Genomic DNA, 142,350 nt, shown 5'->3' with positions numbered 1-142,350 from the left:
CCATTTAATCAATTATTTATATTCAAGTGTTAAAAGTAGTGTACGAAAGATTCAACATGGAAAGAAAAAATATTTGAAAAGCATGTAAACTCTCTCAAATATCATAGAAAAATTCGGACAAGCAATTACTTGTTTATATATAAAGTAAGAGTAGGCTATACAAAATTTCATTCGGTTATCTTAATTGATTTTTGTAAAAATGATGCATGAGCAATATAAAATTATTAAGGAGAGTTTGTACTTCCATTACTTACAATGTTAAATTCCTCAATTTTGTGTACACTTTTCTCGGAAGTTATAAAAGATACAAATGTAGAAAAAAAATAGGGCCGTCGTTGTTCCTGCAATAACTCCTGTGTGACATATTTATCGATTTTCAAAACAGTTTTTATTTTACTGTTTCTTCATATATTAGCTCATGCGATAAGTATAACATTGTAAACTAATTTCATAATAATGGTCCATGGGCGTGAATTTGAACTGCCACTGGGGGAGACCCTGGTGTACCAGCATCATGCGGAAGTACTGCGTGAAGTCTGCAGCCAGGTAGTGCTACTCGAAACTTCTTCCAGCAGCCAGATCTTGGGGTCCTCTCGTTTTAGATCGGATTCGCACTCGCTCTTGTGAAGGTACACCAGACACACCTTTCCGATGCCTTGGCAAGCGTCCAGTTCGAAGATCTTACACTTGACGCCGAAGTTGGGGCGCTGCCTGGGGTCGTCCTGCTCGCTGCAGATCTCGATGTCCAGCAGCGTGGGGCATTCCGCATCGCCCATGCTCTTGACGCCGGCCAGCCGTCGTAACTCAGACATAGAGTTGATCTTCATGTTGCCGATGGGGAGCACCTCGCCTTGTGGATATTCTCGACCATGGCTTCATTAAAGATCGGACATCCTCAGATTTTCAGATTTTTGTTCTATTAAATAACTTAAGTAGGTAGTGATACAGCAAATAATAAAGTCTCCTATATGTAATTATATTTCTTTGTTTCGAAAATGTAAGAATTCACAATCTCGTATGTACCACTGCCATAGAATGAATAAATGTGTTTTTTCTTCCTACTGAAAAATTTTATATTTTGCACATAGGAGTTATTGTGGGAACAACGACGATATGTTACATACCTTTATGTACACAATCGGCTAAAAAAATTTAAAATTCCACTGAGCGGTTGGCAGAGAAAATCATCGATGACATTTTTTTTTTGCGTTAAGAATTAGTACAAATTATTGTTTATTTATTTTTTTTTGCTAAAGATAGAAATAATCTTAATTTTTTTAACCTACTGTGTAAAATGCCATCACATTGATATTGTATATTAATTTCAGCCTTCTGATTATAATACTTTCTTAGAAAAGTGCACCAATGTCACAAAAATAAGAAAGTGCAGAAAAATTGTGTCAAAGATTCCATATAATGCAATGTTAAATTCCTCAATTTTGGGTGTACTTTTCTCAGAAGTGATAAAAGATACAAATGTAGAAAAAAGGGCTTATAAGTATAACATACTTTTATGCATAGAATCGGCTAAATAAGTTTAAAATTCAACTGAGCGGTTGACAAAAAAAAAATCATTGATAACATTTTTTTATGTAAGAATTACTACAATATTTTTTGCTGAAGATAGGGCTAAAAGCTGACAATTGGAACAAATAAAATCACATTATCATTTTACACATATTAAACTACCGAAAAACGATAAAAAAAGCAAAATTTTATTTTTTGTAAAAATTCTGTGTACAGTACAAACTCCACTTAAGCCACTCTTGCCCAAAATACTCATTAAATTCATAAAAAAAAAATTGTGGATTTTACATGCATCATATCTAAGAGATACTATTGTTTTAAAATTAAAAATAATTAGTAAAATCCGTTCATAAATGATAAAAACCCTCTGAATATTGCTTGCATTGCACCAGATAATTATATTAATATCTATGCTAGGGATTCGGCTTACATGCCTTAACCTCATGGGGAATAGAGAATACGTAAAAAAGGTTGGATTGTTCCCCTTCAAGGTGAGACAGTTAGAAAAGGGGAAGGAAACTCATATTGTAAACAGAGCAATTAGCATGAGTATCTACATATAACAGCAACTGTAGCGGGAGAAGCCCTCCGATTGTGTCTGTTTCCCTCCCTGACTTAGAACATCAGCTGTTGCAGTTTATGATACGAACTGACGAAGTGATAATGCTAACTACAGAATTATACACTTTTATGTCTGTTAATAAGTTAGTTTAAGGTATATGATATATAATGTATTTTGTATGAGCTACTTGCATATCAATCTGCGTTTTTACTGGAGAGTGAATGGATTTTAATCATAGGTGAGGGGATGCAACCTACAAAGTAGATTTTTTTTTTGCAAAGTACGTACGGTTAAAAGACCTGTGCAATGGTTTTAAGGGAAAATTCTGTTAGTGTAATGCATTTGCACGTATAGACCTAACTGCTGAATAAATCTACATCTATCTATTATATTATAAGTACTGTTGTGGCATTTAATCGATTAATCTGATCGATTAGTCGATCAATTTCTATTGTAACATTAATCGATCAGAAATATTTAATCGAATAATAGAGTCGATTAAAATTAATCGGTTGTACTTGATATTAATTATTATTTTGTTAATGCATACTCAGAGTAAAAATTCCGACAATATTCGTCTCTCAGAAATTGCTTACTTCAAACACTACAATATCACTATTTTATAACTGCAAAGCAGATAGCAGGTGGCATCGGGCAAATCTTTGCACAAACACTTCAGAAAGAGGACAGTGACCTGGTCTTCCCCTATTGAAAGTTGAAACACAATGCGAAACCCTTATGAAGTTTGTCAGCTCGTCTTCCTAGCATTATGAAATACATAATTTTCTGAAATTCGCCCCCCTCATCCCCTAGGCATGGCTATACTGTGTCCAAGTTTGAGAGTAACCGTCTTCTTCTCTTTCTAAAATTTTGTAACCCGATTACAATAGGGGCCAGTCTGTTGTTCTGTTGCAGTTTCTTTGTTGAGTTTCTAAATAAAGCTTGTGTGTTTAGTTTGCTAAAGAAAAAAAAATCAGATTTCTGTGATCTGTGAAAAAAGTGAAAACTCCATTATATCACAGGCCTATGAGAATTTGAGAAGTAAAATCGGTGAAACGTTTGAATTTAAATTGAACGATCGTGGAGAAGTGCTTGACAGAAAAAAAAATCGTGTTTAGTGATACAGGAAACATTGTTACTAAACATAGAGCAGCACTTAATTCGGAGTATGTGAATCCACTACATGCTTAAATTCATGGATGAAGCAGTATTAACTAGGAGAGTCTTCATACTTTTTTAAATTTGTGATTGTCTCAAAAATCCTCGGAGAATTGACATAATAAATTATAAGCCTACATAATAAATATGTTAGTGAAGAACTAAAATAGTATTGTTTGTAATATAACGATACAGTATACATATATACTACATTTTATACTTATATTTATCACCAAACAGGAATTAAATTTAACAATAACTTTGTATTACAGTATATTAAAACTTTTTTGAAATCGAATAAAGCTCGATTAATCTATTAATCAATTAAATTCAAATCGTTAATTAATTAAATATTTTAATCAATCGACAGTGCTAATTATAAAATAAGACAGACTGAGCATATGCAAAATACATATTTAACAAGGTTATACGATCGAGAGTTTGTTTGAAACATCTAATAGCGTAACACATTTTTATACTGTAATTTGTTAGAGACATAGTCAATGTTGCAGCCGGCCATGAAAGTACGTCTGATGCGTGTGTTCCCTGACGCGAGCAGAGTTAAACGCTCTATAGAAACACATATTTAGTTTATATTCGTAAACATGTAGCTACGTAACTGAGCTTCTGAAAGCATAAACCGTTTAATCTTCTATGTAATAGAGAGATGTAAAGTCACGCAGTACTAAACATACATATTTAACCGACATGCCTTCCATTACAGATTGTAGGAGCAGGCACTGCAGATAAACAATGGTATTTGTAAGGATAAACAAACTAGGCTCACTTTCAGAACAACCAGTCCGTGAGATCTCCAAGCTGGCTTGTATAAACAGGGGCGGACTCATTACGATCAGTCAGAGGGTGGGAGGGGAGGAATGTGACCGTATAGCAAGTACAGACTTTCCCTTTCTCCCGCTCTGTAGCGTAGAGACACATACAACTGCTCCGATCCGAGCAGATAGAGCAGATGTGATCCACTAACCTCCTTCCTATGCGATCGTGCTATCACGTGGGACTTTCAAGCTTCGTTTTTCTAACCGATTGTCCTTAATTTCTGTTTTCTCATTATAAAAGACGACTTGATTATGATGATGAGATGCTGATGATGATGGTGATCGAAATATTTTAATTCTGGCGCCAGAAGATTAAAAGTAACTGGAACATACACAGTATCAGACAAACAACATACTAAAATAAAATTAATCGCCAATGTATTTGTGAAGAAAAAAAAAAGATCTCGATAAACGTTTTTACTTGCACAAATAGAAGTATCAATGGGCAAGATAAAATTTTCTATCGCTAGTCTATATAAGCCTGAGGCTTATTGTGCTTACCATTCCTATTCTGTGTATGACTGGGTAGCCGAACAGTCTCGCTCTTGTACAAGTACAGTACGCCGCACCGTGAACTTAACCCGGGCTATGGTACAGATGATAATAATATGTGAATTAATGATGGAGAAATGAGTCCGAGGTCCAACACCGAAAATTACCCAGCAATTCTGCTTGAATTTGTTAAGGGAAAACCCCGGTAAAAACCCCAACCAGGATTTGAACCCGGGCCCGCTCGTTCCACGGTCAGATGTGCTAACCGTTACTCCACAGCGGTGGACTAAACTTCAGTTTACTTACAATTATTTATTTACGTATTTATTTATTTATTTATTTATTTATTTATTTATTTATTTATTTATTTATTTGTAACATAAAATCTAAACTAAGAATAATAATGTAGCCGAAATTTTCTGGTAATTTTCGATTTTCCAAAAATAATTGGTCCTAACATATATAATTAACCACCCTGAAACCGAAAATCGCTTTTTTGAATTTTTTTTGTATGTATGCCTGTCTGTCTGTCTGTCTGTCTGTCTGGATGTTTGTTACCTTTTCACGCGATAATGGCTGAACCGATTTATATGAAAATTGGAATATAAATTAAGTTCATTGTAACTTAGAATTTAGGCTATATGGCATTCAAAATACATTATTTAAAAGGGGGGGTTAAAAGGGGGCTTGAATTAAATAAATCGAAATATCTCCCTTGTTATTAATTATCATGAAAAATATTACATAACAAAAGTTTCTTTAAAAATAATTTCCGATAAGTTGTATTCCATGCAAAATTTTGATAGGACTGATATTTAATGAGATAAATGAGTTTCAAAATTACAATAACAACGCCATCTAAGGTGGTGTAATGAAATAAGAAACAAATGACTTCGTCTATAAGGAGTCTTGGACAACGACAATCGAAAGCTATGAAACATAGCCTACAGAAAATGTTTCTGTGTTTGTATGAAGTAATATCGGAAGCTAAATTAACCGATTTGTATAATTAATTATTAATTCACCATTGGAAAGTGTAGTTTCTCTAGATGGACATAATGCTATAATATTATTACAGTAACTTCTGAGTGAATCGAGGACAGGTAAGATTAAAATAGCTTCTTTGCACAGAAAACTTGATAGGCATTCGTTTCCTGTATTTTCTAAAATAATTTTTATGACCAAATGAGTGGTCTCTGGATCAAAATGATAGCACTTTATTTTTTTTTAAATACAATTTAAATTAAGTGACATAATAAACGATTTATCCTTGTATCAAACACGAATGTTCCCTGGATCAAAGTCCTATTTTAATTATGTAATTACTTTATATTTATTTCTAACTTGTGCAGCGGAGCGCACGGGTGCGGCTAGTATAATATAAACAGAAAAAACAAACTTTAGCTCACCCTTGAAAGAGTGGAACTCGTGATCAGGGGCGGATTTCTGAATTGAAATTAAGAAGTAATAAATTTGTCTTATGTCTACTACGCAATAAGAATACATAAATTTAAATTTATAATTCTTCATTGTTTATAAAATTCATACATAACGTTTTAAATTTAATACTAGAACTATTAGAATTATCAAGATTAGGATATTTAAATATAAATTTGTTATATATTCTTGGGCCTAAATTACTACTATGATCGGTCAGAGCGTCTGGCCGCGAAACCAGGTGCCCCTGGTTCGATTCCCGGTCGGGGCAAGTTACTTGGTTGAGGTTTTTCCGGGGTTTTCCCTCAACCCAATACGAGTAAATGCTGGGTAACTTTCGGTGCTGGACCCCGGACTCATATCACAGGCATTATCACCTTCATTTCATTCAGACGCTAAATAACCTAGTTGTTGATACAGCGTCGTAAAATAACCCAATAAAAAACTACTATGATTAAATACTGTAGTAGTGTTGCATTTTGGTTCAAACAATCTCAAAGAATTCATACCTTTTATTTCATAACTATGAGAATACATTTACAAATTATTTCGATTTTTATGTATGAATTTGATTAATACAATATAATAAATTGAAAATAAAATAAAGATTGAAAGCATATTTTCGATAACGTAAATAAAATACGTGCATTGGAAATTATTGCTATAAATTATCGACAATGAAATTTCATTATTTAATTTTAATAAATATTAATTAATTTTAATTTAATTATTTCCGCATGTCCCATTTGTGTAGTTACATCTGCTTTCATCTATAACTGCTTATGGCTCATTATCTAATTCCTTCACCAGCATTACCTTGTTCAAGGCGATGGTATAAATTTTAGGGATGTCCATACATTGCTTTGACGACATGAGACAGAAAGATTTCACTTAGGAATCCTAAAGTACTGACTTACGGTTTAAATAAGTGGCCAGTGGAATTTCCGGTATTTCCCCAACCTGTGATTATGAACACGATTATGGAGAAATTTGGAAAGAAGAGGTATCCGCCTAAAACTTTTTAACATATGCGTAGGAACTCTCTCTACGTGTGTGACAATCGATAATCGATTCTTTAACGTTCTACCATAACTGGGAAAATCCTTCGCACACGTTGAGCAATTTCTTCTTCAGACTATCCGAGTTAGACCGTAGTTGTCTGTTGGCGATTTTGACTGGTCCATCTATCTTCTGAGTTGCCTTCTCTTGACTCTTCTGTCTCCTCTTCGCTTATACGCTATTGCTATTTTTGTAAATAGAACATTTTTCATCCTTTTTAGGTGCATACGATTTTCATTTTTGACTGTAATCTTATATTTCTGGAACTGTATCTTTAAATTTTAATTTTGAACTTTAAGTTCATTTCTTTGACAATCTAATTTCTTCAATTCTAAAAATGGTCCCAAAAATGTCATTTAGACTGCCTCTAGTCCTCTTTTTTTTTTTTTTTGTTTAACGTTCATACTTCGCTCCCAAAATGTAAAATTAGTTTTGCTCTTATACATCATGTTCAAAGTGACCGTGAGACATTACAAACGGGTATATTTTTTCAGCGAGACATATACTGTACGTTCGCTTGAATGCTTACAAAATGAAATACGCACTCTTTCTTTTTATTATTTACTAGAGCTTCCTCAAATTAGAGGCTGCCATTAGACAAAGCATACAAAACAATACAAGAACAAATAGATGATGAAAGATAACAGAGTAAGAAAAAAAGTAAACAAGTACACAAACAAACAAACAATGGAATTATACAGAATTAAAAAAAAAAAGTTACAAGTAAAGAAGCGATGAAAGCTAATAAGAGAAAGAAAAAAGATAATGTTGCACTAGTTTTTTCAGTACACTGAATTAGAGTCCATATAGATGGTTCCGTAAAAGTTTGACTGACTCTCTAATTATGAGGAGGGCCAGTTCATTCAGAAACGATTTGTGCAGTCCTAGCTAATTTCTAAGAGAACAGTCAATAAAATAGAACCAGACATGGCGTACATTAATGCATAATTCAATAAGCACTAACAATGACTTTGCTCTTCATATATATATATATATATATATATATATATATATATATACATGAAACTTTTCATTGCGTATTTCGGAAAAGCTATTGAATGAACTTCCGATATGCTCAGTCAGTTTAAAATAGATGATTGAAATTGTATTAGTTTTGTCACTTAAATGTGCAGAAATTTGATCTGAACAATTAATGTAACTATTCATTCTGCATAGAAATTTTAAAACATAATGCTCTCTTAACAACGCTGTAAAGAGAGGTAGATATAGGCTAGTATGTAGACTAATTGTTAGGTACCCTTAACAGCTCGCGTATGCGAGGGATTAGTGTGACAACGACGAAAAATATAAGCATAACACACAATATTGCTTTTAGAGACGGTTCGAAAAATTAAATCTTGTCCTCGAATGTCCGATGCAGTATGCTACAGCCTCATAACAATGCGTGTAATCACGGGCATCGAACGGTCAAAGACAAAACCGTCCTGTCCGAGATAGAATATACGATGCAGTATGCTGTCGGCATTATTTACTTACTTACAAATGGCTTTTAAGGAATCCGCAGGTTCATTGCCTTCCTCATATAAGCCCGCCATCGGTCCCTATCCTGTGCATGTTTAATCCAGTCTCTATCATCATATTCCACCTCCATCAAATCCATTTTAATATTATCCTCCCATCTACGTCTCGGCCTCCTAACTAACACCCTATATCCATTTCTGGATTCGCCCATACGTGCTACATGCCCTGCCCATCTCAAACGTCTGGATTTAATGTTCCTAATTATGTCACGTGAGGAATGCAATGTGTGCAATTCTGCGTTGTGTAACTTTCTCCACTCTCCTGTAACTTCATCCCTCTTAGCCACAAATATTTTCTTAAGAACCTAATTCTTAAACACCCTTAATCTCTGTTTCTGTCTCAAAGTAAGAGTCCAAGTTTCACAACCATACAGAACAACCGGTAATATAACTGTTTTATAAATTCGAGCTTTCAGATATTTGACAGCACACTAGATGACAAAAGCTTCTCAGCCGAATAATAACAGGCATTTCCCATATTTATTCTGCGTTTAATTTACTCGGGGTCTCATTTATATTTGTTACTGCTGCTCCAAGACATTTGAATTTTTCCACCTCTTCGAAGGATAAATTCTCCAATTTTTATGTTCCCATTTCGGTACAATATTCTGGTCACGAGACATAATCATATAATTTCTCTTTTCAAGGTTAACTTCCAAATCTACCGCTTTACTTGCTTCAAGTAAAATTCCCGTGTTTTCCCTAACCGTTTGTGGATTTTCTCCTAACATATTCACGTCATCCGCATAGACAAGCAGCTGATGTAACCCGTTCAATTCCAAACCCTCTCAGTTATCCTGAACTTTCCTAATGGCATATTCTAGAAGTCGGTAATAATAATGGTTTCACTGGAAGCAAATGTATCAGAGTAGACATTTCACTAGAGAGTTTATCAAATCAAAGTTTCATCTTGAAAACTTACAAATAAACTTTTATCTCTAACAAGAAGCAGCGAACCAAGAGCCATTCTCTCTTTCACTACTACGCCAATTATAAAAAAAAAACGTAAATGAGAAGAAAAAACGCGGAAACGAGGGGGATTCCTTCAGACTCCTAAAGCACTAATTTGTTTAGCTCTGCACGATGGGCGGGCGGCCACTTCTAAGCGAACAATATGTGACCGAGTGAAAGAGGTGTGACCATAAAGTGTAACAGCAACTCTGTTATGTAACATTGACCCACTTCTCAGAGGAGGAGGAGGTGATGAATGATGATTCTACCTCTCACCATTCACTGCCGATCGAGATCGTCTTACGGGAAGTCAGCAGAGCGTCACGAGGTGGGGTCCGACAATCCATCTCCTCAACAAGCTGCATGTCATTAATGTCGTACTAATACTGCTGTATAGCAACCACGTAATACTAACACGCCTTACAACTTTACGAGCGTGTGTATTTTGGCGTAGCTAAGTAGTTTACAGACTTCCAGCCCACGCTCTGAACTCCATCAAATCTATTAATTTGCCTCCAAGAACTTGGCATCTGAAGCCTACAGATGCCTATTCTACCATTTAGCCTTTCTTTTAGTAACGGATGTGACAAATTCATAGTTTTATGCCCAATTGTATAAAACTCCCTGACTAAAGATCAACTTTGATCTAAGATGTGAAAGTGAACCGAGTTCAGACAGTTCTTCTATTGTATAAAACTTTTCTGCGATCAAATTACCTTGGTTCAAATGCAATCTAAGTTCACGTGAAAAGGATTTGGCAACATCGCATAAACAGGTGAAGTATGTGATGCGCGGACAATGTTGTACAGGTTTGTTTAGTGTTGCCAATGTAGCGACTTTAACTCTTTTTCAACGACAATTTCTTTTAACTTTTACATTGCTTAAATAGGGATTTAGCGACTTTTTAGGACCCCCATAGTGACAAAATTTAATCTTTCTTCGTTGATAATGAGAAATCTAGCGACTTTCCAACTACTTTTTGGCGTATTTCCGTACACTCTATTGGAGATACTGATTTGTTTTGTGCATTGTAAATAATGGCGGAGAATAAGAAGAAGGTTGACCGTTCTCCAAATTGTTATCATGTTATGGTGTTTGATACTGCTGAACATAAAGTTTTATAAAACGACAATTTTCGTTTAGTAATTCAGTTAACTGAAAATTTATGAATGTACTTTATCATATCCATTAATAATTAATGGTTGTTATAAACATAATATAATCATAGGTTATGTTATTTGATATTGCTGAACACGATAAAGCCTTATAAAATATAAGAATGTTTGTGTATTAAGGCAAGAAATTGAATATATATATATATATATATATATATATATATATATATATATATACCTAACATATCTATTAATATTAATAATAATGGTTATTCTTTTTGCACAATCTGTCACTCGTATATTTCAAACAGAAAAGAAATAACTGAATTTGGATCATCTAACTTAATCGGAGAAATTTCTTCAGTCAAAGTTGACTTTAGTTTAAGACAAATTAATCTCAGATTAGACTTTATACAACACAAAATTCCAAATTCACCTAGAACGAGGATCAATTTCACCTCTGATATAAGATTAAATGGTTTATACAATCGGCCCTTAGAAGTCAATTTTTTAAAATGAAAATATATTTTTTGGATGTTTCATTTTCACCTTGTCACCTTGAGGTCTTTTTAGACTCATGTGAATTTTCATCCTTAATGCTTTGAAGATTTTCATTTATCGTCATTTTTTGCTCTGTAACAAATGTGACAAAAATGATAGCCACCTTAACCCTCCTGCTATCAAGCCGGGTAATAGGATTACCCCACTGATGATTTTTGACTATTATTTTCATTTTTCTCCATATTAATTTTTTAAATGTCATGTGTTTGTCCGTTATATATCTACTATCTCTTTCCAGCTAAAGATTGAAGTAAATGTAAATAAATGCACGTGGCTTAATGATTCCTGATTGGCTATTGAAGGCACAACGCATTCAAGCTCGTGCTTGTCATCTTCTTCCTCATATTATAATAGTTCCTTCTAAAATAATAAAATGTATAATATACATGGAATATGGGTAAATTAAACATGCTTATAAGAACACTTTCTTACGATTTAAACAATATGTTTATATTAGTAGCTTCAGATATTGCATGATAAATCATTGTAACGTATATTGTGGCAACGCGCATGCGTAATAGGCATTCAGTTCCTTCCAAGGTGACTTGCAGCTTCACAGAGCACAACAGCACAGCCACTGCCATCGTGATCTAATACAGGCCGTAAGGCAGACCACGTGACTCGCTTAACAGCTGATCGCGAAAGGCGGTCTTTCAACCATATGAATTAGTTGCAGTGCATGAAGAATAACATATATTTCTCTGAAATGCAGTGTAATTGCGTCAGTAAAATTTTAAACAGTGATTGTGAGACGCTTGAGACACAATTTACTTGCAATTTAAGGTATAATATTATTTTTGGTGTGAAAATTACGTTGTTGCAGGCAAAGTTCGTATGTGTAATACCTGCCTTTATTTCGATTAAATATTGCGCCCTTATGTGGTTAAGTGAAATTTTGGTCTTATAAACAGTAGGCTAAATATGTGTAATAATATATACGTGAAAGTGAAACAATGACTGGCATGTAAAGTAAGTTGTGATTAGGCCTATGTGCAGCGTTACCAATGTTACTCTTGTCTAATCCATTATTGTTAGTTTACCGCATTTGTCTTATTAAATTTAAATTATTGCTCCCTTTTTATTTGTGAATAACCTACATTATACGAGTAAATAATACGACGTTTGATAATATACACAATTTGAACTAAAAACGAGATACATATAGTATATTACAAAAAATTATACCCTATAGTTTCCATTACTGTTACAGTATCTAGAATTGTAATTAGTTGAAATAAAGCACTCATGCTTCATTACGAAATTCTTGCACATTCATTTATGCACGTTTCAACAATTTTCAGTTGCATCGCACGCATATTTTAATGTGTTGAAGTTACAGGTTATGTTTATTCTATCAGTACTTGCCTTATTTCCATATTCGCAATTATGCATTATAATTAAGCATAACGCTACGTATAACTCATAAATGAAATTTGTCTACACTTCAATTGTATTTATTCGTTTCAGACGGTACTCCAGTCTGAAGTCTGATTAGTTTAATATGTTACTAGGGCTAAACTAGCGCTGAGGTAGTTCCCTTCGTATTCATACATCTTGCACATACAAATTAGTTCGGTTCGTTCAGGATTTTAATATGCCTTGCTTATAGGATCAAATGCATCTCCACAAAAAATAAATTCAACTGTTTTCAGTTCAGAAATTACCGGAACTATACCTCAGCGCTACTAAGTAATATAACGTATGTACATTTCATAGGAGGGACTGTGGTGAATTTTCTGCCTATAAGTAAGGACGGTAACCGTGTTCTGAAGTTTATCCTAAAAAATATATTCTTCTTTGTTAAATCTCAAAACCGTTTTCGTTCTCAACTTAAGCCTAAAATGTTGACGCAAATAGGTTATGTTAACATGGTAAATTCTCTTCACATAAAAATAACACAGTTTTATTTATTATTCCTACCACATTATGCAACACATAAATGGAACTTATGCACATATTACATTAAATAAAAATTTAATTGTATTATTTATTTGTTCCCTACTATACTGGGTTGTAATGAATTGTATTTATCTAACCTACCAGATTAACACACTACTGTACATACACTAATTTCATAGGAGGGACTGTGGTAAATTTTGTACCTACAAGTAAGGAAGGTAGATGTGCTAAATTAAAATCACAATAAAAATAATTCTTCTTTATTAAATCTCAAAATAGCTTCCATTCCAAACTTAAAATGTTGATGCAACCAGGTTATGTTACCATGTAAAACTCCGTTCATATTAAAATAACACAGTTTTGTAATTATTTCTGCAACATATTATGCGATAAGAACTGTGAAGGGGTCTTATACACACATTACACTAAATAAAATTGAGCGCCGACACGCTATAAAGTAATATATTTCACTCAGCTCCGTATACTCAAATAGAAAAGCCCGACTCATCGAGTGACGTCACACAACCTGCATTACGGCCTGGTCTAGATCACGATGGCAGTGGCACAGCCGATAGCACAGTGCGAGATTCAGTGTTGCCAACCTAAAAGAAATGTCTATAGAATTAAAGACTTTTCCGCTCTTCAAAAATAACATTTAATCACGAATCTACAGAAAAAGAAAATCCACTATTCCCAATAGAGAAATAATGAACTCTTCTACATCAATGCGCATATACCTAACTAATGAAAATTCTTCGATATCCCTGTGTTATTGAATCACCGTGTCTGTCACCACAAAATTCGTCTCCTCCCTGCCTCTAGCGCGTGTGCGTTCCGAGAACGATCACATGAGAGATGCATGCCTTGATCACGTGAAAGATGCCTTTGTGAATCCCCAACTTCGTCTTTCTCGCACCATCTGAGGTCGAGGTCAATGTCTCAGTCGCAACAGTTTGTTCGTGGTAGACGACAGTGATTTTTTTATTATATTGTAGTAGCCTATTGTTAATGAGAGCTCTATAGTGTTCTTTTGACTCTGTTGACCCTCTGCGGGGCTTTAACTTAATTTGTATTATTTTCATCAGTGTTTGTATTTCTTTTTTGTATTTATATGTGCTATCTGGTAGGATGGAAAAGAAGGCATTATGGCCTTAATCCTGTCAGATTAAATAAATAAATTATTATTACACGAAGCGTGTGTTATAGTGTTGTGGTTGTGTCGGATATGGAGGGGATAGAGCCGCTATCAAGAAACGATTAATGGTATAAGAGTTCACACACTGACGTAAGTAGAATCTAATTGTTATATTAATAACATTTTAACTTTTTTAAAATCATAGTCTTGTTATTAACCTTCTGTGTGCATTTTACGGGTTTGTTTAATGAATGTGTTGAAATGTTGTCCGCAATTTATCAGATGATGGCTGCCCTGCGTGCTCACTTGCTGAAAATAATGCGCCCTGGTGGCTGCTTTGGTAAGTAGCTTGCGATTGCGGAGTAATACATTTCGGTTTTGTTTACGTCTACTTCAGTCTTTAGTTGGAAATAGTATAGCAACATTTTAAATAAGAATATGAATGAATGAATGAAATAGCCTTTGGATTTCCCGTGAAGGGCTATGGCCTCCTAAAAAGGGGAGCTCTTTAGAGATCATGCGGTGAGCTGATCCGCATGACGGTAGATTCTGTTCTATATAAGTTTTGTTCGTCGTTTGTGTGTGTACACTTGCACTCTCACTCGATACTGGCAAACTGTAGCGATCTCCATTCTTCTCGGTTCTTGGCTGTTCTGGACCACAGGGGTCCAGCTAGGCTCTTGAAGAAGTCCGCCCATCTGGTCCCAGGTCTTCCTCGGTTTCGCCTCCCGATGCGTGGGTCCCACGTGGTGGAAATATGCGCCCATCTGCAGCCTTGGAGTCTCGACACGTGGCCTCCCCATTTCCATTTCAGGCGCTCCCCTTGGTGTGCCATGTCTCTGGTGTTTGTCATCTGCTTGAGTCTGGTGTTGGAAATCTTGTCTCTGAGGGAGAGTCCTAGGATTTTCCTCTCCATTTTGCGTTGGCAGACCTGAATCTGTGTCTTCTGGTTCACGGTCAGTTTCCAGGTCTGACAGCCGTAAAGTAAGGTTGGGAAGATACAGGATTGCAGCACCTCCAGCTTTAGTTTGCGGTTCAGTTTCTTGTCAAGGAGTATGAATTGCAGTGACCAGAAAGCTCTCTATGCTGATGCAATTCTTCTTTTTAGTTCTCTCGTCATGCAGCTTTTGAATCCGACCAATTGGCCCAGATAGATGTATTCCTCCACGTACTGTAATCTGGTTGCGTTGACTTGGATTGGTTGTGGTTGGCTGTTCGTCATGACTTGGGTTTTTTCCATGTTCATGCTTAGGCCTGCGTGTGCGCTGCAATCGCTTAGTTCCTGTATCATCTCTTGTAGGTCGGTGGCGTTTTTAGTGAAAAGTACGATGTCATCCGCGAATCTTAGGTTCGTGAGCCGATATCCGTTTATATTGATTCCATGTCTTTTCTTCCACTTTAGCTTACGGAATATGTCTTCCAGGAGGCTAGTAAATAGCTTTGGTGAGATCGGATCCCCTTGTCGGACTCCTCTTCCTATTATGAATATTTGTCCTTCTCGTTCTGTCATCACGATGGCGTGCGAGTCTCCGTAGAGCTTAGTTATGATGTTGATATATTTGTGCTCGACTCCCTGGTTGCTCAGCGCCTGTAATACACAGGAGTGTTCTACCGAGTCAAATGCTTTCTTGAAATCTATAAATGCGAGATAGAGGGGAATATTGAATTCGTCCGTTTTTTCTATGACCTGGTTGATTGTCTGTAGATGATCCACCGTGCTGTAACCTGAGCGAAATCCTGCCTGGTCTGGAGCTTGGTTGTCATCCAGTACTTTCGTGAGTCTCCTTGTGATTATCTTAGAGAACAGCTTGTAGACATTTGACATCAGGCTGATTGGACGGTAGTTGTTCAGGTCGTCCTTGGCACCTTTTTTGTGGAGTAGAATAATTTTGCTTGTCTTCCATTGGTGGGGTACTGTCTCCGATTTGAGTATTTCGTTGAAGACTGCGGTGAGCGGTGTTAGCAAGGAGTCTTGACCGAGTTTCAGGTGTTCGTTGTGGATGTTGTCTTCTCCGGGCGCTTTTCCGGATTTGAGTTCCCCTATCGCTGTCCTGACCTCGCTTTGAAGTATTGGTGGGACCTCGATGTCGTCTACGTTGTTCATCTGAATACTGTCGCTTGGATTCGCTTCCTGTTTGGAGCTGGTGTATAGTGATCTGTAGTAGTTTGTGGCTGCCGTCACAATGTCTTCTCTTTCTGTTAGACGGTTGCCTCTGGGTCCCCGTGCTCCCAAGAGCCATTGCTTCCCACTTCCTCTCTGTTTTCTTGCTTGTCTTGTTGATTTGGATGATTCCAGTATTGTTCTTACTGCCTCTGTGTTGTGTTCACGTACGTCCCTTCTGATCGCCCTTTTTGTTTGCTTATCAATCTCTGCGTACTGGTTTTTATTGTCCTCGTTTTCATCCCTGCTTGGATATAATCTCTTCCTTTGTTCAATTAATGCAATTGTTAACGGGCTGAGCTTGGAACTGTTTTCTCTAGTTCCATTTGTTCTCCTGGCTGTGATAGATGCTTGGGTAAGGCCTCTTCGATGGAGTTGTATAGATCCTGTGGGTCGCGCTGGGAGGATAGGTCCATTTCTTGTAGTCGTTCCTGTAGTGCAAGGCCGAAAGTGTGCTTATCTAAGCTGTCAATTGTGCTCGCTATTGTATTCCCAAAATGTCTTCTGTTTCTCTTTATATTCACTGTGGCACGTACCATTCTGTGACCCGTCGAGAATTTCAGGTTTGGTACGACTTGTATGTCCCTCGCACCTGCTAGGCTGTCGGTTAGTATGTAGTCCAGTTCGTTTTTTGTCGTGCCGTTGGGGTGTCTCCAGGTCCATCTTGCTTCGCTACGCTTTCTGAAGAACGTGTTTAGTATCACCATTCTCTGTTCTGTGGCGAATTGTACCAGTCGTTCTCCTCTTGCGTTCCTTGTCCCGTAGCCGTACGGCCCAACTGGGTCCTCTTGTGCGTGGAGTTTGTTCCCTACTTTGCTGTTGAAGTCGCCTAATATAAAGTTCCTGTGTGATCTGTGTCTCTCAATTGTGTCTTCTAGCAGTCTGTAGAAGTCTTCGCTGTCTTCGTCACTATGGTTCTCTGTGGGTGCATATATTTGTATCATAGTTACTTCGCATGTCGCTGTCTTTATCTTTAGAACTATTATTCTCTCTGAAACCCCTATGATTTCCTTCACCATGGGTTTGATGTGTTTCTTAATCAGGAATCCCACTCCTTCCTGTCCTTTGGTCTGCCCGATGTAGCAGAAGAGGTCGCCGTTATTCTTTTCGATTATAGTTTCCCCCATTCTTCTGATCTCGCAGAGGCCCAGGATATCGCATTTAATGTTTTTTAGAGCATAGTTTAGCTCCTCTTCTCTTTCTTCTGTCCTGAGTGTGTTCACGTTTAGTGTGGCTATTCTGAATTCTTGTCTGGTGGTACGTTGGTGTGGTGTCTGTACTGGTGTGTTGTGAGATTCCGTTGGCGCTCTTGGTGGTTCTAAGTTGTTGTTTGTTGCATAGTGCTTGTTCCTGGGATGCTGATTTGTTGTTGTGGCCGCTGCGCGTTTTTTGGTTGGGGCAGGTTCCGTGGTTGCGGCGGGTTTTTTGCCTGGGGCAGCTCGTTCCAACGTATCCATCTATCATTTATCAGTATTTTCTGATATCCCACCTTGACGTTGTTGCCTTGTTCCTCTCTTCGGTAGCTAGATTACGTAGTTGGGTTTGTATACTCCTTTCCTGGAGTGTCATGTCATCATCGATGAAGCATTCCTCCCCCGCTAATTTGTGTTTGTTCTTCATTATAGTCATTTTGTCTTCCATGCTGGCAAGTTCAACCCTGGCTAGTCCTCTGTCGGAGTAGTCTTTGCAGATGTACATAACTTTGCTGTATGGTTTGTTGAATTCTACTTTTGCCAGTATTTCATTTACTTTATTGGTCATTTCTTCATGGTTGTCTGGTCGTATCTCTTTGTTTTTGATGTTTATGTTTTGTCTTCTTTCTCTTCTCTGCCTCCTCTCTTCCGCTTCCTCTAGTGACCTTAATTTTTTCTCTATATGTGTGGTTCTCTCATCCATGGTGTTATCTAAGTTGCGTACTCTGGTTTCCAGGTTGTTGCACTTTTCTTCTATTCTCTTGTCAAAACCTTTTATTTCCTCTCTCAAGACTGCTATGTCTTTCCTTGTTTCAGCCTAAAAGTCCGTGTTTTGTTTCTTTAGGTCTTTTAGTTCGGCTAGGATGTTACTGAACATGGCTTGTATGGTCTGATTCGTGTCGGTGTCTTCTTCACTGCCGCTGTTCCGTTGGTTCGCCCGTTGTGCAGGTGTATTTCGTGATTTTCTTGCCGCCATTTTGGACGTGCTCCTGGGTTTGTCGCACTTGTGAGGAGGTTCCGCCTAGCGTGTTGTTTAGGATGGTTGGCTGCCCGCTGTCGTGTGGGCGGTTCCCTTTTAGCACTGTTACTGTGTGGACGGGCTGACTTTGGTAGTAATGTCCTCTGTCGCTAGGGCTCGCCCGCTTCGTTATTACTTCTCTTGGTGCTTGTCGCCTTCTGGTGGGGTATCGCTGAAGTCGTTCGGTTATTGAGTTGAACTTCCCCTGCGTCACTTCCGGTGTCAGGAGCGCTTGTGTGACTTCCTTCCCTGTGGAGGCACTCTGCGATCTTTTAACCTCACTTAATGTGGCGTTTGTTTTTTCTCTGTTGTGGCTTTTATCCTGCAAGGATGTTGCTACTAACACTCCCCGGCTGTCTCTGAACTATTACTGACCTTTCTGTGGTATTGTGGTTGGTTTGCCGCCCTTTATCTCGCTATTTTTCGCTTGGATAACGCACCACTATAATTCGACTTCTACTAGTAGTCCGCCATCTTAAAAGTCAAATAAGAATAACATAAATATTAATCTAATTTAATAAGTAATTCGCGTTATTTCAGTGGGATGATCTTGTTACCCTCCTTGGTAGTCTGTGTCATGAAAATTCCAGGATATGAAATTCAATTTGTAGGTTAATTTTCTACATTTTGAGCTTATCTGCTTCCGAATTATTTTATTTTCTGTTATTCATATCATAATTCATAAAAATAAGAATGCAATCACGTATTCAATGAGTTTTTAAAATTCCCTGTCAGTGTTTGTTTATAAGTTGCATTTGGGATTACCACGTTACGGTACATTTCATATGCAAATTGGCAACCCTGCCCTTTTCATTGCCCACATATAGGCCTATTTCAGTGACGAAGTTTATAGTGCGTACGAGAGACAGTAAAACCACAGTGATGTCAAAGCAAGCTCATTTTTCTGACCTTGACGTCGTGCGCGGGCAGCAAGCGCTAAGTATGTAAAGAGGAAGGGTTGTTTATATGAATAAGCAACATGTTGGATTAAGAAAACAGTGGTGCACAAACTTCAAACGGAACGTTAAATTTTATGTCGTTATTTTTATATGGCTTCTTTCTGTTTAATATTATCTATAATGTCTGTAAAATAAAAGTACTAACACTGATTTCTTAATATTGCACTTATGTTTTAAATCTTAATAGCATAATAGAGAGTTAAGAAGGAATATTCATTTATATTCCATAGTAGTATAATATTAAGTGGATGAAACACATCATTCATAAAGAAAGTGATATTCCAAAGAAAGAGATGGAGTATGACATGACAAGTTGGAATATATATTGATGGTATCTTTAGCCTTACAAAAGTAATCAATAAACTAATCAAAACAATATTACAGTACAAAGCAAAGTTACCTAGGTACTGTATCTGTTTTAAGTGTAACTAATATTACATAACAAAACTCTTACCGCATTATGCTTTTAAGGTGACATTTGTGAGCAACTTCCTATCATCAGAATATTAAATTATTTTCTCGAAATCTTCTGAAGCTATAGAGCTGACATTTTTACAAGACATGGGCACATATCTTTTGCTTATGATGTAACAGTGTTGCTTTGTTAATTCATTTCCTTACAAACAATTTCCATGCGAATATTTTCAAAATTTTCAATACACTATCTTCAGTAATACGTATATACAGTATATTAGATTTACAAAAACATTCTGTAAGGCTACTAAATAAATAGGCCTATACCTGAAAATTTCACTTTTCTATACGAAAAGTTCAGAAAATATTTCTTTTGAATAAAAAAATCAAACTTGTGAAAAATGAGCTTTAAAATTAAAACTTACATTCTTATAATGCACTTATACTTCTCAGGCAAATCTAAAAATTAACATGGATACAGTTTTAATAAGTTCTCTTCCCTTTATCTATTGAGTCAATGCTGGCCATCCCTGAATATAGCTCGATCAAGCGGCATATACCACCTCTTTCTTCTGTCTCTTTCCTTTCCGCTGTAAGGCGCTCAGGCTCTCCTGGGCTCTAAAGCGCGCGCTTGCTCCTGTGGGCATCAATTGACATGCCTGATCTAGTATACACACTCACGAAGCTCAATACGTAGGACATATGCATCCATAGATAGTTGCTAACCACTAGGATCGCTACTATCGCTTCATCACAGACAATGCGAAATAGTACCTGAGTGTCTATTGTCCGTAGTACCGTCATCAACTCAAGCTCGTGACTGTATATACTAAACTGTGGTAAAACTTCGAGGATGGCTGGTAGTGATTTTACTGGTGTAGTTTAATTGGCTATTTAATTTTCTGCACTGTAAATACTCAGAATTAAGATATCTTCAAAATAGAACCAATTTATGAAGAAGTACTTAACTGGAAGAGAAGGTACAGTAGCTCGAGTCCTGAAATAGGCACAATAAACATTGAACATCATTCGCATCACAGATTTCCGCCACATTCATAACAGCGTACGAGTAAAATCATTCGGAACAAAGCTCCCTTTCTAACTACGCTTAATCGATCGATAACAGCCAGCCCAAAGGATCGATAAAAACAGAGAACAGATGGCCGTCTGTGCATTTGCTGTATACATCTAAAGGTAAGTCAATAGCGACTTAGTTATACATATTGTAAACTTTAACCCGACTGTTTCTATACAGATAGGGATAGGCATTGGGAATCCTCATGCGTCGTTTATGCTCTAAGAGATTTCAGACAGTTTATAAGCAATGACGTGTTTGTTACAAGGTTCTCTTGCTTAGTGTTGACTGTTGTCGAACTGGGCCGTGTATACAATCGCAGTGAATTCAACTTGCTTCTTCATTAGCATTTTACTAAAGCTTTCGAGGGAGAAAATGTTATTTTAGGATCTCTTTGGAGATACATTTTAATCAGGATAAATGTAAACACATAATCATTATAACAAAAGAGACATTTTCAATAGTTTTACAATAAACATATTTACTTTATGAAAAAACTGGGTGAATATTTTCCGAGTTGTAAATTATTATTTTCATTCACTTCATAATCTGTATTGAACGATTATACGAAATATTTCAGAAATGGAATCACGAAAAAGATAATATTGTATTTGCGAATATTTCAAAGAAATTATCCCCGCAAAGGCCAAAAGTACACTTTGTATACTTCTAAGGCATATCAGTTTTAAGTGACCAACATAAATAGTGTAAGATTTCATATTTCAAACCCAACTACTGCAGTCAATTGCAACCCATGGTAAAGGATGAGATACAGTATGATTCATGTAAAATAATTAATCGATGTATAGCATGCAAGGAAGTTGACGGGGATTCATTTGACTGAAGTATAAGCATTTTGCTCCTTTCTTATGCAAAGTAAAATAATAATAACAATAATAATAATAATAATAATAATAATAATAATAATAATAACAACAACAATAATAACAATAATATACTTTATTTATGTGTGTGAATCGGGTCCCGGCATAGCTCAGTTGGTTAGAGAGCACTCAGCGCGCACAGCTGAGAGGTCCTGGGTTCGATTCCCGGTGCCGGTACGAATTTTTCTCGTACTTAATGGTATAAATACTTTATTTACTTATTATTATTTGAGTAGGTTATTTTACGACGCTTTATCAACATCTTAGGTTATTTAGCGTCTGAATGAGATGAAGGTGATAATACCGTTGAAAATAAGTCCGGGGTCCAGCACCGAAAGTTATCCAGCATTTGCTCATATTGGGTTGAGGGAAAATCCCGGAAAAAACCTCAACCAGGTAACTTGCCCCGACCGGGATTCGAACCCGGACCACCTGGTTTCGCGGCCAGATGTGCCAACCGTTACTGCACAGATGTGGACCAATATACATTAAATTTAAATTAAAAATATATTTTAAACTGTTTTAATGATCTCAATATCAAATAAAATTAAGAATACATTATGCTAATGCATCAAATGAGAGATATGACCATCATACGGAAAAAATAAATAAGAGAAACTGTAGTGTTTCTTTCAGGTAAGACTATGAAGTAGTGAATGATCGAATTGTAGCCTACTCCTCTGTGAATTTTCATTGCTTTATAAAGATGTAATTAAGAAAACCTTAAAGCATACTGTCAAAGAAAATATTTTCTCCTTAGGTGTACGTTTCATTATTCATACAAATTTTGCTTCTGATCATTTCGATATATCGTAAACATTAGTTAATTATCGGATGGGGGGGATCATCGTGCTAACAACATGATACCTCCTTTCTGGTCGGATGATTGTTCAATATGTGGACGTGAGGCCAGCAGCCGGCTGGTCGGTCATGGTCCTTCATGGGCTTTCGTGCCTTGGATTATTATTATTATTATTATTATTATTATTATTATTATTATTATTATTATTATTATTATTATTAGGCAATTATGTAGTAAGTATTGGCCAGGCCGCCATCTTCCCGCAATAGAGATCCAAGGCGCATAGTATCCCGTTAAGAGTGTAAACACGCTGACCATATATCATCTTTTTTTTCTGCTATAGAATGAAGTAAACACAGGCTTTACAGGTTGCTAACTTAAAGACACAATGGAAGTTATGACGTCATTAGTGACAAGTTACTACGCTATAAGATAGCGGTATTGTGATCGATAGATCGATAGGTGAAGTCGTGCAGTACATCGTAGGCCTTTTCACATTTGAACGATTTTTACATTTGAAAGTTCATTGATTCAGACTTGGACATGGCGTGTGATCGACCTATTACATGGTTCACTTTAGCTTATAATGATTTGAGGAATATGAAGAGTATCTTATTTCTCGAAGGCTCTAAAGAATTTATTTATTGCATCGTAATATGTGAAGGCATTTGTAGTTAGTGGAGCGAAGTGTAATGTAAATATTTGTAAAGCGATCTGAGGAATGTAGTTATTCCTACGTGCTTGTGTTGTTTGTGGAAGGGACAGCTACTACGAAAAATACCATGGTTTGGTTGTTGACTACTTTCATATTCAACAGAATATTGCATTGATTAATGCGTAGGTTTATGGTTTGATGTCGCGTATTCTCAAGTTGATATAGGCCTAAATATCAACACAGTTTTATGTTTTTTTTTGTTTACGTTATTTTATGGCGCTTTATCAACATCTTAGGTTATTTAGCGTCTGGATGAGATGAAGATGATAATGCCGGTGGAATGAGTCCGGGGTCCAGCACCGAAAGTTACCCAGCATTTGCTCATATTGGGTTGAGGGAAAACACCGGAAAAAAAACTCAACCAGGTAACTTTTCCCGACCGGAAATCGAACTCGGATCAACTGGTTTCGCGTCCAGACGCGCTAACCGTTACTCCACAGGTGTGGACAGTTTGTGGTTATGTCTCTCATTTTGAATTTTGTTGTGACGGAACATTTTTGTTTTAATTTCTTGTGTACCTTCATAACTTCTATGTTGTGTAAAATGGAAGGTAGTGATTTTAATGTTGACGTCGCGAAAGTTATACGTTTGAGATGGGTAGGGCATGTAGCACGTATGGGCGAATCCAGAAATGCATATAGAGTGTTAGTTGGGAGGCCGGAGGGAATAAGACCTTTGGGGAGGCCGAGACGTAGATGGGAGAATAATATTAAAATGGATTTGAGGGAGGTGGGATATGATGGTAGGGACTAGATTAATCTTGCACAGGATAGGGACCGATGGCGGGCTTATTTGAGGGCGGCAATGAACCTCCGGGTTCCTTAAACGCCATTTGTAAGTAACCAAGTCGCGATAGTATTGTACCCTGTAAGGTAGCCATATTGTATTAACTTGATATGGTCTATTTTCGTAAGAAATTTTATGAACACAACAGAATTTTTTATCATTTGTGTGATATATATTTTTGTATTATGTTGTGATATGTGATGTTAAGAAGTTTTATTGGTGCAATATATGTTTAAGGGTTTAGGGGGTATAGTTCTCTGAAATTTGGTAAATTTGTATATTTCATATCCAGTGGCCTTCATACAATTAATTAAGAAAATGGCGACTGTATTTAATCCAACGTGGCAACTGTTTTGGTTATAAATACGTTCGTGATGTCATTGATGACGTCACAGCCCTTCCATCGTATCTTTAAAATTATCTACAGAGTGTTAAAAAATAACGTTTACAACATTTCAGGGATGATGGAGGTAAAAACAAACATCCTTGTAAGTGACAAAAATTTGGCAGATACGCCGTTTATTGTGTACGTGTTAGTGTAATCCATAAGGAACGAGACCAATTGTTGTTTTAGAGGAGGTGTTCAAACTGCCATCCATTGAAGGCATTGCACAACTGGTACCTTCGTACTATGGAGTGTCTGCAGCACTCAAGAAGGCCAACATTGTCTCGAATAACATGCACAGCTTCAACAACGCGAGCAACTAAGTCTTCTGCCGTATCGATTGGTGTCTCTCATACACAAGACGTGGGTTAGGTTCGGTGATCGAGGTGGCCACACCGATCCACCCCTGCCAATCCAACGATCGGGGAATGTAGCATTTAGGTGCTTCCTAACACGACGATCAAAGCGTGGAGGGGCACCGTCATGCTGAAACCATATTCGTTCTCTGATGTTCAATGGGATATTTTCTAAAAGTTGTGGTAGGACGTCTCGTAGAAAAAACAAAATAATTACAACCACGGAGAGTGTTAGGGACCCTTTTAACTTGTTGCAGGCATAGCAGTACAAACAGAACTAACCAGTGTGTGTTGTGACGGAAGTCAAGCCATCTACTCTTCAGGCCATCTTGCGGCAAAACGGCGCATCTGCTAAAGTTTTGTCACTTAAAAAAAAGTTTGTTTTTACCTCCTCTCTCATTCCTGAAACGTTGTAAACGGTATTTTTTAATACCCTGTATATTTCGTCCGTAAATTCTGTAGCGGAGCGGAGCCTGCCCGTTTCCCCTCCCCAAGCTATCGAGCGAGCGGGCGGGCGACTGTTCACATAGCGTGTTGTGTTCCCGCTTCCATACGACTTTCCTCTCGCGCCCTGGCTATTCATTGGACAAACCAACTATGACGTCAGTTGCGCAGAAGGTTTGTTTTGTGACCGACACTCTACAAATTCCATGGACAGAGTATAGTGGTTCAGTTACGCTGTGACGTCACCTTACTACAACTCTCGTTCTTTGTTTCTCGTAATACCTATAAATTAAACACTCCTTTAACAATCCCAAGGAAATCGATTGAACTTTCGTCTTTACCATTCCCACGGCTCCCAAAACCCATCTCTTTATACAGAATTTTGTATGATACACAAAATAATAATCATTTATATATGTACTTCAATCAGAACAATTCAAACGGAAAAAAATTAAAAGTGTGAAGAGAAAATTTTCAAACATGATGCAAGTTAACTCTGGCTACTTACCGAACTTCATAATCTTTCAGCATAATCCTGCTTTCCTGGTACGTTAGATTCTCGTATCCCAGTGCTGTCTCCTGCAATCCTACATCACGACAATTCTTTTTCCGTGTTATGGAAACTGTTCACGCACTATAATTAATTTGATAAATAGTATTCTCATATATATATATATATATATATATATATATATATATATATATATAATTAATTTAATGAATATTAGATTTCAGCTCTTTGTTACGCGAACTTTTTAAAACCACTCGTCACTTATAAATCACCAAATATAGTATTAAGACGAACAACACATTACACTGAAGTAGCTATTTTTTATCAGTACCTACCTAGTTGTAATTCTAGTTTGTTCATTAAAAATGACCATTATTTCTGTTCACTAAAAAAAATCACTACTTCTAAATACCATCATGTTAGTTGTAATGTTATATTAACGTATTAAACATTGTTTTAAACATAATTCTGTAACACCACAGTGCACAAGTAAAAACAAAAGACTGTAGCCTAGTTCCTAATATCATTATCCAGTTCGACATAACACTACAGTCAACAGTACCACATTTGCACTTCATCTAATGCCTTCAGAAACTTATAATGGATAATGTTACCTGCAACCGATTAACCACATTTTTCATTATTTAGTACAACGAAAGGATATTCGTAAGTTTTGAGTTGTTCTATACAGTACTGCTATTATTACAATTATCGTTTTTCTTGTTATTACTTTTCATGGACCAACTGCAAAAAACTGACCCTACAGCAGCGCCGGCTACGCTGGCTACTGGTCATCGGGCCGTACAGAGCCATGTAAAACAAATGACGATCGAAATGTTGGTAGTAAAATTGACGACTATATTCTTAAATGATTGACTACACTAGTCAATGCAAGGTTTGCGGAGTATAACGATGCTGTTTTGAATGCACTAAAATAATACAGAAATTAAGTAGGATATTATAGCAGGTTATCACAGAAAAGTAAAGGAGAAATATGCTGTGGTTTAGAGAATATCATTTAAATCAACGAAAGAAAATTTCGAAGCAATGTTCGCCAAAGCGTTGAGTACAATTACTCGTAGTATCGAGTTCCAGCTTTATTTTTGGTCAACAGAAAATACCTTGTCTTTTACGAAATGTGTGTATTTCTTCTTTTTTTTTTTTTACCTTTCATTTCTGTCGACTATACTCATGTTTTTATTGAATATCACTGGCTCCTGTCTGTTTGTCACTTTATATTAATTGTGTTTTTTTCTCTCTTTTTCTCTTTCTTAATATTATTATTGTATGCTCTTGTGTGTTATTTATTGGTTTGAATTAAGTTACTTACTGTATTTAGTAAACTGTCCATGTAAATTTTATGTTATATTATTGACTAAGACCACACCGTACACGAGCCTGGCTCTTACGATAGTGGCTAGAAACATTTTTGTTTTATAATTTTAATTTGTACTCACTAGCTATCTGGTTTAAATAAATAAATAAATATATAAAAACATATAAATAGATAAATAAATGTGTAAAATGAGGAAATAAATAAAATAAATAAATAAATAAATAAATAAACCCTCAGCGGCCAAAAAATTATTTATCGCATTGATCATACCGTTTATCATTTTACGAAACAAAACTATCACAAGGGCTATGACCGACTATAAATATCGCTAACGAAGCGATGAACTCTTTCGCCTATGGTGAAACATAAGAAAATGCGAGTGAGGTTTTAGTTCGAGAAAAAAAAAATAAACACTTTGCAAGACACTGTGAAGCATTATCAGAAATCCATCCATCTAGCATCATGTATCCAGTGGGACTAAAGAAAGAAAGAAAGAAAAGAAAAGAAAAACAAGCTGACAAAGCAACCATGCTCCCATAAGATTTAATCTAATGATGTCTGCTGTCTTAAAATTACCGTACAGTCCTCGGTTTCCTGTCACATAGCTAGCCTCCTAAACTAACCCACTCTAACCTTCGCACATTCCTCGGCCTCATGCCACTTATCTATCCCCTCATCTAACCCACTCTAACCTTGCTACACACCTCTGTCTCCTGTCACTTGGTTATCCCTTTAACTAACCCAACCTAACCGTGTCAAATTCCTCTGCCTTCTGTCACTTAGCTATTACATCACCCAACCCACGTAACCTTTAACTCGCAATATTTTTGCAAGTATACGCCGGCGGAGAGTAAAAAATAGTCCAGTGATGTCAAAGCAAGCGCATTTTTCTAGCCTTGACGTCGTGCGTGGGCGTCAAGCGCTAGGAATGGAAGGAGGAAGGATTATGTATGTGAATAAGCAGCCTGTTGGATTAAGAAAACAGTGACGTACAAACTTCACACGGAACGTCAAATTTTATGTCGTTATTTTTATATGGCTTCTTTCTGTTTGATATTATCTATATTATCTGTAAAATAAGTGAATGAAACAATAATTCATCAAGAAAGTGATATCCCAAAGAAAGAGATTGAATATGACATGATAAGTTGGAATTGTTTCCGTCCAGAGCCATTTTAAATACCTAGGTTGCGATATTACTTATGATTATGATAAGGATGTGAATATTAAAACACAACGCTTCCAGGCTATATGTGGCACAATTGCCAAGAATTTAAAGAAGAAAACAAGGAAAGAAACGCAAATAAAATTTTATAAGACAATGGCTATACCAACTCTTTTATATGGATGTGAAGCATGGACCTTGAAGAAAAATGATATTAATAGAATCCAGTCAGCGGAAATGAAATTTCTCAGAGGAGTAAAAGGATGTACAAGATTGGATAGATATAGAAATGATGACATAAGGACTGAACTAAACCTGCTCCCAATTATAGATAAAATAAAGGAATATAGAATTCGTTGGTCGAATCATTTGAGAAGAATGGATAAGGAGCGAATACCGAAACAGGTGTTGGATTATAAACCACAAGGCAGAAGAGATATTGGTCGGCCAAGAACAAGGTGGAAAGTTGAGGACGGAACAGGAGACTCTCCTACTCCATGAAGAGAAGAAGAAGAAGAAGAAGTTGGAATTGATATTGATGATATTTTTAGCCTTATAAAAGTAATCAATAAACTAATCAAAACAATATTGTAGTACAAAGCAAAGTTACCTATGTATATGTTTTAACTTTATCTAATATTACATAACAAAACTCTTATTTCATTATGCTTTTAAGGTTATATGGTGCGCAACTTCCTATCATAAGAATATTAAATTATTTTCTCGAAATCTGCTGAAGCTATAGAGCTGACGTTTTTACAACATATGGGTACATATCTTTTGTTTATGATGTAACAGTAGTTGCTTTGTTAATTCATTTCCTTACAAACATTTTCCATGCAAATATTTTCAAAATCTGACACTATCTTCAATAATACGTATTTACGATATATTAGATTTACGAAAACATTGTTTCAGTACCTGTAAGGCTACTAAATAAACATATCTGAAAACTTCACTTTTCTCTAGAAAGGTTGAGAAAATATTCCTTTCTAATAAAAGAGCAAACTTTGAAAAATGAGCATAAATTAAAACTTACATCTTACAATGCACTTATACTTTTCAGACAAATCTAAAAATTAACATGGATACAGTTTTAGCAAGTTCTCTTCCCTTTATCCGTTGATTCAGTGCTGGCCATCCCTGTATATAGCTCGACCAAGCGGCATATACTACCTCTTTCGTCTGTCTCTTTCCTTTCCGCTATAAAGCGCTCAGGAGAGCCTGAGCTCTAAAGGCGCGCTTGCGCCTATGGGAATCTTTTGACATGACTGACACAGTCGAACACGAGGTTCTTCGTTAATAAGAAAACAACAATATGTAATGATAACGTCAATATACCCTATTTCAAAATATGAATAAAGAGCCACATAATGCTAATGAAAGTATATTTAAAAATATATTAAAATTTGGTCTAATGCGTCTAATTTAGACTAATATATCTGCTCATCAAATCCTACCTAACCTTGTCGCTAATAGTGGCGCTATCTTTCAGTAACGTTGAGAAAGAAGGAACCAGAGAGAGAGAGAGAAACAATTTTCGCAGTAACGACATTATAGGCAAACGTCACGTCCATATCATTATTGACAGAATGCTAACCTGAGAATCCCACGTCGATTCCTTGTGTGAGATTATGTATTTATTAAGATGTTTGAAATGTTTGGTTACAGATAATTTCTTAAAATGCATATTTAACAGTAAGCCTATAATTACTTATGGAATTCATATTTTGGTAAAAAAATTGTAATAGTATTACAAAAATAACCATTATACAGAAGAAAACTATGCATATTTAACTGGTTAGGCAATTGATGCATATTGTAAACCTTTGGGATACTTAGAATTAACAACTTGTAAAGTATAATTTCATTAGTCTGATCAAATTTAAACGTAACAACTACTGTCCGACGGAGTGATTACGTCGTCGAAACGGTGGGAATTACATGACAGTCATTTACTTAAAAGGACCATTTTTTTATTATTTTTCACAGTTGTATAATATTACGTAGACTTCCAATTCCGTACAGAAAATATTTTTAGGATAGAGTCTAATAGCCCAGCCACTAGCCTTCACAGAGGGGCGAGCAGAAACGGGTGAAGGAAACCGGGATGCGACGTAACCATTCCGACGGTCAGTATCATTTGATTTACGCGGCCAATTCTACTTGTGGAGCATGTTGGAAGGTCGATAGGCTTGCATAATATTTCCCGGCTATGTCAGGTGGACCTGGTGACCAAAGGCAGTTGCGGTCCTCGATTCTCATTGGGAAGTTTTGAGGGGTGTTTTGTTTTAACGTCCAAAGAACAGAAGTGGTGCCCGCTTCAAAACTGTGACGGCCCTGATCACAAAATGGCAAAACTTCTCAATGTAAAGACTGTTACAAAGTTATAAATGTTAATGGCAGTACATAAAAAAAATTGTACGCTAGTTCAATTGAGTTTATTTGGTGAGAGGTATACACTCAAGGCCGGCTGAACGGTCAATTGATTTTATAAACGACACATTACTTTACGACTGTATATCGTACATGCTTTAAGATCACGCTCCTGTTTCGTGAAACGTATTTCACAAGCGATAAGACATATAGTCAAAACTTGGAATATCTATTTTTTTCTGTATGTGCTCGGTTTAATTGCTGCCAATAGAGTCCATAATGTCTATTGTCACCGGGCGACTCCACCCTTATTATATAACGAGCCACAGATTCCTTTTATGTGTTACATTACCATTGCCGCTCGCAATGCTCTGGAATGACACTGATACTGCATAATGTGTAGATCGTATGACGATGAAAGTAAACCAGAAGGTCTTGTAGAAAGGAGATAACTGGTAATAATTGTACAATTACCTTCCGAGTGAGCAATAACAATGCTTTAAAACTAAATTGAAAGAGAGGCGTATTAAACGCTAGCAGGGCGACCCATATTTATACCAAACTTTTTATAGCACTGTAGTAGCGTAAACAGCCAGGTTAAGTGACCCATTCCACCGCTAAAATGTACTGTGTTACATATCATTTGAAGCAGAAATTAAGCTTTAATGTTATTTTATTCTCAATTCGGTCCGAAACATATGCATTTAATGAGAAAATTGACAGGAAACAGTGTTGTCAGGTGGAGGAAAATTTCGCGCAAAATTGGAAATGTATATTTCTTAAGGGGAAAGGAAATATTTATTGAAAAACGGGAAAAGCACATATTTTCTACTATTTGAAAAGTTTTAAATATTAATAACAAAGTATCAAAATATTTTTTCTAACTTACTCTTGCCACTTCACTATACTGTTCTGAATGCAATGTATAGGTGGTTATGGAATGTTATTTTTTAGTAGTATATAATTTTTCAATACAAATTATAAATGTTATTAGTAAATTAATTTAATTTATTAGTCTGACCCAATATTTTGGGTTTTCCATGCGACACCGAATAGCTCACAATAAAATTTAAAATGAAAAATTATATAAACAGGTTTCAAACAAAAGAGATAAGACATAAGAAAAAATAGAACCTACTACAATAATTTAAATTGAGACGTAAGTGCAAGTTTGAACCAATAAATTATTGAGATTTGCGATAAAATAATGAGTCTAGGAAATTGTATATTTAGTATGTAGAACTACATTTGTTTATAGATCTTTTGTTATATTATTAAGTTTTGTACTTGTGAACTATATCAATAAATAAATCAATCAATCAATCAATCAATCAATCAATAATTTAAATTGAGTGTACACCATGAAGATGTTGGCGAAATATCGCTACAGAAAATTTTATTATGGTGGTGACGATGGCATCTTGAAGATCTCTCTTCAGTTTGACACACTGACATGCCCAGCAGAATATAACCATATTTTATGTGACTATAATTCAGACGGGGGATAAGCAGAATTTCTATTTTCTACATTTTCAAGCTACGGTCTTGATTCTTTGTACACATAATCACGATGTGATAGATAAAGATGTGGTGAAGTTTCATTTCTGTGAGTCAATTAGTTTTTGAGTTAACAAAAATTTTCTTAAAAATTTGTATATTTCAAAATGAAACGTGTCGCCCAATTTTTGAGTAGTGGGTTTGATTTTTTTTTTTTTGCAAAACCAGTGATATGTTTAGAAAAACATCACGCATCGGTCTCCCTATATCTTTACTACAAAAGAGCAAGAAAATTAAAACCACTATATATATATATATATATATATATATATATATATATATATATTTAATTTTTTATTTTAAAATATATTCATTTAATCATGAAACCCATGCGCTACTTTGTTAACCATAGTGTATAAAACATGCAGTAAAAATTTAATGTTCCTAGCATAAATATTCTAAGAGCTTTCACACTTCGAACCTGACGAATTGTGCTGAGAAAAAGTGTAAGAAAACACCTTATAACAGCTTTTACGCTTTCGAGCGCCACAGAGCATTGAAACTTGCTCAACATATAAATAAAAGTTTGCTGATTCATCCAAGTGCATCTATCGTTAAAAATGTAGTTTAATTATCAATACTGAGATTGTTAATTAATTTATCATATATGAAATCGTAGTAAAACAGATCGATTGGTACACTTTTCTAAAATAAATAAAAAAAATACAAATACGACCCTTAAGTTTTTTTTTTTTCAGTTTTTTTAATGTTATAAATTATTGTTTTAATATTATTTTTAAATGTTTATTTGTGTGTTTCGATCTAATGGATTTTTACAGTATTTTCTTATTTACGCGAATAATCATACAAGGCTTTCGCAACCTCCCATTAAATTCTCCATTCAATATACTATATTCACAAAAAATTAGCCTTCTGTGTTAAATAATATCAAAGAAAAATGTACCTGAAGTTTCAAAATCAGAAGTTATGGCGAAAGAAAAAAAAAAAGACAGAGAGAGACAATGGGTAAAGAAACTAAGGCATCACTTCTGAAACATCATTTTCAAGATTTAAATATCCGAAATCAATGAAAAATAATATCCTATCTTTAAGCTTGGCATCCTGAATTTTTCAAAGAGAAAAATAAAATTTCTATATTTTTGGCTCTAGTCACTTCTCAGCGCCTTTAATATCAATCATCCTTCGTCAGACATACCCAGGAATCTCGGATGTAACGACTATCATGATAACTACAACTATCGGCATAACACAGTCGGCTAAGGGGCTTGCCTGCCGATCTAGAGTTTTGCTGATCCGGAGCTGCGCTCGGGCTTGAGTTGGATCCCCCATTTGGTCTCATTAAAATGGTTTCTTCCGAGGTCTTCTCCAGCCGTGGGACTGAAGCCGGATGGTCTATGGCGAGCCCTCAGCCTCACTTCATTTCACCCTCTGTGGTCTGATTACCTGGTTGGGTTTTTACCGAGGTTTTCCCCAACAATAAGGCAAATGCCGGGTAATCTTTTGGCGAATCCTCGGGCCTCACATCATCTAACTACATCTCGCCAAAATATTGTAAAAAATTGTAGAAAATTGTAGAAAATTACAAAATTGTAAAACTGTAAAAATTGTAAAATATTGTAAAAATTGTAAAAATTTGTAAAAATTGTTATTGTAATATTGTAAAATTTTGACTTTTTCCACATCTTAAAGCTTCAATGCTCATGTAAGATCTATGGAATATAATAAATTAAATTTAAAAGAAATGAAAAGATTCCATTCGCGCTTGACCTGTTTACCCGATTAGGTTTTTTTTCCGAGGTTTTCCTAAACGGAAAGGTGAATGTCAGGTAATCTATGGCGAATCCTCGGCCTCATCTTGCTAAATACCATCTCGCTACCACTAATTTTTTATTGAGTTATTTTACGACGCTGTATCAACATCTAGGTTATTTAGCGTCTGAATGATATGAAGGTGATAATGCCGGTGAAATGAGTCCGGGGTCCAGCACCGAAAGTTACCCAGCATTTGCTAGTATTGGGTTGAGGGAAAACCCCGGAAAAACCTCAACCAAGTAACTTGCCCCGACCGGGATTCGAACCCGGGCCACCTGGTTTCGCAGCCAGACGCGCTGACCGTTACTCCACAGGTGTGGACTCTACCACTAATCCCATGGAAACTAAAATAATCAAGTAGTTGATACAGCACAATGTTGTTAAATAACCAACTAAAAATAATAAATAACCACTACAGCGCTTAAAACTAATAACAAAGTACGGTATAGCGCTTTACATTTTACCTGTAAACTTATGCATTCATTGAATTATTCGCAGATTCAATCAATGGAACTGTGAATTACGTCACAATGTTAAACAAAATGTCTGAAAGCCTGATTAACAAGGCATTGTTAATTGTGCATGGCGCAAGATAACAGCCACCGCATGTGACGGACGTCTGCAGTAGCCTGCCGATACCTTCTCCAGACGTATCTAGAGCACTTAACATTCCATCAAGTGTTACAATTTATCGAAGCTACTCGAATGCAACCCACTTACTGGTCGCTGATTCAGAAACGTAAACTGTGCTGGTACTGGCCGCCTAGACGTAGAAATGACGGCTGACAAACAGTGTTGACTTTCACGTAGAGAAAGATCACGAGGTCAATTAAATTAGATTCTAATCTATATGGTAATATATTTTGTTACAGTTTCATTGCTTTTCCTTGCATTTCTTTGCTATGACTTCATTCGACTCTGCATGTCTTTGCATACTAAAGAAATTATAGTCTGATCTGTTTGGGAAGACATAAAATAAAACTGAAGGGCTCCTTGCATAAAAAGGGTGGCTCCACTTTTTGGTGAAATTAATATTTTGCTTGTTTCACACGTTAAAAACTATGCCCGATCGTTTAGTGTAAGAACGGTGTGACTCCGAGCATTTGGTAGTAAGTTACAATGGAATTGGTGCTGAGCTATCAATGGTTACGTTGCAAAAAGGAGGCATCTCCTGGAGCTATACTCGTATACAGGGTGCACCATAAGTAGTATCTTTAATTTCAGGGAGTTAATCTTTGAGATATTTCAAACAAAAATGTTTAAGGAGTTAGGTACAGCTTACAGCAGTAAACGTTTGGATATATTCAACATTTTTGTCCACACCTGTGGAGTAACGGTCAGCGCGTCTGGCCGCGAAACCAGGTGGCCCAGGTTCGAATCCCGGTCGGGACAAGTTACCTGGTTGATGTTTTTTCCGGGGTTTTCCCTCAACCCAACACGAGAAAATGCTGGGTAACTTTCGGTGCTGGACCCCGGACTCATTTCACCGGCATTATCACCTTCATTTCATTCAGACGCTAAATAACCTAGATGTTGATACAGCGTCGTAAAAAAACCCTATAAAAAAAACTCAACTTTTTTTTCCTCCATTACTGTACCTTGTACAGTAATGAAAATTAGTATGTGTAAAACACTGTCCTTTTGCTATAAGGAAAAAAAAAATATTTACTTTTTTTTTTTTTTAATTCAGTTCACTGTGCAGTGATGAAGCGTTTCCCACATAACTCAAAAACTATCCAACATCCTGTGATGAAATTTTTTGTACGTATTTATGCATGTCATATCTACAAAATGATGCAACATCACTTCTCTACCTGTGCTAGATTGTCTGATAAAAATAAATTAATTTTAAAAAAGATCAAATATGAGTATTTCCTTCTAACACAAAAAAATATTAAGGAATGTAGTTGAAACAGTATGATGTTGTAAACATGAGTTTCAACAATAAAATAAAAAAGAGAGAACATGAAAAAGTTAACAAGTTTATGAGTTATAAGGGAAACCTGTCACACTCGTGGGTCTTAGTTCGAACTTAGGGTTAAGATACAAATTAGATTTACTTTAAATGCTATTTTAAGTGACCATGCTTCATTTAATTTAGGATGCTCCTTGTTATTATTATTATTATTATTATTATTATTATCATCATTATTATTATTATTATTATTATTATTAATTATTGTTTTTTTATTAGTTGCATTTATTATTAATTGTCATTATTGAGTGTAATTAGTTACCACTGCCACCGGGTATATACCAATTTGCAGTGTGAATACATACATACATACATACACACATCATTGCATAGTATACTGCCATCATTTTGAATTTTGAAAAAAGAAATATAAATACTTTTTTAATCGTAAAAATATTTTTTTTTTCTTATAGCAGAAGGACAGTGTTTTATACATACAAATTTTCATTATTGTACAAGATACAGAAATTGAGGGAAAAAGTTGAATATTTCCAAAACTTTAACTGCTGTAAGCTATACCTAACTCCTTAATACAATTTTGTTCGTTTTTGCTTCCTTTCTTTCAGACAAAACTGTTTTATATTAAACACATCATAGAGTATTTTGGGAAAGCCATCGATTTAATTCCCAATATGCTGTCATTTTAAGATAGCATATAATAAATTATTGAAATAATTTTGGTTTTGTCCTTTAAAAATGCAGAAATTTGTTCCGAACAAATGCCACTTTTCTTTCTGGAAAGGAATTTCACAATTTCACATTTGTTCGGCTCAGATTTGTGCACATTTGAAGAACAAAGCTCAAATTCTTTCAATAATTTATTATCACAATTCACTGACCTAGCATGTTGGGGATTAAATCAATGGCTTTCCTAGAAACACGCTATGAAATGTTTCACATAAAACAATTTTTATCTCGAAAAGGAAGCAAAAACGAACAAAATGTATTACTATTAAACGTTTTGTTTGAAATATCTCAAGAAAAACTCCCTGAAATTAATGACATTACTTACGGGTCAACCTGTAAGTATGTAGGTATATGTGTTGTGTTGTAGTTTATGATATTGACATAGTAATTTTATATTCAGTGCAAAACGTGGCTAATTATAACCAATTTTATTGCAGAAAGGGGGTAGCACCATTATTTGTTTATATTCCCTTAATATTATAAATTATTGAGAGATAGAAGAAAACTCCTAGGTACCTAGGACATATTCTGAAAAAGGAAAGAAGCTTAGTGAAAGTTTGAATTCTTTAGAATGTTTTTTGTATTTTTCCACAACTTTGTAAAAGTGGAGCTATCTCATTTTAGTAGGAAGTCATTCAATTGCTCCCTCTCTTTACACACAGATATATATATATATATATATATATATATTAGGAAAAAATTACTAGAAATTTTAGCAAATGAAACTCCAAATCAAATAATAGGCCTCACATATAATTTTCCAATTATACAAATCTTATGTAGACTAATTGCAGTAGAAATTGGAGCGCAATTTTCTGATTAGAAACCAATAAATTGTGGAGTCCGACAGGAATAGCCTTTATCACATCTATTTTTTAACATTTATATTAATGCCATCTTTAGACATTGGAGACTAACAGTTCATGGAAACGATCATTCCGTAACGCGAGTTCTAGGCAAGTTGCATTCTACCACGACGCTATGGCGCGGGCTCTACGTCAATAAATATGCTTTTAAAATCTAGAGTTGTAAATATAACTCTACGAATAATTTCTACAAGTGTAAATTTATAAATATTTGAGGCTAAGAGGGATGAAGTTAGAGGAGAATGGAGCAAGTTACACAACACAGAACTGCACGCATTGTATTTTTCACCTAACATAATTAGGAACATTAAATCCAGACGTTTGAGATGGGCAGGGCTTGTAGCACGTATGCGTGAATCCAGAAATGCATATAGAGTGTTAGTTGGGAGGTCGGAGGGAAAAAGATCTTTGGGGAGGCCGAGACGTAGATGGGAAGATAATATTAAAATGGATTTGAGGGAGGTGGGATATGATGATAGAGACTGGATTAATCTTGCTCAGGATAGGGACCAATGGCGGGCTTATGTGAGGGCGGCAATGAACCTCCGGGTTCCTTAAAAGCCAGTAAGTAAGTAAATTTATAAAGCTATACCTACATTTCTATATCTAAAAGTTTAAAACTAAAAATGAATTGTACAAATTTAAATTAAAAAACCTGTATGTATAAAGAAAGTCTCTTATGTATAATCTGTAAATTCATAGATAAATAAATAATACAAATCCATAAATCTATATCTATTAATGTAGTATATTTGTAGAAATATAGATGAAATGTAACTGCAGGATTAAACTTTCTAAAGATTAGGCGTAACACTGTATCAGTTGTCAGTTTTCTGTATTCTTACGATTGCTTACTCAGTAGACCGTTCGTAATGGATCCCATTAATACGATAGCTGTTATGAGGAAAATAATAAAACCTAGTGGTTTTAGTTCCCACCGTATCGGCGAGAAGGGTCATTTTGAACTACAGAGAAATGGAAAAATAATAGTAATACAAAAGTAACATCCCGAGCAATGCGTCCCAAAACAATACATGTCAACCAGAAATATTATGCTGACTATGGCATTTGAAGCCGGTACTGCAGCATGAAAAGCCAACTATCCAACGTCTGACAGCGGAAGTCCCATTTCGCTTTCAGAAAACAAGACGAAGTCAATAGAGGTGGAAAATTATTATTATATAAGCTGAAGACATGCAGGCAATTAGACAATTCGATGAAAGTTGAAGATTCTGTTAACTGGATGTGTATCCTGGAAACTGAGTAAAGTAGAACACAGGAAAATGTGACTTAGGAGCCTTTTAACCGTATATTTTATCAGTTAAATCTGTGATTTCACACTGACATTCTTCATGGAGTTATTTATTACACTAACAAACTGTTCATAAATGTGTCTAGTTTAGCTTACCTACAGTAGTTCAGATTTCACTGATTGTGTCATTATTTTAGAAACAAAGGAAAAGTGTTGGAAATTTTGTTGTAATCGTGCTGTATTACATTATGAAAGTTTGTTATGTTTCTTATAGCCAGAATTTTAAAATCTGTTTCGTCTTTAATGTAATCGATATTAGGCCTACCTGTTTTATTTTTATTTCTGATGAAGGGAATTAGAGGGAAATGAGTGCTTACTTTTAGTATAAAATTTATGAATATCAGTAACTTTGTTTCAATTTATATAACTATTATCACAAAAAACTGTTCGTGAAAGTTTAAAAGTTTGTGAGCTGTTAAATACGATATTAAAGCAGAGAGAAATTTAGTTTATATAAGGGTGACATGTATTTGTGCAAATCTAAGAGCAATCAGATTTTTAAACCCTTTCGCAAAGGGCTTTTTATGTCGACTAGTAGGCCTAAATAACAGGCAATAAAATTGCTAATAAATTAACAACGTAACATGAACCTTATAAATTCTGGTCCAGCTGATACTGATAAATGCGTAAACATATGTTAAAAATTGAATAATGATAACTTCAGAAGTACTGTATAGTTGAGAGCCCGGATGTTCTTGCACTATTAAATCTTAAAACATGCATGCATTCATGTATTATCATATGACAAAACATGCATAATGAAACGGAAAAAAAAAAAAAAAACATTAAAAATATGCACTATCAAAGCTGAGTTCTACATCATGTTACATTTTATATTTTATTTTGAAACAACGTAGGTTACTGCAATTAATTTCTCAAACGTTTCTTCACTTAAGCCCATGTGTTTAGGTCTATTTGAAGCATGTTCTTAAACACAGATGATGATCTTTCTACGCCACAGGAAGTGATAGGTGCATACTTAAAAAGTGAGGAAATTTGAGAGAATGTGCGGTCGAATTGTAAGTTTTTTTTTTTTTTTTGCATGACAATGACCATCGAGAATCGAACCCGCGACCTTCCGACTTTACAGGGTTACGTCTTAACTGCAACGTTATCGCGCGTCCCAAAATACAGACGTACTTACACTTTCTTGCAACAATCACAATAAACTACATCACCGTCCGTCTATACAAATTCCTTTCCCACAATCCATTTTGATACAAAATCTCTTCTTGCAGTTCTGACAGAAGCTATAGCAACACTTCACAATTCGACACAAAAGTATACAAAATTGCAGTTTGCAATCATGCTACTTCTGCCTTTCAATATTTTGATCCTCGACATGTAGCGAGGAATAGTTGGGGGTTGGAAATTCCAGTGTAACGAAGTGAAGAATTAGTGGAAAGTCCAAAGACTAGTTGTGAGATAGGATGGCACGAAACCATATTACCTGTATCTTTCTTTTATTATTTCCTCGATATAAAAATAACGTGGAAATACCAGATTCTTCGAAGCAAAATTTATAAAAGGCATTATTATGCAAGTTAACATAATAATGCGCTATATCTAGAAAATAGGACATAATTTGCAATTTTGAAGTCTAACTAGGTGCTATTAAATCTAAAATCTTCTAAATAATGCATTAAGCATAAATTTACTCTCAATAAAAGTCAAAACATGCAAACACGAACGGAAAACTACAGTTATTTGGAATCGATAAGTCATAAAACGAATATTTACAAGGTTTGAGGCACAATTTTGTATCTTTGCGTCGAACCTCGAAGCCTTTGATAGAAACTTGTGTAGAAACACGAATTTAACTCTTCTTCCAAGTATTAGAAGAATTCGTCCTAAATTACAGATTTTGAATATTTCGTCTGTAAAGCTTATATAAAACATGCATTTGCATGGAAATCCAAGCTCAAAATAATATCATTTTAGATACTCGTTTTATATACACAGAATGGGAGCTGCTAATGACAGTCCTTCTAAAGGATATGATATGAATCTGGAAGTCCTGTACCATTAATTCTTTTTCTTATACGCATGGATTTCCCAGAAATAATTATTCAAACTGTATATAAAATATAAACTGTATATAAAATACTCATTAATGGTTCGGCTATTATTTCCGAGGCATTACTTCCAATTGGACAAATTTCGAAAGAAGCCCAAGAAGCAAGGTATAAACACCTTAAGCAATTTCATGAACACCATGCCAGAAGGATTTCAAGAGAGGCCACTAATCGGGATGTATTCAATCGACTCCTTGTTACCTCTGATCCTTTTATAATATCCCTCCTCCAACAGTACCGAACAAAAGACAAGAAAAGGATCCTACCCGTGGAAGTCATAAACCTATTGAGCTCTGAAACAAACGATCGCAGCCACAACTTTCGGATAGTTGGACACTACCAATGCTATATAGTGACAGTGTTTGATATTTTACAGAAGGAAAAAAGTGGTCGTAAGGAACAGAAAGACGTAGTATTGCAGTTTCTTATTATAAAAATCGGTATAGAAGACTCCCATGATAAAATTAAATTTGTTAGAAAGACATGTTCTTTACCCTACTAAAGTGTTTCTAAACTGTATTGTGTACGAGCTCACTTACGGTCTTACTAATACAAACTCTTTATACAGACGTTTAACTGTCTTATACTTATACAATGAGTAGCTCGTTTATAAGTCGTGTGTAAATTCCTTACTAATAATCACTACATACGTCGTGTATAACAGTACAACTGTTACACAGCTACGTCATAGTTTCGTCATTACTTCATTACGAAAGGTAATAGAATATCTGAGGTTCTCTATTGCATCCGGTAGAGCGCTTTAGTGTGCCGTGTTAAGTATCTATAGTACAACTGGCTCTGATCGATTACCACACTATATTTTAGTCAAAGAATACAAGCTACAGCAATATAATTCTAATTAGTTTGTGCTCTTTGGTTTGTTCTTCTATGGTTACAAGGCAACCATCATCATAAAATGACAGTCGATACGAACAACTGTTAGAGGGGCGGCCATTTTTCTCTATATACAACGCTTAAACAAGGGGTTTCGTGTATATAACTACTGCGAAGCAATTCCCATTGTATAGTTACATGCTGTTTATACATCCATCGCTTATGCATGGTTTATTAGTAACGTTTTCTGTCTCAAATCTGCATAACCCTCGTATAAAAACTATACACGGTTGATTAGTAAGACCGTTAGATTTTATTATTTATTAAATGTCCCCGTAATAAATATAATAAACAGTGAAGTTACTTTAATGTGTGACAACCATTAAAAAGTTACTATTAAACAGTCATGAACATAATCGTGCAATTTTTGTAATACTTAATGCACAGATTAGCTCAATGAATACTAATAGTATATAAAGTGTTAAATTAAGCGCCTTTATTATGGACGAAGAAAACTGGGTCTACCACTTCACTGTTCAAGTATACCCAGGGAAACGCGAGCCATCTGTTGAGAAACACTATCCTAAGCTAAGCAAGTAGACCTGATATATTGTTTTCATGCCTCTAGGAAACACCTTGCGCCGGAGCAAATTTTTCTCCTCTAATATAATCATTGTCCTTAAGAGTATTTAATTAGTTTATTACAAAAGTTATTAATATTACATTAATATAAAGCAATTCTTTGTACATAATTTAAAATAAACTCATGCGTTTAGTATTACTCCATAGGAATGTTGTAAATACACAAAAAAAATACTTTATTATTAATAAATTACTTTAAGTAGTGTAATAAAGTTTGGCAACGCTGTTACCGACGCTTGCAGCCTATAAAGCATGAGTATCGCGGGGCGTATAGATTTTTAAAAGCGGAGCGTGTAGCAGGCAACACTGTATATCATGGGTGTCCAAACGCCTATAGAACCAGGAGATATTGCACGTCAAGCATGTTCTGCTAAGGTCAATAACTTTCCATATAAAATAGGAAAAACGACCTTAAAGAATATGCGCTGCGGGTTGCTTACGCCAGGGGTTACCTCGTACGAGTTACAATAATTGGACAGCTATGCTGTACATTTTCTCCTTACCGCTGCGGAGAAGGAATGTTCTCATGATACGTAAGTGGTGCTGAATTTACTGCAATGTTAAAGTTATTTCTCGAAAGAATATCGATTTGCTACTAAATAAGAAATAACTCGAAATGGAAAAGGAAAATTCTGTTTATTCTATCTTATGGATTTACTCTCTGACGATATTTTCATTGAACCCCTTTCACCTTAAATATATTATTAAAACAGAGTAAAAATAGGTATCCATTATTACATACTACTCAGAGAAAAGTTAAAACTAAACTTACATTATGTTCACTTTCTCGAATGTAACTATATTAACGGCATGTTGCATTGCTTGGTCATCAATATTCCAGTTTAATTTCCAGATCACTACTTTATGTTTATGTCGTAACAATTCTAACTTTGTATACTGTTTAGCATCAGACATTTAATAATAAATCATGTCTAATCTTATATTCTAATGTCCTTTACACAGTATGGAACACATGATACAAATATAAGAACGAGAGGCACGTTTAGTTCAATTAATAGGTTCAGAGAAATGAGATTTATTGGTTTGCACGAGTAATACTTTTGTAGACTCACACAGTTTGCACGACTTGAGGGCTCACCTGCCAAACCCAACGTGACAAATTGCAGTCGAACTTCTATATTCCAAAATGCTTTTGGAAATTGATAATGCTTCGAATTATCGAAAATTCGATATGCTCTATAGAAATTGTATCAAATTGCAGTCGAACTTCTATATTCCAAAATGCTTTTGGAAATGGATAATGCTTCGAATTATCGAAAATTCGTTATGCTCTATAGAAATTGTATCAAACTGCAGTCGAACTTCTATATTCCAAAATGCTTTTGGAAATGGATAATGCTTCGAATTATCGAAAATTCGATATGCTCTATAGAAATTGTATCAAAAAGTCTCGATTATCATTATGACTCAAATACTGTACTGTAATTAATTTCGTATTACAAACTAATGCTTGTATAAACGCATTCTTCTTGATGAAGGATCGGTGGAGCGGAGAAAAATATCTCCGGCACCGGGATTCGAACCCGGGTTTTCAGCTCTACGTGCTGACGCTCTATCTATTAAGCCACACTGTATTCCAATTCCGAAGCCGGATTGAATCCTCTCAGTTTAAGCTCCACTTCTTAGTTTCCCTTTAATAGCCAACCCTCATGCACTGTGTCACAGATGTTTTACCATGGCACAATGTCCAACATACTGTACTAATGTGCAGAGGTGCTCTCATTATGAGTGACTTAACTGAGAGGATTCAATCCGGCATCGGAATTGTAATCCGGTATGACTTAGTGGATAGAGCGTCAGCACGTAGAGCTGAAAACCAGGGTTCGAATCCCGATGCCGGAGAGAATTTTTCTCCGCTCCACCGATACTTCATCATATGGTAACGCAGAATTCCTGTACGGAAATATCACATGTACTTCGGTACATCACAATAATAACATTCTTCTTTGGTTCACACGTACTGCACTAATATAAAATGTTGTGACTTCCTATTATAGTTAGGATCACGTAAGAGTAGTTCCTAAAATACTAATTTGGCCGTCTCTTCAGTGTTGTCAACTAATACCAGATATCACCAAAGAGGGTAAAATCACAATGCTAAGTACTGAAATAATAATAATAATAATAATAATAATAATAATAATAATAATAATAATAATAATAATAATAATAATAATATACGGTAGTGTTAACAATAACAATGTCTTGCTCATTTACCACATCTCATCTTTATGTTGCGAGGTGTTTCCTAAATGATTGAATAATTTATTTATGAAATAGTATATTTTCCTCCTGGACGTCTCGCATATTATGTTGTTAATTAGGATTAGTATGATCTAATATTACAATTTATTTTGTCACGCAACATGAAATTTGTTGCTTTGACTAAAGAGTTTACGATTCATGAGACCTAACCTAAAAATGTATTTACTTATTTGCATTTTCATCAGTTTGCTTTACTGCAAACCGAAAACATTGCTGCCAAAATAACAGAAAATAACTGTCAGTTATAATATTTGTCAGTAACCCGAAATTTGAAACGAAGTTGGTAAAATAAAATTCAACCTGAGAACTAGAAAATCACTATAATCCACTAGCATATTTACTAGTAGTTCAAAAAATGGTTAGGTTTCACCCTTACGGTATTAAGTAAGCTGATCAGGACTATACCATCCCTACATTACTAGATCCGTTGCATGTATATACTTTAATAGCCAACATTTCATACTTAAGTTTAAAAATTGTGCAGTAAACCCTGTAAGGGTGTGATATTATATTTTTCGAACGTGAACTCCAAAAAATTTCTGTAGACAGCATCTCTGCTTTTAAGGTTGAAAATTTTATCATTTTATCAACATGCAACGAATTTAAAAGTTAATTTTGAATAAATTCCTCTAAATGAATAACGTTGACATCTTAACGTGCTTTTCCCATCCGACTCCAAAGATGTGTCCCACTGACATTGACTACTATTCCAAATCCTTAACAAAGACTGGTACATGATTTTGATGGGGGTAATTGTATTATCCCCCTTGGTATTAGTAAGTTATAATAAACCTTGGTAGCAGGAGGGTTAAAGCATTTTTCCTGAAGTAAAATTGAAAGGTTCGTAACAATAGTGGGCCAAGTGCCATTTACTAAAACCGTAGAAAACAAGGATTAAAATGAAGTTATTACTATAATTCAATGGAAAATATAGCAAGTAATATAAAGTATACATATTAAAACTAAATGATACGTCAATCTTCATTAAACTATGGTATTCACTTAACTTTAATCCTTGCTTTCTCAGTTTTTAATAAATGGCGCCTGGCCCACTATGGCTCTGAACCCTTCAATTGTTATGTGAGCGATATTAAAACCAGGTAATTTGTTAATTATTTCATTTTAGCCTACGTCCTTTGCAGTCTGCGTCAGTAGCGTGCTGAAATTATTTAAAGTCAATAACCGAAGTGTTGGCCAGCTTGTGTTACTGCCTGAAACACAATACTAACATGCCGTTATCATTTTCGGTTCGCTTGAATAGTCACATGTTATGAGTCGTGTGGGGAAACAACGAGATCTATGGAAATAAAAGTTACGGCAGGTGACGAAGGCGTGGCCGCCTCTTACCGCGGAGCTTCAGTCAGTATAAAAGGCCTCGGGACCGCCGTCCTGGCATCACAAACCGATATCGTCCTTGCAGACACACACAGCTAGCACCATGGCTTTCACAAAGGTAAACAAGCGCAGCTCTGGACTCATAGCCTGGTTCACCAATTACATTAATTTATTAATAGCTTCTGTTTATAGTTACTGAGTCAGAGGCCCCAAGTTCAAATCCCGGGAAAGGAATAAAAATTTACTTTTTTGTCTGATTATAACTGGAAGTCTTGTTTTGTGTTATTCTGTATTATCTCAAGTGTATCACCTTAAGCCATACTGACCACATGAGCAGGGAGTTTCTGTTTAGATAATATACTGTACACATTTAAAAATTACAGTTTTAAGGGACACTTGAAATGAGTTTGAAACTTCTAAAGTTCTTCAACAATTGCTTTCAAATTCTGTGGGTTTGTTATGTCTGCTTATTTAAATAATAGTACCAAATTTCACCCAGTTTCATACATTAGTTCCTTAGATATTAATTTTCACTTATTTCAATAATGTTAAATAATACGTAAATTCAAAATATCCCTGGTTGGCTTCAGAATTGTTATTATGTTTTAGAATTTTCTGTGAAGGACTTACATCAGCTCATAATTAAGAAAACAGCGCATTGATTTTAAAATATGAGTATTAGTTAATGTTAAAAATGTTCATAAAAACCATAATTTTTACTTTAAAATTTTCTTATTTTTTAAGTTAAGAATTCATATCATAAAATATTTTCTATGAATAATTAATTCCAGGCACAACTTCCTGTATTGTAGTATGCTGAGCAAAATTGCAAAGTTTCATGTAAATTGGGGCAAATGGAAGGGGCTAGAACCTTTTATTTTGAGAAAACGAAATTTTTAGTGGATGGGGTATACTTAAAAGAGGTGTCGGTAGTATTTTAAAATGACCGCTAGATCTTCAAAAATGTCGGGCGAGGGTTAAATATAGCACAGAATATTGAACTAACATACAGTATAAGGTAACTATCTGTGTAAAAAAACGTAAAACTATATATTTTTGCTTTTTGGTTAAAAACTGAGTGCCACTGCTTCTTATATTCAATTATAATAACACATCTGTAGGCCTAATACAATGTTATTCAAAAGTCAGGAAAGATTTGAAAGTCATCTAACTTCGTCAAGAAGCATGTTTATAGAAAAATTATGGTAAAGATTTTTTTAAATAAAAGAATTCGATTTATGCAGGTATAATGTCCGGTTTTTGGTACACCTCAGTTAACTCTCAGTTACTTAACTGTTCTTATAAATTTAACTGCACTGATAACTTTCATGAGTTTCCGGAAAGTTGAATGTAGATTTATCAGCGCTTGTAACTAACAGCTGAGGTAACTTCAAGTTCAGTATCTATTATCGTTCATAGACGTCTCCAATAGTATTTTGTTATTGATTTTTTAGTTATTTATATTTACTTTCGTTTGCAGAAGTTTTCAGCAGTAATATGGCTGATAGGTAGGCCTACACAGTGATCTCTGTACAAGTAGGTGCAAGGATTTTTAATTAAAGAACCATGTTATAAACGGTAGTGTACTTGTACACTTCCATCTCAATCAAAATATGATTAAAAAGAAAGCAATAATTGTTGGTATTTGGCGTGATCATCGAGTTAAATAATACTAGTGAAGAGAGGGCTAGATGTAACTTCCGCTTAAAAACTGCAACCATATTCAGCTGTAGTGGCTATGTCAACCATACTGATAAACATGTCACAATATTTTACATTCGTCCATATGAATGCTTTCATGCATTCAAATGGACTTTTCAGAGTCCGAAATACCATTGGCATTGGTAGAACATCCAAGAATAAAATATTCCCCGACTGACGGCATAGAATCTTTAGTTGATGACGAAAATTAAACTTGAGACGTTCAAAATTGTGTTTACAAGCGCACATTATTATCCTAATATGTTATGGAAAGTAAAACATTTACCGTAAGTTACGTAAATACAACGCCAAATTTTTAAAACTATATAGACAATATAATAAATCAATTTATTGGGATCTTTATTGTTATTTAATATCGGTTATTATAGTTTACAAAACAGTAATGCAGTAGCGTCGCATGTCGGTATTTGTTCGAATCAGAACTAACAGCCAGGTAACTACAGGCTGAGGCACAGTTACCAGTTGAAGCACAGATAAGTGTAAAGATGACGATAACTGTTGTTTCGGAAACTCATTTTAAACATATAAACACGTTAAATTATGGATAACTCTGAATGTACAGTTAACTGTCTTTTCAGAAACTGGGCATAAGCCAATTTTAAAACAGAACCATCGCAGACCAAAGTCTCATTTCTATTAGCCCGCGAGTTGAAAGTATTGAACAAGCGTAGTAGGAAGCTCTTATCTTATGGGATTTAATTACTGTTCTTGTTATGTCTTATCCCCCATAACGACATTCACTGTCGGAACCCTACACTATGCTGAGAATCGCAGCAATTATGCAGGACACTGGCAACTTTATGATCGAAGAGTCACTTGCAAATGCATATCAAATACATCAGGCAAAAATCTTGCATCCACCCTTATTGTTATTGGATCTTGATTTTTGCCCTGGAGGCGTGCTCAAGGTCAAGCTTCGTGAAACATTCATTACATTATAGCATACAAGGGATTTTACTTTCAATTGGAGTAAGTACAACACAATATTACCCGAACAAAAAATAACACTTTTCATCCATATCCATATGTTTCAAGACCTCGTCTCCTATGTTACCTACACCTCTATGTATAAACTGATACATGCATGTTGTTCCAGGTTGTAGTCCTCGCTATACTTATAGCAGCTGCCTGCGCATATCCCGGATACGACAGCCATTACGCTCCTGTGGCAACGATAGCTCACGCCCCAACCGTGAGCTACTCTCATGCACCACTGGCTGTCGCGCATGCGCCCGTTGAGGTGGAACATCACGTGAGTTCGGTTAAGATAGAGTTAATACTACTGGAACTTCATAATAATTTTGTTCTGAAAAGTAATGCAAATATCTGGAAGTGAAAATACTGTAGGAATCAAAGTCAGGATAGGAGAAGAAATGTCAGAGGGAAGTGGAATATGAAGAGGAGTGCTACTAAGATGCTCTTTTTATTACCTACCTTCTTCAACACTTACTTGGAGTAATTATTGAAGAACTGTTTTTAGAACATAGGTGGAGTGATAGTGGGAGGAAGAAAAATAAAGTAGCCTTATATGATTTGCTGATGATATGGCGTTGTTAGCAGAAGAGGAAATGAAACCAAAGGATATGCAACTGGAGCTAAATGATAGCTGTGAGCAGTGTGGGATGAAGATAAATGCAAATAAGACGAAGAGCATGGTCATAAGAAGAAAAATACAGAAGATAAACTTGCGAATTCTAAATAAGGCATTAGAGCAAGTGGACAGCTTCAAATACTTGGGGTATACTATAAGCAGTAACATGAGTTGCTGCGAGGAAGTCAAAAGGAGGATAGCAATGGCAAAAGAAGCTTTTAATACAAAAAAGAACATTTTATGCGGACCTCTGGAAAAAGAACTAAGGAAGAGACTAGTGAAATGATTTGTATGGAGTGTGGCATTGTATAGGGCAGAAACATGAATATTACGACGAAGTGAAGAGAAGCGAATAGAAGCATTTGAAATGTGAATATGGAGAAGAATGGAGCGTGTGAAGTGCACAGACAAAAATGTGTTGGAAAGAATGGGTGAAGAAAGAATGATGCTGAAACTGATCAGGAAGAGGAAAAGGAATTGGTTAGGTCACTGACTGAGAAGAAACTGCCTACTGAAGGATGCACTGGAAGGAATGGTGAACGGGAGAAGAGTTTGGGGTAAAGATCATAGACGACACTAAGATATATGGATCATATGAGGAAACGAAAAGGAAAGCAGAAAATAGGAGAGACTGGAGAATTCTGGGTGTGAAGTGAAAGACCTGCCTTTGGCAGAACACTAAATAAAATGAAGTATCTACAGTATTCAGACACTTCTAAAATAGAACAGCAGGCCTCCATAAGACGTAAAAAGAAGTAAATACTTGCAAATATTTTAATTTCTGAAAAGAGTTGCTATTACGAGAATAAAACTAGGAAAGAAAAGATTAATCTCATTTACGCTGTGTTGCAAGAACATAATGGTTTGTTCTTTAACTCTTAACTTACCTATGGATACTAATGTGGTGTTGTAAGAATTTCCACTAACATTGTGATTCACTAAAGAATCCTTTAACTTACAAAAATATTATTTTTCTCTTTAAGACGTTCAGTCTTCGTTAGTAAGTTCCAAATAACCTACCGCATTAAAAAAATTGAGATTCATCGTATTTCAAATCTGGCTAGAAAATAAAGCATAGGTTGTAAAACGATCTACAGTACATCGTCATACATGAATACGGAAATAGTTTTCTTGCGAAAATATGTTAGGTTATATACTGTATTATATTTTATATACAAGGTCACCTACGAACAGACATTTAGTAGCTAAATTGACAATTACATGCTCCACTATAGGTAGTTGGACATTTTGCAAAACAATAAGCAGGAACATTAACATTTAGCCAGCAGAAACGTACGACAATATCGGTTAGGTTATCAAGGGTTTGATTTATGTGATGTACTTAAATTAAAACAAAGTTAGATCTACAAAACATTATTCTTTTACTTCAACAACACAAATATTTCAACTAGATATGGAATTTAATCGATTAATCGATCAAATTTTGTTGTAAGATTAATCGGTCAAAAATATTTAATCGAATAATCGGGTCGATTAAAATTAATCGGTTGTAGTTGATATTAATTATTATTTTGTTAATACAAACTCATACTAAAAATTACGACAATATTTCTCTCTCAGAAATTGCTTACTTAAAAGCACAATAGTACTGTTATTTTCTAACTGTAAACCAGGTAGTGTAGGGAAAATCTTTGCACAAACACTTCATAAATAGATGGAGATATGAGGACAGTGACCTAGTCTACCTCTATTGAAAGTTGAAACACAATGCGAAACCCTTATTAATTTACTGGTTTTCCAAGAAAACTTCAACCTTGTTGTCAGCTCATCTTCCTAGCATATGAAATACATACTTTTGTGGTATTCGTTCCCCTCATCCCTTATAAAATAGCCATGTCTGCACTGTGTGTAAGTGAGAGCGTAACTATCTTCTTCTTTTTCTAAAATCTGGTTATTCGTATTACAATAGGGGCCAGTCTTTTGTTTTGACCGCTGTACTTTTGCAAGTGCTTGCAGTTTCTGTATTGAGTTTATATATGACGATTGTGTGTTTAGTTTGATAAAGAAAAAAAAATAAATTTTCTGTGGTCTGTGAAAAATGTAAACTTGATTATGTCATATGAGAATTTGAGAAGTAAACTCGGTGAAACGTTTGGATTTAACTTGAACGATCGTGGAGAAGTGCTTGACAGAAAAAAACATTTTTTCGTGTTTAGTGATGCAGGAAACATTGTTACTAAACGTAGAGCGACACTTAATTCGGAGCATGTGAATGCACTCACATGTTTAAAATCATGGATGAAGCAGTATTAACTAGGCGAGTCTTCACACTTTTTGTTATTTATGTTTGTCTCAAAAATTCCAGGAGAAATTGACGCAATAAATTATAAGCCTCATAATAAATATGTTAGTAAGTAATTAAAATAGTTATTTTGTAATATAACGATACAACATATACAGATATACAACATTTAATACTTATGCTTATCATCGAACACAAGTTAAATTTAACAATAATTTTGTATTACAGTATATTAAAACATTTTTCAACTCGATCAAAACTCGATTAATCTATTAAATTCAAATAGATAATCGATTAAATAATTTTATCTATCGACAGCACTAATTTCAACTATAGTTCTTCTGGAGCAGCCCTGGACATAAAGGAGAAGGAAAAAGGAAAAAAGATACCTCCGCTTATGTTCTTTCCATTTCACCGCTTTAGAAACACACAGTAAAGCACTGTACATCAGTGGTGAATTTCAGTCATCAGCGAGTGCCGAAAACTATAATGCATGCTTGATACAATCCGTCACTTAGTAACGATTACCTTCAAGCCTACTCGTATCCGTCCGATACAATATACATAACTTCTCTGCCGGGGAATGTGAAGTGGGGAGTTAAGGGGAAGTCTGTAGTGCCTCAATTGAGCTAGCGCTTATTGAGAATCCGTGACTTCACTGAGTTATATTTTGGCTTCATCGTCTAAACTGAGTTTATGATACTACAAGTTAAGGGCACTGACTGCTCCTGATTGATTAATAATTCATATTTTATAATATCTTTAAACGGCATTAATTCCAGGCTCCAGCCAACTACGAGTTCAAGTATGGAGTGAATGATGGCCACACCCACGACATCAAGGAACAGGCAGAGAAACGCGTTGGAGACAAGGTGGAGGGTTACTACAGCCTGGTTGAACCCGACGGCACCACCCGCACCGTCCACTACACCGCTGATCACCACAACGGATTCAACGCTGTGGTCTCCAAATCAGGACACGCCTCTCATCCTGCCACTCCTGTCAAAGTTGCAGTGCCAGTCCACAGCGTGGCTCCCGCTCACAGCATCTCCTACGCTCCCACATACTCCCACGCAGCTCCCCTCGTCTCATATGCTGCTCCCAGCTACTCACACGCTGCACCTGCCCTCAGCTACAGCAGCACAATTGGTCATGGTTACAGCGCAGGAGGCCTTGGTCATGGTTACGCCAGTCTTGGCCATGGTTACGCTAGTCTTGGCCATGGTTACGCCAGTCTTGGCCAAGGACTTAGTCTAGGACATGGATATGGAGGCTATCACTAATCAAAATCTTGGCCAGTTGTCAGTAAACCATTTCAGTAGCATCAAATACAATCATATGTCAACCCATCTCGCATCTTCACGCTATGTCAAACACTTTCTCCATATCTACGAAGACATTAAAAATCATATATCTTGTTACATGTTTTGCAGCCAATGTATGGTGAACGCTTTACTTTTATAATCTGCATTGTTTTTCTTTCTTTCGTTATTTCCACATGCATTTCTACATTATACTATTCATATCTCTCCGAATGCATCCTTCATTCACATTTTGGCCAAATATTACTTTCTCATTATTATGTTTATTATAGTGCAATATTTCTATGTTGGAAGATTCTTTTCTCTTGTTACTTGTACTGCTGTTGTGTTGATGGTGTTGTAATAAACAATATTATCAAAAAACACGAAACTCTGTAATTTTTTGTCTTATATCTTGGACACTAAAATCCTATCCTCTGCATCAAGCTAAAGTAAAATAGTATTGCTATCAAATTATACGATAGGTAATACGTAAATTTCTGTGATACCTCCTGAGCATTATCCAACTAATCCCATTCTCTTTTTCAAACTGTGTCGAAAATCTAAGAATTTGCATATCAGTACATCAAATTGACACATAAAATCTGAAAAATAACATGCTTTTGACAAGCAACATTTCTTCAATGAAATTGTGTTGCACCTAGCCTTCATCTAAGAAATGTTACTATATATATTGCTTACAATAATAATTAACAGATGTCTCGATTAGATATTGATGTCTTCGTGGAATTTAAACATAAACCTGCAAATTAAATTTTTATTTGAATTGCAACGCCATTGTCATATGCCAAGCCATGAGTAATTTTGAACTTATCTGTAAGTCCGCGACTGACTTTAATTACAAGAAGATTTATCTAAAGAAGTTCAAAATTATGAGTTGTAATTGTTAACACTATTTCATGATTAAAATGAACTAATACAGCTAATGAAATCCATAAAATAAGATATTTGAAATACAAGAAATGACATTTTACTCGAACATTGGTCACTCCAGCTATGATCTCATGGCTGTCAACTTACAAAATATAAACACAATTCTGTAAACGACGTTTTAAAAAGGTTTTTCGTGTTATTGCTACGGAATTATGTTGCTATGTTATCGTGTGAATAAACTTGTTGATGTTTGCGGTTTTCCAACAATTTACACAAATTGATAAGTAAATTAGTAGGAGTGGGGCTGCCGGAAAGCAGTGCGTCTTCTGTGTGGATGACATACAGTTGAAATCACTAAATAAAATTACATTGTTCAGAATCTTTCAACTAGAAAATAAGAACGAACAAGAATATGTATGAAAGAAAATGTGCAAATGAGCCGCCGGAAATTTAGCTGAAAATAAAAAACAGTAGACTGAAACGAGTGTGAGAGTAAAGGGTAAGGAAAAAGGTATACTCAAACTCTCTTCTGCAGTTCAGTTACAAAGTGTCAACGATTTAACGAATGTTCTTACACCGCCAACAATAAACAAGTGCAATGCCTGATCCAACAGGTATCAGTGATTTAGAATTAAACCAGTTCAACATAAAAAAGCAGTGGTCGCCGTTTTATGTCTTAGACAATTCTACAGTAACCGCAGCAAACCTACCTAGCTCATTCACTTTGTTTGATATAATGAGGGACAATGCTGAAGTTACATTTCAGTACCTAATGATATAGTGAGTTCACTATAGACGTCAAAATTCTCTTCCGGTGGAGGTGAACTGGAGTGGGAGGTTAAGAAGTCCCGTTCTACAAGTACGAAATGTACTACATTTGGCGACCGTTCATACAAAGACTTTAAATCGAATAAAAGTGTTCATCAAATACTTAAAAAGCAATTTATATAAATAAATTTGATTTTGTGTGCTCCACTTTCATTTAACTATCATAAAGAAAGTGTTATATGTTTTTAATTCTGAAGACTACTGAATGTAAAAGTGATACATTTAACTCTGATTTATCGTCTCTCATTGCATTAATAAGTTTACTTCATATTTTACAGCTAAAGAAGTTTCACTTCTGTCGCTTGTAGAGTACTCATTTTTTACGCGGGATGGGCCCGAAGGCTAGCACGTATCACGAATCTTATTGTGTCTTGCTACTCCTTAGCTTAGCAATGTGGTGCCATCTGATTCAACTATATAGGCTCAAGGATCCAAGTCCTGTTACAGCGCTCTTTCATCCCCATAAATGAGTATTCCGCCTACTCAGATTGATCTCATCAGTAATTAAGTCATAATACGCGTAATATTACGTCACACCGTACTGTATTGGGTATTTTGTTATTGAAATTATGATGATGAGTGTTGAAGAAGAGTGGTGCAGTGAAATGATGCGGGAAACGAAGAAAAAACTCGAGAGAAAACCTGAGAAAGTCGGCTTTGGAACATTTTGTGAACTCTCGCGAAAATTGGGAATAATATGAATTAGGGGGTCGTGTCAGAACCAAAGCATTACTGAACGCGTTTCATCCGCTATACAAAGAGGAAATTAGTGCAATATTATGATCTCTTTGGCAACTATTATTTGTTATTGAAAATGAAACGCGGAAATGATGGTGTGAAAAGAAATAAAGGATCTAATTTCACTAATATATAAAAGTCTATGTTAGTGGAATTGGTAACCAAAAATAAAGATAGTTTGGAATTCAAGAAAACAAATGGTATGAAAATCAAAGCCAAGGAAAACGCGTGGGTGGGAATTACCACTGAATTCAATTACCAAGGTGAGCTTACCGCAAGAACTTCCAAGTAACGTAACATTTTGCGACAATTCTTCAATTGTTGGAACCATTACACATCTTAATCTCATTCTCGCTATAGACATAGAAATTTTTCGATAGTTATACTTATGGTTGCTTCACATATGCCAACACTCACTACTCGTAAAAGGATATTTTACGAGTAGTGAGTGAAAAGAACCACTGACGTAATTTTTTTGTGGAATTAATAACTGTAGCATGGGAAAGAGATTTATATTTTCGTTGTGTTTTCTAACTTCTACATCTACTATCTTCCTGACAACTGTCTTCGAGAGTATCTACCTGAGTAAAATTAGTCCTGAGATACGAGTATATTTTACAAATAATTAATCCTTTCTCTTCTCTCCCAATGAAATATTACATTTAAAAGATCTAAATACAGCAATTCTAGATCTACAGTGTAATTCACAATCCCTATAGTTCTCTTTTTAATAGTTTTGTTAAGGTTGTAAGAACACACCAATTCCGACAAATAGATCAAATAAATAGTTAAAATTAAGAACTATTCATGAAATAGTTTCCATGTTACATTCATTGTTAAATCAGTATAACAATATAAATTTTGATATGTGTTATTGAAACCGGGTTCATACCTTCTAAACATTTTTGATGGTAGGCTCCTCTTTTCCTTACATTACTTTAGAGCTGCCCCTGGTTTAAGATGTAGAGTAGTACATAAAATATAGTAAAATGAAATTCGGTAACTTATCAATTTGAAAAGAAAACTCATTATTTCTTAATGCGAAATAATCGTATGTTTAAATTTTCATAGAATAACTTTAAATTATTATTATTAACATTATTATTATTATTATTATTATTATTATTATTAATTATTTACTGGCTTTTAAGTAATCCGGAGGTTCATTGCCGCCCTCACATACGCCCGCCATTGGTCCCTATCTTGAGCAAGATTAATCCAGTCTCTACCATCATATCCCACCTCCCTTAAATCCATTTTAATATCTTCCCATCTACGTCTCGGCCTCCCCAAAGGTTTTTTTCCCACCGGCCTCCCAACTAACACTCTATATGTATTTCTGGATTCACCCATACGTGCTACATACCCTGCCCATCTCAAACGTCTGGATTTAATGTTCCTAATTATATCAGGTGAAGACTACAATGCGTGCAGTTCTGTGTTGTGTAAATTTCTCCATTCTCCTGTAACTTCATCCCTCTTAGCCCCAAATATTTTCCTAAGCGCCTTATTCTCAAACACCCTTAACCTGTGTTCCTCTCTCAAAGTGAGAGTCCAAGTTTCACAACCATGCAGAACAACCGGTAATATAACTGTTTTATAAATTCTAACTTTCAGATTTTTTGACAGCAGACTGGATGATAAAAGCTTCTCAACCGAATAATAACTGGCATTTTCCATATTTATTCTGTGTTTAATTTCCTCCCGAGTATCATTTATATTTGTTACTGTTGCTCCAAAATATTTGAACTTCTCCACCTCTTCAAAAGATAAATTTCCAATTTCTATATTTTCATTTCGTACAATATTCTGGTCACGAGACATAATCATATACTTTGTTTTTTCGAGATTTACTTCCAAACCTATCTCTTTACTTGTTTCCAGTAAAATTCCCGTGTTTCCCCTAATCGTTTGTGGATTTTCTCCTAACATATTCATGTCATCCGCATAGACAAGCAGCTGATGTAACCCGTTCAATTCCAAACCGTCTCTGTTATCCTGGACTTTCCTAATGGCATACTCTAGAGCAAAGTTAAAAAGTAAAGGTGATAGTGCATCTCCTTGCTTTAGCCCACAGTGAATTGGAAACGCATCTGACAGAAACTGACCTATACGAACTCTGCTGTCCGTTTCACTGAGACACATTTTAATTAATCGAACTAGTTTCTTGGGAATACCAAATTCAAGAAGAATATCATATAAAACTTCTCTCTTAACCGAGTCAAAGGCCTTTTTTAAATCTATGAATAACTGATGCACTGTACCCTTATACTCCCATTTTTCTCCATTATCTATCTAATAAAAATATCTGATCAATAGTTGATCTATTACGCCTAAAACCACATTGATGATCCCTAATAATTTCATCTACATATGGAGTTAATCTTCTCAAAAGAATATTGGACAAAATTTTGTACTAGTCAACAAAAATTATATTCCTCGAAAGTTACTACAGTTAGTCTTGTCCCTCTTCTTAAAGATAGGTACGATTATGGACTCCTTCCATTGTTCAGGTGCAATTTCCTTTTCCCGAATAGCAAGTACAAGTTTATAAATTTCGTTAGATAATGCGCTTCCACCCTCTTGTATTAATTCAGGTGGAATTTGATCGATACATGGAAACTTATAATTTTTCAGATTTTCTATCGCAATTTCGACTTCTGAAAGTGTGGTATAAATGGCGCAGCACTTTGTATTTCAAATTCGTCCCGATTATTTCTATTTAGCCAATGTATATTTAGTAGTTGCTCAAAATAGTTTTTCCATCTGTTCAAGATTGAATGAGAGTCAGCAAGCAAGTCACCATTCTCATCCTTGATCACGTTTACCCTTGCCTGATATCCATTCTTAAATTCCTTTATGCCCTTATATAAATCTCTAATGCTTTTACTTTTACTATTTGTTTCTACCTCATTCAGTTTTTACTTCTATTATTATTATTATTATTATTATTATTATTATTATTATTATATTATTATTATTATTATTATTATTATTATTATCATCATCATTATTATTATTATGTTCGCGGCACCCATTCACTTCTCTTTGGACGCACAGGGGACCGGGATCCTCCTATTTAAAATCATTGCTGCAAATTATAACTGAACAAACAAACCACTATCAAGAGCGTCATTTGTAAAATTGTAAATAACTGCGGTCTTACAAAATGTATTAGACATACGTTTAGGTCTAATGAGGAAGTATGTTTCAGTTCCATGGCACGTGATAAGAATTTTGATCATCAATGTAATATGCCATAGGAGCGTGTTAATAAATAAACCCTAACGCCCATCTGAACTAACGGCGGAATCGTGTCTTGTGAAAGTCCCATTCAGGAACTGACTCAGCATTGGCCCATGCACTCGAAGACTGTCGTCCACTCAAGTACTACCAGCGCAGCTAATGGAGTTTCCACGGATCTACTCTACATAGACACGTTTAATTATATCGCATGTATTGGACGCAGGCCACGAAATACCCGAGTATCAGAAGCTCATTACATACAATCCATGTCGTAACACACCCAATAACGTCACACTTGTTAACCGTAACATGATAATGCAATTTGATAGTTGTCAAAATACGCGGAATGCTTTCCTTTGGAATTTAGAGAAATAGGAAATGGCGCAGTTTGCTTCACGCTCCGTGATGATGAAATTATCCACAATGCTTGATGTTGACTAGCTTATTCATTTTCTGACATTTCGTAATAAGGAAATTGAGACACAAATACAGAAGCTTTCACGACATGACTTACTTCATATATCTACATTTTTGTTACTTTTTACCATCATTATCATCATCACCATCATGACCCTTTAAGGCCCAATTGTATAAAACTCCCTGACTAAAGATCAACTTTGATCGAAGATCGAAAAGTGAACCGAGTTCAGACACTTCTTCTATTGTATAAAACTTTTCTGCGATCAAATTACCTTGTTTCAAATGCAATCTAAGTTCACGTGAAAAGGATTTGGCAACATCGCATAAACAGGTGAAATACGTGATGCGCGGACCATGTTATACAGGTTTGTTCAGTGTTGCCAATCTAGCGACTTTAACTCTTTTTCAACAACAATTTCTTTTAACTTTTATATTGCTTAAATAGGGATTTAGTGATCTTTTTAGCACCCCATAGTGACAAAATGTAAGCTTTCTTTGTTGATAATGAGAAATCTAGCGACTTTACAACTACTTTTTGGCGACTTTCCATACACTCTGTTGCAGACACTGTTTTTTTTTTGTGCAATGTAAATAATGGCGGACAATAAGAAGAAAGCTGACTGTTCTCCAAATTGTTATCATGTTATGGTGTTTGATACTGCTAAACATAATAAAGCTTTATAAAACGACAATTTTCGTTTAGTAATACAGTTAATTGAACATTTATGAATGTACCTATCATATCCATTAATAATTAATGGTTGTTATAAACATAATCAGGGAAAGGATTTATATGTAAATACATATTTACTTATAAAGCTAATATAATTTATATTTTGCATTATCTTTATGTTTCACAATGTGTAGGGTTGAAAAATCCTACTTTTATTTTCCATATTTTTCCATATTTTAGAGTTTAGTACATATTTTCGTTAATTTCCATATATTTTCCATATTTCATATAAAACAGTCCATATTATATTAGGTTTAACAATAAAACAAAACAAAATTCCATTAACTTTTAAAAATACATTTCAACAATAGAGATTTAAACACATGTTCAGTAATCCCTTTAACATCAGAGTTATTTGAAAATTAGCAGTCCTATCAACAATGGGAAAGTAAGTTACAAAACTGTATTAATTTAATTTAAAATTTTTAACAGACTTCAGTTGTGCAGCTCAACAGTTAAATGCCAGTCAGAGTACACATAGGTTCAGTTTTGTAAATCATACTATAAAGACGGTAAATATGCCAAAAGTACGTCATTCAGTCAATTTAAAATCAAAACTAACAAGTTACATTTCAGAATTTAAAGAAGATGGTTTATCAACTGACAATAAAATATTATTTTGTAATTTGTGTCAGTGTGCAGTATCATCTACACAAAAGTTCCTGGTGCAACAACACATTACAACTAGTAAACATCAGGCCAACAAACAACTAAATTCCAAGCAGAGACAATTGTTTTTAACACAACCAACAACATCGAATGTAAGATCTGAGTTTAACATCGACCTGTGCCGTTCTCTCATCTCTGCTGATATTCCTCTCTACAAACTAAAGAATAAGGTCTTCAGGGAATTCCTTGAAAAATATACTCAACATACAATCCCGGATGAGTCAACACTTAGGAAGACGTATGCTCCATCCATCTACGATGAGACAATACAGAAGATAAGAGATGAAATTAAAGATAGTTCAATTTGGGTTTCCATTGATGAGACTCCCGACAAAGAAGGTAGACTTGTTGGTAATGTAGTTATCGGTTTGTTAAGTGAACAATATTCTGAACGAATTCTTTTACATTGTGATGTTCTAGAAAAGTGCAATAACAAAACTATAGTTAAACTGTTCAACGAAGCTATGGGTAGCCTGTGGCCAAAGGGTATTATGTACGATAATGTGTTATTCTTTATTAGCGATGCTGCCCCTTATATGGTCAAAGCTGGACAAGCATTATCTGTTGTATATCCTATATTGACTCATTTTACTTGTGTGGCGCATGCATTTCATCGTGTGGCAGAAGTGGTCAGAGACAATTTCCCTAAAGTAGATTTGTTGATTTCATCAGTGAAAAAAGTATTTCTCAAAGCTCCCAGTAGAGTTAACGTGTTGAAAGAAATGTACCCTGAAATTCCATTGCCACCAAAGCCAATTTTAACTAGATGGGGTACATGGCTAGAAGCAGTTGAATATTATGCCGAACATATAGACTCTATTAACAATGTTCTCCTTGCATTGGACTCTGAAGATGCAGTCTCAATTGATACTGCGAAAACAGTTACCTGTGACATAAGTGTGAAGAATGACTTAGCTCACATTCAGCATACATTTTCATGCATCATAAAAACGCTCAAAAGTCTCCAAAATAGGCACCTTTCACTATCTGAAAGTTTTGAAATTATAAATAGTACTGTGGAACAACTGAATCGTGGTAGAGGTAAAGTTGCAGATGCAGTAAGAGCTAAGGTGGACACTGTACTTTCAAAAAACCCTGGATATGAAGAACTACAAAAGGTTGTTGCTGTGATGAGTGGTGAATCAACAGTGAAGATTAACTTGGACTTATCCCCAGCAGACATTGTGAAATTGAATTATGTACCAGTTACTTCTTGTGACGTCGAACGCTCTTTTAGTCAGTATAAATCTATCCTCAGAGACAATAGAAGAAGATTCACTTTTCAGCACTTGAAAGAAATGTTTGTAACCTATTGTTATGGTAACAGACAATAAAAATTGTGTTTTGTTGAAACTACATTGGAAGATAAGGTACGTCCATTATATTTTTTGTTTAGTTTGATTAAAATGTACCAATATTTAACGTACATAGTCATTTTTTTATAATTTTAAGTCCATATTTAATTCCATATTTTGGTAAAAATCCATATTTAATTCCATATTTTGGTAAAAATAACTACATATATATTTACATATTTCATATATTTTTAGTCCATATAAATCCGTTCCCTGAACATAATATAATTATAGGTCATGTTATTTGATACTGCTGAACACGATAGAGCCTTATAAAATATAAGAATGTTTGTGTATTAAGGCAAGAAATTGAAAGAAATATATATAAATGTACCTAACATATCTATTAATATTAATAATAATGGGTATTTTATTTGCACAATCTGTCACTCGTATATTTCAAACAGAAAAGAAATAACTGAACTTGGATCATCTAACTTAATCGGAGAAATTTCTTCAGTCAAAGTTGACTTTAGTTTGAGGCAAATTAATCTCAGATTAGACTTTATACAACACAAAATTCCAAGTTCAGCTGAAACAAGGATCAATTTAACCTCTGATCTAAGATTAAATGGTTTATACAATCGGGCCTAATTCTTGTATTACACCATCCAGGACTTTTCGTCTCCAAGTTTTCATATAGACTACTACTCGTTCATAACAAGGGCATCATGCCTCAAGGGCGTATCATATATAATTTATTTCCTGAGTTGCCAAAAACACAGAATATTAGACATAAAAGAATAACAACTGATTACAGTAAATGAATGAGTCAAATTAAATGTGAACTTACAGTTTGAATTTTTTAAATAATATAAATTATACCGGGACATCATTTTAATTTTACTAACATTTTTTAATATTAACCTGGCTATACCTTTGGATTAACGGTTGAGAACCGGAAACAGCGTTCGCTATCCCCTTCCAAGACTGGAGTTCGATGATACTAGGTACAGGAGGGAAAAAAATAGTTCATCCATTTACGTAAACTGGGAAATATCACGATTTTGAGTTTGATCATTTTCATCAGGTTTTTGTTTAATCAAAATACAGTACTGTATTAACAATAAGTGTATTTACTCACGAACTGAGCTCTCCATTCGGAAGTATTCATTATGCAATTTGTAGTATACTGTCTACAGCACGTTAGCATACAATATGGAGCGTACATTAGCACTATAGACTATTGCACGTAATTCCAATTCAATTATCAATTTCGTCCTTCGTACTTACCAACTCATATTGAAATAATTCTGTACTTACTCTATAAAAGAGTAGGCCTACTTTACGTACTGTCCTGCCCGATCCGAAAAAATGAAATTACTCAGACATGCTATTTACTATCCGTCCAAGTGGTTATGTCGCAGGGTCGTAAAAAGTGGGAAAATCACGTGACAGTTAATTACTTAACGAGGCCCTTTTATTTAAGTTATTTTGAACAGTTGCATAATATTACGTAGGCGTCCAATCCCTAACAGAAATTAATGTTTTCAGAAAAGAGCTAAGAGAGCCCAGCCATTAGCCTTTATAGAGGGGCGAGCAGAAGTGGGTGGGGGAAACCGGGATACGACGTAGGCAAACCTGTGCGAAAATATGATTCAATATTGAAAGCTCTTTCTTCACTGGAAAACGCGAACATATTTCTGGAATGTACTATGCTCAACAACTCAATACTGTTTAGTATGATCGTAAGGTGACTTTGACTGCATACGCGGCCTTGGTTCTGTGTGGAGGACGGTTGCAAGTTTGCTACTAAAGGGGGTGGGAGTGTAGTATATTCAAGCTCAGGCACAATAAAATTGAAGTAAAAATAAAATGATGTCCCTGTACATACAGTATATTTATAAAATATCACACACTAACTAATAGAAAAGGGGGGAATTATGATATTCCGTGTAAATGATTTTTCAGAATTGCCACAGCCCCTTTAATGCTTGAAGTGATTATTTTAGGAATGATATAATGGATTCCAAATGTTTTGATACTGTTTACAGTTTATTGTGGGATGGTGCCCCTCGTTCCGATCATTAAACCATGCACTTCTCAGGTGCCTTCCATTTGGTACTTTTGTCGAAAATATGGAATAGTAGGCTCATAAATTTGTTGTTCTTCTTTGTTGACCTCAGATGGTTGGGTCTGACATCTCAAATCTAACAGTTGTATCCAGTGCCTTTACTATTAGTCTGTCCAGAGCCACGATGTCCGCTCTTCTAATTCCGCTGCCTTCAGACATAACGCAGTGGACCTCTTCATGAACCTCGAACAATCTTTTTCTAAGGGCCTGAACTATTAGTTTTCGAATGTTATGATGGCGTGAATTTCTCAGGAGTTCTCCATGCTGACAGGATCCTAGGACGTGTGCTAAGGTTTCAATCTCGTTGCAGTATCTGCAACGGAAACCGTCCAAGGATCTCCCATGAAGACTTCTCACTGGTGCTACGTTAGCATTCATCTTAACTGTGTCTCGCTATTCAGAGGAAGACAGACCCTCCTTAGAAAAAATTAATTTATTTCCGGGAGTATATTCTTGAAATAAAATAACACCTCTTCCTTTATGTGGAAGCGCATACAATTTGTACTCTTGTTTCCTTAGATTTTGTCGTTGTTCAAGGATATTGATGTTACTTATATCCAGATCTTCAGGTGGAATTTTTAACTTCCTTGAACAGACTTTTTTTCTGCTGTAATGTTCCTTGTAGAAACGTCAAGAGGATTCGAGGTTCTCAATAATGTGTTGTAAGTTTACATAAGAGCCATTTAAATAAAGTCTAATTTTTCCTATCCTTGTCAAATGAACAGGTTACTTTCTTTGATTCTATCTCGTACTCTTCATAAATCTCAAACGATTGTTTTCAAATACAAATCGATTCCATTAAAATATTTCTATAACGCTGCATTTGTTGATACGCCCTTCCGGAATGATGCCCTCGATATTCTTTCAAAAGTTTTGTTAGCCGACACAAATTCCTATACTAAAGGTCACAATACAGCAAGTAAAAATATGAAGACATTCGTGTCAGAATATAAAAAAAGAGAATGTCAAATATGAAAAATATGAATTGTTTTCGTGAACTTAAATATTGATACTCGGAAGGTAAATAATGGACATTCAAACAAGTCATCTGCGAAAATATAATAAGACTTCTGATTTTTCAGTTGATATTTTCAAATTGTAAGAAGTTATTATTTTATTAATCTGATATCAGCGAATTAAAATCTATCAATCTATACATACTTATGATTCACGCTGTATATCATATACATGCTGTACTTTGATAGTCGTTTTCTCCATTTTCCAATTTTCAACATTTTGTAACAGTTTTGTTGCAGTTTTTCTCCAATCTCAGTGGAATTTTGCACAGAAGTCTACAAAAGCATGTGAGTAAATTGACTCATGTGTTCTCTTCTGCTACTGAAGGTATTCAAATCATCATGTGTAAAGGATGTGATAAGTTTTAAAAAATTTAAAAATTAACAACTAAAAGGATAAATATTTTTTTCTCAGAAAGTAATTAGAAAAATATGAAAAGCATGTATCTTATTTTAAATAAATCTATCAGGAATAAATTAAATATACATTTAAATAAAAATTATGTACATTTTGAAAATTGGGACAATTACAAATCAGTACTAAAAACAACAATAATTAATTATAAGTAAACTACTTGGAATATTAAAATGAAAAATTGTGTATTGCAAGCCCACATTGTAAGAAATATATGTTGAACGTTTCAGATTAAGTGGTGTACAAATGTAGAAGTTAGCAATTTCACATATCCATAGCCTTAAGGGTTGTGGTCCAATAGAACATTGTAAGCCCTTATTCAATGAATTTGTATTTCTAACTCTCTCTTCATTGTATGTTTTTGATAATATGTTCACATATATACATTTACATGAATATGATTCACAGTGAGACTAGAAATAACCATAACTTAACTGTTCCTAAAAGGAGATTAGCCAAGATTTGTAACAGACATTTTGTTGTGCGTATGCAACTATATAATAAAATTCTTTTTAATATTAGAAACATTGATGGTAGTGGAGTTTTAAAACCAAATTAAAAGGTATGGATTTTAGCAAAAACTTTTAGACAGTACAGGATATATCGAACGCAATTTTAAATGATTTGTATGTAAATAGTTTAACTTTGACGAAACCTATTGTAAATTTATATTATTTAATTAATGCTTTTTAAATAAACTAAATTAAAATAAATTAAACTAAACGAGATTATTACCTTAAAACTTACAGTTAATATATCAGGCACCACTCCACCTCATGCTACCAGCTTACATTAGTCACCAGTGGAAGAGCTCAATACTAGCAGTGTTGCCACTAATTTTCGAATGACTTATGTACTCGTATACTTACTCCACTTACTTGTGGCTTTCAAGGAACTCGGAGGTTCATTGCCGTCCACACATAAGCCTGCCATCGGTCCCTATCCTGTGCAAGATGAATGCAGTCTGCATCATCATATCCCACCTCCCTCAAATCCATTTTAATATTATCCTCCCATCTACGTCTCGGCCTCCCCAAAGGTCTCTTTCCCTCCTGCCTCCCAACTAACACTCTATATGCAGTTCTGGATTCGGCCATACTTGCTACAAGCCCTGCCCATCTCAAACGTCTGGATTTAATGTTTCTAATTATGGTAGGTGAAGAATACAATGCGTGCAGTTCTGCGTTGTGTAACTTTCTCAATTCTCCTGTAACTTCATCCATCTTAGCTCCAAATATTTTCCTAAACACCTTATTCTCAAACATCCTTAATCTATGTTACTCGTTCAAAGTGAGAGTCCAAGTTTCACAATCATACAGAACAACCGGTAATATAACTGTTTTATAAATTCCAACTTTCAGATTTTTTGACAGCAGACTGGATGATAAAAGCTTCTCAACCGAATAATAACAGGCATTTCCCATATTTATTCCGCGTTTAATTTCCTCCCGAGTGCCATTTATATTTGTTACTGTTGCTCCAAGATATTTGAATTTGTCCACCTCTTCGAAGGATAAATCTCCAATTTTTATATTTCCATTTCGTGCAATATTCTGGTCACGACACATAATCATATACTTCGTCTTGTCGGGATTTACTTCCAAAACTATCGCTTTACTTGCTTCAAGTAAAATTCCCGTGTTTTTCCTAATCGTTTGTGGATTTTCTCCTAACATATTCACGTCATCCGCATAGACAAGAAGCTGATGTAATCCGTTCAATTCCAAACCCTCTCGTTATCCAGAACTGTCATAATGGCATATTATAGAGCGAAGTTCAAAAGTAAAGGTGACAGTGCATCTCCTTGTACTCGTATATCTTATTACTAGAGCCCGGATGTTTGGCAAAATACCTTTTTTACTGGATGGAAGTAAATCATTATTTGCATAGATATAAATGTGATTTAGAGCAAATCAAAGCGATAGGGCCACATTTTATTTTGCCTATTGTACCTTTTTAGAGTGTTTCTTAGTAATAAATGTCTTTCTTGTCATTTTAAAGTAATATTTCTTGTTTATTTGCAATTTTCTAATTAATTGTAATGTAATGTGTATGAAATTTAAATATTTGAAACAATGACTAACTTTACTAACAATAGTAAACAAAAGTAATTTATTTCGGTGCTTAATCTGCTAATAATCGTGCTTTAACACTATTGGTGCAATATGAATAATGATCGACAATCTACAGTTACAAATATAATATTGCCATAGCTTCACGGTATCAACAATCAGCTTTATAATTTTAAATATTAAGCTCGTTCTCATAGAAGTTGTCACGTAGCATTTCCAATTGTTTGCTTTCATATTTTCAAGTCTTACTGTTATAATTTTGTTCTACATGTGTTTATTATATGTAGGAGAAAGAAATTTGAGTGAGGAACAGTCACTTATTGTCGGGTGACACAAGGTATAAGATCGGTTAGCTAGAATGCCTAAATTCAGTAAACCATTGCAAAGTAATCTTCATGCTTATGTTAGTTAACTTGGTGCCCATGTGTTTTCAACCGACGGAACAGTTTTGTTATTAAGGTTTGTGAAAGGACAGTTAATCAAAAAAAAAAGTGTGTTTTTTTTTTAAGTCAAGATGTGTCACCTACGAAGTAAATATGTAAGTTATGTTGATACAATTTAAATTTGTTGCTAAAATATATAAATACTTTTTAAAATTCATAGTGCCTTTTTCAAAGATTATTGTGCCTTTTTTTTTACATTTTATTGCCTTTTTGCCTGCCTATTTTAATTGTTATAAATACCTAAACATGGGCTCTACTTATTACATATTAAAATTTATAAACGATATTAATTTTTATTTTTTTGTATTTTCGGGATTATAGAGAATATCATTTGTGGGAAATTTTGGAAAAGAAAGTTCATTGTTTCTCGATATGAAATTTTATTTATTTATGTTTTTTTAATAACAGTTCCGGAGAATATACCATAGACAGTAATATCATTCACAACATGATAAAGAAACAGCATTATTATGAGTGTCATAAACTAATATAACGAGTAAAAAATGTGTTACTTTTGTGCCACCTTTTTAGCTCTTATAACTGCCATTTCGATAAAACAGTAAACCATATTTAGTTGGCAAATAAGCTTGCAATTTGTTTGTGCACGATTGCGTGTTACGTGAATCAGTTGAACTTGAAAGTGGGTTGACAGCATATGTTGTCCCCGGGGTTAGCAATCCAGTTTGCATTGTGCTCGACTCGTTTCGATTCTAGAGACTGCAGCATATTGGCCTGTCAACAAACTCTGTAAACAAGAAAACAACACAACGGGGGGCGGGGCGAGCGGTGAGAGCCAATCCATTAATATAAAAGGAGAGTTCACGTATCGCACTCATATCAAACGCACAACAGTGAGAAAAGCTTGCACTACAGGGAGCAATGGCTTACTTGATCAAGGCAAGTATCAGAGGTGAAGTAGATTCAATATGAGCGGAACATAAGCACCAGACGAAAAACTTATTTCAATATAAAGTGACATATTTTGTCCAGACTAATGTTAAAAAAAAAATAATTTCATTTCTTGTTTTACAAATATTCCAACTTTACGCTTAACTGGCGTCAATTTTATTATTATTATTATTATTATTATTATTATTATTATTATTATTGTTATTATTATTATTATTATCATCATCATCATCACAATATTTGGATCCAATTGATCATTATATTAATTGAAATATAACATAGGATCATGGAGCAAGCAACAGTAACAATTAATAGAAATTACACGCGAAAAAATAAAACGCAGAATTAATATAGGATATGCCTGCTATTATTCGGTTCAAAAGTTTTTGTTATTCAGCCTGCTTTAAAAAAAACTGAAAGTTAGAATTTATAAAGCAGTTATATTACCTCTGTAGAGTTTTGAAATTTGGACTCTCACTTTGAGAGAGGAACTGAGGTTAAGGGTGTTCGAGAATAAGGTGCTTAGGAGAATATTTTGGCTAAATAACAGGGATGAACGTACTGAAGAATAAAGCGACACAACACAGAACTGCACTAACAAAATTATGAACATTAAATCCAGACGTTTGAGATGGACAGGGCATGTAGCACGTATGAGCGAATCCAGCGAATCCAGAAAAGACATTTGGGGAGGCCTAGAAATGCATATATAGTGTTAGTTGAAAGTCAAAGTAAACATTTAAATTAACGGAGCAAAAAAAAAAAAAAAAAAACAACAACAACAACAACAACAACTGATGAGTCAGCTACCAGTGTACAATAAAATTATCTCTTCAATGAGGGAAAAGGATCTTTGAGGAGAATAGTAGGTTAATATTAAAATGGATTTTGAGGGAGGTTGGATATGATGCTAGGGACTGGATTAATGTTACTCAGGACATGGACCTATGGCGGGCTTATGTTAGGGCGGCAATGAACCTCCGGGTTCTCTGAGAGCTATTTGTAAGTAAGTGATATCATTGGATCTCACAAAATCACAAAATATTATTTTCAGTAACGTCATCTTCTTTTATTTAACTCGGATCTTCAAAATAGAATGACTGTAAATTAAAAAAAAAATCTTATGAAATCTTGAAAAGATTCTTTCAAAAGAGCGGTTTTCTAAGATCGAAGACAGATGTTCATAGTATGTAGCCAGCACATTTTCTGGACTCCGTTTCATTTTAAATTTTCTACAGTATAAACATATAATTTCATAGTAATTATACACCAAAATATACTAAGAGATACTAAATAAGATTTTTCAAATTTTAATTCTCCCATATTAAAGCAAATTTGAATTTTAACAAGAGAAATACTTAGAAAAAATATAGAAAAGCTCAATTAAGCCCCTAAAGACTTACTAGCTCCCAAATTGAGAATTATTGATGTGTGAAATGAAGCTTAAGTCCTTTGTGTACTCAATTTAAACTAATAGCAACAGTCTGAAATATTATTTAAAATGCGTGAAAAGGCTTAGATTACTAAGATTTCAATTTTTATATTCTTCCAAGAGAAACAGAGATCAAAACCACCTAAACGTTGAAGGAGCAAGAAGTATATTGCCTTGAATAGGAACCGGTATTTTTAAGCATTAGTTTATTCATCATTGCTTTAAAATTATGAAAGATATCCAGATAGACTATGTTGACATGGTTTAACGCTGTTGTGGAAAAGCAAGCATAAAGAGAGGCAGGAACATGTCACCACAGATATGTTCTTCATTATAAAAACGATATCTAGTTAGTATCTGCCAATTATTGAACTCTAGACTTCAGTAAGAGATATCGTCTGGCCAATTTGGCAAGTCTGAAGGAACCAATTTTTTTCTCCTGTTTCTTATTTTCTTCAAACTCATGAAAACTAAGATTCTACTTCTGTGTTCTTTCAGGTTGTAGTGATGGCCATTTTGGCAGCGGCTTCACTTGGCTCTCCCGTCATTGTTAGCCAATCCTACAGCCAATCTAACTCCGGACATGCGATCTCACACGCTCCCAGTTATTCTCACGCACCTGTAGTCACATACTCTCACGCACCTGTAGTCTCCTACTCACACGCCCCTGTTGTAAGCTACTCGCACGCCCCTGTTGTAAGCTACTCTCACGCTCCTGTGGCTGTACACCATGAACCTGTAGCTGTCGAAGTTGAACATCACGTAAGTCATGTGTTCAAAAGTACAATTTTTGTCTTTATCGTCACTAGGGATGGGGAGAGATAAGTTGGAAATTGACCATCACAAAAATATTCAACACACCCTTGTTTTTCTTGTATTCCCCTTGTTCTCCTTGTCTTTCCCTTTTTATCCTTGTACTCCCCTGGTTCTCGTTGCATTCCCTTTTATTCTTCTATTCTCCTTGTACCCTTATGTTCCCCCTGTTTTCCTTTTCATCCCCTTGTTCTCATTATATTCCCCCTGTTACCCTTGTAATCTGGCTATATTATTCCAGTTCTCTTTGTATCTCCTTTGCTATAAATCTTCGACATGTGATGGCACCCAGACATAGTAAAACCACAGCTTGAGTTGATGAGGGTACTAGGAACAATTGACTGTGCAGGTAGGTCTACTATTTCGCACTGTCTGTGATGAGGCGATAGTGGTTAGCAACTATCTATGGATGCATATTTCCTACGTATTAAGCTTCGTGACTATATATACTAGACTATGGTAAAACTATGTATTTATCGATTCCTTTCACTATCATCTTGAACATTTAACGCCAAAGACTGGAGTGCAGGTCTCTGCAAAACCAAATCGATTTTTTAAGACATTTGGTGCTGGGACTAGTTTATTCGGAACAATTCCTTTTCCCTAATGCTTGTTATACTAATACCCCATTCATTCATTCATTCATTCATAGTGTTCTGCCCAAGGGCAGATCTTTCACTACAAACCCAGCATTCTACAATCTTTAATAATTAAACCTACAAGAGTAACGTATACTGGATTTTAAATAATTATAAAAACATTTATGGATAATTCGCGAAAATTCGGGCATTAATTACCGCGAATTATCGAAAGTCGAATGTGTGTATGAAATGAAATTAATATTTTCTCTGTTCAATATTAATGCGATAAGAGATTAAGAATAATAACTTGCTGTGTATTTGTACAACAATTAATAACATTAATTTCATAAAATTGCATTATTTATTCAAAAGTCAGAAAACATTTAAAATCACTAATATCTCGTTAAAAGTAAACATAAATACTTTTTAATTCATAAAAATATGGTGATGATTCATTTTATATGCAATTTATTTCTTTCACGAATTTCGTATATCAGAAAACTGCAGAAACGTATATTCTATTGTCCATGTGCTAAAAAGGATAAATGTTCATCTTCCCTCTTGCGTAAAATAGTCCCTTGTGCGATACTTGTTTTGACTATGCCGACATTTTACTGGCTGACCTTTCCAACGACAACAAAATGAAACTTCAACGTGCTCATAATTTGTGTGTACGTTTTGCAACCAATGTTCGCAAATATGACCATATTATCCCATTCCTGGAAGCAATAGGTTGGCTTAAACTAGATAAGAAGAGAAATTTAAAATCACTTCTCTTTCTATTCGAAATATTGAACTCTTCTATTCCTTCGTACCTGTCGTCTCGCTTCACTTTCCTTTCTTCCCACCATAATCTGAACACACTCTCTCGCCATGAAACAATACTAACAATACCATCCCATCGCATTTCCTTATACTCATCCTCTTTCACAATAGCCCTGCTAAGACTCTGGAATTCGCTACCTGCTGGCATCAGGGACTGTGGAAATAAAATTTAATTCAAACACAAACTTACCAGGCAGCTTGGTCAGTAATTGAGACTCGTTCAGACATGGCTTCTTGTAAATACAGTAGAACCTCTATTATCCGTGGTAATGAAGGGGGTGGAGTGAACGGTTAATCGAAAAATCGGATAATCCGTACCATAAAAAGCTTCCATAAACTAAGTACATAATATTTTCGTAATTTCCTCCATGGTCTTTTCTTTTAATACGCTAGGTAGTCGATTGGAAGTTCACTAATTTAAGTCTGTTTATTTTTTACATTTTTTTTTCGATAAGCCAGTTATTAAAACGTTATTTATTGTAGGTACTTAAGTCTGGTTTTCAACGACGGGTTTTTAATGGCCAAGAAAACTTATGACGACTGTCTGTGGAAAGATAGGAATAGTACAGGTCTCATGTTGTAGATTTACAACTTTATACAGTTTATATTTTAATTGTCAGCCTAAATCGCTTACAGTTGTCATTCATATCTCGTATTGTGATGTGAGATGAACCACATTTTCTCTTTTCCCAAACCACTCAATTACTTGAACTTTTTTCCGTAGTACAACATGTTTTATTTTGACACTTGTAGAAGACCTTTTGCCTAGAAGATAAACAGTACGGTCACTCGAAGAGTAGGCCATAATGCGTAAGAGTGAACGTTTATAAAAACACTCTGTAGAAAAAATTCGTGCTAATATAATGTACAGTACCGCATATTTCTTTTCTGCGAGCGAGAAAGACAGACGGATAATCCACCAATCGGTTAATAAGGTGACGGATAATCGGGGTTTTACTGTAGTTCTCTTATTCTAGCACAAAATATTTCAATATCCGGTAATTTCATCATAATTAGGAACATTAAATCCAGACGTTTGAGATGGGCAGGGCATGTAGCACGTATGGGCGAATCCAGAAATGCATATAGAGTGTTAGTTGGGAGACCGGAGGGAAAAAGACCTTTAGGGAGGCCGAGACGTAGATGGGAGGATAATATTAAAATGGATCTGAGGGAGGTGGGGTATGATGATAGAGACTGGATTAATCTTGCACAGGATAGGGACCGCTGGCGGGCTTATGTGAGGGCGGCAATGAACCTTCGGGTTCCTTAAAAGCCATTTGTAAGTAAGTAAGTAAGGTAATTTCATCACTATATAATTTCATTCTAAGTTTAATTTTTACTTAAGTAAAAAAAAATCTTTATTTGTTCTTTACTTCTACAAAAAAAACTGTCTAGCCTTTATTAATCAGTTAATCTTTTAGTACTTTGATTTTTATTGTATTCATAAATTTAATATTAATTGTAATTATATTCTTAATATTGTAGTTATAATCCTCTGGTAGAGGGGAAGAGAAGGCCTGATGGCCTCATCTCTACCAGGTTAAATAAATATATATCCTATCATTAAATTATTTCAAAAACAAAGTTCTCTAATTTACAGGCTCCCGCCCACTACGAATTCAAGTATGGCGTCAGGGATGAGCACACCCACGACATCAAGGAGCAGGCTGAGAAGCGCGATGGTGACAAGGTGTCAGGATACTACAAGCTTCTGGAAGCCGACGGCACCACCCGTACTGTCCACTACACCGCGGATAAGCACACCGGATTCCACGCCCAGGTCGTGAGGTCCGGACACGCCGTGCATCCTGCTCAAGCTGTTAAGGTGGCCGTCCCTGTACATAAGGTGGTGTCAGCACCAGTCGTCAGTTACGGGCTTGGAAGCTACCACTGATATGAATAAAAATACGATAAATTCACTGCCTTCTGGGAATACGGCTCTATGTGGTCATCCTCATTGTTAGATTAAGTCTGCGATTACATTAGAGCTGGTATTTCTTCGAGATCTGGAGACTTGTACCTGGTCATGTCCATGTCATATATTTACACATATTTATTCAAATCATACTTCGTATAATATTTCACATCCACAATTCGTTTATCTGTGTCATACAGTACAAATATCAAATATCACTCGCTTTCATTGGTTTGAATGTGGTGCTTCTGTTCTTTCATTATATTAAAAAAAATGTACAGAAAGATGTGAAAATGGATTTTCCATGTATGATATGTATATAATTTTAAATATTGTAATAATATCATAAACATGTTGTGAATAAACTTGTTCATGCATCATTAAATCTAAATGATTTTATTTCAAAACCTATTATATTGTAGCCTAAGTTGTTCTAAAATATGGTGTCAATCAGGTAAAAATCACATTCAATATCGATGAAACTTAGCTACAAAATATATTTATATATAAAGCATTACTTCGTAAAACAAGTGTTGTTTTATTTCCAACAATATAAAATGACAAATCATGGTGCATTTGTTTTTCAATTATTATTAAGAGTATTAAAGCTTTATAAGTACGACAAAGCTGTGCGAAATTTTCTTGATTTCTTCAGGAAGTGATTATCTCAATTCCTTAATATAATATTTGCTTTTTAAGTTAGAAATTCGAAGTTTTCAATAGGTAACAGAGAAGACCTCCCTCAAATAATGGTATAACCAGCAAATCTATAATATAAGTTTCAGGAGAAAATAAAATAATTTCAGGAGCATATTTCGTTAGGCCTATATTTACTAGAAAAACCATTTGATTAATCAATGATACAAGTATATTTCGCTATTGGATGCATTCATTTACTGTTATAAATGAATGCTTCAAAATTACTTCATTGAACTAAGTCACATATTTTATTAATTTGATGTTACACCCTTTTCCGAGGAAGGTATTCAATTATGGACTCCATCCATTGTTCTGGCACAATTTCCCTTCCCCAAATAGGAACTACATGCTTATAAATTTCATTAGATATCTACAAATTGTAAATGTTTTCATTTGGAGGTATAATTCTATAGATATTATCAATTATTAAGAGATAATTGTAGTTATTTCTCTATTTCCGAAAGAAAGAGTTGAGGAAACTTATATTAAATTTGAAATCAAATCGTATAAACATTTTTGAGACTCAAATTTTTAACTGAAGAATTTTTAGATAACTGGTACAAATTATATCAACAAGGGTTGAATTCAATAAAATTGTTTTTATCTTAATTGATTTCGCCATAGCATTCCTGGATGACCAAAGCTGCGAAGACCATGCTAGGTGTAATCCAATGTAACTTGTGGCGTACAATCCTCCGCTATCCAAAGTATAAGTTTATGATAGTGACTTTGAGTTATCTGTATTCTCTCATCAAAAAAGGATACACTAAGTTGAAATTTGAATTATCTTAACCGTTTTAACAGCTCTTAGAAAATTTGTGCAGGAATCATGCTGTATATAAATAGCCTTCATACAAAGTTTCATCTTATTTGGTTCAGAATTGTATAAATTGTTGACAAAATTTGTAAATTTAAATTGTATTTTGGAAAATCACTACTTCCCCAACAAATTTCAAACTTTTCGCCTGAGTTTAGCTCCACATACCTTTCAAACTCCCTGATATATAGCCTAATTTATTAATTACTTAATATTATTCCTTGAGAGCTAAGAAAACATTATTTTATATATTCAAATATAAATCGGTAAAAATTAATATCTGAATGTAAATTTATGGAGAAGTTCTCTGAATTACTCACAGTTCTTTAAATTTAAAACGAATATATTTATTTTTTCACCAAAACCGACAAAATTTCAAGTGAGATATCATAAAAATTTATTAGTCAAGATTTATCTCTGTATTGGGAATTCCATCACGTATTCGCTTTCCAGTTAGTAGTAGCGGTATAGTAATAGTGACTGTAGTAGTAGTAGTAGTAGTAGTAGTAATAATAATAGTAGCAATAGTAACAGCGGTAATAGTAGTAGCAGCAATAGTAATAGTAGCAACAGTAGCAGCGGTAATAGTAGTAGTGGTAGTAGTAGTAGTAGTAGTAGTAGTAGTAGTAGCAGCAGCAGCAATAATAGCAGCAGTAATAGTAGTAGTCGTGATAGTGGTAGTGATAGTAATGGTAGCAATACTAACAGCGGTAATAGTAGTAGTGGCAGTATTAGCAGCTAACAATAGCAATAGTAACAGCGATAATAATAGTGGCAGTAGTAGTAATAGTAGCAATAGTAACAGCGGTAATAGTAGTAGTCGCAGTAGTAGTAATAGTAGCAATAGTAACAGCGGTAATAGTAGCAGTGGCAGTAGTAGTAATAGTAGAAATAGTAACAGCGGTAATAGTAGCAGTGGCAGTAGTAGTAATAGTAGAAATAGTAACAGCGGTAATAGTAGCAGTGGCAGTAGTACTAATAGTAGCAATAGTAACAGCGGTAATAGTAGCAGTGGCAGTAGTAGTAATAGTAGCAATAGTAACAGCGGTAATAGTAGCAGTGGCAGTAGTAGTAATAGTAGCAATAGTAACAGCGGTAATAGTAGCAGTGGCAGTAGTAGTAATAGTAGCAATAGTAACAGCGGTAATAGTAGCAGTGGCAGTAGTAGTAATAGTAGCAATAGTAACAGCGGTAATAGTAGCAGTGGCAGTAGTGGTAATAGTAGCAATAGTAACAGCGGTAATAGTAGCAGTGGCAGTAGTGGTAGTAATAGTAGCAATAGTAACAGCGGTAATAGTAGCAGTGGCAGTAGTAGTAATAGTAGCAATAGTAACAGCGGTAATAGTAGCAGTGGCAGTAGTGGTAGTAATAGTAGAAATAGTAACAGCGGTAATAGTAGCAGTGGCAGTAGTAGTAATAGTAGCAATAGTAACAGCGGTAATAGTAGCAGTGGCAGTAGTAGTAATAGTAGCAATAGTAACAGCGGTAATAGTAGTAGCAGCAATAGTAATAGTAGCAACAGTAGCAGCGGTAATAGTAGTAGTGGTAGTAGTAGTAGTAGTAGTAGCAGCAGCAGCAGCAATAATAGCAGCAGTAATAGTAGTAGTCGTGATAGTGGTAGTGATAGTAATGGTAGCAATACTAACAGCGGTAATAGTAGTAATGGCAGTATTAGCAGCTAACAATAGCAATAGTAACAGCGATAATAATAGTGGCAGTAGTAGTAATAGTAGCAATAGTAACAGCGGTAATAGTAGTAGTCGCAGTAGTAATAGTAGCAATAGTAACAGCGGTAATAGTAGTAGTCGCAGTAGTAATAGTAGCAATAGTAACAGTGGTAATAGTAGTAGTGGCAGTATTAGCAGCTAACAATAGCAATAGTAACAGCGGTAATAGTAGCAGTGGCAGTAGTGGTAGTAATAGTAGAAATAGTAACAGCGGTAATAGTAGCAGTGGCAGTAGTGGTAGTAATAGTAGAAATAGTAACAGCGGTAATAGTAGCAGTGGCAGTAGTAGTAATAGTAGAAATAATAATAATAATAATAATAATAATAATAATAATAATAATAATAATAATGATTTATTTTAGCTGGCAGAGTTAAGGCCGTAAGGCCTTCTCTTCCACTCAACCAGCAAAAAGTGTATATACATATGCATGAACTTACAAAGAATCCAACAATTTGATTTAGATGAGAGTTACATGTATACAAAAGTTATTTACAAATTAAACAACAAAATACTATGAACTATTAATTAAACACTGAAATAAACTGTGTAGCAGAATTAAACTAAAATACATAGAATGTTAATATATTTCAAATAATATTAGGTAATAGAAAGAGATTATTACGAGACAATTAAAATACAGCACAATCAGGATGATGTCTAAAGAAAAAAGTAACAATGTAGTCAGTGATAGTTTAAATCAGTATGATTGGAGTGAAATGCTAATAAGGTTATCTTTTAAGCTGTTCTTAAAGGTGTTTATTGTCTTGCAGCCCCTAATACTTTGTGACAAGGAATTCCATTGACGCGAGGTGGATATTGTAAAAGATGATGAATAACAAGATGTTCTATGAAGAGGTATACTTAGCGTGCCACAGATAAGTGATCTGGTATTTACATCGTGGTTAGAGTATAGATAAGAGAAACGAGACGAAAGGTAATTTGGTGTTGAAGTGTGCAGAATTCGAAAGAGTAAAGACAAAGAGTGTAAAGTTCTACGTTCTTTAAGTCGGAGCCACGAGAGACTTGCGAAGGATGGTGATATGTGATCATACCGTCGGATGTTGCACACGTATCTGACGCACATATTCTGAGCTCGCTGTAACTTGACTGACAATTCAGAACTTAGGTCACTTAACAAAACGTCACAATAATCGAAGTGCGGCGTTACTATGGTTTGCACTAGGGTAAGTTTTAGTTGCTGGGGCAAGAAGTTTCTCAAGCGACTCAAACAGTGAATGGAGGAACAGATTTTTTTTTATCGTTTCTTTAACTTGAAAATTCCAACTTAGATTATTATCAAAAAAGAAGCCAAGATTTTTTACGACAGATGAATAAGGGATTAGCGTGTTGTTAAGGGTAACAACTGAAAGATTACTGTTATTAAGGAAGTTAACTAAACGCTTATGTCCAATAATTATGACTTGAGTCTTACTTGGATTAAGTGCGAGTCCGAAATTGGCCGCCCAAGTGGAGACAGTGGCTAGGTCACAATTTAACTTGTCAATCGATTCATTGATCGTATTGGGTCTGGAATGTATGTAAAGTTGTAGGTCGTCGGCATAGAGGTGATATCGGCAATACTGTAAGTTCTTTGATACGTCATTAATGTAGATAGTAACAGCGGTAATAGTAGCAGTGGCAGTAGTAGTAATAGTAGAAATAGTAACAGCGGTAATAGTAGCAGTGGCAGTAGTAGTAATAGTAGAAATAGTAACAGCGGTAATAGTAGCAGTGGCAGTAGTAGTAATAGTAGCAATAGTAACAGCGGTAATAGTAGCAGTGGCAGTAGTAGTAATAGTAGCAATAGTAACAGCGGTAATAGTAGCAGTGGCAGTAGTAGTAATAGTAGCAATAGTAACAGCGGTAATAGTAGCAGTGGCAGTAGTAGTAATAGTAGAAATAGTAACAGCGGTAATAGTAGCAGTGGCAGTAGTAGTAATAGTAGCAATAGTAACAGCGGTAATAGTAGCAGTGGCAGTAGTGGTAATAGTAGCAATAGTAACAGCGGTAATAGTAGCAGTGGCAGTAGTAGTAATAGTAGCAATAGTAACAGCGGTAATAGTAGCAGTGGCAGTAGTGGTAGTAATAGTAGAAATAGTAACAGCGGTAATAGTAGCAGTGGCAGTAGTAGTAATAGTAGTAATAGTAACAGCGGTAATAGTAGCAGTGGCAGTAGTAGTAATAGTAGCAATAGTAACAGCGGTAATAGTAGCAGTGGCAGTAGTGGTAGTAATAGTAGAAATAGTAACAGCGGTAATAGTAGCAGTGGCAGTAGTGGTAATAGTAGCAATAGTAACAGCGGTAATAGTAGCAGTGGCAGTAGTAGTAATAGTAGCAATAGTAACAGCGGTAATAGTAGCAGTGGCAGTAGTAGTAATAGTAGCAATAGTAACAGCGGTAATAGTAGCAGTGGCAGTAGTGGTAGTAATAGTAGAAATAGTAACAGCGGTAATAGTAGCAGTGGCAGTAGTAGTAATAGTAGCAATAGTAACAGAGGTAATAGTAGTAGTCGCAGTAGTAATAGTAGCAATAGTAACAGTGGTAATAGTAGTAGTGGCAGTATTAGCAGTAACAATAGCAATAGTAACAGCGATAATAATAGTGGCAGTAGTAGTAATAGTAGCAATAGTAACAGCGGTAATAGTAGCAGTGGCAGTAGTGGTAGTAATAGTAGGAATAGTAACAGCGGTAATAGTAGTAGTGGCAGTAGTACTAATAGTAGCAATAGTAACAGCGGTAATAGTAGTAGTGGTGGTAGTAGTAGTAGTAGCAGCGGTAATAGTAGCAGTAATAGTGGTAGTAGCAGTAATAGTAATAATCAGGGAAAGGATTTATATGTAAATACATATTTACTTATAAAGCTAATATAATTTATATTTTGCATTATCTTTATGTTTTACAATGTGTAGGGTTGAAAAATCCTACTTTTATTTTCCATATTTTTCCATATTTTAGAGTTTAGTACATATTTTCGTTAATTTCCATATATTTTCCATATTTCATATAAAACAGTCCATATTATATTAGGTTTAACAATAAAACAAAACAAAATTCCATTAACTTTTAAAAATACATTTCAACAATAGAGATTTAAACACATGTTCAGTAATCCCTTTAACATCAGAGTTATTTGAAAATTAGCAGTCCTATCAACAATGGGAAAGTAAGTTACAAAACTGTATTAATTTAATTTAAAATTTTTAACAGACTTCAGTTGTGCAGCTCAACAGTTAAATGCCAGTCAGAGTACACATAGGTTCAGTTTTGTAAATCATACTATAAAGACGGTAAATATGCCAAAAGTACGTCATTCAGTCAATTTAAAATCAAAACTAACAAGTTACATTTCAGAATTTAAAGAAGATGGTTTATCAACTGACAATAAAATATTATTTTGTAATTTGTGTCAGTGTGCAGTATCATCTACACAAAAGTTCCTGGTGCAACAACACATTACAACTAGTAAACATCAGGCCAACAAACAACTAAATTCCAAGCAGAGACAATTGTTTTTAACACAACCAACAACATCGAATGTAAGATCTGAGTTTAACATCGACCTGTGCCGTTCTCTCATCTCTGCTGATATTCCTCTCTACAAACTAAAGAATAAGGTCTTCAGGGAATTCCTTGAAAAATATACTCAACATACAATCCCGGATGAGTCAACACTTAGGAAGACGTATGCTCCATCCATCTACGATGAGACAATACAGAAGATAAGAGATGAAATTAAAGATAGTTCAATTTGGGTTTCCATTGATGAGACTCCCGACAAAGAAGGTAGACTTGTTGGTAATGTAGTTATCGGTTTGTTAAGTGAACAATATTCTGAACGAATTCTTTTACATTGTGATGTTCTAGAAAAGTGCAATAACAAAACTATAGTTAAACTGTTCAACGAAGCTATGGGTATCCTGTGGCCAAAGGGTATTATGTACGATAATGTGTTATTCTTTATTAGCGATGCTGCCCCTTATATGGTCAAAGCTGGACAAGCATTATCTGTTGTATATCCTAAATTGACTCATTTTACTTGTGTGGCGCATGCATTTCATCGTGTGGCAGAAGTGGTCAGAGACAATTTCCCTAAAGTAGATTTGTTGATTTCATCAGTGAAAAAAGTATTTCTCAAAGCTCCCAGTAGAGTTAACGTGTTGAAAGAAATGTACCCTGAAATTCCATTGCCACCAAAGCCAATTTTAACTAGATGGGGTACATGGCTAGAAGCAGTTGAATATTATGCCGAACATATAGACTCTATTAACAATGTTCTCCTTGCATTGGACTCTGAAGATGCAGTCTCAATTGATACTGCGAAAACAGTTACCTGTGACATAAGTGTGAAGAATGACTTAGCTCACATTCAGCATACATTTTCATGCATCATAAAAACGCTCAAAAGTCTCCAAAATAGGCACCTTTCACTATCTGAAAGTTTTGAAATTATAAATAGTACTGTGGAACAACTGAATCGTGGTAGAGGTAAAGTTGCAGATGCAGTAAGAGCTAAGGTGGACACTGTACTTTCAAAAAACCCTGGATATGAAGAACTACAAAAGGTTGTTGCTGTGATGAGTGGTGAATCAACAGTGAAGATTAACTTGGACTTATCCCCAGCAGACATTGTGAAATTGAATTATGTACCAGTTACTTCTTGTGACGTCGAACGCTCTTTTAGTCAGTATAAATCTATCCTCAGAGACAATAGAAGAAGATTCACTTTTCAGCACTTGAAAGAAATGTTTGTAACCTATTGTTATGGTAACAGACAATAAAAATTGTGTTTTGTTGAAACTACATTGGAAGATAAGGTACGTCCATTATATTTTTTGTTTAGTTTGATTAAAATGTACCAATATTTAACGTACATAGTCATTTTTTTATAATTTTAAGTCCATATTTAATTCCATATTTTGGTAAAAATCCATATTTAATTCCATATTTTGGTAAAAATAACTACATATATATTTACATATTTCATATATTTTTAGTCCATATAAATCCGTTCCCTGGTAATAATAGTAGCAGTGGTAATAGTTGTATTAGCAGTAGTAGTAATGGCAGCAATAGTAACAGCGGTAATAGTAGTAGTGGTGGTGGTAGTAGTAGTAGTGAGAGAAGCAATAGTAGCTGATGTAGTAGTAATGGCAGTAGTAGTATCAGTAGTAGCAAGCAGCAGTAATAGTAGCAGTAGTAGTACACCTAATAGTAGGCCTATAGTAGCAGTAGTAGTAATAGCTTTAGGTTTAGCAGCAGTAACGGTAGTAAGTAATTAGTAGTTAATACCAATAGTAGTAAGTAGTAAGAGCATAGTATTATTAACAGTATTTTCAACTGCACAGTTTATTTAGTACCGAAACTGAACGTGAGGGAGAAGTGACCGACAAAATTTTCCAGGAGCTCTCTACTAGAGACAGACTTAATTTTGCACACAGTAAATCTATAAGACGGGACGCACAGGTTTACTTGATTTCCGAATGAATCCATCTCCTTTGAAATCTTTCACCATCGGCTGGATACGAAGCAGCGAACCTCGGACCAAAGTCAGCAGCCAACTGCTACGCACTGAAGAGGACTATGTAATGTTAGGGCTGCATCTTGAAAGTAGGCTACTAATTTTCTAGTCTCTAAACAAAGTCCACCGTAGTCTTGTATTACATTATAATGAAATATTCTTACTTACAGATGGTAGTACACACAGCATAGCCATCGGTCAACTTTCATCTTGATTCTGGGACCTGCAACAGAAGATTTTTTCTTGTAAACAGTGCCGTTCTAAATTTAGTGGCCCAACCAGTTTTATTAGCGGAGTAGCCTATAACCGGTAAAGCGGCCAGAACAACATGGATTCCATAATACCAAATAAAGGAGACACTAATTACATTAAAATAACATCTGTGTGACCACGAAACAACTCGTAAAACCAGAGTAATCTGATTTTATAGCTAATATTATCGCCGAATTATCGACGCTGCCAAGTATGTGTTAATGTGCATAGCATTATTATTATTATTATTATTATTATTATTATTATTATTATTATTATTATTATTATTATTATTTGTAGCATAAAACTGAAGAATTATTTATGTATTTATTTATTCGTTTGTTTTTTGTTTGTTTATGTACGTATTTATTTATTTATTTATTTATTTATTTATTCTGATGTGGTTGAGTCCATCAGGCCTTCTCTTCCACACCACCAGAAATACAACTACAATAATAAAAGAAAAACTATAAACAAAGTAAAACCACACGAAAGTATGTATACAAACTAGCCACACAAACTTTAAACGAGTGATCAGATATAATTAAATCATTGCTAATTATCAAGGCTAAGTTATTAACAAAATATAACAAGAAACTTGCAATTTTAAATCTAGATTAAAAACATAAATCAACACATCTAGCAATACTTAAAAACCATGAAATATAACAAAATTTTCCAATTTAATTTTGAATTGTGATAATGTCAGGCAATCCCTGACGTCATTATGTAAAGAATTCCAGAGGCGAGGTATTTCTACAGTATAGGAGGATGAGTATAGAGAAGTTTTGTGATGAGTAATAGACAGAAGTGCTTGATGCCGCTTTCGAAGAGTTGTATGGTATGATACAATGCTGGATTTGCAAAGAAAGACCTGCTCTTGGGCAGAACACTGTGAATGAATTAATAAAAAAAATTGCAAGATACGTTTGAAGGACTTTTCCTTAAATTATACGTGGGATTAATGGATCCTATTAAATATTCCTCAAATTAAGTGCGCGCCTCTTCCTGTTTTGATAAGTTATTCTTAAAAATCTCGTTCAATATTAAGACGTTAACCGACTTTTAAATTAACCCTTGCGGAGGGATATTAATTTATAACGTGCATGAATATGGGTAGAATCTACAAATTTCCGATCAGAAAAGAAGTTTGTCGTCCAAGTTGACGACGACGATGATGATGATGATGATAATAATAATAATAATTTATTTACTTATTTATTTATTTACTAATATTTAATGTGCTGTACAACAGCCTGGGGCCAATAAGAGTTCAGCACAAGATTTACAGTGTACAAGGAATAACAAAAGTGCATACAAATAATTATGAAAATTACAGACCAATACAATTAAACAATAATGACAAAATGAATAGATAACAAAAAACAATGCATACAAATAGTAATGATTAAAACTAGTACAATGAGATGATTAAAATAATGGCAATTAAAATGAATTACAAATGAATTAATTAAATCATATAAATGAAGACTGGAATCATATAAGTAGTATTACAAATATATGCAATGAGAATATTATGATACATATCTAAAAAAAATGACATAAGTTAATAAAACTGAGATAAAAAACTCAAAAAGTATATACTACACATTAAATGGATCCAAGTTAAATCTATGCAAATTAGCTTATTTAATACATCTGCAGACCAGAGAGAGAGATTTAGAATTCTTTTTATAATTTTTTTTTAAATCTTAAACCCTTAGCAGGAATACGAAGACTGATATTGCTTATGAATGATTCACAATCAATATCTGAGTTTACAAAAAAATAAATAATCAAGATCCTGACGTCTGGTAAATAAACTACCGCAATTGAAATATTTGCAATTAATCTCATATGTATAATCGGAATTTGGTAAAAATCTATAAGAACACAAGGAAATAAATATTCTTTGAATATTCTCCAATTTAGCCGAGTCAGTGGAAGTAATGGAGTTCCATACAACAAATGCATATTTAAGCTTGGATCTAACCAATGTATAGTATAAAATTAATAAACACATAGGAGTAGAAAAAGAATAAGTTATAGATCTAATTAGACCAAGCATTCTTAATGAATGGGTATAAACATATTGCACATGATCATGGTAATATAATTTTGAATCAAGCAAAGACACCAAGATCTCTAATACAATCTTTCTTAGTAATTATGACATTACTAAGAAAATAATTAAATTTTAGGGAAGTAGTTTTCCGTATAATAATAATAATAATAATAATAATAATAATAATAATGATAATGTTTTTAATGTTTTATGACTACCCAGATCATAAAGAATATAATAGTAAAATGTGTACGAAAAATTCCTTTATTTCCTTACATAACTTAAAGCATAAGCCAGAGTCTGAGTGGCAAATTATTTGACAAGATATGAATTATTATTTTTCGTAAACAAGCTACGACTAATTAGCAACATTATCCAATCACAATGGACAGCAATTATATTCAGACATGAAGTGGGCAGGCCTGGGTTTTACGGGGCGCCAGGTTAACGATTTCCATTCATTTTGCTGAACAGCGCTCGAGGACAATCAGATTTGACAGATTGTTCTGGATGTGTGTCAGGCGCCTGGTCACGCACTCTGCGTGCGTGTGTGTATACAGGAACAATATTCAGTTTCACGCCTGATAAATGCGACACTTGTAAATATTCCCCTTCTCTTCCCAGGTGCGTAGTTACGTCACAGACTTGAACTTGGAGTAGACGAGAAGTCTGTTCTACTTAGTTACGACGAATATCAGCATTATGTGATGTGTTAGGCAACCGCACGAAATGTCCGATTCGAGATGCGGCTCGACCGGGTCTGGTAGTCCTACCCCCCAAAATTGGTACCTGATGTGGAGGTGGGAATGGCAGATACATTCCATATAAATAGCAACCACAAACGTTTAGTCTACACAACAGACTCAACTGGTCTCTAAAGAGGTGCAATGGCGTTACTTAAGGTAAGACTTGCATCCGTCAATTGTAGGCATTCGAGAAGTTTTATAAATATATGAGGAGCATAGTATCAAAGTTAGACAACTCCATTTGTTGCGATTTCGAGTTACTGATTGTTTCTCATAGAATTTTGTGTGCTGAATGCGATTTTGGAACTGTTTAGGTTCAAAAACGGACTGAACAGAGCGAAAATAGCACTTAATTGTGCGCTTTAGAATCAAAATGTAGACAACTCTACTGTGATTGCTTTCAAATTAGGACAATTCCTTCAGTAGCCAATGAGAAGTCCACATTTGTACTCCTTTTCCCATCACGCATTGCGAATCCAACATGGCTGATTGTTTATACAGGGACATCATTTTATTTTTACTAACATTTTTAATAATAACCAGGCTATATCTTTGGATTAAAGGTCTAGAACCGGAAACACTGCTTGCTCCCCCTTCCAAGACTGGAGTTCGATGATACTGGCGTAAAACACAAATCACTTTACTAGGTATAGGAGGGAAGAAAAGTAGTTCATCCATTTATGTAAACTAGGAAATGTCGCAATTTTGAGTTTGATAATTTTCATTAGGTTTTTGTTTAATCAAAATACAGTACTGTATTAATACTTAGTGTTTTTACTCACAAATTGAGCTGTCCATTCGGACGTATTAATTATGCAGCACATTAGCATACAATATAGAGAATGAAATTAAATTGAAAAATAATCATAATAGGCCTATGGATATTTAAACACATTTTTGAAAATGGTGGCCGTTCATTTCGATACAGGCTTCAGTTCTTTTGTGCATATTATCGCACTATAGACTAATTCCAATTACCAGTGTCGTCCTTCGTAAGAGTAACACATGTTGAAATAATTCTATACTTACTCTATAAAAGAGTACCTTACGTGCTGTAAATTCAATCTTCACTTCTGCCCGATCCCAAAAGATAAAATTACTCAGAAATGCTATCTACTGTCCGTTCAAGTGGTTTGTCACAGGGTCGTAGCAAGGGGGGGGGGAGAATTCAATGACATTTAATTACTTAACGAGGCCCTTTTATTTAAGTTATTTTAAATAGTTGTATAATATTACGTAGACGTCCAATTCCTAACAGAAATTAATGTTTTCAGAAAGGAGCTAAGACAGACTTTACAGAGGGGGAACAGAAGCAGGTGGGGGAAATCGAAAATCGAGATGCGACGTAAGCAAACGGACGACAGTACCTGTGCGAAAATATGATTCAATATTGAAAGATCTTTCGTCACTGGAAAACGTAAACATTTTTCTGAAACGCACTATACTCACTAACTCAGTACTGCATACGCGGCCTCGGTTCTGTGTGGAGAACGCTTGGAGTTTAGTAGTAGAGGGGTGGGAGTGAAGTACATTCAAAAACTCAGGTACAATGAAAATTGAAGTAAAAATAAAATGATGTCCCTGTATAATCGGCTTGTGGATGAATAAGTACTATTTCACGCAAATTTGCTTTGAAACCGAGTCAGAAGAGACTTAGATTCAAAAGCAGACAATTTCACTTTAAATATGGCTTCGTTTGGTTTCAAAAGCAGACAACTCCACTTTAAATATGGCTTTTGGTTTCAAAAACAGACAACTCCGTTACTTAGTTTCAGAGATGGACAACTCCACTTTTTAAACTTAAATTTCGACCTGAATATTAATTTTAATCACATTTTGAGACTGAAAAAAACATTTCTATGACCCATGAAAGTGTTTTAAAAAAAGTACATATAACGGTGACATTGGTTTCCAAGGTTCTAGTTTTTCGCCTCTCCTGTAAAAAAAAGCAAAAGTGGAGTTGTCCCACTTTGATACCAAGCTCCTCATATACAGTATGATACAGTAAATGTGTGCAAACATTAAGCAGAAAATAAAGGGATGCTCTGCAGAATATTTTGAATTTTGAGATAGAGAACTTTGGATCTGAGAAATCAGATTATGGATATATGAACTTAATGTGTTAGGTACAGCTTACAGCAGTAAAATTTTGGAAATATTCAACATTTTTTTTCCCTCCATTATTTATCTTGTACAATAATGAAAATTAGTATGTGTGAAACACTGTCCTTTTCCTATATGAAAAAAAAATATTTTTACGATTAAAAAAATATTTACATTTTTTTTTTTTTTTCAAAATTCATTTCACTGTGCAGTGATGAAGCGTTTCCTACATAACTGAAAAACTATCCAACAATCTGTGATCAAATATTTTGTGTGTATTTATGCTTGTCTTATCTACAATGTGATGCAAGATCACTTCTCTACCTTTGATAGATTGTCTGATAAAAAATAAATTAATTTAAAAATGGTGAATTATTTATTCTTTATTCTAACACAAAATAAAAATATATTATTTATTGAGGAATGTAGTTGAAACAGCGTGATATTGTAAACATGAGTTTCAGCAGTAAAATAGAAGAGAGAGAACGTGAAAAAGTTAACAAGTTTATGAGTTATGAGGGAAACGCTTCATCACTGCATAGTGAACTGCTACCATTTTGAATTTTGAAAAAAAAAATTATATATATATATAAATAATTTTTTTAAACCGTAAAAATATTTTTTTCCATATAGCCAAAGGATAGTCTTTTATACATACCAATTTTCATTACCGTACAAGATACAGTAATGAAGGAAAAATATGTTGAATATTTCCAAAATTTTACTGCTGTAAGCTATACCTAGTCTCTTAAACATGTCTATCGCTATCGCTTATAGTTTTCCGTATTGTCAATATTTTCTATTCACATTTAAATTATTTTCGTATTATTTACAAATCTGAGTAAACAAAGTACCATTTTATATCTTAAAACAGATGCTCTAAATGAAGGCCACCAACATTTTAGACATGTTAAGTATTTAAAACTATTATTTATATTTAATATTAATATTTGTTATTATATGTAGGCAATCCCTTTTATTTGTTATGGTTACCATTCGTCATTAATGGAGAAAAATTTCCTCCGGCGCCCGGGATCGAACCCGGCACCTCCATTTCTAACTGGGTGCTCTAACCACTAAGCTACACCGAGGCCCAATATTTCCACAGTTTCACATTAAACTCTGCTTTATAAAGGACGTTAAATAAAGAATTACAGGTACAATCATCTCATCGTATTGTAGGCCTATTAGTCTCTGCAGTTCTAAGGGTCGTTAAGTAGAGAATTCCAGTGCTAGAATCTCATGGTGTCCGTATATCGTCTGTAGTTTTAAAAGAAACGTCAAAGAAATAATTAAATTACAATAAAATTAAGTTTGATTATTGAATAGTTTGTGTAGCGAATTTTTCTCCATTAATAACCAATGGTAACCATAACAGATAATTCTGTAGGACCAAAAAAAAAAATCTTTTCGTAGTTGTTTTATTTGTTGATTTTTCACTCGCAAGGGGGTTCTGTCTATCGCATTTCAATAATTCCTGGCAAACTGGAAATTAATATATATATATATATATATTCAGAAATATTTGCTTATTATTTAGTGTAAGATATACATAGATAACGCTCTAAAATCAAATATTCTAATGTTTTATTTTCAAAAGGAAAATATTTTACGAGTTTTATGGGCATTATATCTAAGTGGTCTTGGCTGGGTAATAGATACTGTTTTGTTTCCCTAAGTTTGCAGCACTTACTTAAAAAAGAGATCAGCTGTTAATGTATGTTTTTCAAGGAGCTATTGTTGAATAAATATTTTGAGAGCCTGGATTGTTAATTCCAGAGGTCCAGGATCAAGGAACGGTTTACTCTCTACTATATTATTTCTGTCATTTATTTTCAGTAGTTTGTGTTAACAATTAATCTTACAATTCAAGTGAATAGTTTTACTTATAAATGTTTAAATAAATGTGTTGTGTTTCGCAGGTTACAGTGTTGGCATTCTTGGCAGTCAGCACTTATGCCTCTCCCATCAGCGAATCCTACGTGCAATCATCTGGTCACGTGGTGTCGCACCCTGTGGTTAACCATGCTGTTGCTGCTCCAGTTGTGAAATATGTCAGCGCCCCCTTAGTGCACCACGCACCAGTAGTGAGCTATTCTCACGCACCAGTAGTGAGCTATTCTCACGCACCTCTTGTGCACCATGAACCAGTCAAAGTCGAAGTAGAACACTACGTAAGTATGCATTTTTTTCAGTTAGTTTTATCACAAAGTTTCTTACTTTTTGTTGAAAAAACGCTGAATTTTAGGATTTAAATTTCGATGAATGGGTATTGTTCACAGAATAAATTGACTAATCTATATTTAAGATATGAGTGTGGAATATATAATAGTGGTATTGAAACAAAATCAACTCTGAATTTAGTGGCCGATTCGCTCCAGGTAAAATTTGTAACAATTTCTAGCTTCACTTTGAGGTCTGTGGATATAGAGGAAAAATTGGATCGGTGTCGGGTAGAGTTCCCGGATAGCTCAGTGGGTAGAGCGTTGGTACGTTAAACCAAAGGTCCCGGGTTCGATGCCCGGCCCCGGAACAATTTTTCCCTCGAAATTATTCAAATCAACTTTACAGGGAGTTATACCTGAAATCTTGATTTGCATAATACACGTCACTGTTCGTTAACAGAAAGCCACAATTTAAGTCACACAGAGTTAATGTGCACTCGAAGTTGGTTGCTTGACGGTTGTCAGCCCACTTTGAGGTCTGTGGATATAGAGGGAAAAATTGGATCGGTGTCGGGTAGAGTTCCCGGGTAGCTCAGTGGGTAGAGCGTTGGTACGTTAAACTAAAGGTCCCGGATAAGATGCCCGGCCACGGAACAATTTTTCCCTCGAAATTATTCAATTTCTAGTCAATATCAATATACGGAGGTAGCGCAGAATTATATATTTTTCTATTTTAAATTTAAAACTTGCTTTCGTTTAAAAGTGCGAGTAATATAATACTGAACAGATTTCTAGTTGTCAGTTTCTAACGTGAAAGTTAAAGCATGCTAATGTTGGACAACGAAAATTAATCGCTGCTGCTAATTTAGGACAAAAAATTGTAGATAATCTACGCATTTAAAATTTAGTCTCATTTACTACAATAATGCAAAAGGATTAACACTAATCGTAAGCCAACTGTCTGTTAAGCTTGACGACAGTCTTCTTCGTTTTGAATCTCTTCTATCTTTGTTTTGTTACCAACTTGCAAAAATTAAATTACCTATGACAACAGTCTTCTTCGTTTTGAATCTCTTCTATCTTTGTTTTGTTACCAACTTGCAAAAATTAAATTACCTATGACAACAACTTAAATGTTTGTTTCTTTCTATGTGTATTTATTCATAGTCGCTTTAACTCTTACGTAATTTTTTTTTTTATTTTACTAGGTTATTTTACAACGCTTTATCAACAGCTTAGGTTATTTAGCGTCTGAATGAAATGGAGGTGATAATGCCGGTGAAATGATTCAGGGGTCCAGCACCGAAAATTACCCAGCATTTAAGTTATAGTGCGATTGTATATAGTTTACTGTGGGAAATGCGTGTTTTTCTGTGTACTATGTCTAATTATTCCGCGGTAATTGAGATTTAATCCGATATTCTCCTTTATTTAAGTTAAAATTGTTATATTCAGCAGAGAAAAACCACGGGAAAAAACACGACCAAATTATTATGCATCGTGGATCGAACCCAGTATCTCTCGAACGCAAGTCCAGTTCTTTACCACTAAGCCATCTCGTACGGTTGGTTATACTTTTTCCTTACCAACCTACAAAACTTGTTATCTATGCTACCAACATTAAAATAATAATAATAATAATAATAATAATAATAATAATAATAATAATAATAATAATAATACTTTATTGCCAGAACAAAGATATAGGGTAAAGTATATAGTGATGGGCACTTTAAGCACATTGCAACACATATTTGGTTGGGAACATCTAATTTACAGAGGTATATTTCTCATTTTTTTCCAATAAAGAACTGAATATATTTGTGACTCTTTTACACAAGAAAGAACTTACAATAATGTGTCTGATTATTTTGAAATTACATCAATATTGAAATAGGAGAAAAACATAATGATGGGCACTCGAGCTTCTGACTTGGGCACCTAAGTATACAGTGATGGGCACTTTAATATTTGATGCAAAAGTGAGACATTTACCTTCAAATTGAAACTAATTTATTCGTTTTCAACTTCTAAGATGCCCTTGCCTCTATTAATTATGAGTCTAAATGTTTTTCTTTCTTACATCAATCTATTAGGCTTAATCACTTTCACTGTCGTCTAATTCTCTCACACATTTGTTGCAAAAGTATACATTCTCATCTTCTGAATCATTATCACTGAATTCGTTTTGAAGACACTTCTTGTGAAATACTTTAAGACATTTTTTGCAGGAAATACCAAGACACTTATTATTTAAACACCCGCCGCACTTGTAACAGAGTCCTGATGAAAGCAGCTTATTCGGCTCTTCTGAAGTGTCCTTTCTCTTCTCTAATATGTTTGTACCAATACCGGAACTAGTAGTTGCTTGAACATTTTGGTCATATGAAAGGCCCACAGTTATTAAACTACTGTCTTTTGGATTCTCGTGAGAGCTCAATGTTGACAGTTCAGTAACTTTTCTTCCATGTTTTACGTGTTTTGTTGATTCAACACTTCTTTTACGCTTAGCTATTTTCCCTCCATTATTCATCTCCCTTTTCCTTTTTCTCTCTTCCTTTTTCCTTTCTTCTTCTGCTTTCTTTTCTTCTTTATTCCTAAAAAGAGCTCTCCATTTCTTTGATGTTAAAACGTATGGCATTCTTTCAGTTTTACGAATGTTTTTTCTTTTTGGAGTTTCAGGCCATATCAAGCAATCCTCCAATGTACGGACTCCTGATCGTCTCAATGTTCTCTTTTCTTCATTGCTGAGATTTTTTTCTGGTGTCTTCAGTAGATTATCTTCTTGAATACCCATATTAGCACCCACTTCTTCTGTCTGGAAATGTTCGTTACTTGCTATTTCTATTGCATCCACTTGACTTTGACTGCTTAACTGTCTTTCAATTATTTCTTCGTTATCTTCTGGCTGATCTCTTTCTTTATCTCTCACTACTTTCATGCTATCAACCGTTATTTCTTCTGGTTCTACAGGTGGCCCCTTTCTTTCAAAATATTTTTCATTCTTTTTAGCAAATACTTCGTACAGTCTAAAGAGAACATAGAACTCTTCACTGTTTTCTTCCTGTTCAACAATGTTTCCAATATTCTTAAATTTGGACATTCGCTCATCTCCTACAACTTCACAGAATTCTCTAAAAGTCAACGATTGGTTAGGCCTCTCTTCAACAACTCCTTCAGAATCTCTTACCTGTGAATTTTCAGGTGCACTGTGCTCATTTCCTAAACATTTTGTGAAGTCAATGTTGTTGGGATCCCATGGGAAAAGACCAGTTGCTCGGAAGCCATTTTTGAGTGTGTCAGGTTTTACGCAATTCTTTAGTACTTCATTTAGTACTGGTGCAAAGTCTCGCTTTGAGAGGGCTTGACAAGGATGCTCCCGCCGCCAATTTAAAACCCCTTTCTTCCACTCCTCCTTGATAGGCCGGAAAGCAGCAACATCGGCAGGTTGTAGTATTCTAGTTGCATTAGGGTACAAAGCCACAAGAACTATGTTGAGTTCAATGCATAGCTGACTCAACTGGAGTGTCATGTGGCTTTTGTGCCCATCCACAAATAAGATAACAGGCAATTTTATTTTATTTTTGAGAAGAAATGGATGAAAAATATTGCCCACAAATTCATAAAAAACTTCAGATTTCATCCATCCGGATTCACTGAGGCCAATTCCCCATTCATCAGGAATTGACTGTGCTATTTCACGTGGCAGCCTTTTGTAATTGTACACTATCATTGGAGGGCACATAAATCCAGCAGCTGAAAAGGTGAACATGACTGTAAGGGCTTCTTTATCATTACCCATTATCACTTCATAGACATTCTGAGATCCTCTGGGAGCAAGAACCTTTTGAGTTTTAGGGCAAAGTTGGAAATTAGTTTCGTCGCCATTAAAGACCCTTGTTGGATCTTGCAATATGTCAAACATATTTTCCTCTTTTAATATCGATTCAGTGTCAAGAAACCATTTTCTTATATTGTTTTCACTCACATTTGAACTCGCCATCGTCACACCTTCCACTGTTCGCTCTGAAACAACAGGATGCCTTCGGAGGAAAGCTTTGTACCATCCTTTTCCAGGCAAATTATTCTTGAAAGGAGTAACCCTATTATTTGAATTCAAGAACTCCTGGACACTTAATTGAATGTCTTCTCTTCTTCTAGGGAAACCTTTTCTACCAGAGTTCAGTAACCAATTTACTAACATCATCTCCTCGTCATCTGAGAGAACAGATTTGGGACCATATGTTGATTTATCCTGCCCCTTAATGTACCGTTGGAGTGTTGATCTTGGTACACCAAACTTCTTAGCAGATGTTTTAATTCTCTCACCATCTCGAACTGCTGCAACTGCTGACATCAACTGATCTTTAGTGTACTTAATTTTTCCGACATTAGGCATTCTGAGACTGAAAGAAAAATAGGCATAAAATAGAGTTTGACTAAAGCTGTAGACCTACACGTCGGACTTTTATTACTATATACATATATGGAAATCATTAAATTTATGATATTGCATTTTTAAAGTTTACTGCAACAGGAACAGTTGGAGGAAATATTTTTTAATTTAAATCTATCATTTGGTGATGTCAGTATTTCTGAACTCAATAACATAAAATAAAAGTTCTCTATATGTTGATTATTTGTTGTCATAGAATGATTGCTGTACTATGCTTTGGTGGAGAACAAGATAATGTCTCTGAAGCATTGTTATGATATTACATTTTTTTCCCATGTGACATGTCCTGACTAAGCAAACTATAATTAGAACGACTTCTTAGAAGTTACACCATGCAATTTATGAGTGTTTTGTTTTGTCGTGAACCCTTGGCCTGCAGAGAATGTTTCACTCCGATAACACAGTGAACTTAATCATTCCATGCCTGGTAACCATAAGCAACTCGGAAGATGAAACAAGGCTCCTTAGTAAACATATCGCTACGTAATGCAGTCAGTATGAAGTATACTCAACGTAGGGATTTTCAACTACTGACATCGAAAATAGAGAAAATAAATGTGATTTAAATTAAGATAATAGCCTATATTTACATTTTTTGTGTATAGTTACGTGAAACGAAATTGATTAGATCAGCACAATCTACTGTGTATTTAGCCTATACATTGTATTCCAAAAGTGGAATGAAATTATATGAAGAAAGAGCATATTTATAAGAATGTGCGCTTCTATTGAAACACAATGCATATGACATTAATGCGTTAATTTTTACCATTGGATAGGCCTATTTAAATTTTTAGCTACTCAAAGTGGTTCGTCCTGACTACGGAAATTACTCCAGAATCTTCCGACATAAAAGGATTCTAAACATGAAGTAGTCTATGTCTGTGAGTTTTATGTCATTGCTCTAGTAATGGGCACTTATAAATATTTAGTGATGGGCACTGTGCCCATTACTGTTTAGAATAGTTCTAAGACATCCGTTTTATAATATTATATTCGTAGTACCAAGATCTACAAATATGCATGATGAACAACTTAAATTATGTAAAATTACAAAAAACAGTGATGGGCATACTGTGACCATCACTGTGTATCAATTGATTTTAGTACATAGCGATGGGCATGGGCCATTAAAGCACTAGAAGTATAATTTTTGTCGTTATAAACACTTACCTTTACTGAGATACACTGGACGGAGCTAATAATCGAGCTTCGAATACAGCACAAGTAACAACAGAACCTACAAACACTATTTATGACAACAATGAAACTTAACGAATTATTAATTTTAAGCGACAATAATCATGGGTATGCACATGACCACAATCAATTCGAAAATGAAGCTTCCCACATCCTCTCAGGACACAGGCCATGCGCTAGAATGGTTGCTAACAGTACTGCCAATCATATAGAACAAAAAGTAACTACATACTAATCCGCAAATCCTTATTATTACAATAAATAATTCACTGTGCCCATCACTGTAGGGGTGCCCATCATAGGCGCCAGTACCCTATATTGATTTTTTTTATATAAAAACTCTCTAGCACTCCCAGAAAGCCACTAATAAATGTGTGTGTCTAATCCCTACCCACTTCACTTTGCGTGATTCGGGTTCCGCATACTGCGGATAGATGGCAGGTCTGTGACTCATTTTCAAATTGCACATCACTTCGGCTGGTCACGTTATGCATGATGTGTATTTTGAAGAGTTATGTCGTGTACTAGAGTGAGTGTATGTTAAGTGTAAGTGAAGTGAGGATGACGATGAAGGTGAGGAAGGGAGAAGGGATGACCCGATGTCGGCACGTAGCCTACTCTCCTGTCGAATAGAAACAAGGGGGCTGCCAGGCTTAACGTCCCCATCCGACGGACGAATCACTATCAACAGTGACATATGCCTTCTCTTCATATGCACTGCGGAGAGATTAGGATTTAACCAAAGCTTATTGGTACACAATTTAGTGATTAGAAGTTGTGCACTGCCATCTCTTCTAGACCTGTGGTAGAAATTTTACAAGAAAATTTCTGACTCCACCGAGAATCGAACCCGGGCCAGCTAGTCTGGAGGCAGACCACGCTACGACAGAGCTAACTCAACGGACAGTCACTAATAAATTACTGGTGCCAAAATACTTCCGTTGTTTTCATGATATTATTACACTTACATTTAATTTAAGAGTGTGGAGTGACTTTTGCGAGGTAAAAATCAAGTTAAGAGTGATGAAATAGGAAATTATGCAACGAGCCTATAATGATAGTAATAAGAAGCGAGTATGGATGTTTATGAAACGAGCGCAAGCGAGTTTCATAATTTTCATACGAGCTTCTTAATTACCATTATAGGCGAGTTTCATACGACTTTTTATGCTCGACCATATTTCTAACTTGAAATTATTCAGATGTATACATTTTATTTCTATCTGACAAGATCGGAAGTGACCTTGTTCTAGGTCGTGAATTGTGAGATGTGCGCAGACGCGAAAGTATTGATTTTTTCCGAGGAGACAATAATGTCATTGACCTTGATGTAATCCCGTTAAACTTGGTATAACCTTGATTATTGAATTCGACATTGAAAAACGAGATGACAAATTGAACTTATTTGGATATTATTTACAATTAACGTTAATTATTATAGTAACAGAACATAACCTTCTGCGACACTATTGGATTTCCAGCCTCCGTGACTTTTCGCTAATTCTCTTTCGATTGCATATCCGAGAATAATCTATACTTGCGGTTTTATAACGGTACAAAGCTGACTTGTCATTGGCTGAACACCAGTAAGCTGGGTTGTCATTGGCTGAAAACACCTGTACTTTATTGAGTAGGTGTACAATAATGACATGCATTAAAGGACTGCTACCAGGTGTATAATTACTACATTTCGGCACGGTCGAGCATAAACAATATAATATTGTTTTACTAAATGAGTATGATACAATGTGCTTAATATATTATATTACAGGCTGCTCCTCACTACGAGTTCAAATATGGAGTGAAGGATCAACACACCCATGATATCAAGGAACAGGCTGAGAAACGTGACGGCGACAAGGTTGTAGGCCACTACAGTCTTCTGGAGCCCGATGGCACCACCCGTACTGTGCACTATACCGCTGACCATCACACTGGATTCCATGCCCAGGTGGTCAGGTCTGGACACGCTGTGCATCCCGTCCACAAGGCGGTGGCCGCCCCAGTCCACAAGGTTGTAACCGCACCTCTGGTCACCTACTCACATGCAGCGCCTGTGCTGACGTACTCCCACGCACCTAGCCACTCCCATGCGGAGAGTTTCAGCAGTTTACACTTCTAGAACTACAGCTCACCTCGACACCTAGTTTGTAGATGACCACGCATGTCCTCATGTCCATTGTACTTTAACATTACTGTAGATATTATCATATTCAGTCTCATAACCACATTCAAGTCTCCATTAACTATGAGTTCAACACAAAAAGACTGAATACTTTATTTTAGTATTGTATAATGTTCTACTTTATGTAGTTATGTAGTATATTCTTAGATTGTAGCTGCTAGATTTTTAATTTCTATTCTTGTATTCTATTTATGCAAAGTGTAAATAAATATACAATGAAAACGCATGTTTATTTCTTTAGCAATTAGACTATAAGAAAGTAGAAAGAACCAGAAAAAGGATATTGAATATGAAAACAACTGCATATGACAAATATTCATTCCGTGAAAACATACATACATAATTTTCATATTCATTCATTCATAGTTTTCTGTCCAAGGTTAGGTCTTACAGCATTCTCCAATCTCATCTCTTTTCCGCCTTCTCCTTTGTCTACGCATACGATACATAAAGCTTAATGTTGTTTGTTATCTAGTACCTTCTTCTGCCCCCAACTTTTCTTCCGTTCACAATTCCTTCCAGTACATTATTCATTAGGCAGTTTTTTTTCTTAAACAATGACCGGACAATTTCTTTTTTTTTCGCCCTCTTCAGTTTCAGCATCATTCTTTCTTCATCCACTCCTTCTAGCACAGATTCGTTTCTTATTTTCTCTGTCCATTTCACCACTCCATTCTTCTCCATATCCACATTTCAAATGTAACAGGACATATTAAAAAAAATTCAAGCAATTAATGAATGGAAAAGAGATATGAAAACTTAATATGAAACGAAGAGTTAAAAAAAAAATTAAGAAAACTGGAAAGATAATATGAGGTGAAGAGTTTCCCATTAATAAAATAGATAAAAATAGGAAGGGATAGAAATTATGAAACGAAGAACATTAATTTAATAAAATTCATTAAGTAGAAGAAGAAAGTAAATAAGAATGGAAGTGTTTCAAATTTATTAAAACAAGTGAGAAAGGGAAATGGGAAGAATATACGAATGAAAATGTTTCAAATTTATTGAAATGGAAGAAGAAAGAGAAGAAAAGAGAAAAGGAAAGAAAATACGAATCAGAGTGTTTTATTACTGTACATTGAAATTAATGAGGAAGAGGAGCATATTTCAAGTTTACTTAAATGAAAGAGGAAGAGTAAAGCAAAGAAAATATGTATGAAAGTAGGCCTACATTAAATGCATTGAATTAGTATAGGAAAAATGAAAGAAAACACAAATGGAAAAATATTTAACTTATTGAAATGGATGATAGAGAAAAGAGGAAAGGAAGTGCTATTTAAAGAGTATTAAATTTATTGAAATTAATGAGAAAGAGAAGATAGAGTGGGCTCTAAGTTCGACTGAACAGAATTAAAAGTTCAGTCCAATAAGGGTAGTGGGTGTGGCAGGTGAAATTATTACAAATTCTTATTGGTTATCCATCAACGAATACAGTACTGTACTTGTATTTCCTGCCCGCCCCGAGACTTGTGTATGCGCTTCTAGTACCATAGTGGGTTTCGACAGTTCCGTCTCACAAACGGCACAATTCTCAAATAGAAAAAGAAGAGTTCATAATTTAAAATCAGTGATTAAATATGGATGTCCTAATCAATAAAATATTCTGTTTTCCTTTAACAAAAGTATCACTACAAGACACAGAACCAATTCCCAATCAAATCGCAAACCCATTTCTTTGTGCCGTTATAGGGGCATGTCTAATTCTCCTACGTAAGCAGTCGAACTATAGGATGTCGAACTTAAGAGCTTCCACTGTACGAATGAAAGTGTATCAAATTTATTGAAATGAATGAGGAAGAGAAAATACGAATGAAAGAGTATTAAATTTATTGAAATGAATGAGGAAGAGAAAATACAAATTAAAAATATTAAATGTATCGAAATAATGAGGAAGAGAAAATATGAAATTGGGGTGGAGTAGCAACATCTGTACTTAATCCATTCATTTTATTACACAGAAGATTAATAAAAATGTGTTTAACCAAAAATATGGATTACCCAACAAATTTAATTTATACAGATTTTAAAGTGTTAACTATAGAAGAAATTTATAAATATAATTTACTAACTTACTACCACAGAAATCAAATAAAACATAAATCTAATCGACATGAATATCGTACTCGAAGACAAAAGTCTACTTTCCCATTAATTGAGCCTAAATATCATGCAAGTGCAGTTCTTAAACATGGTGCTAGTTTCGGCCCAAGACTTTATAATAAAATTACAAACCATTTTCCAAATTTGAAGTATTTTAAAATCGAAGCTTGTAAAAAGAAATTTATAAAATAATTCATGATATATAATATTAAAAAATGTGTATATTTTTAACCTTTTATTTCTGTAGACTATATTCATGTTTTTATTGAATATCACTGGCTTCTGTCCGATTGTCAATTTATACTACATGTGTTTTTCTCTCGTTTTCTCTTTCTTCTTCCTTTTTTTTTTTTTTTTTTTTTTTTGCTCTTGTGTGTTATTTATTGGTTTGAATTAACTTACTGTATTTGGTAAACTGTCCTTGTAAATTTTATGTTATATTATTGGCTAAGACCACACCATACATGAGCCTGACTCTTACTGTAGTGACTAGAAACATTTTTGTTTCATAATTTTAATTTGTACTCACTAGTTAGATAGCTATTTAAATTAATTAAATATATTAAATGTATCCAAATGAATGCGGAAGAGAAAATGCGAATGAAAGAGTATTAAATTTATTGGAATGAATGAGGAAGAGAAAATACGAATGACCATGTATTAAATTTATCGAAATGAATGAGAAGAAAAAAATACGAATTAAAAATGTATTAAATATATCGAAAAGAATGAGGAAGAGAAAAGAAAAAAATATATATTATTTATATTCAAGTGTTAAAAGTAGTGTACGAAAGATTCAACATTGAAAAAAAAATTATTTACTAAAATAACAAAGAAAGAAAATAATATTGAAACTCTTTCAATTTTATTAAATTGAATGAGGAAGAGAAAATTATATATTACGATAAGTTTTTTTAAATTTGTGGAAATAAATGAGAAAGACAAGAGGAAAGAATTATAATTATGTGCAACATTATTTTTAATTTAACAAGTAATTAAGAAGTGTTGGATATTTTGAAGAGCGAGTTTCAAATTTATGACTGAGAATGAAAGAATGGAAAATCAAATACCTCCTCTGAAATTCAAAATTTGATTATTCCATTAATTAGTATTACTGAGGAAGAGATATTTTAAAAAATGATAAGTGAGGGCATCTGCAGAAAGATTTAAGTAGTACAAACAAATTAAGTAAATAATGTTTACGAGTATCTAATGAACAATACAGGAATTCCTGTATAAATAATAAATTATCTTATTGCTTGGAGATGTCTTGGAAGACAAATGAAGAGGATTTATGTCTAGTTCAAAATGGTTAATGATGAAGTTGAAAGAAGCGATGAGTTTGGACTATATTAAAGGACGAGTTGTATATTTATTAAATATAAATGATGAAAGGAAATTGTACTTGAAAGTAATAATTAAACTTTTAACATATGAAAAATGTGACTTAAAACTGTTGAATGAATGTGTTTTAAATCTAATAAATGGGAATGGAAGGTGCAGAGGAAAGAAAATTTTGAATGAAAAGTTTTAAATTTAACAAAATGAACGCAGGAAGAAAGGACATGAACGAAATAATTTACAGTAAATGTAATAAAATAAACGAAGAGAAGTCGGATGAAAATAAAAAAATAAGTAATTATAAGTGCAGGAAAACGAATAAAAATGAAGACGAAATGGAAATATGAGAAAAATTAATAAGTAGGCCTAAATGAAGGAAATCAATGAAAGGGATGAAGGCAATGAATTTAAAGTGAAATGGTGAATCCTCTAGTGCAGCGTTTCTCAAACTTTTTTGAAGTGGAGACCACTTTTTTAAGTCAGAACAGTTCCGCGGACCACCTTACTCTTGTTCCCTTCGAAAGCAAAATTTATCATTTTTGTAGCATATTTCAATATCAGTATACTTATATATTAAAACAGAATTAATTAATTAAACTCAATTAAATTAAATTAATTTTATATTAGTATTAACTAATTAAGGTAATGTTAATAGAAGAAAATTCATTTTTGTTTCTTTAATAATTCAAGACTTTTAGGGTCGTATTCATAGACATTCTTAGCGCGGGCTTCCGGTGGATGATCAGCGTTTTTCGTATTCATAAACCAGTGTTAGCGATAGGATATGATTTGAATTCTGTACAAGTAACCAGTGGATAGTCGGGGCTAGTTTAGCACGCTCGTAGCGCGTGCTGCGAAATGTCTATGAATAGCACCCTTAGAATTTGGATAATCATTTTAATTTATTAAATAAAACAATAAACGTTGTTACACTTAATGAGATAGATGAGCGTGCCGATTCTTGTACAGTTGTTCTATATTTGGACGTATACTGACAAGCTTAAGTCGGAGATCGTCACATACATCGAGTCGATTTCGGTAGCCTACTTTGTTTTTATTATAGTTACTGATGAAAACCCTTTCTCACACAGATGCGTAGAAGCAAACTGAATTATAATGTCCAAAGCACCATTGTACAGTTCACTATATTCTCTTTTCACTTGTGATGAGGTCCAGAAATTAACCATATCTTCCGCTTGTAATTTCATTTTAATTTCTGTCTCATTCGAGAGTTCAACTAACTGTTTTCTTTCACTCAATGGAAGTTTGTTAGTTTCAATATCGCAATGAAAGTGATCATGAACCCATGAAAATTCGTCATATTTGCTTGGAAAATAAGTTTAAAATTGTGACCTCAGAGTTGTATTATTGGTGTACGATGTACGATGTGACCATTTCAATGTGCAGACTGGGTGGCGGCAAAACTATTAAGAAAGTCATAAATACGTGAAAAGGTTCGGTCCTCTGTTATGAATTCGGGTGGCCCCTGGCTGGATTATAGGCGCGGCGCCAGATGAGCAGGGAAACGCCACGTTTCTGGTGCTTTAAATCCCTTCTTTTGTTGTTGAGAGTAGATTGGGAAGTCAGTAGACTGATAGGGTAATAAATTTCATAAAATATAAGTACTGGGAGAAAAACTAAAAGACGATTGACATGTGTCATTTTCAAACTCTGAGATTTTCAGCTATAGAGTAAATTCGTTTGAATTTTATTTTTTCTTCTGCCTTTTTTTAAGGACCACAAGGGCAGACCTCGAGGACCACAGGTGGTCCGTGGACCATAGTTTGAGAAACGCTGCTCCAGTGAACTGAAAGAAGAAGAGAGAGAGATTTTTTTGGAGTATTTAACTATAGATTTATAAAATAAATGGACAAAGAAGGGTAAAGTAAATAAAAAATACGAAGTCGAAAATTCAATAACAGTAATAATATGATATGAATGAAGAAGTGAAAAGGAAGGATAATAAAAAGTAAATATCAAGTAATAAAAAGTAAGCAAAGGAAATATGACGCATAAAGTATATTGACAGAAAATAATGGAAAGAACATTAAAAGAAGGAAAAGACAGTCAAAGAGAAATGAACACAATGATATACAAAAATTAATGATAGGAAATCAAATGTCCTTGCTGTGGAACGTACTTTTGTGGAATGCAGGGTATGATGTAAAACCTGTCAACTGCACCAGAACAATTACATCACAGGCGTGAACTTGAATTACACATTCCTAAACACTCGTACTTTCTTACGGGCTATGTCGCAGCCACGCGACTTTCTGGAACGCCCCATGCTTCACGGTTGAAAGACCAAAGTCTCTCATTGAGGGAAAAGGGGGTAAGAGCCGAAAGCTTACGCCATGACCTCTAACTGAAAACGGGTACTGCTGTAGAGGCGTGGTGGGCTTACAGTATTCATATAAAAAGGGTGGTGTCGCCAACACAGGCACCAGAAGCAAACCAGCTCACACAGTAGCGCCTTCTAACGAAGAAAATGCTTGCCCTCAAGGTACGTTTGCACAGAACACATAAATTTACGTCAACAACTAAAGGGCGAGAAGGTTTAGCCCTCAATTTACTAAACTTATTGTAACATTGTTAATTTTATTGTTTGTTTATAGACTAAATACCCTCATATTTATTTCACCATACGTAAGATAATGCTATTTTCATCATCATCATCATCATCATCATCATCATCATTATCATCATCATCATCTAACAAGAATTAAACCAATTGATTCGTTCCGACTCCAAGTATTATAGCTGCTGAATTCATCTTTTTCGTGGACACCCTGGTCTCGTTTTTTCTCTCTAGGATAGTTTAAGCTACTCCAGAACATTCTAGCAGTACTTATTCTACTGGCACTCTCTATTAAGGAGACACTCCACTAAAAATGACAACTTTTTCCTTAATAATTTCTTTCAACCAAATTTTGAGAGCATTTTTACTATGTAAAGGACTAACAAAATTCAAATTTTGAACTCTCAAATGTTTTTGGCTTTCGATATTTCATTTTTTTTCTATTTTTTATAAATATTTTCAAACCCAACCTTTTAATAGAAGATCTAAATTTGTAAGCATCCTTTTTTTGGTTAATAGAGAAACATTTATATGCATTCATTTTATGAAATATCTTATTTATTCACTTTCAAAAACTTTTTTGAATATCTGAAAATCTTATTTGTTCTATAATTCATAAAAACAAATTAATATAATAAACTAGCAGCATTTCTTATAAAGTAAATGCATAGAAACATCCAGCTACCTCATAAATACTTGTAGTAAAAATTTCATCCAGATTGATTAATATTTGGCATAAAAAGTTGGTGTTGAATCAAGAAAAATAAACTGACAGAAAATGGATTTGAAAGAAAAATGTATATTTATGCAACACATACTTATTAAAATTTTGCTCCGATACATTCGTCTAGTAACTGCAGGGAGATAACTTTAGAAGAAAAAGTAAATAACAAACAATTTTTGTTACGTTTGTGGTTAATTAACTTTGAAACCACACAAGTGAATTTTACTACACTAGTTAAAAGAGCTTACGAGTGTTCTTTTGATTGGAAAATAGATGAGGACAGGAACTGGACCCCTGAAATCTGTTGTGCTTCATGTAATTCTATTAGCTTAACTGGTTGACTAAAAGGATCCCTTCATAATCCTTTTCCATTTCCAATGATATGCCGAGAATCTAAGAATCATTCAAAAGACTGTTACTTTTTAGGAGGTTACAGAGAACTTGTCAGCGAGCTGATTCAGAACTATAACGTGATGGGGTGTCATGTATGTCTCTGAATAACTTCTTGGATTCTCATCTATTTTTTTTCTTTCCTCAAAACCTTCGGGTTTGTTACAAGGCACCAATACTGGAAAAGTCTGAAATACGTTTCATATAATTACTCAAAAACTCTGGGTGATAGAGAAAGTTTGAAAACAGATCTAAAATCAGCACACAAAATGCTACAAGAATCACACATCATTTATCTTTTAACAAAACTCTTTAATTTTGTTGATCAGTGTTACAAGCGACTCTTATTTCTAATTGCGTAGCAGTTAACTCCAGTATAAATACAGCACCGTAAGTTACGAAAACCGCCAATGCTTTTATTCATTATCAGTATCCAATATAGCTGTAAAATCTGACTCTATGCCAGAACAACTAAATTTAATCAGATACTTAATTAGTCGATCTGGTGCATTAATGTATGCAAATATACACATTAAAACTTGTATAATTGTAACATATTGCTACTTCAAAGATTTTTAGTTATAAAAAAGCACAGTTACACCGTTTTAATTAATGATAATTACTTTTATTTTGCAGGTTTCAGTTTTTGCCATTGCGGCCGTTGCAGTGTTTGCTGCTCCCGGGTACGAAAGCCAGTCATACAATCAATACTCTTCGGGTCATGCTCCTCTAGTCAGCTACTCCCATGCGCCAGTTGTCAGTTACGCTCATGCTCCTGTACATGTCGTGGAAGATCATTATGTGAGTATCGGGTTCGTAATTAAAGAGTGTGATCCCAAAAGACGTTAAGTCCATTTTTATGAAAGGACTGGGGTAGTTTTTTTTTATCAACCGGTCTACGGACTGAGCGAGTTTCCAAGTGACGTGCAAAAAACACAAAATTTTGGAGAAGGATTGGAGTTGTTTTGGAAGAAAACAAGCTTCAAATATAATGACAGGCGTCTCAAACATAGACAAACAGGGTCATTAATATGTTAGCGTATAGGTCTTCCAGTAAGTCATGGCTATTAATAACGAGATGTATAAAACTTATTATTCTTACTGTGAATGTTGGTACTAATGGATTTTAAGAAACTAGAAGTATTGTGTAATATAACACGACAATTCAACACACAAAATTGCGCTCACTCTTTGTAAAAAGATAATAGATCAAACAAATGACTATCGTTCATGATTTTTGCGTATTGAAATAGTTTTGCACAATATGCCTTTTCATGCAAATAATCGTCGTCGTCATCATCATCATCATCATCATCATCATTATCCTATAGCTCTACGGCCCTTTAAGTTTAGCTTCGGCTTCCTTTGTGATAAATGCCCATATGTCTCGATCCAAAGCCTTGTTTCTTCACCTTCTTACTCCCAACTGTCTCAAATCATTTTCCACATCATCACTCCATATCATGTGACTCAACCCTTACTGAATACGATCTCATTCCACTTTCATAAAAGTTTCAATACGGTAAACGTATTCAAATCGATTTGAATACTCAATGAAAATATAGTAATTATCGTGAAATTCTGCAAAGGTAGGAAAAAATGTTATGTATTATGGTTATAATTATGTCAGTAAGTGTCAATATGTATTAAGAAATCTTTACGTAAATTAGCCTACATGAAATAAAATTAATATAAATTAAGTTTTTTGTTGCTCAGCTATTTTAAACTCCACTAATTCATTATTAAAGATGTGAAATGTATCCAGTAGTGTCAAGCCCATTGTTTTCGTAATTTCAGAGATATTGGTTCCTAAAGTATTAATAATCAATTATTTAACTGATATATTTTCTCAATCATCTTTCTAAAACAAATAAAGGCATTCAAATATAATTTCCACCACAGCTGCTGTTATGATCGGGAACTTTCAGTTTCAAATCTCGTAACTTTATGTTAATATTTGGTTCACATACAGTCATATGTGTGAACACCGAAAATTCAGTGGTTTTAACAAATGGGTTCCCTTAATACTTAAAATTGAAACAAAATTTATGATAAAATAATTCAGTGGCTCTACTAAACAACTTTATTTACTTTTGGAAGAAACATCCCTTATCAAACATTTTCGGTTTTATCTGTGTACAAGAACTAAGTATTCGGAACTACATACAAGTAGATGATACTTCAGATATGGAATTTAAATACGTAGTTCACTAATCTTGGTGATATTAAATTCCAATACACAATATGAAGCAAGAACTTATAATTGGAACACAATCACAGTAACGTAAGGTCCGGTTTCACCAACAGATGTTGAAACTTAATTATTATAAAATATTATATTGGTTTAAGGGTATATTTACGTGAACGACGACAAATATTATTAGAAAATTCAGGCTCCAAATTTCCAAAATTTTATTAGAAAATGAATTCACAATTGGACAAAATTTAGAAGCTACCAGAACAAGACTTATTAGAACTTAAATATCTAATAAAAGTATAAAAGAGGTTATTAATAATATTTTTCAAACCAGTTTTGTCAAAGTATGGAACAAAAATCTCCACTTCATCATTTGGGAACCATAACATTGTAATGGTCTCTTTGATACTCTTAATATTTTTTCTGCATGTAATAAACACTTATTTCTGAAAAGTAGACTACTCTCAGACATGTGGAGTTGTTTATTTTAATACAATTAATTTTTTATTTATCCTACATAAAATATATTAAAATTTACATGTTTTGTGACCTAATTTTTCTATTTTCAAAGAAAGGGCATTATTGTAGTCTACCTTTTGCATAAATGCATGTTAAATCAGTGTACAAAATTTCAGAATTCTATCTCTAATGGTTGTGGAGTTATGAAATTATATGTGTGAAAATTTTCAAATTTTGGAAAATTTAACTTAAAGGAAAAAGTGAATTCTAAAAAAAATAATATTATTAGTAACTTTTTTATACTTTTATCAGATATTAAGTTCTAATGAGTCTTGTTGTGGCACCTTGTAATTTTTGTCCAATTGTGAGTTCATTTCCTTATAAAATTTGAGAAATGTGGAGCCTGCATTTTTTGATAATATTTGTGGTCGTTGACGTACATATACCCCTAATAATGATAAGAAATTAACACATAAAGCGTTTCATGAACAACTGTTAACTTTAACTCATTGTTAAACTGTTTGTTAAGTTTACATTAGATTTACTTGTCTTAAAACCTTAACAAAACTAAAATATGGAAAGATGAATTAAAATATGTAATACAACATTGTAATTGCAAATCTTCACATGTATAATACAACATGATATATAATCAGTTCAATTTTATATTTAACCCTATTTCTAGCCTCACAATACTATGTTATTATTAATCCAGCCCACATGTGAAGACTTGCAAACGTATTTCTATTGTACATTATATGTACACTTTTAAATGTTGACATTAGGGGCACCTATATTTGAATATTAGAATATTAATGTGTTTATAATTATATTATTTTAACAGATTTTATCCCCGTATGCCATTAAACATGTATTGTATGTGTAGAGGATGTAGAGAGTAATGATATTGCTAAATTGATTGTTCGTATCTGAAGATGTTGACACTGTTCAACGAAAACGTTTATACGTCTTGTAACATATAATGTAAAGGTTAACACCTGAAACATACACAACAGTAAAGTCAATGACTGAAACAAACTTTGAATGTATATACAGACTTTTCTGAAAATTTACATAAAATGAATTGCAAAAAATACTTAACAAAACTCCTAAAAACAGAATTATGGCTGGTGTAAATCACGCTGTAGATGTAAATGTAGAATTGCTGTTAGACCTGCAGAATCACTTACGTGATATTGTATCTCGCCCTCCTTTCTCTGTGACGTAGGGCGGGCTCGGAGATATCTTGCGTCCACTGTAACCATTATCTTTAATTCACAATGTCTTGTCACAAATGTGCGATTGTTTTCCACAGGCCCCTGCTCATTACGAATTCAAATATGGAGTAAGAGACGAACATACCCACGACATCAAGGAGCAGGCTGAGAAGCGTGACGGTGACAGAGTTGAGGGCTACTACAGCCTTCTGGAACCCGACGGCACCACCCGTACTGTACACTACACCGCTGACCACCACAACGGCTTCAACGCCGTGGTCAGCAAGTCTGGTCATGCTGCCCACCCGGTCACTCCTGTCAAGGTGGCCGTGCCCGTCCACAATGTGGTGGCTGCCCCTCTAGTATCTTATGGTCACTCAGCCCCTGCCCTTGGCTACAGCAGCGGTCTGAGTCACGGTTACGGCTATGGAAGTTACCACTAGTTCTGCATGTGATGTCATCTTACCATTCCTGAATTTACATTCTTCATAACGACTAACGCACAACATTGATATAATTTTCTACCCATAATCAATCTCTTGCCATGTCCACGCAAAATATCACATATACATATGCCGTATTTCATGTTCATAGATCTCTTGTGATAATGTGATATTAACGCCATTTCATTATTTTGTTGAAATGTTTTTATATGCAATAAAATTTCCAACGTAAACAAAAATAACTTTCATTTAACATGTTAATTCATCAATTTATCCAGCCATCCATTAATCATCCAACTAATCAGAGATGTGCATGCCCACGCACAAATTAGTACATTGTTCCATCTATCCATCCATCCATCCATCCATCCATCCATCCATCCATCCATCCATCCATCCATCCATCCATTCATCCATCCACCCATCCATCCATCCATCCAGCCAGACATTTTATTATTAATTGAAGAGTCCACTGCAAGAATGATGGATGTTACTTTCTTGTCGAAAATGAACCAATGCACAGCTTAAGATATATAGAATGTGCATAGAGAGTTATATGGCATTAACACTGATAGTCATTGTCCAGTAATGATCGGAAAATCACAGTTAAGCTTTGAGCGCTAAGCATTTCAAACTTTCAATTGCTTCTCCTGCAAAATGCATTCCAAATGACATCCATCATTCTTGCAGTGGACTCTTCAATTGTAGATTCATCAATGCTCATTATCAGACTTCGAGACTTCGGACCCAATAGAGCAGTTCAGTGGGAAATCCGCATAACGGCGTGTTGAGTATAGTGGTAAAGCGTACAATGGATGGGAGTACTGTAGAATGAATGCCAACAAATACGCAAAGAAAAACGCTCTGGATTTGAAGGTTCTGACGAATAATTTGGTTTTCATACAAACCTATTTTCAAACTGTGTCTGAAACTATTACACGGTTAGAAAAGTCAGAGCAAGAGATGGCGGAAGGTTTGAAATTAGTTGAGGAAATGACGCAGAGAATTAAAGAGACACCAAGTACACCGGTTACTGAACGTGTAAAACAGAAGTGGAAATGAATTTTATGTAAAAATAACGGATATGGAACATTGTGTAACATAAACAGTAAATTAGTGGGCATAGAGTCACCTAAGAATAAAGGACTGTCTCTTACAGATTGCAATGATGTTAGGTTTTTTCGTTTTGCTCGTATCATGTCATGCGATGTAAGCGCAGCTTTCTACAGTACAAACTTTGGCAGATAACAGAAAAAGATTTACGTTTGAGACACTGAGAATGTATCTTGTAGTAGGTACATTGCAATTCGGTACTGTAACTGCACTTCCTAAAGACGACCAATAGGATAAATGAAAAAATGAAAATTACTACATGCTTATTTCCACCATTAGCACTGTATATAATTAAACATAAATGCTTATAAAAGACAGGAGAATAAATGCTTTTCACATTCTTTTGAAATTGTCATTGTGTAATGTACATTTACTTTCAGAATGTACATATGTGTGTGTTTCCCCATACTACCGTACTCTACTCTAAATAGCAACGTTGTTATCTCAACACATCTCTACCTATCTGCAGCGAGTCAACAACCTATAGTACATGCACAGTAAACTTATTGTATCGGGTCCAAAGTCTCGAAGTCTGCTCATTATCAAGCCCATATTTATTCATGGGCCACATGGATCAGGCCCCCTGGCGAAAAATTCGTAGGGATGATAAAATTTTGAGAACAGAAAACATTAACCTGAAAATAAATTTTTGATAATTTCCTACTTCGCAGATGCCTGTTTCAGATAACAGCATATGTTAGCCTAAAATATAGTTACATGCCATTTTTTTTTCCAGTTTAACTGCTACCTATATGTAAAAAAAGAGTCACCCTGAGTGGCGCAGTTGGTATAGCGCTGACCTTCTGTGTCCGAGGTTGCGGGTTGGCTCCTGGCCCAGGTCGATGGCATTTAAGTGTGCTTAAATGCGACAGGTTCATGTCACTAGATTTATTGGCATGTAAAAGAACTCCTGCGTGACAAAATTCCGGCAAACCGGCGACGCTGATATAACCTAGGCAGTTGCGAGCGTCGTTAAATAAACCATAATTGTACTATGTAAAAAAATTTGCATACATAATTTGGCGGGAGGCGCAAATTTTTTTCGGGCCCATGGGTCTGAATACGGTGCTGCTCATTATAATCTTTTGGTGGAGAACTTCGCCAAATTCTCGCAGCAATTCATTTATATTCAATAATATATTCAATATAAACAAAACCTCAATTTATTTACCCTTTCATTTATCGATTTATCAATTCATTCACCCAATACATTAATCACCAATCTAATGACATAATCTTTACAATCATGAATACATCTTGCCATTCAACCAGTTTTGGGCTTCAGAATAGGGTAAAGTTACCTAATTCCATGATACTTCTAATTCCGTGATACGTTTTCTTCACTGAATGTCACGGGATTGGGTATCTTACTAGGAAGTTCACCGATGTCTCAAAAGTAGCTGAAAGATGTACTCTTTCGAGAAAGATGTCTGGCGCTATAGTCGAACGGCAAAGCTTTGACTGACATTCAATTTAACAAAAATATCACGGGATTAGGGGTATCACGGAATTAGATAACTTTATCCTACTTCCCAATCCACTGTGTTCTATGCGACGTCTCTTATTTTATTAATGTCTGAACCAGAATTTTGAGAATTTCACAGGAGCACTCCATTTTAATGTCATTTTATTACCGGTCGTTCATTTTTCTCTAGTTTTTACTAATGAATTCCGTGTGTAAGATGATGTGGATTTTCCTTCATCGCAAAAGCATGTAGGCCTATACTATGTAATTATAGAGTCCGGATGTTTAGGCATTTATTTTGGTTAAAATAGGCAAGCATATAGATACTGAAAATGTTAAAAATAAGCAGTGAAATAGGCATTTATTATTCATGAAAACAAACAAAAAATAGACAAATACTTAATAAACTATCCCAAACGGTACTCACTTTCATGGGTTACATTGTCACAACAAGATGCTTTTTTAAGTTGTCAACTGTCTCTATTTTCTTTCAGAGATCGGGAAAAACCGACTGTGTCTGGTCTCAAAAAGAGGAATATGAGAAGGGATTAGAGACTTCAAAGTACGCTTCTTTAAACCAAATTTTGAGAGCATGCTTACAATGTATTGAATTAACAAACTCAAAATGTTTAATTCCTAATTTTTTTGTTTTTTATTTTGTTTTTTTTTTGTAGAAAATATTTTTAAACGCACGTTTTTAGTAGAAGATCTCAATTTTTATGGTTCCTTTGTTTAGATTACATTCACAATCCACATATAAACATGTCTATGCATTCATTTTATGAAATATCTAATTAATTCACATTCTAATTTTTTTTCTACATTTGAAAATATTATTTTTTCTATAATACATGAAAAATATTAATAAAATAAACTAGCAGCATTTCTTATAAAAAGCTACCGGCGTGGCTCAGTCGGTTAAGGCGCTTGTCTGCCGGTCTGAAGTTGCGTTCTGGCGCGGATCGATCCCTGTTTGAGTTTTATCCGAGGTTTTCCGCAATCGTTAGGTGAATGCCAGGTAATGTATGGCGAATCCTCGGCCTCATCTCGCCAAATACCATCTCGCTGTCACTAATCTCATCGACGCAAAATAGCTCGTAGTTGATACAGCATCGTTAAATAACCAACTAAAAAGAATTCTTATAAAAGAAATGCATAGAAACATGCAGTTATTTCACAAATATTTGCAGTAACAATTTAATCCAGATTGATTAATATTTGGCATAAGAAAGTTGGTGTTGAATCAAGAAAAATAAACTTACGGAAAAATAGATTTGGAAGTAAAATGAATATTTATGTAACACATACCTATCAAAATTATCCTCCGCTACATTCATCTAGGAAGCTAGCTTTAGAATAAAAAGTTACTAGATTTGTAATCAGAAATTTGTAAAAATGGATTCTTTGATGAAAAATTAATTGTGACAGCTCTTTAAAGCTCTTGGAGCCTTAATTTTAAAAAATGTTTGCACGCATTTGTAATGAGAATTGAACTAAATCCATTTGTGGAATGAAAATATACATATTAAAGAAGTGAAATAATCTATTTTTTTGTAAAATTATCATGATTTTCAGTGTAGTCTTCCCTTATCAATAATAATTACGAAGAGTATAAATGTTTTACGCAATTAAAGGAATTCCATTAATCCCCTGTCACTTCTATAAATAAGGTACTTCGTGCTTAGCATGCATGAACTTTTTAAGTGACGCGCTTCTGAGATTTCAACTTCTACAATTTATTTTCTTCAAAATTTTTGCACCAGATTTGCTAAAATTACATGTGCACAATTTCTTTAAATTGTTATATTGATAAATGTATCTAAGAAATTGCATATTTTTGTATAAATGCATTTTTTTATTTTTGGTAAACATTTATCTGGACCTCATATAAAATAATCAAATTCACAAAAGCTTAATATGAAGCTAGGACTCCCTATAATGAAATGGTGTATTGATATTTTTTTTTTTTGGTAAATAGGCCTATACTTTATAAGTTAAAAAAATTGACATTTGATTTGGTATTGCTTTTCAACTTCTTTGACCGACATAAATAATCACACCTTTCTTAATAATCATATGAGTAGGCTACATTAATGCAGCATTCCATGCACAAATCAGTTTGAAATGTGTGTGCCAAGTTTCATTACTCTAGATGTAACCACGTAAGTGACATTTTATTTCCTGTAATTTAAAATGTAAAAAAAAACACTGATTTGCGGTAATATCAATTTAATGTTTATAGTGGCGCGTCCTCAGGTTGCGGATCGAGGAGACGACCTCCAGATATTGAGGGTAGCTATGAATATATTGAATAAGCAGTCGCGGACAGTGAATGAGGGGTGGCCCTCCAGCTTGGGGGTTGGGCGAAGGGCTAACAACCCATCACCGTAAAAAAACAGCTTGTTACGAATCCTTCTAATAAGCCTCGGAATGGGACGACCACAGCAAAGAAACCCGAAAAGACAAAGTATATGATTATGTCTTGTGATGAGAATATTGTACGAAATGCAAATTGGAAATTCATGTTTTGAAGAGGTGGAGAAGTTCAAATATCTTAGAGCAACAGTAACAAATATAAATGATACTCGGGAGGAAATTAAACACAGAATAAATATGGGAAATGCCTGTTATTATTCGGTTGAGAAGCTTTTATCATCCAGTCTGCTGTCAAAAAATCTGAAAGTTAGAATTTATAAAACAGTTATATTACCGGTTCTTCTTTATGGCTGTGAAACTTGTACTCTCACTTTGAGAGAGGAACATAGGTTAAGGGTGTTTGAGAATAAGGTGCTTTGGAATATATTTGGGGGTAAGTGGGATGAAGTTACAGGGGAATGAATAAAGTTACACAACACAGAACTGCACGCATTGTATTCTTCGCCTGACATAATTAGGAACATTAAATCCAGAAGTTTGAGATGGGCAGGGCATGTAGCACGTATGGGCCAATCCAGAAATGCATATAGAGTGCTAGTTGGGAGACCGGAGGGAAAAAGACCTTTAGGGAGGCCGAGACGTAGATGGGAAGATAACATTAAAATGGATTTGAGGGAGGTGGGATATGATGATAGAGAATGGATTAATCTTGCTCAGGATAAGGACCAATGGCGGGCTTATGTGAGGGCGGCAATGAACCTCCGGATTCCTTAAAAGCCAGTAAGTAAGTAATATGCATCCTGATTATTATAACCACTCATATGAGATAAAGTAGAATAAAATATTGTGATGAAATCTTCACTACAGTATTCCTCAAGAAACCGTAATTTTTGCACCATATTTTATTACAAAAATGAAAGAAAGAAATGACCAAAACTCAGTAGTGTGTCTCCAAATGTAATGTAAAGAAAGTTGATTTAAAGTTAAATATGTTATCGAACTACAGTGGCGTACGCACAATTTTGTTAATGGGGGTGGGGCATTATTATAATTGTTTACAATTTACATTATCGGTATTTTCATTTTGTGTGTTATTATTATTATTATTATTATTATTATTATGATTATTATTATGATTATTATTATAATTATTATCATCAACATCAGCTGAGCTTTCACAGGGGATGTGAAACTAGCCTAGTTTAGGAAAGAACGTTGGCGACAACATCTTCACGCTGCGGCTGCGAAGATACATTTCTCAATGTGAAATTTTCACTAACCTCGCGAGAATCACTTTGTGACTCTTTGCTTGGAAATTGTAAAATCGAGCTTTGCGGTCGCTGAGACGTATCAAAGAACTCGGAACGATAATGTAAAATTTCAAATGCATAAAACATTAAACTAACGTTTCACAATCAAGTCAGAACTCATACTAATAAACGGGTGAATACCGCCCTTAAAATGAGTTTAAAATCGACAATGCACAATATTTAACATCTGCACTGCAGAACTGTCAAAACAACCTTTTCAATATGTTTCACAACAAGTTAAATTTCAAATTGTGTCGGCTTCATTTTATTACAAGGTCGGTACTAGGAGGTAGATCTCTCTATAATGAAGATTGCATTGTTATAATTCGAACGTGCCGCAACACCAAGCACAGAGATTATATTGAAGGAGTTGTAGGAGGGAAAACGATCATGAATTAAAAAAAAATACCCGTATTTAAATATGTCACTTTTTTAGTTCAAGGGAGTGGGGTTCAAACCCGGTAAACCCACCTTTTGTACGCCCCTGTCGTACTGAATTCAGAACATTTTTACTTCTATAGCTCGCGCAAGGAACGATTACCGAAAAACAGTGGTGGCATTACAGTCTGTTTTGACGTGTTTATGTAGGCACGCCGAGGGAGCGAGAGGTACGGGACGATGGAAGTACTGCCTCTTCCAAGAAGATGAACAGATGGAGACATCGCCTGTTGAAATGAAGAGCGTAACAAGAGAAAAATTAGAAGCGAATTAAACGCGCAACATAATGTTTACGAATAAAATAATGATTATCTGCGAGGGGAACGCTCCATCACTACATAATAAAATAAACGCACTTGTAACAAGACACGTATTCACATGCAGTGAAACTGAAACTAAACCGTAATGTAACTATCAAAATGCAAGACTGATTCTATCGGTGTCGTTTCTCTTCCGACTGTACTCTTGAATATCATTCAAGTTATCTCGTGACCTTTCCTGTCGCCCGCTCTTCCTTATCGAATTGTTTCGTTCGCATTCCTGTCGATAATCCCTGCTAGCGAGACCTATAGCCTACTTCGTCTAAGTCCTTGGAACAAGAGAATGGTTAACTGGAATGTTCCGCGAAAATATTTATGGCAGAAGGGCAGATAGACAAATTCATATTAACAAATCACTCTTACTTTTTAGACTGCCTCGCTTCCAGAAGAAAGCCGAAACAAATGACGGGAGACTGAATAAATAGCAACATGACAAATGAATTACAACAAAAAAGCAAACAACAAAAGATTCGAGAGGCTAATTAATGCAATACTAAAGTGAAGGCATTAAGTGGTATGCAACGTATGACGCAAACAGGGCCTTATATCACAGTCGTGAACTTGGAGCGAACATTCCTTAGCGGTAACTTGTATTTTAAGGCCTTGTTGCTACTGAAATGTGAGCAGCGATAATTCCTACTTCACGGTTGAAAGCCCCTCTTCACTTCTGCTATGTCACGAACAAATTCTTACAAGGCTGCGAAAGAGACAAACTTACGTGGTCCTCAAATTCGGGACGGAAACAAGGCACTGTGCACATCCAGTCCTAGTTTAGCAGAATGCGGTCATATTCTGTCGTTTGTGCTAATTGTTATATAATTAATGTTACGTTTCTACTGCAATTAAAGAAGTAAAGTGTTGAAATATCGTGTAACGGTATTTTTATGCGTATGGCGACATAATCATCATCAACATCAACATTACCATCTTCATCATTATAGGTATATCTACAAAAATTGGTATTACCCACTCTCCAGGTGGCCCGGGTTCGATTCCCGGTCGGGGAAAGTTATCTGGATGAGGTTTTTTCCGTGGTTTTCCCTCAACCCAATATGAGCAAATGCTAGATAACTTTCGGTGCTGGACCCCGGACTCATTTCACCGGCATTATCACCTTCATCTCATTCAGACGCTAAATAACCTAGATGTTGATACAGCGTCGTAAAATAACCTACTAAAATAAAAAAAAAATAAAATAAATTACCCACTCTCGTAATGGTAAGAATTTTATACTAGGCTCCTGATTGGGACAAGTTGTCTGGTTGAGGTTTTTCCAGGGGTTTTCCCTTAACCCATTTCGAGCAAATGCTGGACAACTTTCGGTGTTGAACCACGGACTCATGTAGCTATCACCACCACTTTCATCTCACTCAGAAGCTAGATAGCAGTAGCAGTTGATAAAGTGTAGTAAAATACCCCATAAAAACTTATTAATACTAGGCATTCATTAAAAAATATCTGTTACAAGGTAAATGAATTTATTCTGTGAATTGAGCAACCGTCAATTGCAGTTCAAAGCATTACAGATGAATATAAGGTCAAAATTCTGTATATTTTAAGTGTGTTTCTATTGAAGGAATTCCACGAAATACCTATGACAAAATTCGTAATAAATCAGAAGGAAGTAAACATTTATTTTTGTGTCATCGAAGAGGACAATAGTCACATACGTGGAGATCTGCTTTATAGACCATGGAAGAGCCAGAAATAGTTTATCGTAATCATAGTACGAACTTCTCTAACACAGTGAGAAAAAACTCTAAACTGATCTTTATAGGCTGCTAAGAATTTCTGAGCCATTTTGGATGTTATGGGAAATATAAATGTCCTTTCTCCAAGAGATTTCTTTAAGAAATCCGACGCCTTACAAACTTGGAGTTAAATTGAATCCACAATAAGAGTAAAGCTATAGGCCTAGATAAAATATAAAGATTATATATATATATATATATATATATATATATATATATATATATAAATGATAAATGTCAAATGTTATGTTTTATTTAACCACGCTCGCAACTGCAGAAGTTATATCAGCGTCGCCGGATGTGCCGGAATTTTGTCCCGCAGGAGTTCTTTTATATGCCAGTAAATCTACTGACATGAGCCCGTCGCATTTAAGCACACTTAAATGCCATCGACCTGGCCCAGGATCGAACCCACAACCTTGGGCATAGAAGGTCAGCGCTATACCAAATCGCCAACCAGGTCGACACACACACACACACACACACACACATACATATATATATATATATATATATATATATATATATATGTATATTCTACCGTCAAAAGTTTTCGATCAGCTATGAAAACAACTACACAGTTTATTTCAATGTACAAACACATCAGAAAAACTAAATAGACCAACAAAATAAATATTTTCTCTCTCTAACATTATGATATGATAGAATATTCAAAACGAAATTCTTGTTTTAACCACAAATCCATAGTTGTGATAGGTGATCGAAAACTTTTAACATACTATATCCCCAGAAAAGGTTATTTTTCCAAGTTATCTTATTTACTTATGATTCTAAGTAGTCATAACATATGAGCCGTTCAGAGCAGAAGTGGTGTAAGTCAAAATTGGGTAATGAGCTTTAAAGTAAAAATTCTGTAAAATACAGCGCAAAGTAGCAATTAATATGTCCTTCGTGCTATCCACTGACTACTAATAGTTTAAATAAATTGAATATTAATTGCTACTTTGCGCTGTATTTTACAGAATGTTTACTTCAACACTCATTACCCATTTTTGACTTACACCACTTCTGCTCTGAACGGCTCATATATTCTAGATACTAAAATGACTCCTAATGATTCTGTGCTTCATATCGACACAATTATATATTGGCACTGTATATATAAATGTATACAATATAATAAAGTATTTGTAAATAAATTATAAATATCTTTCCCCAATATTCGTCTTAGGTTTCATATTTGTGCACATATACATATGCGATAATTTGAATAAACGAATAGCTGGTGTAATAAGTGGTAGGTTGGCAACTATGTTCGGGCGTCAACTGTTTTTCCGATGTCATGTCTTGAAAACATCCCTCGTTTTGCTGAAATGTAGTTACAATGGCAACAGGATGGAGAACCATCTCATTTTGGTGTAGGAGTGAGGGACGTCTTGAACCAACAATTCCATGAATGGATTGGCCGTCGTGGCACAACAGAAAGGCCACCCAGATCATGCGACCTGACGACATGCGATTTTTCGTTGCGGAGTATCCTAAAAAATGGTGTTTCTGCTCAGAAACCACAGGATCTGCATCAGTTGCGACAGATGATCGAACAACCATTCGTGAAAATCGATGAAAATCGTGAGTTATGTTCTGCTGTCTGTAAATCAGTGTTTAAACGTTGTGAATTGTGTTCGAGAAACAGGGTCTAAATTTTGGACAAAGTCTGTAAAGGAATGTGTCGTCAGATGTAAATTGAATGTAATTAAATGTAAGGAAGTTTTTGGGAAAGCGACTTTTAACCCACACTGTATAAATAATTCATGCATGTATAAGACATATTTTTAACGCATGCATGTATACATGCATACATTACATACATACATACATACATACATACATACATACATTCATTCATTCATACATAGATACAAGTTTCTTGCTTATGTTAGTTAATTAGTTTTTATTTCTTTTTTATTTTAGTGGGTTATTTAACGACGCTGTATCAACTACTAGGTTATTTAGCGTCGATGAGATTGGTGATAGCGAGATGATATTTGGCGAGATGGCGAGATGAGGCCGAGGATTCGCCATAGATTACCTTGCATTCACATTACAGTTGGGGAAAACCTCGGAAAAAACCCCAACCAGGTAATCAGCCAAGCGGGGATCGAACCCGCGCCCGAACGCAACTTTAGACCGGCAGGCAAGCGCCTTAACCGACTGAGCCACGCCGGTGGCTCGTTAATTAGTTAGGATACAAGTAATTATGATAGATAATCACTCATTTAAAGTTTGTGTGACTGCAACCTGTGTATAATTTTTTGTGGCTTTACTTTGTTTATAGCGTTTTCCCTCCCCCCTTTTTATTTCTATTATTGTATTTGTATTTCTGGTGGTGTGGAAGAGAAGGCCTGATGGCCTTAACTACACCAGAATAAATAAATAAATAAATAAATAAATAAATAAATAAATAAATAAATGCATACATACATACACACACTTAGTTACATTAAATTAAATTAAATACATTTGATATCTGTCCTGTTTCTTGACCTTTTATAACATTGAAAGCATCGACTTGAAAACCAGACCATATTCGATTCCTCAGTCCATTTTATTGCTTTGTGAAGCATGAATATGAGAAGTAAATATTTAAAAAATGGGGAATACTAAAGAAAGAATGTAGTTTCATCTTTGTGAATGTAAGAATCAAATTCAAGTAGGCCTACAGTGAAAAGTGCTACTAAAATAGCTTTAAAATACGAAACTTCATTCTAGTCTTTTCCACGAATAACACAAATTATACTTCTCAATTCTGCGCCTTTCGTGTTTGAGGTATTACATGAACCTGTAAAGTGAACTATTGTCCTTGGGACAGACTTTCACCTTTGACTGCAATAAATAATAAGTGGGTGACGGTCATTATATTTCAAGTGCAAATTCCAAAATAATCTGTAAATCCTAGTCAATTTACTTTCCTTTCTAGTATACCTAAGAGGTATCTGGGAATTGGAAATATAATCATTATAAAATTAACTTTGCAATAACTGATATTAAAGAAAAAATGAATTAACTCTCTCAATATATTCTTTTTTTTTATTACAACATAAGACTATTTTGACATGTAACATGAATATTCGACTACATTAATAAAAAAAAATGAAATTATTTTGTTGAACGGATATAACACTTATGTCATTCGAAAGGCTTAAATCATATTCGATAAACTTGAAAATGTGAATGAGTCAATTCCTGTAAGTTACACAAGGGAAGTGCCCATTCTGTCCATACCTTATATACAGGTCTATCAAAATTAATAGCGAAAACAAACGGTTGAAAGAATAGCCTTCTATAATATGATAGAAGCAAAAAAGTTCCAGTAAACATGAGTCCGCAAACGAACCGTTTGCGCCCTACTTGCGAATATTTGGTTGCAAGCCGCCACCGACTTAATTATGAAATATCGTCCGACTTATTATTTAAAATGTAGTCATTTCGTTTACTTCCCCATTTAATTTGGCTCAAATTTCACTCATGGCTTAGCTTAACAAGGAATGCAATATTTTTATTGTATTGTTTATATAATTGTATTGTGTATTGTAAAATTGTATTGGGCATTGTATAATTGTATTGTGTATTGTATAAATTGTATTGTGTATTGTATAATTGTATTGTGTGTTGTATAAATTGTATTGTGTATTGTATAAATTGTATTGTGTATTGTATAATTGTATTGTGTGTTGTATAATTGTATTGTGTATTGTATAATTGTATTGTGTATTGTATAAATTGTATTGTGTATTGTATAATTGTATTGTGTGTTGTATAAATTGTATTGTGTATTGTATAAATTGTATTGTGTATTGTATAATTGTATTGTGTGTTGTATAAATTGTATTGTGTATTGTATAAATTGTATTGTGTATTGTATAATTGTATTGTGTGTTGTATAATTGTATTGTGTATTGTATAATTGTATTGTGTATTGTATAAATTGTATTGTGTATTGTATAATTGTATTGTGTGTTGTATAAATTGTATTGTGTATTGTATAAATTGTATTGTGTATTGTATAATTGTATTGTGTATTGTATAATTGTATTGTGTGTTGTATAAATTGTATTGTGTATTGTATAATTGTATTGTGTGTTGTATAAATTGTATTGTGTATTGTATAAATTGTATTGTGTATTGTATAATTGTATTGTGTATTGTATAATTGTATTGTGTATTGTATAAATTGTATTGTGTATTGTATAATTGTATTGTGTGTTGTATAAATTGTATTGTGTATTGTATAATTGTATTGTGTATTGTATAAATTGTATTGTGTGTTGTATAATTGTATTGTGTGTTGTATAAATTGTATTGTGTATTGTATAATTGTATTGTGTATTGTATAAATTGTATTGTGTGTTGTATAATTGTATTGTGTATTGTATAAATTGTATTGTGTGTTGTATAATTGTATTGTGTATTGTATAAATTGTATTGTGTATTGTATAATTGTATTGTGTGTTGTATAAATTGTATTGTGTATTGTATAAATTGTATTGTGTGTTGTATAAATTGTATTGTGTATTGTATAATTGTATTGTGTATTGTAATTTTATTGTGTAGGCTATTGTTTATATTTTGTACACCAGCTACCGGGTGCTTGCCCACTTGCAATGTAAATAAATACATACATGAATGCATACATACATACATACACACATACATACATACATACATACATACAATACTACTTCAGCACGTTATATGTTTACTGTACACTCTTATCTGTTAAAAGAGGTGTTCCACCTCTCGGCAATATCCAGTTGTGTAAACAAGAGCACATCGCGGGCCGCTTCTTGTGCGCAACGAGTAAAGCATAATAATGATGTTTACAAGGAATGGAGTCAGTAGCGGCTTGTAACCAAACATTCGCAGTTATCTCGCAATTATCTCGCAAACGACTCGTTTGCGAACCCATGTTTACTTGAACTTTTTTGCTTCTATTATCGTACACTTCAACCGTTTCAGTTTTCGCTATTAATTTTGATATATCATATATATAGTCGGCCTCGGTAGCGTACTTGGTATAGCGCTGGCCTTCTATGCTCGAGGTTGCGGGTTCGATCCCTGCCCAGGTCGATGGCAAATGCGACAGGCTCATGGAACTCCTGCGGGACAAAATTCCGGCACACCGGCGAAGCTGATATAACTTCTGCAGTTGCGAGCGTCGTTAAATAAACAATAACCGAATAATAACAAAATTTCCCCATTTTTTTATAACTTCAAACCTTAGAAATTGCTAGGACAGTCTCAAAGATTTTTTTTACAAATATTTGATCTTTACTCATTTGAAGAGTAATATATCCCACATCATCCAACAACAGTTGAGAATCGTGCACCAATTAGTTACTCATTCATTTTCAACTTTAATACTGAAAAAGTAAAATTTTTTAATTTTGTTTGAAAACTTATAAATTCTATATAAAGAGTAACAACAATCATATAAATACTGAAATTGCACTAAAATTAGTAGCCTATTTCCTATATTTAATCAACAGTTAAAAACATTGCAAATCAAGCTTTCAGGTATAACTCCCTGTAAAGTTGATTTGAATAATTTCGAGGCAAAAAATGTTCCGGGGTCGGGCATCGAACCCGGGAATTTTGATTAAACGTACCAACGCTCTACCAACTGAGTTACCCGGGAACTCTACTAGACACCGATCCAATCAACTTTACAGGGAGTTATACCTGAAAGCTTGATTTGCATAATACACGTCACTGTTCGTTAACAGAAAACCACATTTAAGTCACACAGAGTTAGTGTGCACTCATTGTTGGTTGCTTGACGGTTGTCAGCCCACTTTGAGGTCTGCGGATGTAGAGGGAAAAATTGGTTCGGTATCTGGTAGATTTCTCGGGTAGCTCAGTTGGTACAGCGTTGGTACGTTTAACCAAAGGTCCCGGGTTCGATGTCCGGCCCCGGAACAATTTTCCCCCTCGAAATTATTCAGTTAAAACATTGTTAGTTTCTCTAGTAATTTAAGGCCTGGACAACATTTTATAAGAATTATAAGTTGTCCCTCAACTTTCTAGAAACACTTGAGACGGTTCCTCGTATAGGATGAGGAGATTTTCATTAGATTAGTATTTCGTGTTAATATTCTTATATGGATAGGATGCGCGGACGTGTAAGTTAGTTTCAAAATCTGAGACGGAAGTAACAGGTGGACAGGAAGGCCGAAGGGAAGCCAGGCTGACAGGAAACATGTGTCCAGGCGTGGAGTTGACTGATGAGGGAATGTATGGACTTTGCCTGCGGGTGGTCAGTAAGATGACGCCAAGCCAGGTTCCAAAAGAGATGATCTGGTATATGTCAGAGAATTGTCAGGACGCCGGAAGTAGGAGATGTTCTAGTTAACGAACAATTTTTGAAGAATGCGTCTTAAGTGACGTAAGTGTAATCATGGCCAATCAGGATTCTTAATAGAGACACGTGATATATAGATAGGAGGGCGAAATTCTATGTTTGGTGGTTGAAAGTAGAGGGTAGATTTGGCAGATAGAGAGAAGGCATATAGAACGCGTACGGAGAAGTTGCACTCCACATATTCTCGGCAAACCTAACTCGGAAGTATAACAATTTACGGACTTAGAAATTTTTAGTGGGTGTAGTAAGAAGTCGTGTGTTGCATTATTATTATAAGTCTGAATTCTTTCCTCTCATCATGTTATCAACTGTCCGTTATATTACTGGTGTTTTATAGTACAAAATATATAATTACGTGAACTCGGAAATTAGTATACCAACTTGCGGGAAGTGAGAGCGAGATATTATACACTTGGACGCGCATTTCTGCTGATCTGAAACGAACACTTAATAGTAATAATAAACGCTTTCATAGTTCTTACCAACAACTTCTGGTGTGCGCCAACATCATTTCAACCTACGAGCACGTCTCCCAAACCCCATGTCCCGACCGTTTTTGCAGCTGACCTGGGAATCTCATACCTCTACCGGAGTAATCTCGAGGAGGCTGGCGCCCAAATTAATCAGTGTATATAATTAATTATTGACATCGACGTGCCATCCTCGAGATACTTTCCATATTTCGGAGCTGGCAGCCGAGGGCGACGACGACTGTTACACACTGTATATTCTAAGTCGATCATAAAATATTGGCAACTTAAATTAAGTTCTTTGTGAATAAAAAATAAGATGTCAAATTAATGAGAAAGTACGTATATTTCAAAATGAGTTCAATATTGATTAAAAAAAGTAAGCACATCTCAAACTACATTCTCCATGAATGAGAAATCATGTAGAACTTGTGTTTACCCAACATTCATGAGAATGGATATAAGTTTAAAATGCATTCCATATTGATCTGAAAGCATGTGCAGATAAAGTTACACTCATTACTGGTAAGAAATTACATTTATAATTTTGTATGTACCACTTACACAGAACTAATCCAGTCCGCAAACATGCAAATTAAATCTCAGATGTCGAAATATGAGTCGTTTCGTTTATAAACATGTGGGACGAGATTCTACCGCTCCATATTGGCAAGTGTTATATAACAAACGTGAACTTGGCCAGTCCAGGCAGCTGCGCTGATCTCTATTCCAGTTTTTAGAGAATTGCCAACTCCCCCTCCGGCGATATATGTGCATAGAAATTCATTTGACCTCATCTCCAGTGTCTTAATTACAATGCACATTGGGAAGGTGGTAGGGGTGGAAAAGTCCTCTTGGATTAGAGCAGGCTGCTATAGGTGTGGTAAGTCGCTTGAATCGGGTGTAGGGCACGTATAAAAGACTCGCTTGCTCAAAGGTGGAACATCACAAACGTGACAGACAGTGCAAGAGCAGCAACAGCTCCGAAAACCAACAACCATGGACTATCTGAAGGTTTGTCATAAGATTTGATATGAGTGTATAACAGTACATTACGATACAAGGTCGGAGAGCTTTTTACAAAATCGAGGAAAAGTTTTTAAAACGAGCAGAGCGAGATTTTGTAATGCATTTCACAAACGTGTATTGTACAGTACTTTTTGCACGATATTGTATTTTGAAAATGATATTTTAAACAATCTTAATATACAGTAAGTACATCAAACAATGAACAGCTGACTGATGTTACCAGTCTGGCCAATGTACAAACTTCACCATCAACTTCAATGTGAAGGAGTAAGAATGATTCAGGTACTTGTAATATTTCGTGTTCAATTGGAATAATTTTTAATTACTTTTGTTGAGTTAATTTTTAAAAAAATTAGTAAAAGTCAGACATGTTTCGAAGATGCTTCTCCATCCTCAGTGACTTTACCACGACTTAAAGGAGACTGACCACGACGAGGGTCTTAAAATATAACTTTTAAATAAAAAAATTTGGTTTAATAAAACCTGCTGAAAGGAGGCCTTGAAACCCAAATACGTCAATATCCAACCGAACACAGATTCTCGAGGTTCTAGACATATTGTTTAAGCCAAGCAACAACGCGGTTCGATCACCTGAACCAGCCGTCGTGGTAAAGTCACTGAGGATGGAGAAGCATCTCCGAAACATGTCTGACTTTTACTAAATTTTTTTAATAATTATAATATATTTATTAGTGTTCATATAACTGTAATATATAATTTTTTACGTTTCTTATGAAGTCTGAATTGTTTTTAAATAAAGTTCAGTACATTCAAAATGCAGTGATTTGTTTCGTATAATGTATATTAATGAACACTGTTTCTTGCGTATGAATTTTACATGCACTGTAGCATACATAGAAGGCAGTGGTTTTCATTACAACACTAGAGCAGTTATTTATAATATTTCAACATACTTATTTAGGTTGGCATCTCTGAATTCAGTAAAATCAACTTTCAATCGTGGCCGTCGTTTGCTTTATCGACGAGAAAACACAGTAAAGCAAAAAATATATATTACTGAGAATATTCAATTTATTGCTACTTTCAAATTTCATTCGCTAGGAAAAGATAAAAATACTATTATTGTAATTGTGTATATAGCTAACATTCTCTTATAATTTAATCGTGTAGTGCAATAGTATATTGTATTCTTCACCAGACATAATTAGGAACATTAAATCCAGAGTTTGAGATGGGTAGGGCATGTAGTACGTATGGACGAACCCAGAAAACATATAGTGTGTTAGTTAGGAGGCCGGAGGGAAAAAGACCTTTTGGGAGGTCGAGACGTAGATGGGAGGATAATATTAAAATGGATTTGAGAGAGGTGGGATATGATGATAGAAACTGGATTACTGTAATCTTGCACAGGATAGGGGCCGATGGCGGGCTTATGTGAGAGCGGCAATGAACCTGTGGGTTCCTTAAAAGCCATTTGTAAGTAAGTAAATGCAATAGTCTATCCAAATTTCAAGGTTTGGGAGTCTGAATTTAAAAATTCATTTTACACTAAGAATCAGAATTTTATCTCCACAAATTTTTATTTGCTGAGTTTACTATTAATGCAATGTAGAAAAGCTTTAACATTTGAATTACAACAATTAATTTTGAAAATAATTATTTCAATATATCATAGTATTGAACTACGTGTTTCAATATATTATGTGAGTAATTTTGAAATAGCGTGTTCTTTAACTGGGTATTTGCTACGCCATATGACAATAGCAAATATATTTTTTGTCAATCATTTGGAAATATCGCATTCTTAAACCGGACATCTGTTGAAACACATAACAATAACATCACTGAAAAAAATGTTACTTTTATTTCTCGTATACACAATTGTTCTATCTGGATAAATGAACGATACGGTCAGTCGTGTCATGTACCAATGGGTGTAAGTGTCCAAAAATTAGTATCGAAATCTTTTAAATTCTCAAGCCTCAGTGTCTAAACTGCATAATTAATTTTTCTTTTAGTAAATTTAATATAAACTTTTAGCTTTATATCTGTGAAAGGAATTTTAAGACACCTATCTATAAAATTGACCAAGTTATACATTAAAATGTTCTGCAATGCAAATACAATCTGAAAGTTCATCGCTCATATTCTCAAACATAAGCCCTGGAGGGCAAAAAATTGATTTTTCGTTTCTTTATAATAATTTAATACGAACCTTTAGGTTTATATCTGTAAAATACATTTCAAGATAAGGACTATCTATAAAATTGACCAAGATGTGCATTAAAATGTTCTGCCAATACCATCCAGTAATAATCGGTAAGTTTAACGCTCATTTTCTCAAAACTGTATTTTTCAAAACTGTTTAAATCATAGCTTCCATCATTTTTAGATAACTGTATGAAATTTTGCAGAACTCTATTTCTTAATAAAATGAACAAACTGTAGTTCACTATTTATCCTATAACTCAACATAAATTTAGAACCAAAAAATGTCAATGAATTTTTTTTTTATTTAAAGATATGTGGATTTTTTCTTCCCCTATCAGTGTAGATACTCCAACCATTGAGGTAAAGTATGCTAATATGAATTTTATCTTTAAGGGGAAAAAATTAATTACTGAGAAATAGTAAAAATCTGGGGAATAATTTTGTGCGAGAAGTTTGGTACAAATCGCAAAATCAAATTTTTGAAATTTCACAATTCCATGATCATTTTATGTAGACAAATATTTTTAATCTAGATTGAAGAGCTATCTTCAGACATTAAGCATATATAATATCATGAAAATAGGGCTTAAGGTTAAGGAGGAATAAAATTTATAAAACATAAATCTTAATGGTGGAAATTGTGTATAAATAATTCCAAAGCTAAACACACTAATAAGAGACATTCAGATTATTATAAAATGTAATCCTTATTAAATTTAACGTTCCTTTTCATATTAGAAAAATATTAAGAGACGATAAGTTTATTGTAATTACTAATAATAATTAGACCCTTTATATCATAAAGTAACTTAAACTATGAAACATTAAAACACTGGTAATAAAGCCCTAGTAGAATGTGAGTTCCAAGAAAACTAACATGGAGGAAATCAGTCCCATTCTAGTTTCTCCAATATAAATCCAGCACTCTCTCTTATGAACCATATTTTGCCTCCTTAGAAAGAATACTGTTATTACATTTCTAGAATGAAGAACTCAAGTGAAAATTGATTTTAAAGTATTAATTTTATTCCAAAGGAAACTCGCAATATTCCACTTCATAAGACATAAGTTAAATTAAAAAAAAAATTAAATAATTAATAATCTCTTCCAAGATCCTGTCATAATCAGTAAACCAATTTATGCACTAACTTACTAATCATTTATGGTTTGTGTTAACAGCTTTCTGTCTTCGCCTCTCTTCTGGCCGCCACTCTAGCTGCCCCTGGCCTCTACGATGCCCACTACGCACCAGCCGTGGCGATCGCTCACGCCCCTGTAGCAGTCGCTCACGCTCCTGTAGCGGTTGCACATGAAGTGGACCACTATGTGAGTATAGCATTACTCAAACAGTGACAGTTCACAGCTGTTACATCCAACGCAGTTAATAACAGACATACCGTACGTATTGTTGAATCATTGATATCGTTCCATAATTAAAGAAAACATTACAATATTTAAAAGTTGTTAAATCACGAAACGCAATAGAACTTGTATGGTATTCGAGACGTAATGCAGCAATAAGAAAATAAAAACTGCCACGATGCGGATCAATAAAAACTCGAAATCCGAGAAACAAAAGGAAGAATTTAAAACTAAAATATGGATAATTCCGTTTCTAACATAGCAGTGAAGTTCTAGTTTCCTGTCACAAGAAATATGTGAAGATTTCGCTTTATCGTTGTCACACACAGTGAGTCTTACTACACTATGCTGGTAAAATCAGTAACTCATCATCACATCGGCACACGCTTGTTGTTTTCGGACGTCTTATAGAACTGAAGACTGAAATTCCTACAGTATTAAATTTTCAGACAAAAGGATCATAATTATAAGATTTATTATGACAATAATAATGACGACAAAGACGATGATGACTGCAATCGTTAGAATGACGGTAACGAGGATGATAAAATGAAGACAACAATGATAAATATGGTCACTAATGTGAAAAGTCAACGGTAAGAACAATGATAAAGACGACAATGAAGCTGATAATGATCACAAATACCACGTTGACAACGATGGTAAAAATTAAGATTACGACAATCATAAATAAGACAAAGATGACGATGATTAAGGACGAGAATAAAGATTATAAAGGTACTGAAGACGACAAAAGTGATGATAATGTTCATGATAAAGATGATGGTAACGATTACCACATAATTATTTGTGCACTGAATATTTTCAGTAACATTCCGTCACTTGAGAGTTTGGCGCCCAAATATCCGTTCAGTAACGTCTAATGTAAGTTTCAAAATGAAATTATAAACATTTACGTTTCCACACATTCTCGCCACCTTGTTATCAGTAAGTGATATCAAAATATTTTGCAATCCATGAACTATGTTTAGGTCTTTTGTATTATTACAATTTGATCCCAGACTAAAAATCTATTTGTGATATTTAAAGTATGAAAAATATCCCGATACAGTAGTTTATTAAAATTTACGCATTTTGCCCACATTGTGTATAGATATTTCTCGTATAATTTACAATTATTTGCAGACGATCAAAGATGTAAGATCGTAACAGAAATTACTGAGCTTCAAAATATGTTTAAACAGAGTTTTTAATTTACGAACTTGTATTGCAAATAGCTTTGGTAACTCAATTGATGGAATGATAATTTAGGATGACTCTAGACCCACTTTCGAATCTTGACGGTAACGGAATCGTATTTCTGATGGACAGAGTCATCATCTCTGATGGCTTTCCTCAGAGTTCTCCCGTTTCCCTCCATCTTCCGAATGTTACTCCCCATTTCAATATTCATTATCACCATTTCAATAACACTCACATAAAACGGTAGTACTGTATAGATGGGTTTAGTATGAGGTTGTGTAATACGCTTTCGAGGGGTGAAAAGACACTTTACTGGGACTCTACCGATATTTAAGATGCGCAGGCTGAATCGATAGATTGAACCACATAGTGGAGTCACGATATCTACAAGATCGCGGCAGTTCTGATGCTACAGAATAAAGCAGAAGTCGGGAGCTCTCTCATATTGGTTTACACGCGAATCATATTTTGCTGCTTATACTAGAGCTTTAATAAATAAATAATCATAATCAATATTATCCTTTCGCCTGTAGACCACATGATATTACTAATTTTTTACTCATCTAATTCACTTTAGGCACTAAATATATGTCATCATTTCAGGCTCCAGCTCACTATGAGTTCAACTACGGAGTGAAGGACCTCCACACCCACGACATCAAGGAACAGTCTGAGAAACGTGTTGGAGACAAGGTGGAGGGCCACTACAGTCTGGTTGAACCCGACGGCACCACCCGTACTGTGCACTACACCGCTGATCACCACAATGGATTCAACGCCGTGGTCACCAAATCCGGACATGCCGTTCATCCCGCCCCAGTCCACAAAGTAGTGGCCGCCCCTGTTCATAAGGTGGTGGCTGCTGCCCCCGTAGTATCCTATGCCCACGCCGCACCTGTAGTGTCATATTCCCACGCCGCCCCTCTGTCCTACGCTCATGCTGCCCCTCTGTCCTACGCCCACGCCGCCCCTCTGTCATACGGTCATGCTGCCCGTCTGTCCTACGCTCATGCCGCCCCTCTGTCCTACGCTCACGCAGCCCCCGTTGTCTCCTATGCTCATGCCGCCCCCGTACTCTCGTACGGACATGCAGCGCCTGCTCTCAGTTACGGCGGCTATGGAATCCATCACTGATTTTGTTCTAGTTATACTATAACACCGACACAGCTACCCCCATACCTATCGCAGTCATGTAGGAACGTCTAGATTCATTCTTGTTTGTCTTCGCGTTATGTATATACATTCTTCGTCATCACAGTAAACTGATTAAGACTGTATTTGTACTCTTCTTTCTGTGATAATTTAAAAAACAAAATAAAAATTTCAATATACAATTTTAAGTTTCAAAGTGTATATATTTGTTATGCTTCTCGGCGTCCTAAACCAATATCTCTTAACCCCACAAGAAACCTATCCTTTTATCCAACCTTTAAAACTTGAGCAAGTCTTTATTCAAATTAAACATTTTGATAAGAACTATGACTACTATATGCGCCCTGAAAATTATGTGCGGTGATAGCACTTTTGAACTCATTGAATCCGATTGGTGTTGAGCCATAATAATGCTACTTCCAGTACCTTCATCAAGAAAAACAACTGTTACTACACATAATTGTCTACGACCACCAGACTGTGCTTTGAATTAACGAAGAATATCGGGGACAGTTGCTTTTTGGCTTCATAGTACATATGGAAAGATGTAAAATTTCATTTATAGCAGACAGAACCAATTTTATAGTTTCTCACGCCTTAAAATGAAAAGTGAAAAATCATAAACATGAAAAAAGCGATAAAACCATATATAAATACAATATACAAATGAAAAAAGAAAAGGAGTTATACATATCGATGCTGAAGGCTAGATCTCATATTTTATATAGGCTAATTCATTGAATTTATTTCACAATTTTAACAGTGGTGAATTTTTATGCGATGAGGAGCTTTGTTATTCGTAGTGTAACAATTGACGATTTCTTAAATTTGATGTTCTAGCGTTAAACTGGATTTGTGACAATATTTCGATATTATCCAGTAGAAAGTAGAATATTTTATACAAATTACTCAGCAAGTAATCAATGACTGGTAAGAGACACTTAATTAAATTATGTAAGTAGACTATTGTACGAAATCCTGTTATGTAAAACCGAATAATGATTTTTTAAAAGAAAATTATCTTAATTTTTTTCCTCAATTTGATTTTTTTGTGATTTACAAGTGGGAGACCATATTACTGAGGCATATTCCAATTTTACGCGTACATCACAATTAAAAGAAGTGTTTAAGTCGACATTTTTTGTAAATTTTTTGAGTTCCTAATAATAAATTCCAGATTTTTGGAAGCACATTTGTTACATTAAATATGTTTTTAATGACTGTAATTTAGAAATAATTTAAATAAGGAATTACAATTGAAGAGTCCACTGCAAGAATGATGGATGTCATTTGGAATACATTTTGCAGGAGAAGCAATTGAAACTTTGAAATGCTTAGCGCTCAAAGCTTAACTGTGGTTTTCCGATCATTACTGGACAATGACTATCAGTGTTAATGCCATATAACTCTGTATGTACATCCATATATCTTAAGCTATGCATTAACAGTCTTGGTTCATTTTCGACAAAAAGTGACATCCATCATTCTTGCAGTGGACACTTCAATTACAATCATATTATCGTGTCTGAATGTGGTGTGTATTATATGAGAATGTAGAATTGTAGATGAATTACAATTAAAATAATCATATTATCGTCCTTGAAGAGTATAGTTTGAAATAATCGTTAAATGTATAATGACATAATAATCTCAACATGTGAACAGCTATTGATGTTTGAAACCAGTGTATAATTAACTTAGTTACATTTATAATCATACAGCTTACGTTATAAAAGTTTTTTTTAAGTGGAAAAACGTGAAATAATAATTATAGGACTAACCAATTTAGAAGGTGTGAATAAATCTCTTTATTTCCAGTAACTTGAAAGCGCAAATGTAAGTACTGAAGCTGAACTTAGATGAAGACAAATTGCAATATAATTACTTTAAATAATTACAGTCGACATTTCAACATATCGATCGTGTTTATGTCAAAGGGCTTAACCCTCATTTTTAAATATGACTTTTTTGCTGTAATTAGTTAAAATTTAATTACAAATCGTGATGATTCTTTTTTGACAATTATGTTTATATTCTTTCACGTAAAGTAACAAATAATAATGTGCTAAAATTTAATTATAGCTGTTTATGAAAAGTTTTTCTTTTGTAGAATAGCCCTTTTACCTGAACACCGTCGATATGATATGAACATACGACTGAGCCTCATATTTTCAACTTACATCAACAGACTCGGAGTGAGTGAACTGTGACGTGTTCCGTTTTCCGCATCGGAGGCAAGACTCTGTCGTAAATCACGATGTAATTAATGAAAGTTTTATTCACACTATTTTATGATGGCGTATTAACCGTACAGTCAATTATAAACACATAAATCACTTTTACATATGAGGGGGCAGAAGCAAAAGGGTACAAGTGACATTTCTAAAAACATGAGTTATATGCATCCAGGGCAAGTTAAAACATTTAACATTTTGGTGGAAAAGGACACATCTTTTAACCACATCACATACTAAAATTGAAATAAATAATTTCGCGGAATTTACAAATTCCTAAGTACTTTCAACCACATTTTCTCACAAATAACTTAAGTGCACTTATGTATACCCCTTTGCTTCTGACTCCCTTATGTGTGTTTGACACTCAATAAAGCATTACAATTTTAGCAGTATATTAGTTAGAGCTAAAGTTTATAATACTTCCGTTACGAAAATTTCATGTCTAATGTTGTACATTTGAGAGTTATATGTGTACAAAAAGGCAGGCCTAATAATACCTTTTCTAGACGCTAGTAGGCCATCCATGGAGTCATGGAGGTAGAAATTCATGCTTTTATTATATCGGCACTAGAATGAGTGTAGTGATTAGCACCACGCTCCGACCTCTTTTACCCCCGGGAAGAACCCAGTGCTTAATTTCACAAGAGGCTGAGTGAATATTTTGGAAGTAATGATCGCAAAGAAAATCTAAGAATCTTCCAGTCCATATCCAATTGCTCTACCATCTGAGCTTACTTGGCTGCCTATTTACGCCTATGTCTTAAACTTATGAAATGAAGATTCAGTTGAATTACTTAAATACGAAAACTACATTGACTTTCTTACTTAATATAGTCATATATATATATATATATATATATATATATATATATATTTCTTTCTATTACTTAATAAGTTTTAAACAAATTCAAAATTGTAATTTGAATTTTGTAGGAAGAAGTGACAGAGAATTTATGAAATCCTTTCGACTGCGTGAAAAGTCTCTATTAGTAGTACGAGTCAAGTTTTCAGGTTTTAGATCTTATTTCTACCACAGCATAACGCAAAAATTAAAAATGCACACAGGCTTGCTGTTAATAAAATATTTATTGAAATAAACTTTGTCTTCCTTAAAAATTGGTCGACACATTTACAGTTGATCTATATTTACAGATAATTAGAGCTACCACATCTTGTAAAATTATTTGTATTTTATTTTCCCTTGTCTACACTTCCAAAAACTTTCTTCTATAGTCTTTTTGACACATTCTGGTTTCACCGGTTCATAATTTTTATTATCATCTTATCTTTTTCATCAGCACGCATGTACTCTCCTTGCGGCTTATTCGATCCAAAAAAGCGCTACTGAGTCTTAAAGTTATTTGTTTCAGCCTTCACATAGATATAGGAGTATAACTAATTTTTTCCATTTTTTAATTTTGAGTTTACAATCTCCCATGTCAATGTGAACCCGTCTATACCGTTTTCGCTGGAAGAAAATTCCTAATGTAAACATAAGCACGTTGCTGTCATACCCGTGATTGGCTTACAGCCGAAACATTCACATGACGCAGGAAAATATAGTTCGTAGTTGGAAACCATAATCTTGTATTATTTGAAAATAAAAAATTGAATTCTAGTTGTTAAATACGATGAAACATATAACTTCACTCATATGTAAAACACTATGTAAAAGAAAAGCTACTTTTAAATTTTGTTATGTACTATGAACGCGGATGAATACCAACAGTAATACCGAGGTAGTCTGTTCTTGTAACAAGCTGGCGTCACTTGAGCTCGTATAGCTTTTGCATCCTCGGTGTGTGTGTTTATTAAACATAAGAATAGAAACCCTCTCAAAAGCGGAGAAAAACAAATAGTCTTAAATGTACTTAATAAGTTAAGTGAGTTTTAATTACAGTAATTATAAATTAAATTTTTCCTAAGCAAACGAATGCATAATAGTGAGGTTAGGCCTACTTGACGCGTAGCGGGAAATGTTTCACATGAAACAGAAGGTACAACAGTAGGCGGGAACACATACTGAGAATCTATGGCGCCAAACAGCGGCCAATGAAGCCTCACTTCAGTCACGTGCTATTGTTTATATTAGGATTTTCTTACAGCGAAAAGATTATAGCTTGTACTTGCAAGGGCGGCTATTATTAGCACATGAACTCATACTTTCCTTTTATACACAATTCATTTGGAAACTGCCATTTTCCCTTGATGCAGTAAGGAAAGTAATGGTGCTGTCTCAATGATAAACTTTAGGAACTTCATCTTACAAGCAGTTTTACACATTACCCCTTTATATATATTGATGTTAAATTAAATCGTCGTCATCATCATCATGATCGTCATCGTCATCATAATCGACAACAAAAGGCCACAATGACTACTGTTCGTTTATCTTGGAAGAGCATGTGCCGTTTTATATAACAAAAATTTCATCTGATAAACAGAAATTATTGTGTACTACCTGTATATACTTAAAACTCATTTTTTCTAAGTCCTATATGAAAGATTTTGAATCTAAATCGATGAGATTTTCGGAGGAGAAATTTTAAGAAGTGTCCGAAACCGGTAAATGCAAGAGTCACGGTGCAGTCAGTCATGAGCTACATGAGCTCGAAGTACTGTCATCCTCTGAGGAGTTTAGTGCTGAGAGGAATGCGGTTCCGACAAGCCTAGCGCGGTACTGGAGTGGGAGGGAACAGCGACAGTGGCAGTCTGGAAGGAAGTACAATCATACTGAAAACATTTCACTCATATATAGAGTACCTAACATGTGCACACAGTCACACTACTACAAACTGAGGACTGCATATTTTTGGACGATTAATACTTCCCACTCCGCTCGGCTCGGATTGACTGTAGCAACAAAAGAATCTACCTGCAACCCCCCGCACCGATGACAAGAATACCTCAGGTCCCAGCACTAAACTCGTCGGAGGAAGATACAGTAGACTGGCCACATATCTCACTCTGGCTGTTACTAATCTTCCTAAGGAATGTAACATCTTGTGAAGCTAAAGATTGAAAAAGACGTAATTTACGTGGACGAGAAATGGTCGAACTAACTGTTTGGCACTTAGCTCTATTTGATTTTCCACTTCACATTTATTATGATTGCAATGGAGTGGTGTTACTTAAGAGTCAACGAAGTCTGCCAATGAGTTAACGGTTTTACATTAAGAAATTAGGTTTGCAAGTAAACCTCGAAAATACAAAGTATGTGGTTATGTCTTGTGACCAGAATATAGTACGAAATGGAAATATAACAATTGGAAATTGATCTTTTGAAGAGGTGGAAAAATTGAAATATCTTGGAGCAATAGTAACAAATGAGGGGCTCACAACAGAGTGGACCAAGTCCACCAGTGATCAGTTTGTGGATTAATACAATCTCGGATGAAGAAAACTTAGATTTATTCATTGCCATAACAAACAAAGTCCATAACTCATTTGTTACTCCACAGAGGGCAGCATTTCCTATGGAAGGTGAAGGTTGCTAAGCGTGAGCCAGGAACTTTAAGACTCAATATCTCAGAACTATTCCCGATGGACTTGGTCCACTCTGGTTGTGAACCCCTCAAATATAAATGACAGTCGAGAGGAAATTAAACGATTTGTAACCCGTCGCGTATCTCTAGTGATAGCATGTACATACAGTAGTGACAAAAAAAATCCCGACCGACCCTTGTAGCTGATTTCAGAGCCTTGTTCACTCCAGAGCACGATAAACTTGTAACTAAGACTTTCGTGGTTCGAATCCTGCCTGGGAAGGAAACTTTTTTTGTTCCTTATTCAAATTTATTCCCAGTACTTTTCGATTGCAGCGATATTTTACTACTTAATTAATTTATTATTCCCAAAACTTGAATTTTACAAGTAATCGAAAAGTATTGGGAATAAATATGAATAAAGAACAAAAAAAAAGGTTTCCTTCCCAGGCAGGATTCGAACCACGAAAGTCTTAGTTACCAGTCTATCGTGCTCTGGAATGAACAAGGCTCTGAAATAGCTACAAGGGTCGGTCCGGTTTTTTTGCTACTACTGTACACAATTATATTTTTATTTCATAATGCGTAAAATGTAAGTATTTTATATACAGAGTTCGGAACTAAGCACGATAGCCTTTAGACTATATTTATGTAAAGCACATATAAATTAATGAATAAATGAACGAATGAATGAATAAATAAATGAATGGTGTCTATCATCCGTCATCTCCTTTTGCCCTGAACTTTTGCCCCGTTCGCCATTCCTTCCAGTGCATCCTTCAGTAGGCGCTTTCTCCCTAGTCAGTAACCTTGGCAGTTTCTTTTTTCTCTTTCTGATTAGTTTCAGCATTCTTTTTCCTTCACCCACGCTTTGTAGCACAGGTTCATTTCTACTCCATATACGCATTTTAAATGCTTCTAATCTTTTGTCTTCAATTCTCCGTAACGTTCATGTTTCTGGCCCATACATTGCTACGATCCACACAAAGCACTTCACCAGTCTCTTCCTTAGTTCTTTTTCCAAACATCCGAATAAGATGCTCCTTTTCCTATTTCGACTTCGCATGTTTACCTTCTTTATTTTTCTTACGACAACCATGGTCTTCGTCTTATTTGCATTTACCTTCATCTCATAAAGCTCACAGTTGTCATTTAGCTCCAGTAGCATATCCCTTAGTATCGTCTCCTCTTCTGCTAACAACGCCATATCATCAGAAAATCTTATGCACTTCATTTTGCTTCCTCTTATTGTCACCCTTTTCATGTTCTGAAAACAGTTTTTTGCTAAGTACTCCAAGTAGATGTTGAACAAGGTAAGTGATAAAGGTCATCTTTGTCACTGCTGTCCCTATTCTACTTCCTTCTGACCTTTCTTCTTCTAATTAATTATCTGAAAAATGTAACAAATCTCCTACTTCTATATTAAGTGTTAAATTACATAATTCTGATTCTTATCTTATACAGTTTAAATGTCCGATTATTAAAGAGTCCTCTGAAGTTAAGTATTTAGGCATAATTTTCGACACTCATTTAAAATGCAACCAACACATTAATTACCTTTGTAATAAATTACATAAAATAATATATCATTTTGTTTCACTAGGAAATTACTTGTCAATGCACAATATACTTAACTTCATTTCAGTCGGTAATTATATATGGAATTATAGGATGGGGTAGCTTATTTAAATCCAATTTTAATCCATTTTATTTATTACAGAAGAAAATAATTAAACATGTCTTCATAAACCTATTGATTTTCCATCTCAAAAATTATTTTTAGACTTTAAAGTTCTTCAAATAAGACAAATTTATTATACTGTATTAATAAAATTCATACATAAAAATCGAAATAATTTTGAATTGTTTTCTCATAGTTATGAAACAAAAGGTATGAATTCTTTAAGATTGTCTGAACCAAAATGCAACACTGCTACAGTATTTAATCATAGTAGTAATTTAGGTCGAAGAATATATATAACAAATTTATATTTAAATATCCTAATCTTATCAATTCTAATAGTTCTAGTATTAAATTAAAAAAGTTATGTATGGATTTTATAAAAATTGAAAAATCGTAAATTTAAATGTATATATTCTTATTGCGTAATAGACAAAAGGCAAATTGTATTGTATACTTCTTAATTTAAATTCAGGAATTCACCCCTGAGCACGAGTTCTACTCTTTCAGGGGAGAGCTAAAGTTTTTCTGTATATATTACATTTTATGTTACAATTATTAGCAAAATAAATAAATGAATGAATGAATGAATGAATGAATGAATGAATGAATGAATGAATGAATGAATGAATGAATGAATGAATGAATGAATGAAGGAATGAATGAATGAATGAATGAATGAATGAATGAATGAATGAATAAGAGAATAAGCGAATAAGTGAATAAATAAATAAATAAATAATTAAATAAATAAATAATTAAATAAATAAATAGATAAATAGATAAATAAATAAATAAATAAATGGATAAATAAATAGATAGATAAATAAATAAATAGATAAATAAATAAATAGATAAATAAATAGATAGATAAATAAATAAATAGATAGATAAACAGATAGATAAATAAATAAATAGATAAATAAGTAAATAAATAAATATGTAACTCGTGACTTTTTTTTAGGAATAACATGAATTTTCGTGAAGTTTATCACAGCTCTAGTAATTCAATTCAATACTTTAACATACTCTACATTCGCCGTAATTTTTCTTTATATTGGTTACTACTCAAAAAACGTACATCGTTTTGGGTTTTCCCGGAATGTCTCTCCTCAGTTATGACTTTCAGTTACTTTCTGAAATACATTAATTCTTCTCCTATGCCCTGAAATTTAATTTGAACAAACTGCATATTGCACAATTGAGAAAAGAACAGTACCAAATTCAAATGCAAATGGAGCGTGACTATAATGGCAACGTGTTATACATTCATGAACTTGGAGTGGACGGCACCGCCCTGACGGGTAAGGAACGCTGTCCAGTTCACTTTCTCGCTGCACCAGTGATGCTAATATGGCTCCTTTTTAATTATTTGCAGCGAAATGATAGTGTCACAGTAGAAATTGCTGGCAAGGTCAACCGCAATACGGGTTCTAGATTTGGAGTAGGGTAGTTGGAGGCGTGGTGGACCTCTTACTGATAACTATACGTATTCAACATGTATAAAAGGCACCCTTCTCAAACATGTAGTATCACAACTGTTGAGTTTCAACAAGAATTAACATTAGCTCCAAACAAGAGACGTTATGGCTTTGATTCAGGTATTTATACAGTGATAGCAACAAACAGTATTCGTAGCAATAGCAGTAGCAAGAGGAATATAAATAGTCAATAATAACCCCAAATTTAATTCTCGATTATAATTACAATTTCACAGCGGAATTGTTCTAAAGTATAAAAAACACTTAAATGAATATAATTAAATTAACTTCATAGACAATAAACACTTTTTGTAGCATGAAAGATATTTTGAATGAAGTTTTAGAATTAAAATCTACTCTTCGTGTTTTAATATTCTTTATACTTCAAAGAAAAAATATTAAAATACAGAATTACTAATTACAATCCAATCATCATTTTAGAATTCTCTATATATAAAAAGAAATATTAAAATGAAATAGGTCACCGGGGTCAGATAGGCGACATTCGCGTGTGTTTTCTGAGCTCGGGCCTGGGTTCGATTCCCATGTGGGCTGATTACCTGGTTTGATTATTCTGAGATTTTTCCCAGCCATAAGGCGAATATTAGGTGACCAATGGAAAATCCTCTGCATCATCTCGGAAAATACCATCTTGAATTCACCAATTTATTGCACGCTAAATAACCTAGTAGTTGATACAGCGTCGTTAAATGGCCAAATAAAGGCTGAAATAAAATTTACAAACATCCTATCACTTCAATTCTTCTTTGCTGTATACCTAGGTACAAGTGACTGTTAATACAGTACGTATTCTCTCAAAAACGCTTGTAATTTACACGGATTTGTTTTTAATTTCAATTGGAATCATCTTATTGTCTCTCAATTATATATGTCTGTGGTTGTTAAACTTTAGTGTTCGAAGACCTCTTTCGTATGATTGAAATTTTGTCGGACCCCTTATGCATTTAGCTTTGTACTTTTGCGCCGTACAAGGCAAGAAAATCTTTTCATGTAGGCTATTATTTTATTTTTCATTTCACAAATTATTAGAAAGTCAAGTTTAGTTAAATTCTGCAAAAAAAAAAAA

At 34.6% G+C, this 142,350-nt stretch overlaps 4 protein-coding genes across 4 annotated transcripts in view; all 4 read left to right on the top strand.

Annotated features, from left to right (window-relative positions):
- The first annotated feature begins 46,208 nt into the window (after nt 1–46,208).
- LOC138716173 (cuticle protein 7-like) lies at nt 46,209–53,463 on the top strand. Its single transcript, XM_069849013.1, has 3 exons — nt 46,209–46,313; nt 49,014–49,169; nt 52,554–53,463. The coding sequence occupies exons 1-3, from the start codon at nt 46,299–46,301 to the stop codon at nt 53,052–53,054; spliced, it is 672 nt and encodes a 223-aa protein (XP_069705114.1). The 5' UTR covers nt 46,209–46,298; the 3' UTR covers nt 53,055–53,463.
- Nucleotides 53,464–68,740: 15,277 nt separating this feature from the next.
- Nucleotides 68,741–74,838, top strand: LOC138716174 (cuticle protein 19-like). The gene is made up of 3 exons (XM_069849014.1): nt 68,741–68,872; nt 70,815–71,078; nt 74,139–74,838. The coding sequence occupies exons 1-3, from the start codon at nt 68,855–68,857 to the stop codon at nt 74,430–74,432; spliced, it is 576 nt and encodes a 191-aa protein (XP_069705115.1). The 5' UTR covers nt 68,741–68,854; the 3' UTR covers nt 74,433–74,838.
- An 11,483-nt stretch (nt 74,839–86,321) lies between these two features.
- Nucleotides 86,322–132,567, top strand: LOC138691377 (uncharacterized). Its single transcript, XM_069813283.1, has 8 exons — nt 86,322–86,434; nt 90,304–90,555; nt 97,974–98,315; nt 106,160–106,324; nt 109,495–109,838; nt 116,625–116,667; nt 129,842–129,988; nt 131,831–132,567. Exons 1-8 carry the CDS (start codon nt 86,420–86,422, stop codon nt 132,359–132,361), a joined length of 1,839 nt encoding a protein of 612 aa, XP_069669384.1. The 5' UTR covers nt 86,322–86,419; the 3' UTR covers nt 132,362–132,567.
- Nucleotides 132,568–141,271: 8,704 nt separating this feature from the next.
- LOC138716171 (cuticle protein 7-like) overlaps nt 141,272–142,350 on the top strand; it is a 3,808-nt gene continuing 2,729 nt past the window's right edge. Inside the window, exon 1 of the mRNA XM_069849011.1 lies at nt 141,272–141,383. Within this exon, the coding sequence (XP_069705112.1) occupies nt 141,369–141,383 (15 nt within the window). The 5' untranslated portion in view covers nt 141,272–141,368. The remainder of the gene's footprint in view (nt 141,384–142,350) is intronic.

Source organism: Periplaneta americana, chromosome 16 (assembly GCF_040183065.1).
Source record: "Periplaneta americana isolate PAMFEO1 chromosome 16, P.americana_PAMFEO1_priV1, whole genome shotgun sequence".
In the NCBI taxonomy this organism is placed as follows: domain Eukaryota; kingdom Metazoa; phylum Arthropoda; class Insecta; order Blattodea; family Blattidae; genus Periplaneta; species Periplaneta americana.
The sequence above is the reverse complement of the archived record's forward strand: the minus strand, read 5'-3'. Positions and strand labels throughout refer to the sequence as shown.

What these genes read in the sequence shown, in the direction of transcription:
- LOC138716173 (XM_069849013.1), top strand. An exon ending in CCGTTGAGGTGGAACATCAC is followed by an intron (nt 49,170 to 52,553) that starts GTGAGTTCGGTT and finishes CATTAATTCCAG; the next exon opens with GCTCCAGCCAACTACGAGTT.
- LOC138716174 (XM_069849014.1), top strand. An exon ending in CTGTCGAAGTTGAACATCAC is followed by an intron (nt 71,079 to 74,138) that starts GTAAGTCATGTG and finishes TCTAATTTACAG; the next exon opens with GCTCCCGCCCACTACGAATT.
- LOC138691377 (XM_069813283.1), top strand. An exon ending in AAGTCGAAGTAGAACACTAC is followed by an intron (nt 90,556 to 97,973) that starts GTAAGTATGCAT and finishes ATTATATTACAG; the next exon opens with GCTGCTCCTCACTACGAGTT. An exon ending in ATGTCGTGGAAGATCATTAT is followed by an intron (nt 106,325 to 109,494) that starts GTGAGTATCGGG and finishes TGTTTTCCACAG; the next exon opens with GCCCCTGCTCATTACGAATT.